At 34.7% G+C, this 131483-nt stretch overlaps 18 protein-coding genes, 2 long non-coding RNA genes, 1 other non-coding gene and 1 pseudogene across 23 annotated transcripts; 10 read left to right on the forward strand and 12 right to left on the reverse strand.

The window, feature by feature from the left end:
* Window positions 1-10885: 10885 nt before the first annotated feature.
* LOC106373844 lies at window positions 10886-15295 on the reverse strand (annotated as a pseudogene).
* Window positions 15296-15514: 219 nt separating this feature from the next.
* Window positions 15515-19224, reverse strand: LOC106376950 (subtilisin-like protease SBT3.13). Its single transcript, XM_013817093.3, has 9 exons — window positions 19055-19224; window positions 18869-18960; window positions 18556-18653; window positions 17682-18164; window positions 17109-17485; window positions 16761-17017; window positions 16546-16660; window positions 16269-16461; window positions 15515-16194 (listed from the first exon to the last, which is right to left on the reverse strand). The coding sequence occupies exons 1-9, from the start codon at window positions 19175-19177 to the stop codon at window positions 15632-15634; spliced, it is 2301 nt and encodes a 766-aa protein (XP_013672547.2). The 5' UTR covers window positions 19178-19224; the 3' UTR covers window positions 15515-15631.
* Window positions 19225-22919: 3695 nt separating this feature from the next.
* On the reverse strand, window positions 22920-24750 carry LOC125591898. The gene is made up of 5 exons (XR_007327895.1): window positions 24227-24750; window positions 23906-23975; window positions 23573-23711; window positions 23298-23373; window positions 22920-23192 (listed from the first exon to the last, which is right to left on the reverse strand). It is a non-coding gene; the product is annotated as an uncharacterized LOC125591898 (long non-coding RNA).
* Window positions 24751-27014: 2264 nt separating this feature from the next.
* Window positions 27015-32453, forward strand: LOC106376951 (RNA polymerase II C-terminal domain phosphatase-like 1). Its single transcript, XM_013817095.3, has 16 exons — window positions 27015-27718; window positions 27884-28360; window positions 28757-28967; window positions 29051-29208; window positions 29311-29378; window positions 29492-29597; window positions 29663-29746; window positions 29825-30467; window positions 30548-30678; window positions 30762-30815; window positions 30986-31082; window positions 31179-31396; window positions 31466-31552; window positions 31629-31694; window positions 31765-31832; window positions 31917-32453. The coding sequence occupies exons 1-16, from the start codon at window positions 27419-27421 to the stop codon at window positions 31990-31992; spliced, it is 2844 nt and encodes a 947-aa protein (XP_013672549.2). The 5' UTR covers window positions 27015-27418; the 3' UTR covers window positions 31993-32453.
* LOC106376952 (protein NRT1/ PTR FAMILY 7.2) lies at window positions 32445-34832 on the reverse strand. Its single transcript, XM_013817096.3, has 4 exons — window positions 34521-34832; window positions 34217-34434; window positions 33574-34127; window positions 32445-33493 (listed from the first exon to the last, which is right to left on the reverse strand). Exons 1-4 carry the CDS (start codon window positions 34636-34638, stop codon window positions 32632-32634), a joined length of 1752 nt encoding a protein of 583 aa, XP_013672550.1. The 5' UTR covers window positions 34639-34832; the 3' UTR covers window positions 32445-32631.
* A 9537-nt stretch (window positions 34833-44369) lies between these two features.
* On the reverse strand, window positions 44370-45047 carry LOC106423220. The gene has a single exon (XM_048777058.1). It carries the CDS (start codon window positions 45045-45047, stop codon window positions 44370-44372), a length of 678 nt encoding a protein of 225 aa, XP_048633015.1.
* A 1743-nt stretch (window positions 45048-46790) lies between these two features.
* LOC125591913 lies at window positions 46791-48109 on the forward strand. Its single transcript, XR_007327896.1, has 5 exons — window positions 46791-47196; window positions 47288-47331; window positions 47416-47609; window positions 47691-47708; window positions 47803-48109. It is a non-coding gene; the product is annotated as an uncharacterized LOC125591913 (long non-coding RNA).
* Window positions 48110-50943: 2834 nt separating this feature from the next.
* Window positions 50944-52800, reverse strand: LOC106397648 (pentatricopeptide repeat-containing protein At4g21705, mitochondrial-like). The gene is made up of 2 exons (XM_013838270.3): window positions 52454-52800; window positions 50944-52388 (listed from the first exon to the last, which is right to left on the reverse strand). The coding sequence occupies exons 1-2, from the start codon at window positions 52685-52687 to the stop codon at window positions 51156-51158; spliced, it is 1467 nt and encodes a 488-aa protein (XP_013693724.2). The 5' UTR covers window positions 52688-52800; the 3' UTR covers window positions 50944-51155.
* Window positions 52801-53235: 435 nt separating this feature from the next.
* On the reverse strand, window positions 53236-59758 carry LOC106401389 (DNA-directed RNA polymerase II subunit 2). The gene is made up of 25 exons (XM_013841898.3): window positions 59433-59758; window positions 58730-58951; window positions 58345-58635; window positions 58037-58234; window positions 57882-57952; window positions 57692-57778; window positions 57493-57613; window positions 57364-57408; window positions 57135-57272; window positions 56926-56998; window positions 56682-56758; window positions 56493-56600; window positions 56295-56411; window positions 56047-56202; window positions 55866-55970; window positions 55642-55767; window positions 55446-55523; window positions 55267-55362; window positions 55064-55179; window positions 54917-54986; window positions 54776-54829; window positions 54543-54686; window positions 54102-54401; window positions 53607-54029; window positions 53236-53492 (listed from the first exon to the last, which is right to left on the reverse strand). The coding sequence occupies exons 1-25, from the start codon at window positions 59682-59684 to the stop codon at window positions 53385-53387; spliced, it is 3576 nt and encodes a 1191-aa protein (XP_013697352.2). The 5' UTR covers window positions 59685-59758; the 3' UTR covers window positions 53236-53384.
* Window positions 59759-59887: 129 nt separating this feature from the next.
* Window positions 59888-61618, forward strand: LOC106399538. Its single transcript, XM_013840008.3, has 5 exons — window positions 59888-60045; window positions 60729-60782; window positions 60996-61099; window positions 61203-61241; window positions 61326-61618. Exons 1-5 carry the CDS (start codon window positions 59970-59972, stop codon window positions 61464-61466), a joined length of 414 nt encoding a protein of 137 aa, XP_013695462.1. The 5' UTR covers window positions 59888-59969; the 3' UTR covers window positions 61467-61618.
* Window positions 61619-61781: 163 nt separating this feature from the next.
* Window positions 61782-62570, forward strand: LOC106399781. Its single transcript, XM_013840234.3, has one exon. The coding sequence runs from the start codon at window positions 62003-62005 to the stop codon at window positions 62432-62434; it is 432 nt and encodes a 143-aa protein (XP_013695688.2). The 5' UTR covers window positions 61782-62002; the 3' UTR covers window positions 62435-62570.
* A 1423-nt stretch (window positions 62571-63993) lies between these two features.
* On the forward strand, window positions 63994-67730 carry LOC106399860 (CRIB domain-containing protein RIC11). Its single transcript, XM_013840305.3, has 5 exons — window positions 63994-64909; window positions 65371-65523; window positions 65854-65951; window positions 66168-66270; window positions 66373-67730. The coding sequence occupies exons 2-5, from the start codon at window positions 65466-65468 to the stop codon at window positions 66597-66599; spliced, it is 486 nt and encodes a 161-aa protein (XP_013695759.1). The 5' UTR covers window positions 63994-64909; window positions 65371-65465; the 3' UTR covers window positions 66600-67730.
* Window positions 67731-76731: 9001 nt separating this feature from the next.
* Window positions 76732-86749, forward strand: LOC106400681 (homeobox-leucine zipper protein MERISTEM L1). Of its 3 annotated transcripts, none has more exons than XM_048766837.1 (12): window positions 76732-77006; window positions 78353-78734; window positions 78826-78943; window positions 79308-79967; window positions 80046-80147; window positions 80230-80430; window positions 80513-80687; window positions 80808-81079; window positions 81154-81249; window positions 81625-82049; window positions 82188-82205; window positions 86731-86749. In XM_048766837.1, the coding sequence occupies exons 2-10, from the start codon at window positions 78499-78501 to the stop codon at window positions 82030-82032; spliced, it is 2268 nt and encodes a 755-aa protein (XP_048622794.1). In that variant the 5' UTR covers window positions 76732-77006; window positions 78353-78498; the 3' UTR covers window positions 82033-82049; window positions 82188-82205; window positions 86731-86749. The 3 variants fall into 3 exon arrangements, with proteins under 3 accessions (XP_048622794.1, XP_048622799.1, XP_048622796.1); XM_048766842.1 differs by lacking the exon at window positions 76732-77006 and adding an exon at window positions 77265-77731; XM_048766839.1 differs by lacking the exon at window positions 76732-77006 and adding an exon at window positions 77265-77717.
* LOC106400683 (beta-glucosidase 47) lies at window positions 82942-85949 on the forward strand. Its single transcript, XM_013841050.3, has 12 exons — window positions 82942-83307; window positions 83393-83459; window positions 83614-83672; window positions 83732-83807; window positions 83882-83956; window positions 84021-84108; window positions 84433-84685; window positions 84761-84876; window positions 84957-85212; window positions 85286-85388; window positions 85473-85566; window positions 85628-85949. Exons 1-12 carry the CDS (start codon window positions 83131-83133, stop codon window positions 85824-85826), a joined length of 1563 nt encoding a protein of 520 aa, XP_013696504.2. The 5' UTR covers window positions 82942-83130; the 3' UTR covers window positions 85827-85949.
* An 814-nt stretch (window positions 86750-87563) lies between the features above and the next one.
* On the forward strand, window positions 87564-91132 carry LOC106398933 (beta-glucosidase 47-like). Its single transcript, XM_048766845.1, has 12 exons — window positions 87564-87784; window positions 87866-87932; window positions 88056-88114; window positions 88202-88277; window positions 88345-88419; window positions 88535-88622; window positions 88707-88959; window positions 89789-89904; window positions 89985-90240; window positions 90316-90418; window positions 90643-90736; window positions 90803-91132. The coding sequence occupies exons 1-12, from the start codon at window positions 87605-87607 to the stop codon at window positions 90999-91001; spliced, it is 1566 nt and encodes a 521-aa protein (XP_048622802.1). The 5' UTR covers window positions 87564-87604; the 3' UTR covers window positions 91002-91132.
* Window positions 91133-92577: 1445 nt separating this feature from the next.
* On the forward strand, window positions 92578-95224 carry LOC106421007 (tobamovirus multiplication protein 1). Its single transcript, XM_013861854.3, has 11 exons — window positions 92578-93061; window positions 93262-93352; window positions 93434-93486; window positions 93586-93678; window positions 93773-93844; window positions 94002-94074; window positions 94207-94252; window positions 94349-94412; window positions 94525-94578; window positions 94659-94736; window positions 94827-95224. Exons 1-11 carry the CDS (start codon window positions 92915-92917, stop codon window positions 94917-94919), a joined length of 864 nt encoding a protein of 287 aa, XP_013717308.2. The 5' UTR covers window positions 92578-92914; the 3' UTR covers window positions 94920-95224.
* A 388-nt stretch (window positions 95225-95612) lies between these two features.
* Window positions 95613-95829, forward strand: LOC125607340. Its single transcript, XR_007338500.1, has one exon. It is a non-coding gene; the product is annotated as a small nucleolar RNA U3 (small nucleolar RNA).
* Window positions 95830-96863: 1034 nt separating this feature from the next.
* Window positions 96864-98394, reverse strand: LOC125591923 (peptide methionine sulfoxide reductase B5-like). The gene is made up of 3 exons (XM_048766853.1): window positions 98001-98394; window positions 97285-97441; window positions 96864-97198 (listed from the first exon to the last, which is right to left on the reverse strand). The coding sequence occupies exons 1-3, from the start codon at window positions 98306-98308 to the stop codon at window positions 97040-97042; spliced, it is 624 nt and encodes a 207-aa protein (XP_048622810.1). The 5' UTR covers window positions 98309-98394; the 3' UTR covers window positions 96864-97039.
* A 125-nt stretch (window positions 98395-98519) lies between these two features.
* On the reverse strand, window positions 98520-100179 carry LOC106420880. Its single transcript, XM_013861731.3, is given in 2 exon segments — window positions 98520-99708; window positions 99711-100179. Coding segments are annotated over 2 exon segments (813 nt in total). The 3' UTR covers window positions 98520-99364.
* A 2565-nt stretch (window positions 100180-102744) lies between these two features.
* LOC125591930 (protein DETOXIFICATION 39-like) lies at window positions 102745-109117 on the reverse strand. The gene is made up of 7 exons (XM_048766860.1): window positions 106132-109117; window positions 104054-104685; window positions 103872-103928; window positions 103527-103765; window positions 103308-103426; window positions 103143-103229; window positions 102745-103036 (listed from the first exon to the last, which is right to left on the reverse strand). The coding sequence occupies exons 1-7, from the start codon at window positions 106456-106458 to the stop codon at window positions 102974-102976; spliced, it is 1524 nt and encodes a 507-aa protein (XP_048622817.1). The 5' UTR covers window positions 106459-109117; the 3' UTR covers window positions 102745-102973.
* An 8177-nt stretch (window positions 109118-117294) lies between these two features.
* Window positions 117295-121527, reverse strand: LOC125575616 (protein DETOXIFICATION 39-like). The gene is made up of 8 exons (XM_048766864.1): window positions 121109-121527; window positions 118836-119467; window positions 118509-118565; window positions 118160-118398; window positions 117936-118054; window positions 117737-117823; window positions 117559-117620; window positions 117295-117468 (listed from the first exon to the last, which is right to left on the reverse strand). Coding segments are annotated over exons 1-8 (1527 nt in total). The 5' UTR covers window positions 121439-121527; the 3' UTR covers window positions 117295-117467.
* Window positions 121528-124897: 3370 nt separating this feature from the next.
* Window positions 124898-128752, reverse strand: LOC125591940 (protein DETOXIFICATION 38-like). Its single transcript, XM_048766869.1, has 7 exons — window positions 127960-128752; window positions 126028-126659; window positions 125892-125948; window positions 125568-125806; window positions 125395-125463; window positions 125198-125284; window positions 124898-125077 (listed from the first exon to the last, which is right to left on the reverse strand). Exons 1-6 carry the CDS (start codon window positions 128275-128277, stop codon window positions 125202-125204), a joined length of 1398 nt encoding a protein of 465 aa, XP_048622826.1. The 5' UTR covers window positions 128278-128752; the 3' UTR covers window positions 124898-125077; window positions 125198-125201.
* Window positions 128753-131483: the final 2731 nt, after the last annotated feature.

Genomic DNA, 131483 nt, shown 5'->3' on the forward strand with positions numbered 1-131483 from the left:
GTTTAGAGAATGGTCGGGGTTGGATATGAACTCAGAAAAATCAGAAATCTTTTTTGGAGGTTACTCTGTTATGGAAGCTACTGTCATTAGTGACATCTCTGGCTTCAAGCGTGGCTCCTTTCCCACCCGCTACTTGGGTCTTCCTCTCAGTCCGAAGAAGATTAGTTATGCAACGCTTCAGCCTTTCCTGGAGAGGATTACTGCAAAGTTAAACTCCTGGACAGTCAAGAGCCTTTCTTATGCGGGGAAGATCACTCTTGTCTCATCTGTCATCTACGGTATGGTGAACTTTTGGAGCTCGGTTTTCACCTTACCAAAAAGGTTTTATGCTAAGGTTGACTCCTTATGTTCTTCCTTCCTATGGAAAAACAACACCACTACGGCCTCGGGTGCTAGAGTTAGCTGGGAAAGCATATGTAAGCCAAAGAAGGAGGGGGGATTGGGAATTAGAAGGCTGGAAGAGTTTCAATTTGTTTTCCAACTCAAGCGGGTCTGGAATTTTTTTTCGGAATCTGGTTCGTTATGGGTTGCATGGCTTAAAGAAAATGTCTTCACAGGTCAGACCTTTTGGACTGCTTCAACTTCTACTACTTTCTCATCTACGGTCAACCAAATGTTAAAGCTCAAGCCAGAGCTACATAAGATGATGAGATGTAATGAAGGTGATGGGAGGTCTGTCAGTTTCTGGTTTGATTGGTGGACTGACCTTGGTCCATTAATCTCTGTGTTTGGCAATCGGGGTACGAGAGATCTGCGGATCCCTCTTGACGCCTCTGTCTGTGTAGCTGCGCCCAATGGCCTTTGGACCCTGCCTCCGGCTAGGTCTGATGAAGCGAAAACCTTGCAGGTGGTTCTCTCTACAATGCAACCACCGTCTCCTGTGCGCGGCCAGGATTCTTTCCTTTGGCGGAGTGGTGCTTGCTCTTTTCTTCCCAAGTTTTCTTCAAAGGCTACATGGAATATTATAAGACAGCCCTCCCCTCTGGTTTCTTGGAATAAAATGGTCTGGTTCAAAGAGGAGATTCCCCGGTACTCCTTTGTCTCTTGGATGGCTCTCCTGTCTAGACTCCCCACAAGAGATAGGCTCATCTCATGGGGTCTGCTGGTTCCTCCTGTGTGCCCCCTCTGTTCGTTGGATTCAGAAACTCATGATCATCTGTTTTTTACCTGCACCTTCTCAACTGCAATTTGGTCTCACTTTGCTGGTTGGATGTTCCCCACTCCTCCACTTGCTTTTGCTTCTGTGGCTGATATTATGAATCTCCCCCGCATCACTTCACGCTCGGGTGCTGGGACAGTTTTAAAGCTTTTGCTGCAGGCCATCGTTTACAGCATCTGGAGAGAAAGGAACCATCGTATCTTCCGGGATTCTTCCTCTACCGTAGCTGCAATCGCCAAGGTGGTTGATCGTTCAATGAGGGATCGCCTCCTTTCTCTACCTCCACCACCGCCTGATGGGACTGTCTCGCTGCTGCAGCTCTACTTTTCCATCCCCCGTCTCTTCCCGCCTTAGTTTCATTTAGCTTCTTCTGTTTGTTTTGTATTGCTCTGTTTCCTTTCTTTTCGTTTCTCTTCCTTGTAATAAGTCGTTCAACAACAACATTGTATCCTTCTTCAGAAAATGGTAAGCTTAACATTTTACCAAAAAAAAAAAGAGTGAAGCGACCGTTTGTGTTTCTAACTTTCTATTTCAAATTTTAACATTTCCAGAACTTTATTTATATCTCTAAAAATAATTATAGACTTAGGATAATATTTTCCTAGGTTGGATTTTGATTTCACAAATCTTTTATATATATAAATATATTATTTCTCCCAATTATATAAATTTATATCAGTGAGAAGGAAAAATATGAGAGCAGCTGAAAAAGAGGGAGACAAATTGCTCATGCATGCGTGGTGGTAGCCTGGTAGGGTAGTGTGAGTAAGCATTAGAACAACTCTAATGGTAAGTTCTACCCATTGGAGTTTTAAATATGAATATATGTTTATGTATATATTGTATATGTATATGTAGTTGTGGGGTCCACTAAATAGTGTAAAACTCCTATTCAAAGGTTCTAAATTTTTTGTTTTTGGAACCTTTGAGTAGGAGTTCTACACTATTTAGTGGACCCCACAACTACATAAAAATATACAATATATACTTACATACATATTCATATTTAGAATTATCCATTGGAGGTGCTCTTAGTTTTAGTTGGATGTAAAGTATCACCTTCCATGTGTCACCTTTGGTTGGTCTAACGAATAAGGGTGTTAAATTATTTCTCTTTTTATTGGAGGGTAATTAGAAAAAAGAAAAAGAAACATGCAAAATTTATTATTTTCTCCATCATAAATACACGAAAATATTCAGTATATATGCTACCTTTGCAGAAAATGAACTTGGAGGTCTCATGTCGAAATTTAAGACATATTAACAAGCCTATCGTTAACATATGGTTGTAACGAATAAACTAGGATATTGATTCGACACAGTTCGAATTGATAATTTTATTGATTCGACACAGTTCGAATTGAAAATTGCAAAAAACTAATTAAGAACAAAGACCATAGCATCATACCGCTCTTTTTAATACATTGAATCGATCGAAATCGCTTATGGTTCAGATCATTTTTGAGTTTCTTTGTTTAGCCTTGATCTTCATCACCGATCCATCATCAACTAAACATGAGCTCTTTATGTCTCTTCTCTGTTTTTTTTTTTGTTATTGATAATTCTACTAATTTCTTGTATTTATTTGGATATTAATGTTAATTTACTGACTTCAGTTTAATTATACTGGTAAAAACGTTAGGTTTCTCTGAGTTCTTGAGCTTACAAAAACAGAGTAAAAACATATAATATAAGTAGAGGAGGATCAAGCTAGACAACTGCTTGTATATGTTGTGATCTGTGGTTGTCGTTGAATTGCTGGTGTTGAGATCGTTGCTGATATGAATGAAGTTGAATTGGCTCGAAATCACGAAACCAGATTGATAAAGTATCAGAGGATGAATAAATTTTTTGATACTTAATTATAAGAATATTATCAAAGGCTATGACACTACCGAGCGGCAATGATCGACATGGTGATTTGGTTCACTGTGCAAGATTCATGGTCGGGCTGTTTACTCCAAGTCGAATAAGTTTCACGAGAATTTCATATGACGCAATAACCTGGCAGGTTAGGCTGAGGAATATCTACTGCTTCACTTCCCAGCATCAAAACAACTGCCGACATCAGTGGCCTATCATCTACACGTGATTGAACACACAAGAGGCCAATTTGTAAGCGCCTTAAGATTTCACGTGGCCTGAACGTTGGGGATGAAGAATATTTTATGATCGTGTCTACAATCGCTAGACCTTGACCTTTTTTTCAATTCCTCCCGCCTCCACACCTGTGCATAAAGGTTGAATTTATTCTTAGTGCCATCGTCATAGATTTTGAGTGTGCAACACAATCAAAATTTAGAGGTTTCAAGCTTACACATTGGAGAAGATTATGGTCACGGTCCAAGTTGTAGAAGCCTTTATTCCTCTTGCCACTTATAATTTCAAGAAGCAAGACCCTTTATTCCTCTTGTACACATCTGACTTCATCGAGAATATCCCTTCTAAAGCGTATTTTGGGGATATGTAGCCGCTGCATAGCAAATGTTAAATAGAAAATAACTATCAGGTTTTAAGCTGTATTTGGGTTAGCTCTTTGCTTCAAAAATGTGATGATGTTGTTAACTGCTTACTAAGTTCCGACCACCTTCCTCGTGTTAGCTTCTGTCTCATCTAGTCCAAAGATCCTAGCCATTCTGAAGTCCAAAATTTCGGAGTCATATATATCTTTATCAAGCAAGACGTTGCTTGCTTCCAAATCCCTATGGATGATTCAAATGGATGAGTCTTGGTCGTAAACGGGGTGTTACGACGAATGAACCGCGAAACACGTTTCGTCGTAAAACGCCCGTCGTAACCGACGTTTCGTCGTAAATGACTTGTTAAGTTTACGACGAAATATATTCCTCGTAAAGCGCAGGGCAGAGATTCGTCGTAAACGACACGTAAAATTTCGTGGTAAACTCCACGTAATGGATTCGATGTAAAGCACACGTAAACATTTTCGTTGTAACACCCTCGTAAATATTTCGATGTAAACTCCACGTAACATTTCGATGTAAAGACCACGTAAAATCTTCGATGTAAAAGACTCGTAATTATTTTCGACGGTAATCAGTTGTAAATGTTTACGTCGAGCCTACATCGACGTTTCGTTTTATAATATATTTTGAATATTATTTTTAACCTCAAATATATATATATATAAATTTGAATTTATTTAAAATTCTGAATTTTAAATAATTTTAATTTTAAAACGAAATATGAAAATAAAAAACATTTATAAAAAAGCATTTAAAAGTCATAATATTTAAATTCATAATACAAACCGAAAATATTAAAAAAACTACATATCATCGAAGTAGTCGGTGGGGTTGCTCGGCTGTTGACGGGTTGGATCGGACTCTTGGGGATCTCGTACTGGCAACCCAAGAGCGGCTCGTCTCTGACTCAACATTCTCTGCATAACCGGGTTTCCCACGGCCATCACGTCTAGCAAATCCTCAAGAGAGTCTAAACGAACCTGCTGGCTATCCATTCGAGCTTTCATCTGAGAAGTCTCTTCATCCCGTCTCGAAGTGTATGACGAAGTTGCCCTTGCAACTTGGTTAACGGAGCCTATACCGACTATTCGGCCCTTCTTTCTAGGAGCCAGCTATAAAATTAAAACATATATTAATATAGTTATTAAAAATAATGAAAAAAAAAATTTTAGTTGTACTACCTCTTCGAAGATTCGGTCGGCTTCTTCGGTGGACAATGTGACGGGTAATCCATCGGGAGACTCCTGAGTTAGTTGCGTCTCCCGTTCTTCAATCCGAGTAGCCACTGCTTGAGCGAGTTTCTCTGATGCAGGATCCACAAAAACTCCGTCGGATGTGGCGTGAGTCATCTTGAATAGGTCAGACAGAGATGGTAAGACTCCCGTCTTCTCCAACTACAAAAAAAAAATATTAAAAGTTATATTAATTGAATATTTTAAAATAAATATTTAAAAACAAAACTTACAACGTCTAGACGGATGCCTGCATGTGGTTTTTGGCCGGTTCTGTGAAGCATGGGCAAATTACCATCTTTATCCTTCGTTCTTCGAGAAGCCGAGCACGAATTGGCCTTTTTGATCGAAGACGGGTGCTTCCAATAGGCGATGAGGCCATCCCACACATCCGTCGTGAGCTCAGTGGGCTTTCCCTCATACCCGTCGAGCTCCCACTTGTCCTTCCAATCGGAGACTGTGTTGCAGAGGCGGATCTTTGCTTTTGCAACGAATTCCGCCTTCACCATCTCGGTGATTCCCAAAGACCAATGCCACTTTTGCTGAAACACAAAAAATTTGAAAAAATTACAATTAATAATAATATTTAAAAAATATATACATATTTAAAAGTTAAAATTTAATTAAATTTAAAAATCTTACCGCAAACATTTTAAACCACGTGATCTTAACGTGATTTGGAGTCTTGCTCCAGTTCGGATATGCCCCGTCGTAGTAACCCTTAATCGTTTTCGAAACGCTCCGGCCAACACGGTTATTAGCCCCAAACCTGAAAGGAAAACAATTTAACCGTTAGAAAATAAAAATATTTTAAATTTTTATGTAATAAAAATTAATAACTTACCAATAAGTTCCTCGGGGTCTATCGGGGTCTAGAACATCCAAACCCTCTCGTCCGGGCTGGGCAAGCAAATCCTCTACCGTATATCTCGCGAATGGGGCATATGAAGGCACACGCAAATCCGGATGAACTGCACCTTCTGGGACAGGCTCAGGTGCAGCCGCTGGAGGAGGAGGTGGAGGCATATGCGGTGGAGGCATTTGCGGTGGAGGCATCTGCGGTGGAGGAGGACTCCAAGCAACTCTCTGAGAAGGCTGAGAGTCTGGAACTGCGGTGGAGGATGATGGACCAGAAGACGATGGACCGGAAGAAGATGTACCGGAACCATCGTCGCCAAACAAATCTCTATAACTAGGTGCTCTGGATTTTCTTCTAGGAGCCATCTAAAAAAAATTAAAATAAATTTTATCAGTTACGACATAATAAAAATATTATTCCGTTACCTAACTAATCACCTAAACTAATTACCTAACTAATCACCTAAACTAATTCCGTTACCTAACTAATCACCTAAACTAATTTAAAAAAAAAAAAAAGAGAGAGAGAAGAGAGAGTTTACCTTAGAGAGAGCAAAGGAATTTGGGAGGAATGAGCGAGGCAGCCTCGCTCTCGGCGTCCCCTTATATAGATTAGGATTCGTCGTAAAATCGACGTAAATTTACGACGAAATTACCAGGCCCGCGTTTTTCCATTTACGACGAATTTACCAGGCCCGTGTTTTTTAATTTACGACGAAATTACCAGGCCCGTGTTTTTCGAGTTACGACGAAATTACCAGGCCCGCGTTTTTCCATTTACGACGAAATTACGACGCTTAACCCTAAACACCGAGAATGAAATCCCTAAACCCCAAAGTGACATATCATCTAACATCATATCTTATATCATACTACTTCTTACTCTTTCTTTTAGAAAATATTACAATAGAGAAATCCAACATTTGATACATATATTACATCACTCTAAATCGTTTTCGTTCTCATCACTATCATTACAATCATCATCGTCGCTTCTCTCGAACTCGTCTTCACGTGCTTCATCTGTCGCATCTTCGGGAATATCTTCATATTGAAAGTTTTGCGGGTCGATCAAAAGGATTTCATCAGTTGGTTGTTCTGGTACCTCAACTTCAGTGATAGCGTCTTCTTCTTGCAAGGGCGGTTCTTCTCCAACGACAATGCGTCCACGAGGTGTAACTTTGATAGCAGTTACCCAGTTTATCCCGGAAGTTCGAAGCCGAGGATAAGGAAGGAAGCTAACTTGCTCGGCTTGTGAAGCTAAAATGAAAGGCTCAAATTTGTTGTATCTTCTCCCAAAATTGACATCCACAACACCAAATTTGTTATACCGAATCCCTCGGTTCACAACAGGATCGAACCATTCACATTTGAAGAGGACGCATTTTAGCTTCAATAACCCCGGAAATTCCACTTCAATAATCTCCTGCAATATCCCGTAAAAGTCTGTTTCACCTTTCACACATATTCCGTAGTTACTCGTTGCCCGATGTCTCCCATACTCGTATGTGTGAAAGGTAAATCCTCGTGTGAAATACATAGGTGATGTGGTGACCTTTGCAACTGGACCTTGAACCAATTCATGAAACCATACGGGATAATAAGGATCGTCATAATCAACCTGCAAAAAACATATATATATTCTTAAACACTTACTTAATTAATATAATAGTATGAGATATATTACCTGTGATTTTAACCACTTGACAAAGTGCTTATCTTTACGTGTATCCACATCAGTTGCAGATATTCCTGGTATTGCTTCTTCAACTTGAGATACAAACATCCTGCAAATTGAACAAATAATCAAATCATACATAATTAACTTCAATTCATATAATTAACATTCACAAAAAATTTACCTTTCAAAGTAACGGGTCATTGCATCCTCGCAGTTGAGCAGAATATAAGTGTGGGCACTATGTTTATCTTCTTCACATGACCACCATACTTCTTTCGTTTTACCACCAAACCGTCCAATTTCGCAGAAAATGTCAGGAACACCATCAATTGGATATGATGTCGGTACTCCACCATCATCATATCTTCTAGGAACTCTTTTTCTCGTACGAACAGTTGGAGCAAAGTAGTATGATGTGAAGTTAGATGTTTCGGCTGTCAAACTCCCTGCAACTATTGAACCTTCTACCTTTGCAAGATTTCTTGCTTTCCCCTTCAAATGTTTCATCTGTCGCTCATACGGATACATCCATCCGTTGTGAACAGGTCCACGAAGCAATGCTTCATACGGTAGGTGGACAACTAGATGCTCCATGACGTCAAAAAATGAAGGAGGAAATATCTTCTCCAGGTTGCACAATATGATCGGAATGTTCTGATGAAGTTGTTCGATGACTTCTTCTTTGAACGTACGTGTGCTAAGATCTCTGAAAAATGCTCCGATGGCTGTATATTTTAAAAGGAATCAAATTAATAACATTTCGTAACATAGGTATATATATAAATTTATAATTACCTGCAAGTGCTTCGTGGACATTTGCTGGAAGGAGCTCGGCAAAAGCAAATGGAAGCAGTCGTTGCATAAACACATGACAATCATGACTTTTCATTCCGGAGAACTTTTGACCTCGTTCAATACATCTTGACATATTTGAAACATAACCATCAGGAAACTTAACTTCCGATGCAACCCAGTCAAACAAGGTTGTTTTCGCTGCTGATGACAACCGGAAGATGGGAACAGGAACGTTTCCATTGCTCTTGATATGTAACTCACTTCTTGAGCAAATATCAGGTAAGTCCATCCTTGACTTTTTGTTATCTTTTGTCTTCCCAGGGACGTTAAGTAATGTATTCATGATGTTCTCAAAAAAGTTCTTCTCGATATGCATGACATCCAGATTGTGGCGTAAGAGAAGATCCTTCCAATACGGTAGCTCCCAAAATATACTCTTCTTATGCCAATTGTGAGATACACCATACCCATCAGGCATATTTCCAGGAACATGCCAATTTCCTCCAACCTTAACTGTTTCCTGAGCTCCGTAATAATCAATGTCCGCTTCGATCTGCTGGCCGGTGAGATATGGAGGAGGACTGTCTCTGACAATTTTTTTGTGTCGAAACAATGTCTTGTTTCTTCTGTACGGATGGGCAAGTGGAAGAAACCGACGATGACAATCAAACCAACAACTCTTCCTACCATTCTTCAGTTGAAAAGCATCCGTGGATCCAAGACAATACGGACAAGATAATCTTCCATGTGTTGTCCAGCCAGACAACATCCCATAAGCAGGGAAATCACTTATCGTCCACATCAGAACTGCTCGCATCGTAAAATTGGTTTTCAAGGAACAATCGTACGTCCTCACCCCTTCTGACCACAATTGCTTTAGCTCTTCTATCAACGGTTGAAGAAAAACATCAAGAGACCGTTTTGGATGCTTCGGCCCTGGGATTAATATGGTCAAAAATAGAAATTCTTGTTCCATGCACATATCCGGCGGTAAATTATACGGCGTAAGAATGACTGGCCACAAAGAATATTGTCTACCAGACATTCCAAATGGACTAAATCCATCGGTGCATAACCCAAGATAGACATTCCGAATATTTGTAGCAAAATCTCCGTGTACCTTGTTGAAATGTTTCCACGCTCTTGCGTCTGATGGATGTGCAACCTCACCATCTCTCTGGACATGTTCGGCATGCCACCTCATCGACGCAGCAGTCCTCTCAGATTGATATAATCTTTTCAATCTGTCTGTAATTGGTAGGTACCACATCCTTTGGTACGGTACCCTATTCCTTCCACGGCCTTGCGGTTTGAATCGTGGTTTTTTGCAGAATCGACACTCTTCTAACTTGTCATCTTCCTTCCAGTAGATCATGCAGTTGTCGATGCAAACATCAATCATCTCCGAGGGTAACCCAAGACTATAAACCAATTTCTGAATCTCATAATAAGATTCAGCAGACACGTTGTCTTCTGGCAAATACTCTTTAAACAACTCCGCCCATGCATCCATGCAATTCTCAGGTAAATTATGATCCGTTTTAATATTCATCATCCTAGCTGCTAGAGACAATTTAGAGAGACCTTCTCTACAACCAGTGTAGATTGGTTGATTTGCAGCATCTAGCATTTCATAAAATCTTTTTGCATCCAAATTAGGTTCTTCTACATTTCCAGTTCCATCTGCTATTGTTGTAGTTGTTTCTAAAAATGCATCACTAATCATATCTTGAACCCTATCATGATCTACCATCTGCTCCTCTTGATGATAATTATATTCATTATGCACATGATTCGGTTCTTCATTATGATGAGCATCCTCAAAATTAGCATTACTACTACTAGCTTCATTTCCCCCATAACCCTCTCCATGTTGATACCAAATGTAATACTGTGGTGTAAATCCTCTGTTTACTAAATGATTCCATACAGTTTCACTACGTGCAAATTTCGAATTTTTGCATTTTGAACAGGGGCAGAACATCTTACCGCTTTCCTGCGTGATCGGTGTACAGCCCGCCTGGTGCATGAATGTCTCTAGCCCGTTCAGAAATGCATTCGTCACTCTCCCGTCGGAATCTTTGTGCAAATACATCCAACTTCGTAACTCGTAAATACTACCGCCACCGACCATTTTTTCTACTATTTTTTTTTAAATTTTTTTTTTTTTCCGTTTGTGTCTTGTGAGGAAGAGAGTTGTGTGTTGTGAGGAAGAGAGTTGTGGGAAATGACATATATATAGAGAAATTTTCGAGTTGGGTAGTTGAAATATAACAACGATTTTACAAGGGAAAGTTTACATGGATTTTACATAGTTTTTTTACAACGACTTTACAACGAAACTCGATAAGTTTTTCACCTAAATATAACGGTAACATGATTCGTTGTAATATCGATGTAAAATTTCATTTTCGACGTACTTACGTCGTAATATTACATGGCGTTTACGACGAAATTTGGTTTCGTCGTAATTGCGTTGTTACCCCACCAATTACTATTTCTAAAACAACGATAAGGAACCTGTGTCGTTCGTCTGTCTGCCAATTCAGTGGAACGACAAGGAGAAAGTGGACGGAAGTGCAGCTGGTTTGTACTTGAGAGGAACCTTTGACGATGGTCGGAGGTTTCACTCAAGTATAAACCAACTTCACTTCCCTCCATTTTCTCCTTATCGCTCTACTGAATTGGCAGACAGACGAATGACTCATGTTCGTTATCGTTATCTTCGAAATAGTAATTGGTGGTTCGAGAAGAAGAGAGTTGTGTGTTGTGAGGAAGAGAGTTGTGTGTTGTGAGGAAGAGAGTTGTGGGAAATGACATATATATAGAGAAATATGGTAAGTTTTACATGGATTTTACATGGAAAATTTACAACGCGTTTACAACGAACTTAGGTAAGTTAAAGCACTTTCAATACACGTTTTCACCTTTATGTAACGGTAACATGATTCGTTGTAATGTCGATGTAACGTTTACAACTATTTTGCATTCCACGTACTTTCGTCGTAAACTTACATTAACTTTACGACGAATACATTTCGTCGTAAATTACCATCGAGTTTACGACGAAGTCATGTCGCGTCGTAATTGCGTTGTAAAGCTTATGTAAATTTACGAGGAAATAATTTCCTCGTAAAATACCGTTGTTACTGCTACGTTTTCTTGTAGTGAGAAGCCCTCGCGCAATACCATTGATAATATCAAATCTCATTTGCCAATTTAGCATACATATTCTGGTTTCATCTGCATATCGTTCACAACAGAATCAATTCAATTATTAATGTATGGCTGTTATCAGGTTCATCAAGACAATGAGACATGGCCACATAACAGCCATACATTAATAACTGAATTGATTATGTTGTGAGATGAAACCAGAAGCTGTATGCTAATTGGCAAATGATGATCTTGATCTACGAGTACTTGGAGAATCGACTCTCATCTCTTTGGCTATGATAACAGCCATACATTAATACTTTTAGAAAATCCACGAAAAGCCATGAAATGAAAAATTGGCTATTTGTATGTAAACAGTGGCAAAAAAGTTTAAAAAATCATAAAATAAAATGTTTTCAAAATATCCAAAATTTGACCATGAATATTTCGTGAAAAAAAACTATAACAAAATAAGTGGCTAAAACCACAAAATAGGAGATAAATTGTTATAAATCTACCTTGTAAACAACACCAAAGTCAGCTTCTCCGATCTTGTTACAATCAGAAAAATGTTCGGTGGCTGTGAGAACAGCTTCAAACTCCATCAATGGAAGTTCTAAATCTTCTTCTTCGTTCTCTCCAGAGAATTTTTTCTGTCTTGGTAATACCATCCCCTAGGGTGAACCTAACCACGTTCATTAGAATTTGGTTTTTCACTTGACATTTGAACACGTAAAGGATAAGAAAATAAAATAAAAATTACTGAAAATTAAATAAAAGTGAAGATTATTACTGATTTACCTATAGGTGTTTTTTAATTTAAAAGAGCCTTATTTACCTATAGGTGTTGCAGTTGTCTTTGCTTGCTTCTGTCTTTTCTTCCAAAAGCAGAACACGATAACACACAGAATAAGCATAAGGCCGACTCCTATACTCTAACTTATTAATTTTATGTCTCTCTCCTCGTCCGAGGAAAGAACTGCAAAGAATCGTGTCAAAATTTGAAAGCTATTAAGTTGACCAACACGATTTTTCCGCATGAATGGCTATATCACTCATTAAAAGCAAAAGTTAGTCGACTTCGACAGGTTAAGAAATTAGTATGACTGTATGAGACCGCGACGTGAAGAAAGAAAACAAAAACTATATGTATTACAGTATGTCTTATAGGTCGTTGTCGTATAACATCTCTTGTGTTTGCAAAAAAAAAATTGTTTGCTTAAATTTTGGTGTTTGCAGAATTATCTCATGCATTTTACCTTCTTGAGAATTCATAATCATAATCATACATATTATTTATTCCGTTTCATTTTAAGTATGGTTATAAACTTTAAAAGATTTTTTATTATAACTGTTATTTTATATTTTTATATGAATAATAGTTTTTTTCTACTTTTATCCCTATTTCTTATTTTATTAATTAAAAATTCAAATAAAATTATTTATTAGTTAAGAATTTAATGATTTTAAATATGTGACAAGAACTTTAAATGACATATAAAATTAAAATGAAATAAAGGGAGTACTAGTTATTAGCCAGCTCGTTTCATGGATGATTCATATTTAAATATTTTTATTTAGTTGACCAACATAATAATATTTTTTCATGATTTTTATTTCTACTAGTATTATCCATGCATGTAAAGTGCGGGCTAACTACTGTATATCTTTTCTTTTTGAAGGAAGCATTTTGTATCTTATAAAATGATATATTTTGCATCTAATAACTTCTACATCCACTATTATTTTTTTTTGTCAACATCACTATAAAATTTTTAGCATAATATTTCCATACAAATTTGCTATCAATTTATTAGCTATCACTATGTTACTAACTTACTTACATTGTTCAATAAAACTTCTTTTTACTCTATAATATTTGGCCTTTTGTTATTTACTTCTTTGGATGAACAGGTCACATTTGTTATTTTGAATTTTAAAATAAAAGTATAAAATACTTAATTTTAAACTCTTATTCAAGCATTTTCAACTTAACATATATGGACGTAATATTTCCTCTAATTTTTAAAAAAAAAATATGTATAACGAACAAAAATAATTATATACTTAATTAATTAAATAAATTATTTATATATAATTTATTTATACTCTTATTCATTTATTTTAAATTTGGTGAAATATATTTAGGTCACAGTAGATATCTCAGTTTATAATGAGATTGTGATATCCAATTGTTACCTAGATCAACAACAGCCACTTTGACATAAAGATCTTGACCACCGATGGAGTAAGTCCGGATATCAGAGAGGTCTCCGGTCCAAATCACACAACCCAATCCTCCATTTTGAACATCCCCAGCCGCGAACGACGTACAGTCACAATCGCTAAGGCACCTCTCTTTACATTTTTTCGCATCAATCATCCGGTCCACAACAGCCATCTTAGTATCTGGCAGCTTCATATTCTTTAGTAGCGAAAACCCATTTCCACTGCAGCTCAGTGGTGTCCTCCTCACACACCCATCTGATCCTTCTCTCAAGTCCCACTGCTGCCGGTTCTTGGGATCAAACCCTGCAAAACAGTTACATAATTAGGTGACGTGCTTAGGTCGTAATAAGCAATAAGCATAAGGCCCACAGCTTTCATAAATATCGCAGTCGTCCGTTGGTAAAGTCCAGAAAATGTTCCATCCCCATGATGGCGGGATCCACGTGAATCGGTAAAGGTACCCTAACTCACTGATCTTCAATCTCGAGTAGATGCTTTGGTTGGCCATAAGGAACGTGTAAGCGACCTCCTCACTGTTCTCCGTATAATCGTAGACCATGTAGCTTAATCCTTGGACCTCCGGTATGCCACTAAACTCGCTTCCATTCCAGAGATACCAACGCGAGAGTGCCGAGGGTTTGAAGAAACCAAGCTCGAAGACTCCACCGGAAGATACAAGTGTTCTGTTGCTTGAGATTGTGAGAGATTCTGTAGACGACATCATGTTAACAACGATCGAAAGGGTAGGATGAAATAGAATCAAGACGAGAAAGAACGAGAAGGTGTAAGAATGGTGGTATATATTCTGTACACCTTTCATCTTTTTGACGCACGATTGATGAAAATACCTTGCATATATTAATATCGGGTTCCTATTCATATCTTACAATCTTTAGTTACTTTCGCAAGAAAATTTGAAATTAATTAATTATCATCACGAACCTAGCAGACAAGCAAAATGTTGTGTTTCATATTCCATGACTTTTTCACCCTTTCAATCAATTCATTTCCGCGAACCTTTTTATATCATTGGTCTACATTTTTAAATTTACGCTTTAGTTCTCACGCTGCGAAACATAGCATGTGTTCTTCTCAGTGAGAAAAAAAAGAGCATGTGTTCTTCTAAAGAACATAGCATATGGTGTTCGGCAGCTTGTATGGTGTTCTCAAGAGCATCATACGATCCATTCAAAGTTTATTGAAAACATTTCGTACAATTTCTTCAACGATTATGGAATATTAAATTTAGGATCCGAGTGGTTTCTCCTCTGTCACCTGCAAACGTGGTTCTTTGGCATTTTAAGCTAGCTTTGCGTTGTAAACAGTTGCAGGTAGATAAATAAATGTAAAATTATTTTCAAACAATATTTGAAAATTTAAAATTTAATTTTTAGATTGAAATATTATAAATAAAAATTTAAAATAAATTTTAGATTTTAATTTATATTCACTAACAATGTCAGAATTTATATTATAAAAACTTTAAACCAAGAATATTCTATAATATTTAAGCAAAAAAAAACTGCTCATGCATGCACGGTCGTAGCCTGGTAGGGCATTGATCAGTTCCATTAGTTGGCCGTAAAGTATAAACTGCCATGTGTTACGGTTTGGTTGCTCTGGGGGATGAGTGTGTCAAAACATGTAACATTTATTATTTTCTCCATCAAAAGACAAAAATACACAAAATATTCAATATATATGCAACATATGCAGGAAATGAACTTGGAGTTCTCAGGTCAAACTTAAGACATTAACAAGTCACAACATGACTAATGTTATAGTTAACATATGGTTGTAACGAATAAACTAGGAAACTTCACGGTTTTCTTTATATGTGCGTTTGTTGTATAAGGGATTCTAAATTTTTGGTGATTTCATCTTTCTAATTAATAAAGATATTGATTTGACACACTTTGAATTGAAATTTGCAACGAACTTCATAATTAGGAACAAAGCCATGAGCATCGACATGGCTCTTTTAATACATTGAGTCGATCGAAATCGCTTATTATTCAGATAATTTTGAGTTTCTTTGCTAAACCTTGATCATAATCTTTGTCTGAACAGAGACAGGGATCTTAACATCATGAACACCATCAGTCCATGTCAAGCTTCCAAAGAAGTAACCAGTGTTGACTTTATGGCTCGTTTTAGCCTTCACCTTGAAAGTGAGCACTCTCTTAGCTGCAGAGCTAAACACGAGTGTGTTCGGTGTGACGGTGAGAGTTATGCCGAGTGGAGACTTAATCACAGCTTTGTAGACTGACTTGATGGGTCCAACATTGGTCACAGTTCTTGTGAGTGTGACTTCTTTTTCAAGATTTGGAATTGTGATTGAAGGTAAGTTCATATCAAGAATTGATGGCTTAGGATTTGGACACTTGGTAATTTTACCAACCATTCCAGAAATTGAGGAATCGTTGTAACCAGCAGAACACATATAGTTGATGTAATCTTGAATCCCCATATCGTAGACAAGTCCTGGTTTTGAAGCTCTTTGAGGGTTTACAAGACCTCCTCCATAGTCAAATGGATCTGCAAGCTTCTTGTTTGATCCTTCAGCAAAAATGGGCTCTCCAGATGGACTTGTCCTCCAAGCTTCCAAAAAGAGACAGGTTAGTCAGTTTTGTTTGTGTAGTTAAAGAAGAAAAGGTGAAGAACTAAGCAAGAACCTGTTGTGACCAAAGCTGATCTAACTGCAGCAGGAGACCAGTTAGGGTGCAGAGACTTGAGGAGAGCTATGATTCCAGAAACAACAGGAGTCGACATCGATGTCCCTGTATCTAGTCCAAATCCATCATGTTCTCTAGAATCAAACGGACTTAATGCCGCGAGTATGCTCACACCAGGAGCTGCTATATCAGGCTACATAGTGTAAAATGTGATAAATGATCTAGTTTCAACTTTTGAAGTAAACAACATAGACCAGAGACATAACGGCTTTGTAACCTTGAGAATGGCTGGTGAAACTGAGTTTGGCCCTCTACATGAGAATGCAGCAACCTTTGTTGTTGCAGGCAAACCTGTTAATGTCGTAGCCGAGTTTATTCTCACCGTAGGAGATCTGTGATTAGACTTTGGATCAATAATATTTATAGATAAAAAAAAAAAGAGAGAGAGATGTGACATTATAAACAGAGTTTATTTGCTTCAAGATAGAGGACCTGGTGGTACGTATGTATTGTAAAATGTCGGTTCCAAGCTCGTAATCTGCAAAAATGCACGCAAAAGAATGGCACCGTTGAAGTAGATCGTCAGGCTTTTGGGAAAAGATGACTCCTGCTACACCTTTCAATGTAATTGGAGTGGTACTATCGAAAACAAGAACTGTTTTCCCCTTCATATCAACATTATCATGACTGCTTGAGTCCAGGAAGGCTAAACCGGTTGAAATCTCCGGTCCAGTGTACAGAGATTCAGCCTAGTTAGACACCAACAAGTTAAAATAGCTCCAGACTTTAAACTATAATTGTTGTTTAGGTTTTTGGGTAATAAAAGGTATTAAAACTTACAAAGAAGGTTTGATTATTCCCAAGAGTGATCTTGGTAGGAAAAGACCGGTCGAGAGTAGTAGCAGCAACGGTCAAAAACCAAGGAGCAACATTGACAATAGTCTGAGCACCAGGCCCAGCGTTACCTGCCGCAGCAACAACTGGAATCCCTTTAGCCACCGCGTGAAAAGCCCCGATATAGCTGCGCTTATCAACCTCTGAATCCTCTGGAATACCACCGCCAATAGAAACGGACAAAACATCAACCCCATCATGTATAGCATCATCAAAAGCCTTCCACATATCAGCAGTTGTACACCCTCCAGCAGGTTCTACTCCGTTCCAACACGCCTTGTATGCGGCTATCCGGGCCTTAGGAGCACCACCTCGGACCGTGCCTGACAAGGGAACAAGGTTATGTCTTATTAAACCTATACCTTGACTCCTAAATTAGCTTATATCAGGGACAGATCAATACATTTATTATCAATTAGTTTTATGTTGGAAGTCAATTTTAACTTAAAATATATATAGTGAATACTATCAAAAGTTTCTGTTGGCTTGGTTTAGTCTCAACTACTACTTATCATATACCTTGGGCTAGACCATAGTAGCTTGCATTGGAGACGAATGAGCCTCCGGCCATTGTGGCTGTATGCGTGCCGTGACCGATTATATCTCTGCTGGATTTGAAATCTTGGATTATGGTTCGGTTGAATTTTCCTCCCATCTCGGCTAGTAGGCCGCTTACGTAGTACTTAGCTCCTATTAGCTTTTTGTTGCAATGAATTGTGGCGTTAAACTTTTCTCCTGATACACATTTTCCTCTCCAACGCTTAGGTATTGGTCCAAGGCCTTGATCGTTGAATACCTTTGACTCTGGCCATATTCCACTATCTATGACGCCGATGATAGCTTCACTGCCCATGTTGGTGTCATGAAGAAGACCTTTTACAGATGTTGATGAAGAGGAAGAAAAAGGTGTTGAAATTTGAGAGAGGCCAAGGTGGTCCCAAGTTCTTGTGGTTTGCAGTTTCAGAATCCGGTTTGGTATAACATGGATTACTTCTGGATGCTCTGTGTTTATATTACAAGATTCCGGTTTGAAAACCAAAGTCGTTAGTGCTCAAAGATATGAAATTGGGCAATTCTATCAAACACTCATTTTGAAATTTTTGTTACAAAAATAGTCGATAAGGAAAATGACCAAAATATACTCTTTTTTATTTTGAAATTTTAATTTTAATTTGTTTATTTTTTAAAATTTGAAACCTTATACTCAAAACTATACCCATTAACTCTAAACTCTAAATCTAAATTAGTTAACCCTATGGTATAAATATATTTTCACCTTTTAATAAAAAAAATTTTGGTCATTTTTTTATTGAAAACTATTTTTGTAACAAAAACTTAAAAATGACTATTCTATGAAATTTTCACATATGTGTGTATGGGTTTTGATGAGTACCTGAGATTTTATTTGCTTGTGTAGATGTAAGAAGTGCTGCGAAACCGGAGAATCCATGTTGATAGATGTAGATCATTGAGTTATATGCGTCTTCTTTGCTATATATAACATGAGAAATTTAAGTGAGAGAAGAACTTATGATAGACAAAAGAAAAAAAGACAGGAGGGCCTAAGTTATGTGAAGACACATATAGCATGACGAATGAGGTTTCTTGGGTGGAAAGAAGAAACAAATATTTGAATGTTTGTTACCTAATGAAGATAAAAGAGATATAGTATAAACAGGTTCAGTAATATCAGTATTAGTAAGTACCTCTCAAGAAGTGATTCAAGCATTTCATGATGAGAAGCCGTAACGAGTTCGGGATCATCGTGTACTCTTTCGCCAAGGTAAACTATATAAACCTGAATTTTAAATTTAGCATTATAAAATTATAAAAACAGTGATAGTATTTAAGAGATGTTCGAAAATAGGGAAAGGTCAGTTTGCGTTACATGCCTTGCTATCATTGTCTAGGGTTTTTGCAGATGCAAGAAAACTCAGCTCCGTGTTAAGAAATAGAACCAAAGAACATGCGAACAGAAGCACAAGTTTGTAAGTGTGTAAAGTGTTCTTCTCCATTTTCTTAAGTGAGAAGTGTGTGTGTGTGTGGCACTGAAACCTCTGTAGGTGGTTATTATATATATAGAATTATATTTCACTCGTGTTTCAACTCACGGTTCATGACCCCACCTCAAGCACATTATTGGTGGTGGAGTTTTGGTTTAAGATTCAAAATCGATTTGGTTCAAGTTTGAGATGGATGTCTAATTCAAAACAAAGTCACTTTGATATGATTTTTGTGCTGGCTTATGTTTGGTTTTACGATCTATCATCACTTTCATATAAAATTGTATTAATTTTTGGGTCTGTTTGGGGACAAAAATATGATTCGAGTCAAACCTGGTATATGGCCGGGTTATGTCAAGTCAGACCGGTTTTGTCTCTTATGTATACCACCAACACGTGTTGCTTGCTCGCCTTTTGGTGTACCTAAAACTATATACATCTTGAATGTGTTTTCGAATCTTCGTAGATAAAATGGTGACCACAATTAGTTGAATATATCTTTTAATAATTGGATTCTCAAAAGATGTGGAAATATGAAACACGCGACATTTCTTTCATCATGTTTGAAAAGAAAGAAAAATGATTCTTAATTTTCTTTTAGTTTTAGAACATTGTAGAGATAGTTAATCATGATGTTGGTAGAATTCTTCCGAAGGAAACGGAGGTCTCGTGCTACTCGCAGTCGATTCAACCATCTGCGGTAACGGACCCTGTTAAATAGCAATCTATCTAAGCTCATCTAATCTATTAATTTAGAGTCCTATTTTTTATCTATTTAAAAAGTTATCATTTAAGTTTTGGATCTATTCATTTTTCATTAGAAACAAATATAACAATCCTTATAATTTGTTTATACAATATAATGCAATATATAACATGTTTGAGCATTATTCTTTTCTAATACACTAACCATAATTAACCAATATGTTATACTCATCAATTATCTAAACAATTTGCATGCCAAATACTCAATTTACAGCAATTACTCATCTTTACAAAATATGCAACCATATAGTTTTGTTATTGTTAAAAACTAATACCCGATCTTACTCATGTTCTAACCTTGGTGACTATGACAAGAAACTTTTCACTTCTTACAAAATATACGACCATATGACAACAAACTCTTCACGTCTAACCTTAAGTGACCTATGCACTTTCAAATATTCTCCTTCATTATTATTTTGTTCTTTAATCCTTTCCTCTTTAGTGGTCCAATAAATTCATTTTATAAAAAGTTAATAATGTAGCAAAAAAAATTTATATATGCTCTTTCATTTTACCAATGCTAAACAATATATACATTTCATTTGCCATGTTACTAAGACTGGGTGTTTGTTTTAGTCAAAAAAACAGACTGGGTGTTTGTATATATCTCGCATGGCTGCTTGTGTTCGGGTTAAAGTGACAATGTCAATGACAATTTATATTATCTTATATTATAATTAAAATAAATATAAAAATGGATATTTCCATGTTTGTTTGAACTTCCTAGATTACTGCAAAATATTTGAAAATTTTAACTGCATTGTTTGAGTACAAATCGCAACAACAAATGCCAAATATTTGAAAATATTTGTAAAGAAACCATTAAGATTTGTAAATAAAATGTTTAGATTTTTCCTATTTAAAGTATATTCCAATATCTTTTAATTATAGTCTATTGCTTTTTTTAATAAAAAATAATCAAACTAATATAATATTATAATATATGAAGAAGGCTTGAGGATTTAACTAATACAAATATGAATAAGAGTACGACAGAGAAGAGATGGCTCACATTGTGGTTATGCTATGTCGTGTTCGCCACCATCCCCCTCGCCACAGACCTCACATGAGCCAAATTATAACATACTTCATCCTTTCTCTTCTCTTAGGAGTCAGCCATTAATCTTTTTTCTTAACGTTGCAAAATATAGTCTGAAGGATATATGTTAATAATTTTGTGTGAAAAACAAGCAGATTCTGCATGCTTTAGAAGGAAACGTATCACTATCAGAAATTCACTAATGGATGAAACCGGGTCAAAGCAATGTATACAGCTCATATAAAGGGAGCATTGACTTAGACTCGAGCCAATACAATACAATGATGAAATTAAGAAGTTTAGGAAAATGGCACTTGCAACTCATGTACAACCTGTGAGTATGGACTGTACCCGTCGAGTTCTAGCAACGAGGTAAAACAGCCAGTTAAGGTTATAGTTAACCGTCTCTTTAAATCAAGGAGTTTGCAAGTTTTTTGGATTCTTATTTTTTAATTAACTGTAAAGATTTGAAAAAATTGTCTATGAAACCACTATGGTATAAGCATGATGCGTTAAAATATTTTTCTTTTGTTTCTTTCTATAGAAGTTGTGTGATATTATTTTGAATGTTATTTTATCATCTACTCTATTAAAAAAATATCGTGACCTATTGATAAATGTTATGTTCAACTATGTATTTTATTTATTTAAAGAATTATTTTATTATATTAAATTAATATTAAACACAAATATGATTTAAAAACAAATATAAAAATTAAAATTTTCAGAAAAAATTAAAACAAAAAAATTTATCCGCCCTTGTAAAGGGCGGGTAATAATCTAGTAGTCATTTAATTTTGTCTTAGGATTTTTTTTGTGGGTGTTAAAAAATAATTTTGAAACTAAGATAATGGTTTTTCACATAGTTATCTTGCAACAAGAGTTTAACGAAACCTTAAATGTCACAAACACACACATACACGCAGATTATATTCTTTTAGGGTTTGAGACATCCAATTTAATACTATCTGGAAATTAAATATATAAAGTAATTAAATACATAAAAACTATATTAGAAAATAAATATTTTATCATGGTAACAAATTCTAAATGAAAAACAGTGTCTGAACACTTTTTTTTGGTAAAAGATTGTTTCTGCATGAATTCAACACTTGACCTCCAACACTAAATGTTGACTATGATGCCAGCTTAGTTATCGATATTTTAGCAAGCAAATCACATGTAAAATAGGCAAACATAATGTATGTGCAATCTTTTGCTGAAAATACGAATTACGTTTACACATACATTACTCACCATTATCTTAAATTGTTGAAAAAGGACAAACATTCATTATTATAATAGTGCAATCCACTTAGGCTTTCACACATGATAGGGGTTAGAAATATGGTAAAGCTAAAATCTGTCCCATCACAACTTAAAATATTCTTAATTCTAGATTTTTTACCTGTACAAATATAGTTGTTTCTTTTAATAAAAAAAAAGATTCAATTATTTAGCTTTGTGTCAGCGATATCATTTAAATGTGTTGAATTTTAATTAAAAAATCTTGAGTTGATGAGATTACTTGCGTTTATCTGAGTTGGAACTGGTACAAATGAGGTTTGTCCATTGCAAGATGATGTATGAGAGTGAGAAAAAAAGAGAGAAATGTTGAAAGAAAGGGTGAAGTCATGATGATGTCTCATGCATGGTGGTAGGGCAATATGTACTATCAAATGGGTTGTCATATGTCGCCTTGTGTCGCCGTTTCATTTCTTCAAATAATTGGAACTTTACTCGTTTTTACATCAACAAAAAATAATGTACCACATGCAGGAATGGAAGTCAAGAGCGTCATCGAACAAAGTATGGCAAGAAGATCTATGGACGATCACAACAGCAACGATGGCTGTTGATTATTCAAAAACTTGTTATTTAAGTTTTTTTCAGGCTTTTACTTTGAATGTGTTCAAACATGTTTTGTGACTTAAGGTAACACAAGAGTATCAAGAATCCATAGGACCATAGCCTGTAGGTTTTTTTATTTTCTACCTCAATCTCACTCTCTCTCTTTCTCAGTGTGTTAAATAAAGCAAAACACATTCTCAGGACACGTCCAGAATCTAGAATTCATAGATAAATAAGAAGCTTTCCTCAAAACTTGAAATCTTATTAGCAAAAAAAAGAAGAAAAAAACTTGAAATCTTTCTTTTTCTTCCCTTCCTCATCACGCTTCCTTTTCTTCGAGTTTCTCTCCTCTTCTCTTGCCTCCTCATACTTTCCAAAAATCAAAAATGTAGACAGAGTTAACAACACTATTTTTTCAATGGCTTTTATCTTGTTATTATTGAACTCACATGTTGTAGTGGTTCTACTACTTACTTGGCAGGTAAAACATTCTCCATGGCCTCCAGTAAACTGATATCCATCTGTCTTTTGCCCCTCTCAGCAAATCAACCTGGTCATATTTACACGCTTGCATAAATTAGCCGCTTGTCATAAATCAAACCGAAAATCGAGGATGTAATACAAAAATAAACGGCTACTTGACCGAACAACTTCAAAAGATCAAATTACTTCTAAAGTTTTAGCCTCATTTCCAACCAACCATGAACTATCAATTGAGTATTTGACAACGACATATTTAAAGTGCCTACCAATTCCTTTAGTAAACAAATGTTTGGTAAGTCCGACATAGATTGCTTACCCTTTTCGCTCCCGGCTTGTCTTGAGTGCCAGTTTTAATAACGTATGTGTGTGGTTCCCAACACTGTTCCAGAAGCAATTCTTAAGTACCTTCAGGTTTTTTTTAAAAGGACAGTATTAAAGCATGTTTATTGCAATAACCCCTAAGTAGGTTCTTAGTCAATATTTTAGTATTAAAATTAAGTTAAGAGTTAATGTTAAAAAACACCTAATTTTGGACCTTCAATGCTAGTTTATTAAGTTAAGGGTTCTTAAAAAAAATTAAATTTTAAATAACTACTCACCTGGTTTGCTTTGCGTCCAAGACTCATCTGCTTCTGAAACAGAAACTTGATCTTCTCCCTCCCAATGCTTCTGAAACAGAAACAAAAAGAGAAACAGAATACATTCAAACAAGTTCAACAGAAACATAACAACAACTCCAAACTCGACATACTTCTGAAGAGAAACATTACATAATCAGAACAACGAACACACAACTTAAACAAACAGAAATACCCTAAGCAACCCACTTAAAGCACTGCAATAAACATGCTCTTAAAAACCAAACAATAAGAGCTAACAATAAAATACTGCTCGACATCAATTAAAATTGGGTTTCCTACTTGATATAGAGCCCTATCGGATTCCTTTCTCTTCAATTGCATTCGGTGTCTCTGTGCCAGTTGGAGTGCTGAAAAAGGGAAAAACTTTCAGTTTCATACTTGGATATTATATAATAAAAAATCCTACTATATAAAAGGGACTAAATCCCTACTTTCTAAGCCTTGCCACATAGGCAAAATATTGTGAACCAATCAAGATGCCATGTCATCCGGACTTGAGTTTGAGTTAAAAAAAAATAAGCTATTTTCGGAGCCCATTCGACCCATTTCGAAGCCTATTCCCGAGCCACTCTCTCATAAGCATAATCCCGTGTTCTAAACATCCTGTGTTAAATTTTTTAAAACACTCATATCTTAGAAATAGTTTAGAAAATATCTTTATATAAATGTTTTTTTCTTGAATAATATTTAACTATAATTTTTTGTATCTTCTTAACTTTTATAATAAAAATATTGTTTTCAGATAGCAACAAAATATATATAAAAATTATCTTATTTTTCAATTTTTGATAATTTTATTATATTATTTTAGAATCAATTATTTAATATTAATATAACATATAAATTTTATATGATTAAAATAAAATTCTTTTTTAATTATATATAAAATTCATTAAGGGTATTGTTTTAATTAACACATTAGCGAATCACTTAGAAATTAATAATAAATCAATAACCTATCTAAAAGTCTAAAACCTAATAAAATATGAAAAATAAGAAAAACTAACTAAATTTTAATATAAAATAGAAATTTAATATTACTAAAATAAAATTTATTTTTAATATATATATAATATTAATTAAGGGTATTTTTTTAATTAATAAATTAGTGACTTAGCTAAAAATAAATAATAAATCAATGACTTAGCTAAAACCTAATAAAAACATGACAAATAAGCAAATTTACTAAAATTATGGATAATATGAAATATGATTGATTCTTTAATACAAAATTAAAATAAGAGTTTTGTTAAATCAAAAATAAGTTTGTCGTATCGGTGTTACAAAAAAAAACAATAATTAATAGTGTCGTAGGAATTATGTATTTTCCATTAGCGAATAAAATTGAAGTAGATTGTTGGAGGATATCTCAACGTATAGACGAGATTATGGAGATTGATATGGGAGTTGAAGTAACGGACACAACTGTTCCTCCGCAAAGAAACGCTCTTGCTAGACATCCTGAATAAAATGAAAGAGATATATATGAACTTGGCTTTGTGTTAATGGATGGTGACTTTCCAATGTTGTTTTGAGCAAGGGCCAATATACACGCACCAAATCACCACTGCAAGCGGAAGCTGAAGGTTTGCTATGGGCAATGCAAGTGATACTGAAGTTTGGACACAAAGAGATGGTCTTTCAATCAACTGTGAACAACTGGTTATACTCATTCAAAAGGAGGAAGACTGGCCTGCTTTGGACTCGGAGCTAGACGAAATACATGCTGTATCTAAATAATTTTCTGAACTTTCTATTGCTTATATTCTTAGATCTTTAAAATTCTGTACGAATAGCCTAGCAAAAGGTGTCCGATCACGCGCATCTCGATCAGCTTTTGTAAACCCTTTTGCACCAAGTTGGCTAGCCCCACAAGTTAGCATGAGGGTGCCAAAAAAGAGAATAAAGTTGAAAGTGAAACTAAATATTCCAATGAACAAATTTATAAGAAGTTCATATTTATGTGGATGTCTATATGGGACAAACAATTTTTTTTAGACAATTATAGAATGTAGTCACGAAAAATCAATCTTAAAATATATAATTAAAAAAAACCATTTAAACAAATCATCAAAATTTTCAATATTATAGCAAATAAGAATATAAAGACCAACTATATTCTCTTCATGTATAATGTGTTGTGGTAAGATTCAAAAAAATTAACTTACTTTACAGTAAGGAAAAATTAGATTTTTAATTCCAAATTTACAGTAAAAACATAACATTTTATAAAACTAAACAATTGACATAATAGTATAAAAATATAAAAAAAAAATTAAAATACTATCCGCGCGTAGCGCGGACAAGGACCTAGTAATAATAATAATGAAAAAAATATATATTATATAATAAACAAGCAAATACATCTCAGAGTTGAAGGCAAAACAATACCTTGACAATGTATCAACCGATTCCATGCCGTCTTCTAGTTCCTCTTCATCCATCTCCTCCTCTTGTTCCTCTTCTTCCTCTAAATCACCCCAGAGCTTGCTCTTATCAGTAGGCTCATCCTAAAGATCATGATAAAATAACAACCCATCACATTTTATGTTGGGTTCCTTCCAGTTTCTTCCTTCCACGTAGAATACAGAATGTTAAACAGAGCAAAGCGAGGTGAAAACACTACCTCATAGTCATAGATAGGATGATCTTGCTGGCTGCACGCCAAACAGATCTCCATACACGTTAGAGATATCTCCTCTTACTGAGGATCGATGATGTGGCAAAGCAGTTAAAGTCGTTAGAGGTTGTTAGCAGCTGAAATGAGTTATATGTGGCTGTGTTGTTGATGAAGAAAAGTGTGTTTACTCGGTGAAGTCTCACAGTCGGCAAGGGGAAGACGGAGAGAAGCTGAGCGATATCGACGATATTCATTTATTTACGGATCGGTTTGGTACAATTCCATTAATTGGTAAGTCGATTCCGGTTATCTACGGTATGAGCCAAGAACCAGAATTTCGACGGGTTTCGAGTTTGACACGAAAACTATTTAAAGGCTTATTTATTAATTAATTATAAAAATAGAAATATATTAAAAATAAATGGTTGGAGAAAGAAGAAGGGACCTTCGTGTTCCCCTTTAAAAACTCAAAAGGACGAAAGGGGCCAAATGTGTATTCACAATCTCTGGATCTAGGGTTTCTCCTCTCGCAATTAGAACACAAAAAAAAACCTAATTTCGCCCAATCAACAACAGATTCATCGGAGAAGACGAAGAATTAGGGTTTGAGGAACTTACACATTTGAGGGACAAAAAAAAATTCTTAAAAAATCAAAATTTCCATCCTTTTTTCTCACTACCCATCAATCAAAACGTTTCCTTTCTCTTGTTTTCTGCTAAAGAACAAGTCAATCAGATCCAATTGAAAGCCAAGGGACAACCAAACACGAAAAGTAAACATTTTTAACGAAACCCAATTTGAGTTTTTGAGACAAGAGACATCCTTTTTGGTCTGTACATTTGGGGAAGCTATGTATAGAGTACAAGTGTATCACGAAGATGGGAGGTTTGGGGAAATGGAGATTCACCCTCCTCCTAGGGAACCAGACGATGATGTACTGAGGAAGAAGAAACAACGGGAAGTGATGGAGCAAGTCAAGATTGGAATCAGAGTTACCCGTTTCTCTCAGCCTAGCGAGAGGTGCCCTCCTCTTGCTGTGCTTACCACGGTTTCGTCTTGTGGCCTTTGTTTCAAGTTGGAAGCTCCAGCTTCTTCAACTGTTCAGGAGCCTCTCACTCTCCTCCACTCGTCTTGTCTGACGGACAACAAGGTATTATTACACCTTATGGAACATCATCTAAGCCAAGGTTTTGTGAACTTAAGTTAATGCCAGAGATGCTGCATCTTGTGTGGTTTAATGAAGACATAATTGACTGAACTAACTTGTTTTTAAGCTGAAGGAGATTGCTTATATTGTGGGTTTTGGTTCTTGCAGACTGCAGTAATGTCACTGGGTGAGGAAGAGCTTCATTTGGTTGCTATGTACTCTGAAAACATCAACAACGACCGTCCTTGTTTCTGGGCATTTACTGTCGCCTCTGGGATTTATGACTCATGCCTTGTCATGCTGAATCTTAGATGTCTGGGTATTGTCTTTGATCTCGATGAAACCCTTGTTGTGGCGAATACTACGCGGACGTTTGACGATAAGATTGAGGCGTTGCAGCGGAGGATAAGCAACGAGATGGACCCGCAGCGTATTGCAGTTATGGTGGCTGAGATGAAGCGTTATCAAGATGACAAAGTTCTGTTGAAGCAGTATGTTGAGAGTGATCAGGTTGTTGAGAACGGGGAGGTGATTAAGGTGCAATCTGAAATTGTTCCTGCCTTGTCTGACAATCATCAGCCTCTTGTTCGGCCCCTGATAAGGCTGCCTGAGAAAAATATTATCCTGACTCGCATTAATCCCATGGTATGTAAGTCTTGAAACTAGTACAACGGTTGTTAGTAGCTCTGAGCATTCAGTTCTCAGTTCAGTTTTTAGGTTCTAGAGTTTTAGGATCCGTTTGAGTAGTTAAAAAATTTAGGTTCGATCCAGTTCTCGGTTAGGTTCGGATAACAAAGTTAAGAATAGGCTAAAACTGAGGTAATTTCGAATCCTATTCGGTGTTCCAGTTTTTCGGTTAATTCGGGTTAAAAGTCTGAGAATTTTCGGATTAAATATCATATTATCTGGTTTTAAGATACAAAAGACTATTTTAAATTTTTTGGATAAAAAATATTCTGGTAATTCATTTGTTTCTTTCTTGAGCATCTAGATCACTCTCAACCCTTGTTGTTGAGACTCAATTTCTATCTTTAAACACAGGTACGTGATACAAGTGTTCTTGTGAGGATGAGGCCTTCATGGGAGGAACTTCGCAGCTATTTGACAGCAAAAGGGCGCAAGCGTTTTGAAGTATATGTTTGCACAATGGCTGAGAGAGATTACGCTTTGGAGATGTGGAGGCTCCTTGATCCAGAAGGGAATTTGATAAACGCAAATGACTTGCTGTCTCGCATTGTTTGTGTGAAAGCTGGTACATTCCTTGTGTTTTTAACTTTGCCTGCTTATTATCTATCATGGTATTGTTTCTTACAAACTTGTAATTAACCACCACAGGTTTTAAAAAATCATTGTTCAATGTGTTTCTCGACGCAACATGCCATCCGAAGATGGCTCTGGTAATTGATGATCGGCTGAAAGTTTGGGATGAGAAGGATCAGCCGAGAGTGTATGTGGTCCCTGCTTTTGCTCCCTACTATTCTCCTCAAGCCGAAGTAAGTATAATCTTTTACTTTGGTTCATTTTCGATATGAAAATTGCACAATCTGAAGAATATATATCCAAAGAATACATATATCGTATTTCCTTTTCTGTAGGCAGCTGCAACACCAGTACTGTGTGTTACCAGAAATGTTGCTTGCGGTGTCAGAGGTGGATTTTTCAGGTGAAATGTAATGTTTAGATAATAGACGTTTGTTTCCTTGACATCTAATGCTAAATCAAAGGTGCTTCCTTAGTACATTCTGACGGTGAAGTGATATTTGAACTTGGTAACAGGGATTTTGATGATAGTCTGCTACAAAGGATTGCTCAAATATCTTACGAGAATGATGTTGAGGATATTCCTTCTCCGCCTGATGTCAGCCATTACCTGGTGCCAGAGGTTAGTGGTGATTCTTACTTACACTGCAAACTGCTTGCCAGTAGCTCATTCTCTTTTCAATGTAGGACGACTCCTCTGGTGTAAATGGGAACAAAGATCCACTTGTTTTTGACGGGATGGCTGATGCTGAAGTGGAGAGAAGAATGAAGGTTATTACATTTTTTTTTTCGGGTTTAATGTTTTCTGTTCAATGATGAGAGTTAAATACATTTTTTCCTTCTAAGCAGGAGGCAATCTCTGGATCTTCAGTTGTCCTTCCAGCGGCAAATATAGATCCAAGGATAGCTGCTCCGGTTCAGTACCCCATGGCTTCTGCTCTTTCTGTTCCCGCTCCAGTTCCAGTACCACAACCACCACAACCATCAGCTATGGCTTTTCCAAGTACTCAGTTTCAACAACCGACATCAATAGCGAAACACTTGGTTCCTTCAGAACCAAGCTTGCAGAGTTCTCCTGCTAGAGAGGAAGGTGAGGTACCTGAATCAGAGTTAGATCCAGATACTAGGAGGAGGCTCCTCATATTGCAACATGGACAAGATACTAGAGATGCTGCTCCAAGTGAACCTCCGTTTCCTCAGAGACCTCCTGTTCAAGCTCCTCCGCCTCCACATGTGCAGCCACGAAATGGTTGGTTTCCTGTTGAGGAGGAGATTGACCCAGCTCCACTTCGTCGAACAGCCTCCAAAGAATATCCGTTGGATTCTGAAAGCTTGAACAGGCCACGTCATCAATCCTTTTTTCCTAAGATTGAGAACTCAACTCAATCTGACAGGTTGCCTCATGAGAATCGAAGGCTACCAAAGGAGCCGCTTCGGAGAGATGAACAATTACGGTCAAACAACAATACACCAGGGTCTCATCCTTTCTATGGTAAGCAATCAATGTTTTTTTTTCTTCTTGTATCATCTGGTTCTGAAGATAAATTGCTGATTTGGGATGGGACTCTCTAGGGGAAGAGTCATCTTGGAATCAGTCTTCTTCTAGAAACAGTGATCTTGACTTCATACCTGGACGAAGTGTCTCAGCAACAGAGAACCCAGCTGAAGTTCTACATCAGATTGCTGTTAAATGTGGATCCAAGGTGTGTGATCATCATCATGATATTCTGATTACCATTAATTCCATGCGCGAGTTGATTTATATATATATTCCATGACAATGTAGGTGGACTACAAACCTGGTTTGGTTGCTACTACAGATTTGCGGTTCTCTGTTGAGGTACATTTACCAAAGCTTTCACTTTTAGATATTGCATGTTCTGAGTAGTTTTGGTGGAACCTATGCTACTATCATATGCCACATCTTTTAAGATCCTCTCTTCCCTTAGATGAGAGTTACTTTTGTTGATTGTGTCAACTGTCCAATTAATCTATGTTTTTTATTTGAAGGCTTGGTTATCTGGTGAAAAAATAGGAGAAGGGATTGGCAAATCGAGACGAGAAGCCCTGCGCAAGGCTTCTGAAGTTTCTATCCAGAACTTAGCTGGTAAGCCGTTCTGACTCATGACTTGGTCTTTTTGCTGAAACCTTCACATTTAGTATGAGAATGGGTTTATATCAATGAGCATGAGACTTTCTGCAGATATATATTTGTCTCGTGCAAATGGCGACCCAGGTTCGAGCCACAGGGATGTTAGCCCCTTCGCTAATGGCAATATAATTATGGGAAACGCAAACGCGCTTGATAAACAGCCATTTGCTAGAGATGAGACAGCGATGCCAGTTCCTTCTAGACCTACAGATCCAAGATTAGAAGGCTCCATGAGGCACACTGGCTCCATTACTGCGCTCAGGGAACTCGTACGTATTTTCCTTAATCTGGATGCTGGTTCTTGCTCAGTTGTCTCATCTTTGATACATAATTTTCAGTGTGCATCGGAGGGCTGGGAGATGTCTTTTCAGTCTCAGCGGCCACTTCATTCTGACATGGTCCACAGAGATGAACTGCATGCTCAGGTTCGCACACCCATGAAGATTATAACATGTTCTTCACGGCCATCAGTGTCTTGATTCTGTTTGTACTGTGTTTCAGGTTGAGATAGATGGGCGTGTTTTAGGGGAAGGAGTTGGATCGACATGGGACGAAGCTAGAATGCAGGTAAATCAACTGAATCCTTGCCTTTTGATCTTGTTGTTCCCTTTTGTCTGATGTTCTTTAGTACCTTTAGGCTGCTGAGAGAGCACTGTATAGTATGAGATCAATGCCTCCTTTGCATAGAAGACAAGGATCTCCACGGTTTGTTCTTTATATCTTTGAATGTCTCAAGTAGATTCGTAATAATTGATTTGCATATCAATTGGTTTTGTGTTGATGTTTTAGATCGTTCGGTGGGATGTCAAACAAGCGTCTAAAGCCAAACTTTCAACGGATGCCATCTTCAGGAAGATATTCTTAACGAAGAACACGTCAAGTGACAAAACACATTCCTCATCAGTTCCATTATCTCTTGCGAAAGCACTACAAGCTACCACGAACAAATTCTTTGACACGATGAACCAGACACGGAGAGAGGGACTGAGAGATTCTGCTCTCATCGTCTCCTGTTGTAACATGTATGGCAAATCAAGATTTTTGTGTATAATCTGTATCAGAAACTCTGAATGGAAGCAACATCTAGGGGACACCCGAGTACTATGCAGACAAGACATAAGCATGCACTTTGGCTTCTTCTCAGACTGTAAGTTAAGTTACTCCATAGAAAACCAGTAAAGTTAGTTCGTTGTTTCTGCTGTTCCACAACACTTCCTGTTTTCACTTTGACACTAAGTTGTTGTTGTTATAATGTAATTTTTACTGTGCTATTAACTGGCTTGCAAACATTGTTTATGGTATTATATGAGAGAAAAGTTACAATAACTGTTGAGTGGAATCATCAACTGTCTTTATTTAGAAACATTAACAAAAAAATTACACAAGGGTAGCCTTAAAAAAGGAAACCACAAGACCAGTTTATAAGACAGAACAAGCTCAGCTTTGGACATTACTGTCCAGAGCTTCACAGCGTAAAACCCCAAAACTTTTTTTGTCTCTTGACTCAGACTTCCTCTTCAGCAATGGACTCAGAGAAACTTGCTTCAGACTTTATATACTTATACCACTTCGCACAAACCAGGTAAACCAAGAAGTCAGCTGCGGTTAGAGCAGCTAAAAGGAAGTAGAATCTGTCCAAGTGTCCTTTGTTGAGATTCCCAGGGATCCAACCAGGCAAATCATCTCTTGTAGAGATCTTCATAACAATGGAAACTAGAAGACTGCTTACATAGTTCCCAAGCGAAATCGAAGCCATACACAGCGCGCTTGCAAAGCTCTTCAGTCCCGTTGGAGCTTGGCTGTTAAAGAACTCAAGCTGGCCAACGTACATGAACACTTCCGATGCACCTATCATCATGTACTGAGGCACTTGCCAGAAAATGCTCAATGAGCTCGAGTTTGAAGCCGTTTCCTTGTGTTTCAGTCTGTATATCTCCACTATCCCTGCTGATATCATCGCTGTTATCGCGATCACGAGACCTATCCCCATCCTCTGAAGCTCAGTGAGGCCTTTGTTGGGCTCAGTTTTGTTGAGTCTTGCAAAGAGAGGGTCGAGAAACCGCCTGTAAGCGAAGATGAAGAAGGCGACGCTGAGGATGTCGAAAGTAGACATGCTTGAAGCTGGAATCCTGAAGTCTTTGATGTTTGTTTTCATCGCTGCGCCTTGCACAACAAACAGTGAAGCCATTTGGGTGAAGACCACTGAGTAGAGAATGGTGCAGAGCCAGATTGGTAAGAGTCTTAACACACACTTCACTTCTTCAACTTGAGTCACTGAGCAAAGCCTCCAAGGATCGTAAGCTGATCCGCTCTCCACCTTCTCAGCCTCATCATCAGGTGTGACAATCGCAGCTCTATCCAAGAATCTGCATTAGACAAGAACATAGAGTCAAAACCTGATAGTTTCAGAGATTATAACATAATCTCTAAAAGTATTTATCTATACCTGAAGCCTTTGGTATGAAGAATCTTCTTGTCTCCGGTTCGTTGAGTCTCTGAATCATAGAGATTCATATCATCATAGTTCACATCAATCTTGGCCTTTCTCGTTGAAGCAACCAAGACTTGGCAGAATCTAGACCAAGGGCTTTCTCTAGGTTTAAAGTGCCGGTACTTTGGCGTGCCAGCCAAGAAAAGTACTAAACCAGCAAAAGCAGACCCTGCAGACGCCCAAAACCCTAGCGGCCAAGCCCCTTGATCCTCAAAGTAACCCAAGACTGTATTCGAAAGGAGCGATCCGAGGTTCAGAGCCAAGTAGAAGTAACTGAAGAACGCGATTTTCGAGTGTCCTTCAACAGAGTCGTCTGCATCAAACTGATCAGATCCAAAGGTAGCTATGTTGGGTTGATAACCACCATACCCTAACGCAATCAGATACACCGATAGGTAGAAAATAACCGTCTTGACCGTGGAGTGTGGCTTACAGGGAGACTCTTCAACACCACAACCACTTGGTTCGAGTAGTAACGCACCAGTAGATAAAGATAACATGACTAATCCCTATAACAAACACATAAAAACAACGTTAGCGTATTACGCAAGAAACGAACCCTAAAAGAGAACAGAGGAGTTGTTGAAAAGGGACTTACTGCAACGAAACTTGCTTGAAAGATTGCACAAGTCTTGTAACGTCCCCAATAAGAGTCACTGAGGAAAGCACCAAGCAAAGAGAAGATATAAACAGTTCCTGTCCATTTACTGACATTATTGGCAGCTTCTGCATTGTCTTGTCCCATCACTCTTGTCAGAAACAGAACCAAGTTCACTCCTACACCAAAGAAGGCAAGCGTCGCTAGCCCTTGGTTCACTGTATTGATCAAAAACCATATCTCTTTAGGACCTAAAACACTTTTAACTACAAGAACATAAGTGTTTATGTATATATAGACTTACCAAGAATGAGAATAGCAGTGAGCCATTTGCCGGTTTTGGCTCGGATTGCTGGATTACCATGACGATCAACGCTTCCATCTTGAGTGCAAACTTCAGTATGTCTTACTTTCTGATCCATCTATGCTCAAAAAGATTCCTTATCTTGATCCTTGAAGATTGATTTGGAGAGAATGAAAGAGAGCAACCTTTGAATCAAAGAAGAGACAAAAGGAAGGAGGAGATACAAAGAATCAAGGAAAGTGAAGAAGAGAAAAGGAAGTGAAAAAGATAGACTTTGTTTGTTGAGATTTGAGTTGCGATAAAAGTGTGAAGAAGAGATGTATTATTTATAGAGCTAATGAAGTTGATTTAGAAGAGATTCACTCTTTGACGGCTCTTTCTTTCTTTGGTATTTTAATTTAATAATTCTTTTAAAAATATTAAAACGAGCTGCCAAAAAAATTTATGTTCGGTGGTTTTTCTCAACAGAATTTTAAATCAATTATAGTAATCTTACATTAAATTGATTAATTTTTTGAGCTAGTTCTATGAGAAGATAACTGCTGATATGAGGCTATACGAGCAATGCCATATAAACAAAATATTAATTTAATATGTGTAAAACTAATTTTATTTTGCTTGATACTTATTTTATTTACTTAAAAACATAAACACCACTAGTATGACCTGGTATAGGAAAATATGACTGAAAACATGCATGTATCCTAAAATATAAAAAGAAAGAAAGAAAGAAAAAACACCTGGTTAAAGGTAAGCCAAGCTTAATGTGTGCCCAGTTACACCTGGTGGGCTGCTGGAAGACACTAAAAAAAAAAAAAAAACTAAAAACGTGAGAAACAAAATAAGTATGAAAAATGTAAAACAAAAACTAATTTTTCTTTGTAGAAAATTGAATAACAAGTGGGCAACAAGTGAAAGTAAAAGTGTTCCCCATTAAAACAAGACTAGGTGTCTCTTTCAAGCGCGCAACGCTCGTGCGTAGCTGTCTTGATTGCGATTTTCCTCACTCCTAAACTTATATTTTAATCATCTTCTTAATTGGTCATTTAAATCCCTAATTTAAGTCCAATCTTTGAGACGTTTTGGTACTCTCTTCTAGTTGTGTTAGATCTTTTTGTGTGTCTAACTTTCAAACATATAATGATATTTTATTTCATATTTAGATAGACAAATACCAACATGTTTGGTATTGATAATCAAAATTTGATACAAATTAAGTGTTTGTTGATATTTATTTATAAAGACAACTATATTCTAATGATGTCCCAAATTTTGTTCTTCACCAGCGAAACGATACGTCTTACTAAATGAGTTACTGAAAAGGCTATCATACATCTTGGTTAAGAATATACATTGAATTTAGGGTTTTCAGGTCAGTCGTTGAAGTGTCCATATTCGTTGATTAAAAACTACTTTCCCCAAAAACTTACTAAACGATTAATAAGAAAGTTTTTTTATATATGCGTTGCAAATTTTTTTTTTTTTTGAATTATACAGATGTATCCTGGCCCCATAAAAGTGATCCAGATTAGTCACGTATTGTCACGTGTCGGTCCTCTGTCTCTGACGATGCTGAAATGTTAATTCCCAGTGGCCGGGATTCGAACCCAAATGGCGGTACTCACAGATGTAAAGGTGTAAGCTCTTTACCACTAAAAATTCAATACCTTCGTTTAATAGGACTCGGTAAGAGTTACTATAATTCCTAATTCCCAAAAGTATTTGGAGTTTTTCTCTTTTTGTCGGTCAATTTTATTTAATTTGCTTATTTTGTTTTTTTAGATGTCAGCTTATGTAATCTGATTGAACTTCTATTCTCGCTAGAATAAGTCTATTTAATCTCATGATTAGTTAGTTCATAAGAGTTAGATCTCTCTTTTATAATGATGTAAGGTTAATTTGGGTAATCGTGTATTTTCAGCTTAAAACAGACTAACCATATATATGTGAAGCGTCACGCAAAGTACGTGGTGCATGTGTATACGATATGTTGAAATCGTAAAAGGAACATTTACTTTTTCAACAACAAAAACAAATATTTAGTTGTCAGAATAATATTTATAATATACATACATATTTAAACTACGAATTAAAATGTTAGATATTGTGATACCAAACTGGTGTTTGATTTTGCTGTTTTCTACGGTTGGTCGTCAAATTAATATATATAAAGAATTGAGTTTTAATTTGCAGATGTAATTTGGGATGCTAGTAGTATGCAAGTTCTTAGATTTAGTGTAAGTTTGGACGATTAGTTTGGTTTTGATGTTTGGTTTGGTATGAGTCGCTTTCTTATCTCTTACATGATGTGAAAACACGGTTCTAAAAGGTCCAACGCTAGCTAGCTAAAACATTAGTTGAAGCTGCTAGTGGCGATAAATGGCTAATTCGTCGTTGTTGTGGCCAAGTCATCTGTGATATATTGCTGCTGTATATATTCTCTCACTGTCCCTTCTCTCACTCATGTAGCTGTCCGAATATTCACTAATAGAGACACGTTCAGGATGACTACAAGCCAACTTTCTCGACCAAAGGCTACAAGTAAACCACCAATAACCAAACATGGAGTCGTATTGTCTGGGTTTTTTCAAGGTCTCACACTTTGCTTTGATCACATGGCTAGCAATAAAAACTTCTCTCCATCAATGCGAGAACTTGTTTCTTCTTCGATGAACCAAATGAAACCAGAAATCATATTTGCTTTATCGTATTCGTGAGCGGTTTAGACTGAGCTTTATGGGCGTTTACGAACAGTAGACTAATCTTGTAACATACCCTTATTTCAAATACTACAACACTGAAAATCACATGCCGCAAAATAATTCTAGTTAATCTATATTATAAATTCATATAGAACATCTTTGATTATTTCGAATAATCGATTTAGTGCGATGATTGTTGGTAAAACAAATTACTACAAGTTATCAAGAATAAGTTGATCCTACGAAACCTTCTAAACCAAACATAACACGAGACTGGAACACGTAATAACAATTTGATTCAATTTCCGCCTGTTTTTGAGCAGGTAAATTAAAGAAAAACTCAAAAGAAACACGCTAGAGATGAATTAACGTGGACCATTAGGACAATAACTAACCACCAACTTATATATAACGACAAAATATAATATATTAATTCTTATAAAACTAACAAGTGAGGTTTATTAACTTAATAGTACATATTTTTAAGCATGCTAAATTGCTAATTAAGCAGCCAATTCGAGGAATCAAATGGAAACTTGAAGGATGTTTCGTTTGCAAGCTGTTCTCCAAATTCACTTTGAATATTTCTAAATTCATCCAACCAAAACAGCTTTATGTCTAGCAACGAAAATGACATTCAGAAAAATCAGAACTTTAGTAGACAACACTTTAAAAAAAAAAATTAATAGACTAAATGGTTGTGGCTAAAACGTAGAAGTTAGTAATAAATAATATATGCCTATGTTTTTAACTTCTGAAATACTTTTAGAATTCAATATCACAAACCAATGACTCGGTAGTTAATAGTACATATCTAACCAAGTTTTGGGATTTATATCTGACTCCAAAGGGGTGACTAAAACTTTTCATGGAAACATTATATCACTAGTACAACTTAGATTCAAATGTATATACTGTATAAATTATTTGGCGTCATATCGTATATTTACTACCAACTACGATTTTGGTCGATCTACTTTCTCTTAGAAAACAATTTGGCCATTAGTGATCGGTGGTTACTACGTGGAAACTGCAAAAATGATAGGAATAAATATACCAATAGACAACAGTGGCACCTTTTGACTTTGATTCCACAGCTCAAACTATGATTGCATCTTCAACTTGGCGTTTCCACTAACAGCTCTTTAAATAAGTAATAAGTCTGTGATTAGTTATTAAACCACGGGATTATGAGAAAGTGCTTTTGGTCAATATATTATAAGCGCTATCAATTATCTATTCTGCTTTGTACATTGCTTATCAACTTTATTATCATAACCAACCAAGGTGCTTCTACTTTATTTACTTTTAGTATTTAATAATAGAACAATGTTTCCACATTGTTTGAATATTTTATAGTTAAATATCACTCCCGAGTGACATCGCCGATTATAGGTGATATAGCTGATAAGTAATGGTTAGAATATCCTCTAGGTACCATATCTATAAAAATTGAGGTGATAAGAATTTATATAAGACCGCATGTTTTGAAGAACTTGTCCATTACTTATAGATTATATTTGTACAAAATGTTATCCATAACAATCTAAATGGTCATAACAAAATATATAAACAAAAATTGGAGCGTGAGCATCTAACGTTTTAACAAACAAGTAGCATAAGTTACGTTGATGACTTTGTGTGTGAGACTACAAAATCAAATGATATAAACGTGAAAACACTACAAGAAAACATCGGGATACTGAGGGAAAAAATCGTCGGTATGTCGTCGGAATAACGCTATTCCGAGGACATACCGACGAAAAAAGTCCTCGGAAATAACTCCTCGGAAATTCATAATTCCTCGGAATTCCGTCGGAATTTTCCGACGGAATTCCGAGGAAACAAAATTCCGAGGATACTCCGAGGACACGAAGTTCGTCGGAAGGTTCCTCGGAAAATACCGAGGGAATTCCGATGGCCCAATCCTCGGAAGTTTCGACGAAATATTCCTCGGAATGTTTATCGGAAAATACCGAGGAACATTCCGAGGAACTCCTCTCCCTCGGAAAATTCCGAGGGAGTGGAGTTTCTCGGAAAATTCCGAGGAACTCTTTCCCTCAGAAAATTCCGAGGAACTTAAAGTTCGTCGGAATTTGCCGAGGGGAGAAAGTTCCTCGGAATTTTCCGAGGAACTCCATTCCCTCGGAATTTTGAAAAAATTTATTTTTTTTAAAAATTTATTTTTTTTTTAAAATTAATTTTATTTTTAAAAATTAAAATTTTTAAAATTTAAAATTAAAATTGAATAAAACATAAAATAAAACATAGTAGATAATATTCAAATTTAAATAAAACATTCAGAGTTTTTGGAAAAAAAAAAAACTACGGGTCTTGAATGTTCGGGAACGTCTCGTTCGGGTACATCCTCTTCATCATCTCCATCATCTGCTCGTTCAGCCTCTTCTGGGTCTCATAGCCCGCCTGTTGAGCTGCCATCTGAGTCTCCAACGCAGATATCCGATCATCCTTGTCCTTCAGCTGAGCCGTAAGAACTTCTGGATCAACATACGCATGTGGTGCAGAAGAAGGAGCAGCCGACCGGGAGCGACGACCCAAACCGACCAAACGTCCCTTTTTCTTTGGAACCGACTGAAATATAAATAACCAAGTTTAGATAATTTAAATTGATGATAAAATAAAAATCAAGAAATAATTAAATTGAACTTTTAAAAAAAAAAAACTTACCGATTCAACGATTTCGTTGATTCGAACCCGAGACAAGTTGGTCGAGGCCGTCGAATCGTCATCATCGGTTTGAAGCTGAGACACTTCGTCATACACCTGAGTTTGGACCAGGTCGACCACGTCCCTCACAAGACCATCATCAATCTGGCCGGTCTTCTTGTTGGTATACGCCCTTTTCATAAGGGCGAGATCATCAACTGGGTGACCTTCATTTTCTTCCGCCTTGAAAAAAAATAAATTAGACAAACATTAGGTCGACGCTAGTCTGTTTCCGAGTCGTCATCACCAGATGAATCTGAATCTGGATCTTGGTGAAACTCTCCAATCACTGGTTCATCATCTACGTGAACGGCGGCTTCTTCTCCGAAGTCAGTTAAATCGACTACAAGGCCAACTCCACCTAAATCTTCTGCTGCACTTAAGTTGCCGGATGTGCTTGGTTGTAGTGGGTCTTCCAGCTCAGAACTTCCCTGAACTCGGCCTCTCGGGTTGAGTCTTGTAACAGTAACCCATGGATCATCTCTGTTCCTTACCCGGGGGTACTTGATATAACAAACCTGATCGGCCTGAGAAGCAAGAATGAAAGGATCATAATATTGCAGCTTCCGTCTTGAATTTACTGATGTAACACCAAATGCATCTGTTCTCACACCTCGATCTGGAGTGTTGTCGTGCCAGTCACAATAGAAAACAGTACAGCGCAATCCAACCATGCCCAAATACTTGATTTCTAAAATCTCATTTATGTGTCCGTAGTATACATCATCTCCTGATGCAGAACAAACACCAGCATCGTAAGTCGTACTCGAACGTCTCCTCTTCTGAGTTGTGAATGCATATCCTCGAGTACAAAATCTCGGATATGACTTCACAACAAAGTTTGGTCCAACGACCATCTCGCGTATCCAATCGTCAAATGTTTCGCCTCTGGCCAAACCATCACTCACATAAGTAAACATCCATCCACCAAATTCTCTCTGCTTCATTTCTTCTAGTTCGTCCTCTGTGGCGTATCTATATTCTAACCGCTTTTCTGCCATGAAAATCCTTTCATATTGAAGAACATCTTCGCAGTTGGTGAGTAAATATGTTTGCAAATGACTGCGCTCCTGATCAGTAAGTCGACGGTCCTTTGGTTTTCCGCTAAGTCGTCCAACGTCTGTGAAAATGTCTGGAACCTTCCAATGATATGTTGCCCGTTCGCCTCTATCATCATGCCGAGCAGGTCTTCTGTTTTTGGTCTGAACTTCTGCTGGAAAGTAGTACTCGGCAAAGTTTGAAGTTTCTTCATTGATCATCTGTGCGACTATAGACCCTTCCACCCTACTTAAATTTTTCACCATCTTCTTCAAATGGAACATATACCGCTCATACAAATACATCCATCTATACTGCACAGGACCACCAAGTTCCAATTCTCTTACCAGGTGAATAACAAGATGCTCCATAACATCAAAAAATGAGGGAGGAAATATCTTCTCAAGGTTGCACTGAATCACAGCTATGTTAGTCTTCAAATTTTCAATACCTTCAAGAGTCACTGATCTTGTGCATAAATCGCGGAAGAAACCACTTATCCCTGCAATTGCTTCATGAACATTTCGTGGTAATAGTTCCTTGAAGGCAAACAGAAGGAGACGCTGCATCATTACATGGTAATCATGGCTTTTCAAGCCAGTAAACTTTCCTTCCTTTCTGTCGATACAGTTACGCAAATTAGATGCGTAACCGTCTGGAAATTCCACATCGTTTGAAATCCAATCAAAGAACGCATCCTTTCCCGCTGCATCAAGTCGGTATATGGGAAAAGGAGCCCTACCACTCTCATCAACATGAAGTTCTGAACGAGCACATATATCGACTAAATCCAGTCTTGACTTCAAATTATCCTTTGTTTTACCTTGAACATTAAGGATCGTGTTCATGAGATTGTCAAAAAAGTTCTTCTCGATATGCATGACATCTAAATTATGCCTTAGTAGATGATCCTCCCAGTATGGCAGATCCCAAAAAATACTTTTTTGTGCCAGTTATGTAGGTTTCCAACACCATCTACCGGAAAATGCTCATGTCCACCGACGTCTGGCGTCCTTTCTGCACCAAAATCTCTAAGTTGTGTCTTCAAATCTTTCCCACGAATTTCCGGAGGTGGACTGTCAAACACCCTCTTGTTCTTCGTAAACAAATTCCTACTTCTACGATATGGATGATCTGGTGGTAGAAATCTCCTGTGACAGTCAAACCAACACGTTTTCCTTCCGTGTTTTAGTTGGAAAGCATCAGTGTTATCTTGACAATATGGACATGATAGCCTTCCATGCGTTGTCCATCCAGATAACATACCATATGCTGGAAAATCACTTATTGTCCACATTAGTACTGCCCGCATTTGAAAGTTTTCTTTATACGAAACATCGTATGTTTCAGCACCTTGAGTCCATAGTTGTTGCAACTCATATATTAGTGGCTGAAGAAACACATCAAGTGATCTCTTAGGATGCTCTGGTCCGGGAACGAGAATCGAGAGAAACAAAAACTCTCGTCGCAAGCACAAGTTTGGGGGTAGGTTGTATGGTGTAAGAATGACTGGCCATAGAGAATACTGTCTTCCACTCTTGCCAAACGGGCTGAAACCATCAGTACATAATCCAAGGTAGACATTTCTTCTCTCATACGCAAAGTCGGGATACTTTGATTGGAAATGCTTCCACGCTTTTGCATCTGAAGGATGTCTGATCTCACCATCTGTTGAGTGCTCCGCATGCCATCTCATTGGTTGCGCTGTGCGTTCAGACAGATACAGCCTCTGCAACCTTTCCGTCAAAGGCAAATACCACATCCTTTTATATGGTACTGGAACTCTTCCACTCGTATCTTTATAACGAGGCTTCCCACAAAATTTGCATGAAACCCGCTGTTCATCCGCCCTCCAATAAATCATGCAGTTGTCTCTGCATACATCTATTACCTGATACGATAAACCAAGACCAGCTACGAGTTTCTGAACCTCGTAGTATGAGCCAGGAGCTACATTATCTTCGGGTAGAATACCTTTTACATAATCAGCAATCGCATCCACACAGTCTTCAGCCAAATTATAATCCGTCTTAATGCCCATCAATCTTGTAGCAGATGATAAAGCTGAATGACCATCTCTGCAACCTTCGTACAATGGTTGCTTTCCAGCATCCAACATATCATAAAATCTCTTAGCTTCGGCATTGGGTAAATCTTCCCCTCTAAAATGATCATTTACCATCTGCTCAGTACCTACACCGTAATCTACATCCGTTCTAATTGGATCTTCTAATCTAACCGCTGGCTGAGGTTCGCTAGTACTACCAAGTTCATAATCAGTTTCTCCATGATGATACCAAATTTTGTAACTTCGTGTAAACCCACTCAAATATAAATGAGTCCAAACATCCCATTCTTTAATAACTTTTTTATTTTTACAATTAGAGCAAGGACATCTTAACATACCTGTTTTTACTTCCGGTTGTCGGTGAACTAACCCCATGAATTCGGTTATACCTTGTTGGTATTCTTCCGTAAGCAATCTCGTGTTCGGATCCAAATGAGGTCGATCGATCCAAGAACGAAAATAATTTGAAGAAGACATGTTTTTTATGAATCAAATTCGTGTGTAAAGAAAGTGAGAGGGAGGATGAAGATATGGTGTGAATGAAGAGGAAGAGGGGTGCTTGTATTTATAGTTGAAATCCTGCCGACGGTCCGAGGAAATTCCGACGGAATTCCGATGCAAACGGCTAGTTCGTCGGAATTTCCTCGGAATTTTTAAAATCCCCCCAACGGCTCTCCAACGGCTCTCTAACGTCTATAATATTTCCTCGGAATTCATCGGTTTTTTCCGAGGAATACTAGTTTCCTCGGTATTCCGTCGGAATATTCCGACGGAATTCCGAGGAAGCAAAATTTTGTGTTTCCTCGGAATTGCCTCGGAAATGCCTCGGTATATTCCGAGGAATTCATTTTCCGTCGGAACGTCCGTCAGAATACCGCTGTTTTCTTGTAGTGAAAGAAAGTCTTCACTCCTAGCCACTAGGAGATAAGATTGTATTACTATAAAATCAAATGATATACGAGAGAGCGTATATCACACGAGAACGAGGTCGTTGTGATTATCTTTCTTTTTTTTGAATAAATATTAAATTTCATTCAAAAAAACTGTTTTACATATGCTGTAATAATAAAGTTGAAGAGTAAAGAATGAAACTTCTATTTACAAATCATCTTGTACTAAACCACATTTGAAGTCCCTCCTCCATTTTGTGATCACCTTGTCGCCGTATGGTTGATAGCCGGTTCCTCACCGTCTTATCAATTGTTTTTAGCAATAGACTATAAGGGTACTGCTCCTCTCTATGTCTTCTCCTATTTCTCTCCCACCATATAGTATGGGTAGCAGCTTGAAAAGCATATCTCAGCAGAAACAACCTTACTCTCTCCTCTCTACTATCCAGCAAAAGGCCTGTACTACAGCTTCCCATTCTTCAGTATATCTCAAATGTAATAATCCCTTGACCAGTTTCTGCCAGATCTTGCTCGAGTATGAGCACGAGAAGAATAAGTGGTTGCGAGTCTCCACACATCGCTGACACAGAACACATGTAGGGTTTATGTTCTGGTTCCACTTAAGCATCCGATCACATGTGGAAAGTCTATCTCTCATTACTGTCCACACATGAAAAGCATATTTAGGAGTAGCATGCTTAAACCACACTTCTTTACTCCATTCTTGAGTGGCATAATTATTCCTGATCTCAAGCCAAGTGTTCTTTGAAGAGAAGCTCCTTCTATATATCCCTTCTTTACTTCTCCATAAAGGAATATCCTCCATCTGAGAATTTTCAGTTTTCACCTTTTCCATTACTTCTTCCACTTCATTAAGGATATTAGAACGATGATATCTTCGTCTATGATTTGCAATAGCCTCAGCAACTGTTGCGTTCGCAGAAATACCCAGGTCTATTCTGCCTCCTATGCCCAGCACTTCAATCAATCTCCCCATTTCACACCAGTGATCATTCCAGGAAGATGTATCTTCTCCATTCTTGATATCAACTCGATGAAAGCCTTTAGCAACAGCTCTTGTCTTGAGTATTTTCTTCCACATCCATGATCCAGCTGTTGTATTATCTCTAGTGGTCCAAAGAGATCCTTTGCGAATCAGATAGATTTGAATCCATTTCACCCACAATGATTTTTGTCCAGATAGAATCCTCCATATCAATTTTAAACAGGCGACTTCATTCACTTCCTTCAGGGGCCTTATCCCTAGTCCACCTTCTGATTTCTTTTTACTAACTTCTTTCAAGCAACTTTAGATTTTCTTGTACTCAATTCAGAACCAGACCAAAGAAAAGCTGAGCATAAACTTTCAATTTCTCCCACACATTTCTTTGGCAAAGTCGTTGTGATTATCAATACTAGCACTATATAGAATTTGAGCTTATTGTCAATCTCGTACATTCTAATCAACATAACTAAGAAAAAAACACTTGTTCGATGTTTAAACATACGTAAATATTGTTTTTCATGTAGTTTCTGAAGTAATATTTTTTTCTTGTACGTTTTAGAGATAAGTATAAGAAGCAATAAATGTGAAATTTGGCTGACGTCGACTTCAGTAATTGCTGTCTAGGTTCGGTGGATCCGTTAATGGATTAGGTCACGTACATATATAGAATCCGAAGAAACGTACGTCGAAACTCGAAACCATATCAATCTCAAGAACGTACAAGAACAACTGAGAATTTATGCCATTTAATATATAGCGATCAAGCAGAACTTAACTAATAATGAACTTAGCTAATAATAAATCCATCACCATTCGATATATATGTTATTAGACGAATATTTTGTTGGTGTATCAGATTATATGGTTTATTCACCCTAAATGTATACGAACATGAATGTGGTTAGCTTGAACAACTTAGAGACTAGAAGGATATATATTAAATCAAATGATTAAAGGTAGCGCTTATGTAAAACGAAGTAGACTCCCTTGGGGTCATCAACATGGGAGGTTATATGTTCAAAAAAAAACATGGGAGTTTATGTCCACCTCAAACACATTGATCAACGTAACTAAAAACGAACTCACTTGCACATTGTTTAAACACACACACGTATCAATTGTATTCTTGTTCAACTGTTTATTCATATTTTTTATTTTTACAATTTAAAAGGATAAGAAGAAGAATTGGTGACAAAAATGGCTGATGTCAGATTTCTGACTTCAATGTTACTTGTCTTCGGTGATGAATTTAATAGACTACATATCGAGGAAACCACGGCTTAAATCTAAAACGAACACGAAAAGATCTGGATATAGAAATATAAGTACAATGAATTATCCCGTCGAATCATTCATCTTATCAAACTTTGGGTTTTCTTTTTTCTTTATCTCGAGATATAAGCAAGTGGCCATTTAGTTTATAGATAATCCATTTGATTAGCAATTAATACTGATATCTTTATATATAAAAAAAGCATTGTATCTCTCCTGAGGCTGCCAGCTCGGATGCCACGTCGGAAATAGAAGCTCCCTCGCGCTGCCACGTCGGATCCGCACCGTTTCACTAAAGTTTCTGTCTGAACGGGCTTCACGCGCTAACCAGAGGATTCTTCTTCACGAGGCCCATCTGCACAGATCTTCTACGGAAACCCCTAATCAGGTGCTCCCTTCCTGATCTTCGTTCGTCTTCTATCGGCGCAGCGATCGTCCAGAATCTGTAACGGTTATGCTTTTAATCGTCTTTAATCGTCTTTAATTCCTACCCCACTCAAATCAACCTCTTGAGCCGTTCATCGGCTATATTAATCGTCTTTAATTCCGGTGAGCTTTTTGTGTTTTGTTACATTTGATTTTTTTTTTTATTAGAGAGAACCTCTTTTTGATCAGAACCTCTTACTGGTTGTGGAATTTGCGAGATTCCTGCGAAGTTCTACATGTTTGTTCGTGTTTAATTTTAGTTTCTCCAGAAGTTTAAAGTTCTTTGTTTATACAAGAATCCGGCTAACTTCTTTATGTTTTGTTATATTTTTGATTAGGTTTATATATTAGAAGCGAGTTTCACTGTCGGGAAGCGAGGTTCTCAGAGAGATTCAGGCATCATCTTCCACCTAGATGAAAAGAAACTTCTATTTCATTTGGGATCATGGATTTTGGTGGACTTCCAAATATTATCTGTAAGAGTTTCTGTAAATTCTTCGATCCACTTCAAGTTCCTGAGAACACCAATGATCCTGATGATGGATAGGTATGGCCATCCCCAATAGAAAACTTGATACTTGATTTAGTACTTCAGAATCAGAATGCGTTAAGTGTTAATAATTTTTTTTATTGCACAGGCTGAAGAACTCCAAGCCCAAATGGAGCACGACTATGACAACAGGTCTGACTTCTGATCTCATATTCAGTTCTCTTTGCTTTTTAGCTCAATTCTAGGATCTAAACATGTCAGCTGTTTAATCTGTAGATCAAACCATTAAAGAGAAAATCATCTTGCGTGTTGTGTCAAAGTTTACTGGCGAAGTTCTTGCATGCTGTGTCAAGGTTTACGATGATTATGAGATTACTGAAGATGATGATGAGGATGTGAAGGGAGGAAGTTAAGTAGGAGGATGAGGACGACAATGAAGATGATGAGCAGGGAAAGAAGATCATAAAAAGGTACTAAGTGGTTAAAATGGTTTTACATATAACTCAAACCTTGGAAACTGATATTGGTGGCTTCTCTTTGTTTTGTTGCAGTCATCAGCTGGACGGAAGGTTTTAACAATTACTCAATATCGACCTTTGGTTCTATTTCTTATAATTATTTAAGGGCTGATATAACCTGAGACTCTTTTCTTTGTGAACAAAGGTCTGGAAGCATACAACTTGCGGAAGGTCAACAAGGTGAGAGGCCATTGGAGAGTAAGCAACAGTGAGTAAAATTCTTCTGCAGTATAGAAAGTGGCTTATTTGTGAAGAGTTGGGTCTTTCTATTTCTGAAGTTGTAGAATCGTTGTCCGTTTGATACGAAATATCAAGTTTTGTCGAGTGGTTTGCTAAAAAAAAATTGGTTATTTGGTTTGGTCTGGTTTGCGTCTGATTTTTCATTTGTAACGTGTGTCTAATCATGAACTGGTTTGAACCCTTTCTAATAGTATTTGTGGTTTTGTTAACAATTCATATTGCCAATTTCTACTCTTTTTGGCCTCTGTCTGCGTAAGGTTAATACATTATTAAGAGTTCTTTCGGTTTGTAAAGAGAAAAAAATGTGTACGTCTGTATCCATCTAACAATTCAGGATCCAAAACAAGTAACATTACCTAAAACTTTTTAAAAATTCTTTATACTTAGGATAAATTACACAATTTCTCTAATTTCAGCTTTCTATTTTATATAATGGGGGTGATGTATATTTTTGCATTGTTGTATTTCGTCACAAACTAATGAATTTGAGAATTTTGGAAAGAGCATCGCAATGATGTAAAAGGGTGTTTGAATGAAAGAGAACATAAAAACGGTGTATTCACTTATTTAGTTTTCTTTGCTTTTTTTCAAAAATTATTTTTTAGAATAAAAATCAACTCTTTGAAAAAGAGAAATAAATAATAAAAAAACATCTCAAAACACTTAAAGTTATAAAATATGTAAAAGACAGTAACAAAAAAATAATCTCTAATATATAAAAAGATTCATTAGAATGTTTCCTAAGCTATAGTAATAAAAGATTTGCCACCACCAATAGAATATGTTAAACAAATATCACAACTTTTGTACTAATAAGTTATTAAATTTTATAAAAATTGTAGAAGTACGAAATTTTCAACCTTTGTAAATCTCAAACGACTATCGTCATCTAAAAAATCAACACAATACGTCTAAAAAATCACAAAATCTCAAACTATCGTCATCTATATAACTCCGGTTAGACATATATGTTATTTATTTTTTTAAAATATCATCTTACAACTTTATTCGGTATTCAAGTTCAATCAAAATTCAATCGAAAAGACTAATCGATACATCAAAAACGAGTATATGAAATTCAAAGAAACAAAAAACAAAACGCACAGGAGAGTCAACAATTTAAGACATCACACAAACCACTCCACAATTTCTCAATCAAAACAAGTCGAAATATTTTCATTTACTTTCAAGGAACTGAGGAAGCAAGATCAAATTTAGTTCTGGTGTTCCTCGCATTGTTCTTTCATGGTAACGTCAATTTCTCATTCTTTGCAAATCTGTGCTTTATATAAAGAAATGAAGAAGTGTTTTAGCAAAAAAAGAACAAAAATGAAGAAGTGTCACAACCTCACACTCTGTCCCTTTGTTCTTTTTATAATATTTTGAATTGTGATTGCTAGGGCATCTATTATATTAGTTTTTCTTGCTTTTAAGTTTTCATACCATAATATATTATTAATGCAATAATTTAGTCTCTTCTTTTTATATTTAAGATATAAATTATATTTAGTAATAGAAAACTCTCTCTAAAGAACTATTTCCGTCCAGGAATCAAATAGGTCATATCATTCACTAATCCATTTTTGCATGCTTGATTTTTGGTGTTGGTTATATATAAAAACGAATATAAAAAAAATAACTTGACAACATTTTTATTGGGTTAGATTTAAGAGGCTACCATTTAACATAAAATATATAAGAATATAAAAACTACGATTACATGTTACCGCAACAATATCGAAAATCAACGTCAAATGTATTTACAACAAACAAACTAAAAATTTGTGTTCATACTTTAAGCAAGAGAATTCGAGTTTTACTTTAAGAAATAGTTAGAACTTTTTTAAATTATAACCAATCGTGAAACAATAATAATATACATAAATTTAGTCTCCAGGTGAAACTTAAAGTCAACAATCGTGAATTTTAAAAGTTTCTTCTTTTCAAAAACCCAACAATGATAAAACTTAATACACACAACTGACACAATATTTCAAAAATCAACATAATTCTAATGATTACCGAGAATAAAAAAAATGGGAATTTACAATTGTAAAACACAGTTTAGTCACACTCAAGTACCATAATATCTTAGCCACCATAATATCTCATCCCCGACAATCATGTATGATAAAATATTTTTCAACATATTATTTTGTACTTATAAATTAACCAAATCTTTAAACCCACAAAACAACTATTTTGTATCATTTATTAATAAGTATCTCAAATTGATTTGTTTTTCTGATGCTATTTACGTAATATAATATGATCTTTTTTTTTGTAGTACATCATATACGTCTCTTGCAAATTCAAACCTAAAACACAAACTACAAAACCATACAAAAAATAATAACTTAGATGACAAGTAAATTATATCCCGCCCGTAGGGCGGGCCGACTCTAGTACCTTATAAAAATAACGATATACGTCCATGATAGATGAATACGCTTTGTATATTACGTCCACATACGTATATAAAGACAAAACGGATATGTACTATCACAAAGTTGTTTCGCCAGATAAAATTAAAATGTTATTAGCACAAAAAAATACTTGTGAGAATGTTATTTCTTATAAAAATAGAAACCTTTTAAACATATATGTTGCGTTTGAGAAATAAGATCCAAACATAAGTAATGTTTTGAAATAATTGTAATTAAGCAAACAAATAGTCAATTACAAATATTATTACAAAAATATTAATTGGCAAAAATATTGGACAATACTGTGAAACAAAGAAGCTTAAAAGCAGATTGCGGTTCACGTTAATGTTTTTTGGTCTTAAGTTCACCCTTAATGTTGCACTTGTCAAGTCTTAATATATTGATCCGAATTTTTTTAGTGTGATCTGAAATTTAGTAAACTAAACTAATATTACAAATAGTTAAAAAGAACAAATGAAAAGAGCTACAGCAATCTGTTTATTTTTGTTGACATGCAACTCAATCTTGTCTTTTCGTTTTTGGGTGTAAATAATAATAATCCCTTTTGTGTGGAACATAAATTGTTACAGAGTGAATATAAACTTCAATAATCCAAATAGTGTCCCAACACTCGGTTCTGTTATAGTTGTTCAATATAAGAGTAAGTGGCACTTGAACAAGAACATAGGATTCTTAACAACACAAAACATTATCGTCTAGCTAGTGTTCTTTACATCAAAAGATTCTGGTGCTTGTGGTATCAACTATTAGGTCGATGAAGCAAAACTCATCTTCAAAAGTCAAAACGCATAGTAAGAAGAATAAGAAAATCTCAGCAGGGACTTCTTGCTCTGAGAATAGCCATTGTTTCTTCATCGGTTTCAATCTTGTCCTCTTTCATACGTTGCAACAAGGTGTCAACGCTGCTTCCGCCTTCTCTTATATCAGCCTTGACAAGAGCATGATACATCTCCCTGTTCACCCCCATACAGTTCCTAAGAGACGCAACAAAGCTTTCTACTTCCCTCAAGCTCCCTTCATCCCCAACCCAACTCAAAACACTTGTCACCACCTTCACCCCAGGTCTCCACTTCCTCTTCCCCACTTCTACATCTAAAGCCGTTTTCAAACACTTGTAAGCATTATCCAAAACACCTTTTTCAACATAAGCAGCAGCCACAAGCCCCCAAGAATCAGGTGTAGTACCTTTCCCTCTCCTCCCCAAATCTTCAAGCATCGCTTCTGCTCTCTCCTCCATACCTCTCCCAGCGTAACCACGAATCACGACACTCGGAACTCGAAAATCGTAACAGTTCCCTGACGATGATTCCCATTCTTTAACCACTTCCTCAGCTTCTTCCAACGCATCAATCTTCACAAGCGACTGCAACACGGTAAGATAGTCCTGATTGATCCGTCTCTTACACGCGTCCTTCTCCAACTCCCATAGCCTCAACACCTCTCCCTTATCACCTAACTTAGAATAAAGCGTTATAAGATGATTATACCCTTCACCATCTTTACTCTCCAATCTATCCTCAGACATTCTCAAAAGCTCAACGGCCTTACCACAGTCCCCACCGTCGATATAAAACTTCGCAGCAACGGCGTAAGTGTTCCAGTCCACTGTCTCCATATCCCGTAAGATCTCACCAATCCCCTCAAGATCATTCATAACACCAAAAGCATTAATACAAATCCTAAAACTATAATTATCAGGAGCGACATTCTCCTCCTTCATCTCATCCAACACGCGAGGAACCTTCTCGTGCTGACCGATGTTAGTGTAGAGGCACATGATGTTGTTGTAAGTGAGAGAGGAAGAAGCGTAACCCAACTCCTTCATCTTCTCGAAATGCGTCAGAGACTTCTCCACGTCCTGCTGCCTGACGTAGCAGTTGAGAAGCGCGCCGTGAGTCTTGTCGTTCTTGTGATGCTCCTTGAGGCTTTCGAAGTAGGCTTCCGCGGAGACGAAGCCGTGGACTCTGCCTACGAGGTCGAGGTGGACGGCGTGTTCCGTCGGGGAGAAGATGCATACGCCTGTCTCGTTCATCCATTTCGAAACCTGTGGGAGAGGATTAAAAGGGTTAGAGAGAGAAAGGTACTTGCTTTTAGAGAGGGAGAGGGAACCTCGAGGGCGTGGAGGAAGCGTTTGCGTCTGCGGAGATCGTGGACGATGCGGATGAGCTCGGCGACGGAGACTTTGTTACCGGAGTGGACCCAGTTCTGGAGCTCTGGGTAGACGCTTGATTTTGGGTTTCCTAAAGGACTGATTTTGGAGTAAAGGGTCGTCTTTTTTACTCTGTTTGTGTAGTAGTATCTGCTTGTGAACAGATTCGCCGGGATTCGTCGGAGTATGTTCATGGTGATGAAATGCGGCGGAGACTCTGCTTTGAGTTCGTAAGTTCGATTCTGAACAGCAACTGAACTAACGTGTTTTAATGTTTTTTAAAAAGATTTCTGGTATTTGCAAATTAGACCTTAACCTCTGGGTAAAATTTAATTTAAGCTTTATTCTTTCTTTTGTCTAATTTTTGAACCTGTACGGCTGTACCGTCAAGAGTCAAAGAACCCTTTGTTCCTTCTTCGGGTTCCCTGATGTGGTACTCTATATGCAAGTATGCAACTAACTCAACGATGGAGTTTGTTGAGGTGGATGAAATTTCAAACCCAATATAGGAAGACAGGTTATGACAGAAACATGTTTAGTGGGGTCATGGGATTCATTGAGAAGTGATACATTTCTTCTCTACTGAATCATTCGAGACACTTTCTCATCATCTTTCTTGTTGGAAGTCATTATGTTTTAGGCCAAAACTAAGACCAAGCAGGAAAATACACTTTCTTTTCTCAAATTAGCTTCAGCTTTTTTTTTACTTTAGCTTGTTAAGTACTCCCGCAGAACAAATTAATGTCCAAAGACAAAAGTTGTATCGTTATTTTCTTAAACATGAGAGCATACCTCTCTAGCTTCTAGTTTCAGAAGTGCAAATAAACGACACAAGAATTCGTAGTTTGGTTTCGTTATAAAGATATACTAGCAAAAGAGAACAAAGTTTTCTCACTTCCTGCCTTTGGCTGATTTAAGGCCTTTGGTAAGCATCCTTGGTGCAATCGCCATTGACATAAGCTCTTGAAACAGCAGTTTGCAAGCATATGGAATGTGAACCTGTGAAAATATTTATACATATGAAATGGCATCAGACAAATGAGAGCATGAACGAGATATAAAAGTTATAAAAGATGAAACAAGAACGTCTATAAACACAATCTGGAAACTTACCTGAACAATGTCTGTTTTGTTCTTGCAACCTCTGCATTCAAAAGAATTCTTCTTCAGATTTGCAATGGCGATGAGCCCACAGGTTTCACACACATGCACCCTATACGCATCGCTCTGATCAAACAGCCTCTCTTTCAAGAAGTTTGCAGCTCCATGTGCAATCATGCAGTCACGCTCCATTTCTCCAAATCGCAGACCACCGTCACGTGATCGCCCTTCAGCTGGTTGTCTTGTTAAGATCTGCACAGGACCTCGTCCACGCGAGTGAATCTTGTCATCCACCATATGCTTCAACCTCTGGTAGTATGTTGGTCCAAGGAATATCATAGCTGTGAGTGGTCTACCCGTGTGCCCATTGTACATTCTCTCGAATCCACGCATTTGGTAGCCACACTTATGGAGCGCTTTGCTTATGTTATCCACCTGAAAACACCACAGTGGTCAAATTTATACAGTCACAACAAACCGAGCAGCTAAGGGAACATTGTAAGTTACCGTGACATCTGTAAAAGGAGTCGCATCTCCTTCTTTTCCCATGTGAGCTGCCACTTTTCCCATGATGCACTCGATAAGCTGACCAATTGTCATCCGAGACGGAATAGCATGCGGGTTCACGATGATATCAGGAGTGACGCCTTCAATTGTCCAAGGCATGTCCTCCTGTGTGTACGTCATGCCAACGGTTCCCTTCTGACCGTGTCTACTACTAAATTTGTCTCCAATCTGAGGAATACGAACTGATCTCACCCTCACTTTCACGAACCTCAAGCCATCTGCATTTGTGGTCAATAACACCTACAAGAGAAGTTCAGAAGGTACATGAATAGAGAACTATCAGAACCCCAGGTTTATGTTTAAACAAGATATGATCAGTTGCCAAAATAGTTCAGTCCTGAAACTAACTAAACTCTAACTGCAAGGAAATACCAAAGTTACCTGATCAACCATTCCGGTTTCACTATGTCGCAAGCTTATACTGTGATCACGTCTAGTGTATCGCGATGATTGACCTTGAGCCTCGTCTTGAGATATTGGAGTGGTTTTCCCAATGATTACATCTTCACCTGAAACTCTGGTACCCTATACCCGAAAAGAAAAAAAATTGTATGATATACATTCCTAATCAGATCAGATATAACTACTAAAGTAACAATAAGTTTTATACTTACAGGAGGTGCAAGACCATCATCGTCCAGCTTCTCATATGAACCATGTCGCATACCCTGCAGCAGAAACACTAAAGTGTTAAACGCGGCTAACAATAAGCACCACATACATATATGAGTCGCAAGTGTCAAATTATGTCTTACCATTGTACTTGCTCTATCTGGGCGCCCAAAGTCTTCTTTGACTAGCGTCCCCATTTTTTTCTCCTCATCTCTGCCCACAGAAAGATTGCAGTATAAAAAAATGGACAGACCAAAAGAAAAGGTCCACATGTGTGGCGGCATACTCACCTGTAAGACCGAAAGAACAAGGATCTAAAGAAACCACGATCTATTGAAGACTGATTCATGATGACAGAATCTTCCTGATTATATCCAGAATAGCAAGAAATGGCAACAATAGCATTCTACACAATAAGAGAAAATCAACATTTGAGAGAACTGATAGAAGAATAAAAGCTGGATGCTGAAAGATTTTAAGCAAATTAACTCACAATTCCTGCTGGAAGTTGCCTAAAGTGAAGATGCTCCATAGCTCTTGTGGTGACCAGAGGCTTTTGAGGGTAATAGAGAACATAGGCTAAGGTATCCTGGTTAATAGAACAATGATAACAGTATCATTAAAGCAAGTAGTGTTACAACAAGAGATGGGAGGGAAAGCCTAGAAACATACCATGCGAAATTGGTAATTGGTGACATATATTCCCATCGCTTGCTTTCCCATAGCAGATTGATACGTGTTACGGGGCGACTAAATTCCAAAAAAAACGCAGAAGTGGCAGAAAAAAGTACACGAGATAGTTAGCATAAATTTGAATTTACATAACTAAATTGTTTCTTATAGACAAGTAAATTAAAGAGAGAAAAACCTGATTATGGTCAGGAAATGGTATAATCGAAGCACAAACGCCCAATATCAAAGAAGGGTGAATCTCACAATGTGTGTAAGTTTCGGAATATGCCTCATCGGGACGGAGTCTAGCTTGAACCAGATCCTGAAACAAAACTAGGATTGAGTTTTCTGTGCAAATGAGTGGCCAAAAGATAATATATTCACATTTTCAATTCAACCTTCAGACATTCTATTACTCACATTAATAGTCATGGATATCATAGTAGTCTCCTCTTCCTCTGTGTCAATGTATTCTATAAACCCCTTTGCAACTAGATGATGCCAACCATCTTCTTCTGCACTTTCCTGCGTTATAAAAAGAATGTTGGTTCAATCAAGTTATAAGAAAAGGTATTTTGAGAGCAGAAGACCAAAAATTTACCCTTTGTTGCAAAGCATAGATATCTTTCTTCTTTATTAACAGCCTCTGGTTATCCACAATAAACAAGGGACGACTACAACGACCATAATCAGTGTAAATCCGGAGCTCTTTCAGACGAATATCTCTAACAACGCCAACTTCAGTGTTAACATCAACCTGCAAGAGTAAACGTAATATATCACTTCTACAAAACGTTGCAATTTAGTGGCGAAAATAATTTGCAAACGGGAAAGAAACTGCATGCTTACCCTTCTTCTCAAACGTCTCAAAGTTTTCACCAACATGTCAGGATCTCGATGAACTCCAACCCACATTCCATTGACAAAGATTTTTGTGGCTTGGGGTATTACTGATGGAGAGATTTCCTGCAATTAAGTTAAAACCTTGAGTACCCGAAACAAAGTAACAGAAATTGAGTAAGTAACCAACTGTGAAGTGCTACAAACCTCAAAATTCTCAGTCCCCCATTCTTCCAAGAATTCCAAGATGGGATAAGCAGCTGACCCAACTGTAATGTAGACCATGAGCGCCAAATTTTTCACTAGACCACAAGCCTGGAAAAGCAAAGCCACAATAAGCAATGGAAGTAACTGAAACCCAGAACAATCTTATTTCTATAAATTTAACAATTATACCTGTCCTTCAGGTGTTTCAGCAGGGCACATCATACCCCACTGTGAGTTGTGCAGTTGTCTTGGTTTCGCCAATTTTCCTGCCATATACGACTCGATTAGCATTCAAGTGGAAAATGAGAACTACAAGCCAATCTAACTTGCAAGGATGTGAATAATAAATTGAACTATGACTAAAATACACGAACTGCACTAACAGAAAAAGTGACACAGCATATAAGTGCAGGAAAAGAACGAGGCCCCTTACCTTCACGCCCAATAGGAGAATTGAGACGCCTCAAATGCGACAAAGTGGAAGCATATGTTAACCGATTTAAAACCTGGTGTAAGTGAAGACTTTTTAGAACCGTAAATCATGTGACAAACTATGATAAACCAAAACTGTAAAGCTAATGCCATATCTAAGGAAATGATCTGAGCTGAAAAAGGAAGAAACAAATAAATAAATATCCTAACCTGAGAAACTCCAGCTCTTGTGCCAGCAGCGTTTGCCTGGCCCCAGTTCCCAGTAGCAAGAGAATATTTCAGGCCAGAGGTAATTGTTTTTGCCTTAATGGCAAATTGAAGATTGACTTCTTTTCCATTGTCAACGCACTGTTAAAACGACATGAATCAGACTTCCAAACACGGAATAAAAACTACAACTAAACTTCTCGACTCAAGAAAGAGCAACTATGTAAGAGACCTTCTGAACATAAGATCTCACATCCCTCGTTAGCTTTCTGAAAAGCTGCATTAACGAAGATGTTAAGTCAACAAGGGATCCACTAAAATGATAACTTCAAATTCTTCAATGCATGATTATGATGCGAACCATTCTAAACAGCCCTCCAAGTAAAGGACCAGCAAGATCCAGCCTTTTGTTACCATAATGATCCCTATCATCTTCTGGCCTTCGGCCAAGTGCACAAAGCAGCAGCCGGTGTATGATATACCTGAGGGGGTTATTGCATAGTTTGAGCATCAGAAGAACATATGAAATCTCAACCAACACGAATGAGCTGAATATTTACCCAAAATAGTAAGCTTTCTTCGTCTCACAAAACTCCCCAACTCCTACATGAGGAAGCATTTCTTTCTGAAGGATATCTCTTGCATACCTGCAATGATAATATTGCAATTGCAAACCTCCAATATCAACACCACACTAGTTGATATCTTAGATCATAGCACCCAAGTCAATTGGTTCAAATGATCACATACTTTATCCTCTTTTCCTTGCTTACACCCACGCCCATGGGTTGACCACGTTTCCCAATATAGTCGAGTGCAACCTGAAGCAATATGAAGGTTGTCAACTAATTGCAGGATAAAGCCAGAATAAAAATTGATTAACCAAATGAAGAAACAGTGGATACCAGCTGATTTTGAATAACGAAAGCTTCTTCCAAGGAAGGCCTAAGCAACTCCATCATCTGATTGTCGGCAAAATCATAGCAAATATGTTCCAATATGTCCTTATCGGCAACAAATCCTAAGGCACGAAACACTATGATAATGGGAATTTCTGCTTTGATGTATGGTAGAGTACACCGAATATACTGTCCAGATGAACCCTGCATCCATTTGCCACATAGAACGCAACTTTTTTCATCGTATTCTAGAATTTACCAACAAATATTGAGAAAGGATATTGTAAAAGTTATGACTATTAGCTTAATCTTACCCCTTTCGCACTAGCACGAGCAAGCATACGCACAAACATTGTGCTGGGAGGCCTATTTTGGTTCTCAGCCATGGAACGGACTTCAGCAACATATGCATACTTATTTGGCTGTCGCTTCTTGAAAACATAAACATGGTTCGTACTCATCTTCTCCTGGGCAATCAGAACCTTTTCACTGCCATTAATAATAAAGTATCCGCCCTGATCATAAGGACATTCTCCAAGCTCTGTCAAATCTTTCTCAGAGTTCTGAAACAAGGTACAGTAACTAGACCGGAGCATGATGGGAACCTAGGAAAAAATCAATACACTGTCAGAACCATACAGATGATGCAGCTCATTACATCTTCCACACACACCAAAAAAAAAAAAGAAGTTCACGAACCTTCCCAATGAAAACTTTGGTAAAATCCTGCGTCTCTGTAACTTCCTCACCATCATGCCCTTTCTTTATAACTCTCTTACTAACATCGACATACAAAGGAGCAGAGTAGGTGAGGTTTCTCAACCTTGCAGCCTTGGGGAACAAGGTAGCCGTCTCTCCATCAGATTCCGTCATCATGGGTTTACTCAGATAAATCTGTCCAAAACTAATCTTGTAGATTGTCTGCAGGAAAATGAAGCTCTGTCAGAAAAGAACCAAACACGTTCCTAGTGCTAAAACGCTTCACCACAACATTCAAAACCACTGAAAAATCCACCTTGAGAAAACAAAGAGCTCAAGCACAGAATACAAAAGTGATCTCGAGAGCTCAGCTAGTCGAGAAGCGCAAACACTAATCGCAACGACACTGTACAAGAAGCTAAAACTAGACAGTCTGCAGAAAAAAATAAGATACCAAACACATTTACTTAGTGCTAAAACTGATTAGAGCTTCACGCAATACTCAAAACCACTGTAGATACACCTTCAAAATCGAATAACTCAATCATTCAAATCAAATCAGCTACTCAATAAGCCAAACCCTAATTGCAACAAGCCTCTCTACAAGCTAACTCCGAAACAATTCAAAAACCGCCACAAACGTTCGATCCCCCTAAGAAGCCCTAGAACTGAAAAAAACCGAGGAAGGAACCAGCGAAAGCACCTCGGCGAAATCAGATTGCTGGCCAGGATTGTGCTGAGACTCAGGACGGATCTCGATATCCGCAGACTCATCGACGATCTCTTGCATAGTGTTCTGAATAAACTCATCGAAGGAATCGAGCTGCTGGCGAACGAGACCTTTCTCCTCGAAATAGGCAGAGATAACCGCCCAGGCGTCTTCCTGGGTGATCTCCTCATCGTCGTCGTCTTCGATGTAAGTCGGTTCCTGCTCGTATTCGTTATTATACTCCATTGCTATCTGAGAGAGCGCACAACACCACACTGCTCAAGCGAACAGCAAAAGAGGATGAATGAGACGGCCTCGAGTGTTTTTATAAAGGGAGAGGTCGGCTAGCTATTTATGGAACTAACCGGCTCGATTAGATAACCGGTTTCGGGGAATGTGATAGAAACCGTCCGGTTTGATTATAAGGGCGCTTGGACTGGTGAATGACGATAATACCCTTATCTATATAAACAAACTCCCAGCTCTGATATTTTCGGGCGACGGAGAGTGAAGGCGGAGGGAGAGAGAGAGATGATACCGCAGCAATGGACGCCACCGTGTGGGAGTCAATGCACGCACAAGTATGCAGCTCTTACGCAGATTCCATGTAAGTATCTCCATTGTTGGCTCATTTGTTTGGATGGTTTAGCTATGTAATGATTACAATCGCTGTTTCGAGAGTTCTCGTTAAAATCTGGTAAATTATTTGAAATGGATTTTGATATGTGAATTAGGTTTCTAATTTCTGGATAATGGATGATTCAGAAGGAAGTCCATTGGTCTACATTTTTGTTTGGGGGAAATGTTATTGTCAGGGTACTTAGCTTATTAAGCCTAATCAATTGTTGTTAGCGATCATACTACTTTACTGAGACATTGTCACATTGGGAGAATGATTACTTCTTTGGTTAGATGAAGATTTGTCCAGAGAAAACTCATTGTAGTAGTTGCACGTGTTGAAAGAACACCGTCTTGCTTCTTGGTTAGTAATGTATATTTGTAGAATGTGGCATGTCTCCATCGAGCTCATGTATATGTGAAAATGTTTAATAGGAGGTAGAGGAAGATAAGTTGAACAAGTGTAGTAAAGATGCTTCCGCATCGATGTTGCTTCTCTGGACTATAGACAAATATGTATACTTAGTAAAAGGGCTTGGTATGGACGTTTCTGATGAGAGTTTTACATTCACCATCAGAGAAGCTAGCTGAAACCCTTTGTGTTGTTGTTGTATAGCACTCTCTTTCAGGATTATAGAAACCCCTTTTGATTATCCTGAATCCGTGTTGTAGGGAGAGTATTCTGCAAAAAGGGATGTGATGCCGATAGTGACTCATGGGAAGATTGTAAGCCATTTCTCTCTAATCTCTGAAAATCCGTGATGAAATTGTTAATGAACTGAGGAGTAGAGATACATCTATCCTTCACTACGCAACTTTATAAAACCAAACGTGTCTCTTACATTACATTATATATGTTCATGAAGGCATCTCCTCCTCTTTGTACAGGTTTTTATTTCCTACTTAATGAATTGGTGTAATAGTGTGTGCTCTTTATAGGTGTGTCAGATTGCAGTGAGATATGCTACAAAGATCCTGTGCTAAAAGACCGACAATGGAGTGCTTATATAGATCGTTCTCCTGGAGCTGCCAGCTACTCTGAGGTATTTGAAACAAAAACCTTTTTCTTAAACAGAGTAGTAGTAGACTGAAGAACTGTACTGTATCTAACTTTTTTTATATATCTCCCCTGTTTATACAACTTAGGAATGCTTTCATGCATGTGTCGCAGGCTGTGGTTACAAGGTTTGATATCCATGTTTCAACCCTCATTTTGATGCTTTTGCATTTTTTTCTTCTTCTTAACGCATTGTTTCTGTCATCGTACAGTTTGAAGTTGAATCTGAGGAAGTCAATAAGGTGAAACCAAAGAGACCACCACCACCGCCACCAAAGCCACAACCACCACCACGAGCTAAAAGACCAATGCAGCCTCCTTCTGATGAGGATGTTCCTACAAGTTCTGCTTGACATCAAAACGCTTTGTGAACTAACTTCTCAATACTCTTCAAACATTTGGTAATCTGACATGAGGGAGTATTAATGTTAGTGGGCCTCGTCCCATGGATGGACCTTGTGACCTTTTAGTCCATAAGGCATATTAATGAAACTAGATATTGATATTTGGGTTTTTGCTATCTAATTCATCTTTTACAAGTTCTTTTACTCACATGTCACAATAGATAAACGTTATATTGTGAAATTTGAACATGTAGTGCTTATATTAAACTAAAGAACTCAATATTGAATCCAGAAGTAAATTAGTCAAATGAGATGAGTGTTTTTATGTTGCAAATCTTGATTTCTTGTTAATGAAGGAAACAAAAAGAACATCATGACCTAATCTTGTCGATTAAGAGTTGGTGACTTGGTGGTGGTATCTTCTTCGTCACACCTAACCATTTATGAACCCACATAACAAACGGTGTCGTTTGAGCTCATCAACATCATCTACATAATTTAAAGAGAAAAATACACATGAAAAAAAAAAGAACTCTCTCCCTCACATGGCTCTTCCCTTAAACCGCGTTAGATCGTCGTCTATCTTCACGTTCACTGTTTCATTCGTCTTCATCTTCGCCGGAAAATCATTCTCCCAAGGCATACGACCTTCCGATCATGGCCTACAGTACCAGTTCAGCTCACCACCGACTGAATCTCACTCACCTCCCGGTATAGTGATGTCCTTCTTCGGAGATTCCCATTCTCCTCCTCCTCAGCTCCTCCCAAAAGCTTCGGAAGCAGACGGCGACGATGACTCGTGGTGGCGTGACGGAGCCGCGAACAGACGCGATCACGTGATGAGGCACGTGTTTCTTGCGGCCAGTATCATCTGTGGCGTCTCCGGTGTTGCGCTGCTTGTGGTTTTCACTTTGGTTTACTTCTTTAGGTATCGCAAAAAAAATCCATCGAACTTACCGTGTAACGATTTAAAGTAGAAAATTCGATTTTGATTTTTTTGAAATATGATTTTTACCTTACGTGTATATTACACGAATTTTTATTATTTTTATTTTTAAAAAAAAACATAAAGAGCACTTTGCTTTATTCTGAAGAGTTTTATGTTTTGTTGCACACCCACATATTCTCCATTTTTAAAAAATATATATATATTTTTCTAATTATTGTTGTAGAAAACAAATAAAATTATAATATTGTGTGGTTATTATTAGCCATGAGGATCTGTGAGGCTTCGAATATGATCTGATGCCCAAAATAAAATGATTAAAAAAAAAGAAAAAGGACTATTATTGTCTGTTCATTTAAATAACTTATGAAAATGGTAGGTTCGTGGCAATAATTGATGGAAACTTATTTACTGCTCTGAATTGTCTATTTTTATTGTTAACCAACTGTTGTCGCCGAATTAAACAATTACGTTAACTAACTTCCACATTTATTAATGTTTTTCAGTTAAAAGTTTAATGTTGAGTATTAAACAATCACTTATAAAACAATTAAAAACGATGCCTTCTGTAGTTCTACTTATAAATTTATAGCTAGGAGATATACATATTTTCCAGAAAAGCAAAACTCATAAATCCGACTTATCAGTGATAAAATAATTTATATGGAATCTTATAAATGTATAAAAACCAAGTCTATCGCATCGTTCCAGGCCATATATGCTCCTTTTTCTTGTTAGCCGTAGCCATGATAAACATAGCTGTACCTAACAGGACTATAACTAAGACCAGATTAAGACTAGGTCAAATTAGTCCATCACAATACTCTATTTACGAGTTACATATAATAAAATAGTTCAAATTTTGGAACGAAGGCCAAATAAGTCGATCACATAGAGCGTTTGAATTTCTTCAATGTTATAAACCATAGATCACTTCACCTTAGAGCATGACCAACCACAATATGCTAATAGGTCCTTAGCTAATAAAAAACTAAAATTAATAGTACAGTAAAAAATAAAAAACTATTGGTTTTAAGAAATGATTTTTTAGAAATTTACTGAAAAGTTTTAGAGACAAATGTCTTTTTTTAATTAATCAGACTCTATTAAAAATAAAATTTAAATAAAAAACTAAAATACATCAAAAAAAATATTTCTGTTTATTAAAATCTTCATTTAAGCATACTCGTTGGTGATGCTCTTACAATACATATATTATTTTCAGCAGTCTCTTGCATTTGTCTTTATCTTTAAATATTACGTGAAGGTTATTGGTTGTTGTATTTTAATAGATTTGAAAATCCGAACTAAATCTAGTATTATTGGTTCCATAATTTTCAAATATATATTAAAATCATGTGTTATTGGTTTAATGATTCATAATTCTATATCAAATCAAGTGTTATTCAATCGTACGGATTTACTAATAAACTTGATTTTATAATGGATTTGAATGGATTTGTTTGGATTTTTTTTGTTATAAATACAAAAACTCAAATCCGAGGAAAAACCTCCGGATTTGTAAATATTAATCCGAAAAAAATTTAAAATCTGAATATTTTACTTGGATTTATAAATACTACATGAATTTCTAAATCAATCAAAATATATAAACCAATTAATTGGATTTATAAATACTACTATTCTCGATTTTTTTTAAGAAAACTCCTAAACTACAGGCTTCAGCCTTTCATTGTATTTAAAATTGTATGGCACTGGTCATTGTATGTATATACAGCTAACGAACATTATAGTTGTCGAGGTATCAAAGAAAGGTAGAACACATAAAGCGTGTGTTGAACAAATCTGCGAAAGTTGCATTGTTTAATTCAATATGCATGCATTATACAGTTGTGACCATTGACTATCATACTGCTCTAAATCCTATATTTTCCTAAGTTTTCTTATGAAAATTACTAATTTGCTGCTAGTAGATTGATATAAACACACTATTGGTGGGAAATGATGATGTATACAAACTATATTAATTATGATTCTAGTCGCTCAATCAAGAAATCAAAATCTACCTAATTAAGATAAATGAAAACAAAATAACTGACAGAAAGTGCTTCTTTTGTCAATAAAATCGCTGAATGACAGGAATCTTCGAACACAAATCTGTAAAAATGATAAAATCGAAAATCACAAACCATTGTCATCCACGTATTACCGTGTTCTATTATATGTTATAGTATCACGACTAGGCAATGTTTATCTATTTTCTGAAACATTCTTACAATAATAGACTAAGAATCTTTTGTTAAATAAATTATTAACATATATGATTGTATACGACAAGTAGTATCATGGTTCCCCACTTTCTTATATTTTTCCCGATCAAGCCATACTTCTTCCTTCATTCATCTCCACCATCACAATTTGGCTATATCTTGATATTTATTGTGTGTTCTGTATGGGATACTATCTATTTGCTTAGAGAGACACATATGTTTTGTGTATGTTCATTCAGAGGCTTTCTCCATCAACCACTATCTGTAATCTTTAGGTACATACTATTGCGCTTAATGAATACTCTCTTTTATTTTGAGAAAAATAAAACTCTCTTTCATTTCTTCACAATAATATATATATATGTGTGTGTGTGTGTGTGTGTGTGTGTGTGTGTGTGTGTGTGTGTGTGTGTGTGTGTGTGATATGATAAATATTGTGGGATTCTTATGTCATTTTGAGAGTTGCAATTTCTGTCTCTTAGGTAAAAATTAAGCATTCCTAACTTTAATAGCATCATCGGTTACTATTTACTAATGTTCCTATATTATAATCAGATGGATCATAGATTGTTGAAGCTTTTGAGTGCTCATAAATTGAATGTGCTAAATCTTGTTCCGTATGGGATAAACCATCACATGTATACGTATATATTTCCCTTGCTTTCCTGTTGTTTATGTTTCCTATTCTTTTTAATTTTTCTAAGAAAATTTGTTTTTTGTATTACTTTTGTAACAGATAAGAGATAGTGGTTGTGTTAAGCTTATTACAATAGAAGAAGCTGATATATACATTTGGAGGTGGCTAGTGATCTTCTCAATAGACAATCAATAATGACAATGAAGATGAAGGGAATCTACAAAAGCTTCAGATCGATCTCTCATATATTTGGTATCATTTTTACCATATTTTCAGTTACTTCTGATCGTATTAAGCTAAGTTATATGATTTATCAAACTTTCTTGCAACTTTATACCATATAATTAGAATCTGTAAGTTCTGAACAAGAAGTAACTTATAAAAAAAAGTAACCTTAAGACATGAACGTCTACATTTCTGAAGTACAAGTACGCCTCACACGCAAAAAAACAAAAATGCCGGTTCATTTTTAGCCACAATCGTCCATTTTATTCATCCACATGGGAACACCCAATTATCTTAGTCTTAGAGATGTTTTAAGTGATAAAGTTATTTATTTATGAAAAATAATTTGGTCAACAGTTGAGAAAGAAAGAGATTTGGAGATTGGGTACCCAACCGAAGTAAAGCATGTGGCTCATGTTGGCTGGGAGGGCTCCTCTGGCAGTGCTCCTGCATGGGTAAAGCTCTCTCTCTACTTTTTGTTTGTTTTTTCTTTGTTTTTATTTTTACTTTTGTCTTAGAAAAATAATTAGGGTATTTTTCTCATACTGTATTTTACTTAGCAAACAAAAACCGACTTTAGGAGTATGCCATCAACTCTATGGTTTACTTGCCATAAACTCTAGTTTTCTGCTGATGTTGATCTAAAATTTTAATCGTTTTTGTGGATGAAGATGAGTGAATTTAAAGCAGCAGTGGAGCCTTTATCTCCAAGAGCATCATCCTTTAGTCATGCAACACATTCAAATTCTTTCTTGGTCACTTCTTCATCCACTGGTAATTTATGGTTGCATTTTAAGTAATGAAATGTATGAACAATTCTATATACATTTTCAATAATTTCTCAATTATCTAAATTTATATTTCTTTTAAATGTAGATTTTGAACAGAGCTCAAGCCAACCAACTATATCAGATAGGCTAAGGGATGTGCCTCCAATTCCAGTAGGTCTATCCAAGGTTCATACTAAGAGCAAGAATAGGAGAAAGAAACCATCTTCATCATCACCAAGATCCAAATTACAATCTCCAAAGTCTTCAAGATCCACAGGTTTATCTAAATATTCGTTCAAATCAATGACAACTCGATTGAACTCTAATGCATGAAGGTGAATTTAAACAAACAAAAATCATTACTTGTGTCACACATTATGCATAAGGAAAGTTTTTGATAGTTCTGGTGATTTTTTTTGTTCAAAGACATTTTGTTTTGTAGTTCTCGGATTTGAACAACTTCTATGTACATTGTCGAAAAAAATTACAAAAAAAAAGATAAATATTATTTGTGCGAGAGAAAATTATTTACTTTCTATTGTAATCTGGATTCGCAGATTGGAGAAATGGATTTCCTTATTACAAGGAATCAATAATTTTAGGCTGAATTTAATAGAAAATTAGAAATTTAATCTAATATCTCTCTCTCTTGATTTTTTTCCTTAAAAGAAACTAGTTTAATTTGTTGTCAATTTTAATTTTCTTTTAGCATAAAGGGTATGCAAGTATGATTAGCCGTTAGGAGCTGTACATGAGTTTTGAAATAAAAAAAATTGTTTCAAAAGAGATACTCCATGTTTTACATTTACTATTTTATATAATTAGTTAATATTAATAAATTGTAAATTTCAAAAAAATTGTATTTATTCAAAAACATTAATTTTAAATTATTGAAAATAATTAAAAATAAAAATTAATATATGCATAATCAATTTTTAATATGTGTGAAACAGAAAAAAAAAGATATATCATTTAAAAACAAAGGAGTAAAAATTAATAATTAATACAGCCACATCCAAAAATGTGAGGGAAAATGAACAACGATACTCTTCTTTGATAAAAGCCGAGAACCGAACGTAATATTCTTAGTTTACCAAGGCCCATATCGCTAGTTCGTGTTATCATATACTTCAGTATCAAACACATAGTAGACTGTGTCATGTTAGAACTTAGAAGTACATGATTGGACAAAGAGGCGTAGTTCAAATATGTAGTAGCCCGAAAGACGTCATCAATAACATGAGGCTGAGGTTGGCTAGAGCCTTGACGGCCCTATACTTAATTTGTTTAATTTGTGATGACGGAAATTGACAATGTTCATCCTGATTCGTTGGAGAAGATGATAGTGACTCTGTTCATTTCTTATGTGAAAAGTGCATGATAAACAGTTCAAAAATTTAGAGTTTTCAGTAAATTTTCTAGGTTTTGTACTAATTATTAAAAATTAAAAAAAAAACTTTTTCATAATAAGCTTTATAATACAATGTATTTATATTATTAAAACTGAAATACATTTTAGTATTGTTGGAAACATAGATAACAGTATAAATGATAATTTTTTGTAGACATAAATAGCAATATAAAAATAAAAGTATATTGTTATTTTAGTAATTTATTAATATAATTACATCAATTATCTTTCCACATTTCACTCAGTTTAACAATTTCGTTAATTTTATTGCATTAATAATATATCACATCATTAATTATATTACCACAATAATAATAGTGTGGATTTTTATTTATTAGTTAATCAACATTAACTTTGTGCCAATTATAAAATCAAAAATGTAAAATAACTGGATTTTGCATATGGTTAAACGTTCGGTTTAGTTTGTTTTACTAAAACTTTTTTATAATTTAGTTTCAATTGGTGGAAAATTACGTAGCTAAAACATAATGCAAAAACATGTTTTATGAATAAAATAATAATTTAAATCAAAATAATAAAAATATATTACATTTATTGTCACTTAATTTTTCACTCTGTATAATTATTTTACTAAATAAAAAATTCTTTCTATTTCACTTAATTTAGCCAAATACATAGAAATAATACTTTTTATTAGTTTAAATATCAGTTAGGCATAAGCATTGGCTATCTATTTATGTACGAATTGTTCTTTTTATGTATCATTTTTAAAAAAAATTAGGCTCCGCTTGAATATTATAAATTTATGTGTGAGTTTTGAGTTGGGTCCTTCTGGGTCTAGATGAATTCGGTTTTGATGTACAAGAACCTAAAATATCTAAATAACAAATGTATCTTTGTTGGGATATTTGTATCACAAATATCATATTATCCGATTCGGTCGAGGTCTTTTGAATATAATTAGTTATATTACGATTAGAATATATAACACTAATTATGAAAAGCAAATATCAATGTATAAAAATGTAAGAGGAAACGCTGACCAATCTCTAGTTATACACTTGAACTAACAAACAATTATTTCAGTGATATTGAGTAGAGGCACATAAAGACTACATTAAACTAGTTGTAAAGTAAGTATTCTTATTCAGGTTAATCATACAATCAATAATCTATTGCAAGTAATATTACAGGTAGCATTTATATCCAAATATTTGACTATTGGTTTCTTCTTAATAGTACTAATAACCAAAATAAAATTGCTTTAAACAAAAAAAAGTTATATAGCTTTCAGAAGTTATAAGAAAGTAGTAATTAGGATTCTAATGTTTAGTTTCTTATTTTGGTATAATGATCCTTTTATATCGTTTCTGAAGTGTAGTCAGTTTTTTTTTTAAATAACAATAACAAAATGATGCATACTTTCAAAAGTCAAAACGTCCTAAGATTCAAAAACTAAGAAATGATTCATTGTCTGAAACTTTGTTTCCATATTACTGGAAAATCATTCACTGGACCTAAAAGTTAAAGTTAAATGTAAATAAATAAATATAATGAAAATTCTGATTTGGACTTTTGAGTTTGGCGTTTAAAATGACACATTGAACAAAAAAAAAATTTGAAGGCAATAAATGAGTTAGTTGGTAGGCAGAAGTCACTCTTTCCCACTAGCTATTATTAGAAGATGACGTCCCCACAACTCCAAGGCGTTTCAGCTCCATTCATTTACTCAATTACCCTCCTCCAATTCAATGCACCTTTTACACACCTTGTCGTCTATTCTAAACACAGTGAACTACCTGTCGTTTTACCGGATCGTTAGGATTGCAATTCAGGAGTCCCTTCAAAAATACGGTCTATTTGTTATGACAAATTTATTTTTTGTCAACTTTGTTTGTTACAAATTTACTTAGGTGTGATTGTGTGAATGATGAATTAACTATGTAAACAGTAAGCGTCAAGAAACATAACTTAACCAGACATAAATATGAAGCTATAAATATTGTGATACAAGTATATAATCATTAATAATAAGACAATTAGTTGAAAAGAAAGACAATTAGTTATTGTTCCCTCTACGTCGTTAGCAATGAGTATTAGTGTACTGTTCTGGAATTTATAAATACTTTAAATACACAGAATTACACAGGCGTGGTGCATAATAAACTTAATAAATAAATTAAAAAAATCGTTTCATAAAGATGCATATTTTTAAAAATATCTTCTAAATAGATTGATGATTAATTGTGAATTTTTTTTTAAAATTAGTTACACCTATTGAATTCTTATTGGTTCAAAATTATTAAAAATAGAAAATTACAAAACTATATATTTTATTATACTAAGATTTAATATGTTTTATTAATATATATGAAAATTGAAAAATAGTATAAGTTTGAATCGGAAAGAGGATATTAAACAATCAACATAATTAACGCAATAAGTTAAAGACCTTTTCATTGATTCTAAAACTATCTCTAATTCATTTTTATATTCATTTTTATATTTTTTCTTAAAATAGAAAAACTTTGTCATAGAACTGGATTTCTTCTAATATATTTATTTCCATCTTCTATTTTAAGAAAATATAGAAAAATGTTATTTTCATTCGTAAATATAGAGATAATATATAATTTCTGCATATTTTCTATAGAAAAAGAAAAACTTTATTATAGAGTTGTATATTGGTGCAGAACTAGTTCTATAATAAAGTTCTACATTTTATTAAAAAAAATATAGAGTTGTACATGGAATATGTTCTTAAGTCATACTACATAAATCAAATTAGAAATGATAAAAGATGGCCAATTATATCTGAAAATTTACGAGGAAGACGACAACTGCAAGAAAAAACAGCTAATATGTACAGATCTTAACATAATCACCATTTTAAAATGAATGAGTTAATTTAGATCACACTAAAAGTGGATGTAAATTAGTGTGCATGTAATGCACCTCTCCACACATCATCCACTTGTTTTATTGATTACTAGATTTTTCGTCCGCACGTCAGTGCGGGTAGATTTTCATTTTATAAATATATAACAGATACCATCGCAAAACTTTCAAAGATATAACTAGATTTTGATCTGCGCTTAGAAAGCACGGGTTTATTTTTGAAATTAAATAAATTCTTATATAAGAGATAATGTATAGGTTTGAGTACATTTACCCGAGTGCACTGAACCGTAGCAAACTGGGAAAAAAAACTCAAAATTAAGCTAAATTTCATAAATAATCGAGCATATAAAAAATAGAAACCAAAGTAAGGACCAAATGAGTTCTTAAAATTTTAAAATACAAATTATATACCTATTAAACATAACTAAACCATTAAAAATTTATACTATTAATAGAATTATATGTGGTAATGATCACATTTGAATAATCTATCATATATTCATATGGATTTATTGTTAGAGCAATTATATAATAGATTATGAGAAAATAATAAATGAATTCAATTAAATTATGCAAAGTATTTAAATAGTTAGAGAAATATAAGTTAAGACCAAATAAATAGTTAAGTCTAATGAAATGGTCCAACAACCTTGTTTAAGTAGATTTTTTAGAAGTGATTCCCTTTTAATAGTATAGATTTACATTTTAGTGTTATATATTGTATAAATCTATAGTGTTATTGGTTATGTTTCTTATTCGATATTATTAATGTATAATGATTTGTTTTATACATTTTACTTTATTATTAACTGTTATTATATATTAATATATTTTTCGAGTTTGGTAAAATAAATTCATAGTATGAAATAAACAAATTTTAAATCTCCTTCATTTTTTCTAATTTTTACAGACTGAATGCAATACATTTTAAAATTTTATTTAGTTATACTATAGAACTGATATTTTCTTAGCATAATTTATATTTCTATGTTATTTATTTTAGTATATTGTGGGATTTTATAAGTAAATAGATTATAATAATATTATATTATTAATTATGAAATCAATCGCTGCATTAATTTAAAAATATTTTAAAATTTTATTAAGATTTTGTTAGATTTTTTTCAACATATTTTGTTATAAGTAAAAATAAAATTTGAATTTACAGTTAAAATTTATTTATTAATATCTATATAATTTTTATGATTTTTTAAAAATGTTATATATTAAATAGATAAACTTAAATAATCAAATAGATATAATTGATGAAATAGACCTAGTATGAATTGTTTATGGTATTTCTTTTAATAAAGAAGATATAGAATATAATTATAAAATTTGAAAAATAGCATACACTTTTATTTTATTTTGTTTTATAATAAAATTTTATTTAAATTAATGTATAATAGTATATATTATTAATTACAAAATTAATCAATGGTATTAATTTAAATAAATATTTTAAATTTTTAGAAAGATTTTGTTAGATTTTTTTTCAACATTTTGTTATAACTAAAACTAAAATTTAAATTTACAGTTAAAATTAATTTATTATTAATAGCTTTATATATTAAATATATTAATGTAAATAATTAAATAAATATAATTAATGAAATAGACCTAATAAAACTAGTATGACTTTTTTATGGTAGATAAAAACAGAACAATACTTAGGTTCACCCCTATGGTGAACCTTGAAATTCACCACTTTCCTTATATCCAATAAATTTCCATATATGTAAATAAATAATATATATTAAATTAAAAAGCTAAAATAACTTAAAAAATAACTAAACTCTAAACTCTAAATCATAAATCACTAAACCTTAAATCTAAACACAAACCCTAAACCCAAATCCAAATCCTATACCCTAAATTTTAAATCCAAATCCTAGATCATAAACTCAAATCCTATATCCAAATTCTACACCTTAAACCCTAAATTTAAACCCTAAATCCTAGACCTAAACCCTAAATCCTAGACCCTAAACCCTAAATCCTAAACCTAAACTCTAAACCCTAAATCCAAACCGTAAACCCTAAATCCAAACCGTAAACCCTAAACCCAAACTCTAGATCTTAAACTCTAGTTTTGGGTTTAGGGTTTAAGATCTAAAGTTTGGGTTTAGGGTTTACGATTTGGGTTTAGGGTTTATGGTTTGATTTAGGGTTTAGGGTTTGAGTTTAGGATTTAGGGTTTAGGATCTAGGATTTGGGTTTAGATTTAGGGTTTAAGGTGTAGAATTTGGATATAAGGTTTGAGTTTATGATCTATGATTTGGATTTAAAATTTAGGGTATAGGATTTGGATTTGGGTTTAGGTTTAATGGTTTATGATTTAGAGTTTAGGATTTAGTTATTTTTTTTGTTATTTTAGCTTTTTAATTTAATATATACTGTTTATTTATATATATGGAAATTTATTAGATATAAGGAAAGTGGTGAATTTAAAGGTTCACCCCAGGGGTGAACCTAAGTATTGTTCATAAAAACAGTACTTATATTTTAATAGAGAAGATACTAACGACATCCCATTTATTTTAAGATGATCTATTCACTTTCACATCGGTTTATGGCCAATCTAATCAAAAAGTTGGTGCAGTATAACCTTCATGTAAGGGTCAACTGCTAAATGTACAATTTTTTTGGTATAACTAAATGTACAATTAATGGCATACAACATTGTTTTGGATATTATTAGTCACATAGTTTTACAAATTTGATTGATATTTTTTTTTATCGATAGTTTTCTCGAACGTCAAACCACACACGTACTGTATAAATTAGGCACTTTCAAGTGTCAAAAACTCGAATTGACGAACGCACATTCACCATTTTCCAAAAAATGACTACCACCAAATGAGTTGCTGTCAATCTCGAACCTGTGAACAAAAATTCAACCATTTCTATATAAGACAAGTGTCAACCAACCTTCTTCCAACCAAGAGACCTTGGGTTGCTACAAACATTTAATAGTCATTATATATGTAAATATTAACATTTATACATGTATATAATAGCCATATAGGCAAGGTCGTGCGTGAAAGAAACATATGACCCCAAATTATTTAATACTGCTATTTGTAATAATTTTCTATGTGTTTTATGAGAAAACTTGTTCGATATGTTTTTGCATTACGAGTTTTTAAAGTCTTGTTCGTTTACATTAAGTAGCAGGGTTCCGTTTTCTGAATCCACGAAAATCCATATACTTCAACACGGTCTTATACTCTTATGTGTATATGAGCATTCCTAAAAATGAATTTGTCATCTAGCTTCATAATACAACACCATGCACATAACACGTCAGATAAATCAAGACACCATTGACAATATAATGAGTGTGATTGGTTAAGTAGTGGAGTAATTAGGGTGAAAAAAATGAAGTGGAAAGGGGAGAAATAAAAGGTAATAAAGTTGGAGTAAATCTTTTTCATCTCATAAAAGTTGAAGGAATAATTACTCTAGTTTTAGTACAATTTTTCACTTTTTTAGAGTAAAATGAGCTGAAATCATTTTCCACTTGATCGGATAAAATCAAAGTAAATATGCTGAATTTTTTTTCACCCATTTTATTTACTCTAATTATACCATACAATCACACCCAGGGCCGGCCCTGGGCTAAAGCCCATAAAGCAAAGGCTTTAGGCACCAAAAAGTATTAATCGTTTAGGGGCGCCAAACTTTGTTAAAAGGCCGTTTAGTGTAGTGGCTTTGAGATTTGGCAACTGTCTTTCACGTGGGTGGTTCAAAGCTCTTCATCCTCTTTTTATTTTCTTTTTCTTCTTGATAATGATGACTATGAAATAAAACACGATGGAACACCATCACTTGTAAAATAAATAATAGTTTCTTCTTTTTTCATTAGTTTCTTTTATTATATTAAATATGATGTATAAGATAAATATTAAACAAAAACCTAATTAATAATTCATTATACGCTTTATGTTTTATGTTTTAATTCTTTTCAATTGTATTTTATTCTAAAGCTACGTTCACATTTGGTGATGACTGAAGTGGTTGTGTTTCCCACCTCTATATATGCCTTCTTCTTTTATTTCTTCTTATTGGTTTTCATACTTTTTTTATAATCTATTTAAGAATTTCTTGAAATCTGAATAAATATAACATTATTAGAAGTTAGTTGTGTTTTCTGGAATTCAGTAAAAATTCAATATAATTTTATAAATGAAAATATTGCTAAATCTATTTTAGTCTTATGAAGAAAATTCATTTTATGGAATTTGATTACCTAAAAAGAATGTTGACAAGAACTTACAAAAACGATTGAAGTATTAGAATTTTTCAAAAATAACGAATGATTTTTATCCAAACAAAAAATTGCTTGTGTGGAATGTTTCTCCCAAAATTTTAACTCTTTAAAATTATATCTCTCGTGAATGATTAACAGATTTTATAAATAATATATTGATATTTATGAACTACATTTTTTCAAAAAAAAAAAAGTTTTAATGATAGTTTTCCTTGTTGTGATGATATTTTTTTAAAAAAAATTAGAGGTAAGGGGCAACAATTTTTGTGTCCGCTTTAGGCGCCAGATGAGTCCGGACCGGTACTGATCACACCAAATATGTATTATGTATATGCGTACATGCACTTAGTTTCACACATCATACACAATGTATGTTAGCATGAATGGTATATCTATGTGATGTAATTCTTAATGTGTGAGCTGTTTCTTGGACAATGGTCCACAAGGATATTGCTCCCCAACTACATGAGTCAATGGAGTACTGGCCAATTTATAATTAAAAGAATTAATCCAAACTACCATTAAATATAACTTTGACCTTTTTAATTCATTTTTAGATATTCTTGGAACTTCCGTAGTTTCCATCTCATCCCTTTCTTTTGCTCCTTCAAAGAGGGTCCAATCGCGAAAGTTATCTCATATATCATGTATTTTGGTATGATATATAATTATATAGGTTGACAAAAAAGACCATTATATGATAGTGTGCACAGTGTGTTTTTCGTTGCAGTAATTCATCAGGTAACCTGAGACAATCAGTTTGACATCAGCCAAAAAGATGGAATGGTTGTAAAATAATTGTCTTTAAAATTTTATATTTACTCTAAAACATAATAATTTATGTTTATTTGCGTTTATGAATAAGTTGCACTATTTTCTACGTTTCAATGAAAATAGCTAACTTAATTTTCCATTTATTCATATTATTTATTAATATTATTTCATGATTAATACAGTTTGTGTATTAAAATAATTTTTATGAAGATAGGGTGTCCATTGATTCTAAATATTTTTAATTTTTGACGTTGGGGAACTACTTGATATACTAACTGAACATGATTTTAGAGTGGTTAATTTGTGATTGGGATGTATGTAGAGGGTTAAACTTTTTATTTACAATCAATATGAAAATGTGGATTCATTAGTTGTTTTTATGACAACCCCGGTAATGACGTAGTGTCATGGATTCTGATGCTTTAAATTCTTCTCTTAAACTTGCACCAACCATTCGAATTGTATAGAAACTTACTTTCAGATAAAATGAGTAACTACTTTCATAATGACAGTATAACTAAGAGCCATGAATGTAGTCGTATAAGGTTCTTGCTATATAAATTAATATCGTCGCTAATCAACCATCAAAGAAGCTAATTAATAATAATGATTATACCCTGCAGGTTTCCAAATAAATTTTATTAAGCTCAAACATCATGCTAACAATTGTATTTACATTTTATTCAGGGAATCAGAATCATGATGCAATATTGACTGACATAAATTATACGAAGTGGTGTGTAAACCAGACAAAGCATTTATATGTCCATATTTAATTTCTTGGACATACATGTACTTAATGTGCAATATGCACAACACATGCAAATAATTAATCTGATATAGCATACTTAATTAGGTAATAAACTATAACCATGAACATATATATAGTAAGTTAATAACCATGTAATGGCAAGCATTTTAAAATTTTCGTTAATTATTCTTCTATTGTTTTTCTTACCTACGAGAACCCGTGAAGTCAAAGAGAAACTGTGATTTTTTTAAACTATTTTCAAAACTGATGAACTGAAACTCTATATCTAGAAAATGTATCTATAAGTAGTGGTATGAATTTTCTCTCACTAAAAGCATTAATGGACCTTTCGATAATCATAAATGCGATGCACCCTCTCTATGCATTTCGCAATAACTCCTTTTCCTTCTGCCACATCCTCTCCTCACCTATTTCGCTTCTTCCTCCTCTTTCCTTAGTTCCTCCTTCAGCCAATTCTCCATTTGTGTTTTTCTTTGCTATCTCCTTAAGAGAATCCTCCGAAAATCACCGGTTATGTCTTGACTAGGGTATTAACCCGTGCCCTTCTGATTTTCGCATATCTCTGCGTCCATCTCTTTTTCTCCACAAAAGGAGAGCTCAAAAATTATAGAAGAGTACTCAAGCTAGGGTTTCATTGTATGTCCAGAGGTAAGATCACTCGCTCTGTCTCTCTCTCTCTCTATATATATATATATTATATAAACCGATGCTTATATACATACATGTGCATATCTTTGTTTCGTTGACGAATGGGATCTATATTGCATGTCTGTTCACACTAACCGGATCCGTTCCTTTTTTTTTATAGTCTCTTTAAGATCTGCATTTTCTTTTATCTATTAAAAACTAGTGACTTGTTTTTTCTGTGACGATTTTAAAGAAAAGCGTAACAAAAGACTCCATAAACCTCTTTGGAGTTATAGAAGTGTAAAAAGGGGTTTGAGTTAGACGAATTTTACTTAGTAGATGTAAAAAGAACGTTGACTTAATGTCAACATTATTTTAACTTATACTATTAGTTAATTATTATTTTTCTCAATTCTTTTTAACCTTTTCAAATTAGGTTTTACTACAAACGAAGGTCAATTTGAATTTTCTGTAAAAAAAAAGACTTTTTGTACTAAAAAGACTTCATTTATTGGCTTCGGTAGCCTGTGGAGTTCTCTATCTCGCTACCTTTTATGTAGAATAGTAGATAGAAAAAAGAGAGAGAGAGAAAAAAAAAGATCCATTGATATCGATCCAAACCTACACTTAAAAAAAAAAAACACAGATCTGTTTGTAGAGTTTCGATATTTTTCCCCTTACAAGTCGACTTTGCTTCAGCCAAACATTATCGTTTTGGAATCACTCTAACAAGTAAGTAAAAACATGTAAGTTTTGTCTTTATGTAATCTTATTGAAAATTAGGTTTTCCTCAAAGACAGTCTCTTCATTCGTTCTTTGTTTTCTCTGCGTTTACTTGTAGATCCGATGATGTATGTGACTTTCAAGATTAGTTCTATAATATATATTGATTGTCTGTTTATGCATGTGTATGTAAATTCTAATTAATGGATATCTATGTGCTCTAATTTTCTATAACACTTTTTTACTTCAGTTTCTCTTTATTCTCTTTTATTATCCAACATTTCACTTAAATATTCATCCGAATCTTCGTGTCCCAATTTTTAACTAGAAATTCCCAAATTGTTTGTTTATATGCAACGAGCTTATGTCACGTAGTGGGTGCATTTATATTCAGAGCCTTTTTGATAAGATGAAATCATATGCTTATCTAAACGTATAGATATTAATAACCATAAAAATAGACAAAATACCAATATTTTGCTTTTCGTTTTGAAATGTGAAAAAGACTATATATATATATACAATAAACGTATGTATAGTTTCATATATCTAGAGGATTGCTTTCCATAATTCCAAGATCCATCTTCCGTTTCTACTTTGATCCTCGTATATATAAACACCATTTTATCTTTGATTTTGGACAGTGGGATATATACGTGGGAGTAGAAAGTCGATTTAAAGCAACGAAAATGATTTGGATGATCATCTAATAGATTTGAAGGGAATACAAAAGCTCAAAAAAAGAAAAACTCCAAAACCGATATAAGGATCAATAATCGTCAAAATCATCATGTATCAGCCAAACATGTTTGAGTCTCATCATCATATGTTCGATATGACCCCCAAAAACTCGGATAACGATTTGGGTCTTACGGGGAGCCGAGAAGACGACTTCGAGACCAAGTCTGGCGCAGAAGTCACCATGGAGAATCCTTTAGAAGAAGAGCTCCAAGATCCTAATCAGCGTCCCAACAAAAAGAAGCGTTACCACCGTCACACGCAACGCCAGATTCAAGAGCTTGAATCGTAAGTAAAAGTTCCCACTTTAAAAGATTTTTTTATGTTTTATGTTTTGGGATTTAGGGTTTATGTTTGTTTGTTTGGTTTCAACTTATAGGTTCTTCAAGGAGTGTCCTCATCCTGACGATAAGCAAAGAAAAGAGCTGAGCCGAGAGCTAAATTTAGAACCTCTGCAAGTCAAGTTTTGGTTCCAAAACAAGCGCACCCAAATGAAGGTACATACTAGAGCTAATTGTTACTCATTTTGTATATTCATTTAATTTGCATATGAATTTTCATTAGTGACTCATTATATTCATTTAATTTGCATGGAATGGGTCTTGAATCTTCATTAATGCTGTTTCTTTTTCATATTTAATCAAATGAAGTCGGGGATAAGGTAATCATTACTACCACGTTTGATTCAGTTTGCATAACTATATGTAACCATCTTTAAAACACATGTAGTTAGTTAATTGCATAGTTTAGGTCCAATATCAAGGAAACATATTGGTTATTACATATAATTATCCATTTGGTGTGCTTTAATACTCTTGATGACTTTAAAAACCTAAAGAAGATAACTTATGATCTTTATAGGCACAACATGAGAGGCACGAGAACTCGATTCTGAAGTCAGACAACGACAAGCTCAGAGCAGAGAACAATAGGTACAAGGATGCTCTAAACAACGCAACATGCCCAAACTGTGGTGGTCCTGCCGCCATAGGAGAAATGTCATTCGACGAGCAGCATTTGAGGATTGAAAACGCTCGTCTACGCGAGGAAATCGATAGAATCTCTGCCATAGCTGCCAAATACGTAGGGAAGCCATTGCTGACTCACTCCTCCTCGTCTTTCCCTCAGCTCACATCTTCACACCACATACCGTCTCGCTCGCTTGATCTTGAAGTTGGCAACTTTGGAAACACTAACAATAGCCAGACAGGTTTCCTAGGGGACATGTATGGAACAAGCGACATTATGAGATCGGTCTCGATTCATAATGATGCTGATAAGCCAATGATTGTTGAGTTAGCTGTTGCTGCCATGGAAGAGCTTGTGAGAATGGCTCAAACAGGTGATCCCTTGTGGGTTTCAAGCGATAGTGCGGTTGAGATTCTCAATGAGGAAGAGTATTTTCGGACGTTCCCTAGGGGAATAGGACCAAAACCTTTGGGTTTAAGATCAGAAGCTTCTAGAGAGTCCACGGTCGTCATCATGAATCATATCAATCTCGTTGAGATTCTAATGGATGTGGTAACAAATCTGTTTCCTTATCTTTCTCAAACCTAGCTAAACAAAGATTGACACTTATGGTCTTCTTTCTTTGTATAGAATCAATGGTCTAGTGTGTTCTGCGGGATTGTATCCAGAGCATTGACGCTAGAAGTTCTATCTACTGGCGTTGCAGGGAACTACAATGGGGCATTACAAGTGGTAAGAGGCTTAAAAAACTATTAATTTGATTACTTGTTTCACAAGCTATTATTCTGAATCATTTTGTATTTGTTTTCTGAAGATGACAGCTGAGTTCCAAGTCCCGTCACCACTTGTCCCGACACGTGAGAACTACTTTGTAAGGTATTGTAAGCAGCACAGCGACAATACTTGGGCGGTTGTTGATGTCTCTTTGGACAGCCTAAGACCAAGTCCTATCACTAGAAACAGGAGAAGACCCTCTGGTTGTCTGATTCAAGAATTGCAGAATGGCTATTCTAAGGTATAGTCTAACGGGTTGAAAAGTATGAGGTGGATAGTTTGAACGTAAGACTTATGTATTTTGTTATTGACATTTGTTGAAGGTGACATGGGTAGAGCATACGGAGGTGGATGACAGATCGGTTCACACCATGTATAAACCGTTGGTTAATACCGGTTTAGCTTTTGGTGCAAAACGTTGGGTGGCTACACTTGACCGCCAATGCGAGCGGCTCGCCAGTTCAATGGCTAGCAACATTCCAACCGGTGATCTTTCAGGTACGTTATTACTTAGAGGGCCTATTTGATAAATTGATAAACTATAAGACTAAATTGAAATAGTATTAACTACTTATTGAATTCTCCTTCACTTTGTTGTAAACTTGTAATTATGAATAGTGATAACAAGTCCTGAGGGGAGAAAGAGCATGTTGAAGCTAGCGGAGAGAATGGTGATGAGCTTCTGTAGCGGAGTAGGCGCGTCGAATGCACACGCATGGACGACACTGGCCACCACAGGCTCCGACGACGTTCGGGTCATGACCAGGAAGAGCATGGATGATCCAGGAAGGCCTCCAGGTATCGTCTTGAGCGCAGCCACTTCGTTCTGGATCCCAGTGGCACCTAAACGTGTGTTTGATTTTCTGAGAGATGAAAACTCTAGAAGCGAGGTAAAGAACAAAACCCTTTTGGTTTCTTTAGTTTCTTGACCGAACGTTCTTTAATTCAGTTCTTGATTTCTCAGTGGGATATACTTTCGAACGGAGGTTTGGTTCAAGAAATGGCTCATATCGCAAATGGTCGGGACCCTGGGAACTCTGTCTCCTTGTTCCGAGTTAATGTAAGATTATGTTCTGCAAACTCTTTTTTACTATTGGTAGTGCCGCCTCAAATCATTTCTAAATCCTGTTAAGAAAATATTAAGAGTATATTTAAAGAGTTCATGATATAGTTTTAAAAATTAATAACTTCATTAATATATGTTTTATCATAAATTTAGATTCATAACTAAAATTAAAGGTGAGTTTCAAAAAAAAAAGTTTCAGAAAAAAAACTAAAACTTAAAGGTTTAAATCATAATTTTTGAATTTATTTAAAAATTCTACTATTTTTTTTTGAAATAATTTAAAATTCTAACTATTTCTTTAAACCATGCTAAAAACGGTCATGTTTCATGATTTCAAGTTTTTAAACATTATTCTTGATATCGTAACAGAGCGCGAACTCAGGACAGAGCAACATGTTGATCTTACAAGAAAGCTGTACGGATGCATCAGGATCGTATGTGATATACGCACCTGTCGATATAATGGCTATGAACGTTGTCCTAAGCGGCGGGGATCCAGACTATGTCGCTTTGTTGCCATCCGGGTTCGCTATATTACCTGATGGCTCTTCAAGAGTGAATGCTAGTGCTGGAGCTGAAGGAGGGGATGGAAATAATCTAGAAGTGGTTACTTCCACCGCAAGTAACTGCGGCTCGCTACTCACCGTAGCGTTTCAGATTCTTGTTGACTCTGTTCCAACCGCTAAGCTCTCTCTAGGCTCAGTGGCTACAGTCAACAGTCTGATTAAATGCACCGTTGAGCGAATCAAAGCTGCCCTGGCATGCGATGGGGCATGATCGAAAATTTCTCTAAGGTAAACATTTTTCTTTATATTTATTTTACCAAAAAAAAAAAAAATCTTTATATTTTTATTCAAATAATCACATCTTCTTGATGTATTACACGATGTATTACACGAGATTAACATATGGTTTGGTTTATGTTTCTGTAGAAGTGAAAGAGGAGGAAGGTTTTTTTTTTTGGACAAAGAGGAGGAAGGTTTAGGAGTTTTTTTTCATGGTAATATTTGTTTCTTGTTTTTAAAAGATTTTCCAAAAGGGAGTCAAGAACGCACCTTTTTGCGTTTAATCTCACTGCGCGTTTGATTGCGAGCGGGCCAAAAAGAGGCTTGAGAAAGAAAGGGTAAAGAGGTTCGGGTATTGACTTCTGCTGGAAACCAAAAAAAAAAGTGAATCGGTTTGTTATCTTTCAAGCGTTTAATTTGCGTTTTCTCTGTTATTATTTTATCATTCAGTAATGAACATCTTAGCGTTTTGGGTATTGCCGCTACTTTCAGAGTGTATGTTGCTACTCCTTGTTATTACTAAGGCACTATTGTAGTACTGATATTATATTATTGTCGATGAAGCTCATTTATTTTATTTTTAGTTTATAAATATAACTAAGAAATTAATGGAATTCACAAAATATAATTAGTTTGGTTCTTCATTTTATTGAAGACAACAATAGCTAGAATGATGTGCCAAGTGTGAAATGTCCTTTCACTGACGACAACAATGGCTACAATGATGTACCAATCATTTGTGATATACGTGCATTGTTGCCACTAATAATTTAAAAAATATCGTTGTCTGTCCTGGAAATCTTGAGTCCATTTCTTTATAAGTGACCCATGCATAGTATGAAATTTAATAAGATTAATCATTCCCAAGAACAGAGCAAATCATTTGGTTGGTCCATCAAATCTTGCATACTATTGCCAGTTTTCATCCGTCAAGATTTTTCTATCTTCAGATCAGCTGTAGCTGAATTGGTCAAACATCATTATCAACCTATGAATGACGAAGCCACTCATTTTCCTCTTTATATAACCCTTACTCTTGAACAAGAAGAAAATATCTATAGTTTCTGATACATTGGAGACCAAATTATCAATGTACATTTCTGTGTGTCCACTGTGGATCCTCTGCTTCATCACCATAACCTTGGTCTCCTCCTCCTCATCAACAACATGGTATGAAGATCATGTCTCACTGAGAGAGATTAACACCCAAGAAAATTTCAGTTTCCCAAACGACTTCCTCTTCGGCACTGCTTCTTCTGCTTACCAGGTTTTTACATTTGTTCTTCCTCTTTTACTTAAATTCTCAGTAAAACCAATTTTCACTTTTACATGTGCTCCTATGGTATGATCAGTATGAAGGAGCTTACTTAACCGACGGAAAAACCCTAAGCAATTGGGACGTCTTCACAAGCATCCCTGGTAACATCTCAGGAAACCCTTTGTGAATAATGATCTAAGCTTAAAAAGGAAAAAAAAAATCAAACTTATAGGGTTTTGTTCTCATCCTTGTTGCTCAAGTCACAAGAAAAAACATATATAACTTCATTACCTGATTTAAATGTCATTTGCATAGGGAAAATCTCAGATGGAACCCATGGGAAAGTCGCTGTTGATCATTACCATCGATATCCGGTAACAAATATCTAAGCAACTGACTAGAAAGACAGAGTTGTGACTTTTTATTTCAACAGGAAGATTTGGATCTGATGCAAGACCTTGGAGTTAATAGCTATCGATTTTCTTTATCATGGGCTCGGATTCTTCCAAGTGAAGTTCTTGTTTTCTTGATTTCTGTATCTCTTTGAATTATTTTCTTTTCAGAACCCTTTTTGTGTTTGCAGAAGGAAGGTTAGGAGATGTGAACATGGAAGGTATTGATCATTACAACAGAATGATCAATGCTGTACTCAAAAGAGGTAATAACTGATAGATTCTAGAGCTACTGTCTCAAGACCAAACTTAGCTCAATACCATTCTCAGGGATGGAGCCATTTGTCACTTTGACACATTATGACATTCCTCAAGAACTCGAGCATAGATACAAAAGTTGGCTCAGTCCCCAAATCCGGTAAATATATTTATTAATAATGAGTTTAATTCACACCCAAATTTAACTCAAAGAGTCCCAAGATTGTCACATACTTATACTGTCCATACTACAAGTAGTCTATAATAAAAACTTCGAAATCTAACTCTCATATCATATCAGTAATGATATTAATTCAGACCTACGAGTATCTTAAAAATTGAGAATTGTCAAATATTATGTATTGTTACAAATCTCTAAAAAAATCCTGATGTGGGACATTCTAATATATATATACGCATGTCAGGCGTTGGCGTAGATACGCAAACTGTTACATTATTTAAGGACGACTAAATTATTTTGCAGGGAAGATTTTGAACACTATGCAGCGATTTGCTTCCGACACTTCGGGAACAGAGTTAAGTTCTGGTCTACGTTCAACGAACCAAACGTTCAAGTAATTTTAGGTTACCGGAAAGGGACTTACCCGCCTTCACGTTGTTCCAAGACTTTCGCAAACTGCACACGTGGCGGTTCAGACATAGAGCCACTTGTCGCTGCTCACAACATCATCCGGTCACATCTAGCCGCGGTCAATTTATACCGGACGAAATTTCAGGTGAATCAATATCATAACCGTACCGGAAGTTTCAAAAACGGTTTTGTTAACTCAGAGTTGTTTGGTTTAATATAGGAAGACCAAAGGGGAAAGATTGGTATTGTTATGAACACGATCTGGTTTGAACCGGTTAGTGATTCTTTAGCAGATAGATTAGCTGCTGAGAGAGCTCAAGCTTTCTACTTGACTTGGTAAGCCGGTTCGGTTTAAAAGATTGTACTTCTCACCCAAACATACAGACTTTTAGAATCGAAAGAGTGTAAAAATATAGGTTCTTGGACCCGGTTGTGTTTGGAAGATATCCAAGAGAAATGAAAGATATTCTTGGAGAAGATCTTCCTGAATTCACAAAGGATGATCTTAAAAGATCCAAGAATGGATTAGACTTCATTGGGATTAATCAGTACACAAGCAGATACGCTAAAGATTGTCTGCATACTGCATGTGAACCGGGCCAAGGAGGCTCCAGAGCTGAAGGTTTTGTCTATTCAAATGCTCTTAAAGACGGTTTACCTTTAGGAGAACCGGTATGTAGACCAACCCATTCAAAATAAAACCTATTTCAGAAACATTTTGAGGTTTTTAGTGGTAATAATGCAGACAGGAGTAAACTGGTTTAATGTTTATCCTCAAGGAATGGAAGAGATGTTGATGTATGCAACAGAGCGATACAGAAACATCCCATTGTACGTTACAGAAAATGGTAAGCATGTGACATAGATTGTATGTTTAAGTTTGTGCGGGATTTGAAAGAAGTTTGTAGTCTTATATCTCATCACGTATGCAGGTTTTGGTGAGAACAATACAGGAGTTTTGTTAAACGATTACCGGAGAGTGGAATTTATGAGTAACTACTTAGATGCACTCAAAACAGCAATGAGGTAATAATGCTTCAGCTCAAAAATATGTATTGGTTCCAACACACTAACGCTCATGAAACAGGAAAGGAGCAGATGTAAGAGGATACTTCACGTGGTCTTTACTTGACAACTTCGAGTGGATATCTGGTTATACCATAAGGTTTGGTATGTACCACGTTGATTTTGATACTCTGGAGAGAACCCCGAGATTATCAGCGTCTTGGTACAAGAACTTCATTTTCAAGAATGTAGGTCAACGGAGAAATGATGATGATGCATGAAACAAAAAGCAAGTCCCATGTTGTTGTATTTCTTGTTTAATTATTTAACAAAGCAAAATATAATAATAGTGTAAAACAGAGCTGTGAAAACAGTTCCAATAAACAAGACATTTTCAATGCTTATAAGTTCTAACAAAACTATTCATGATACATGAATGTGATGATGCCTGTAACAAAGGGAAGACACATATAGTTGTCTTTCTGTTTGAATCATCAGCAAATTAAGCTGGAAAGTTATCTAAAATAAAGTTGTTTTATGGAATGATCAAGTTCTAATAAAGAAGACATTCATTTGGGTCAAATATTCATTTGTGATAATGGCTTGAGAATCTAGTTTGGATCCAGAGGATAGATAAGATTAAAAGAATTCTTTAGTGTATGCTTTATTGCACATTATAAACTCCAAAGTAGCACTTAATGTTTTTTTTATGATTTTGGTGTGATCCCAAAAACTTTCTAAGTCTAAAGACTACCAAAAGGTCCATAGAAATCCGGGTTTTCTTGCCACTTAAGGCGTCTATGGGTGGCCAAGGGGAATCGAACCCAGAATAGAAGTAGCACTTAATGTAAAAATGTTTTTTTTTCATGAATACAATTTAATATTTATTCAGAAAAATATTTGTTTGTGTTCAGCTTGAGTTTGCCAATATTAAGGTTTATTGGAATCAGAGAAAGGTTTTTTAAAACTTCAGATCGAGTTTGGGTTGGATCCTCTCGGGTTTTGGTCAGATTTGGAATATTTTGGATTTTGGATTTTTTTTCCAGATTTTCAGGCCGGATCTAAAAAACCATTTGATGCAGCTTCTGGATGTTGATACGATGATCAATGAGATCATACCAACATCTTCTTGATCTATTAACATATGGTTGGTTTGTGTTTCTGTACAAGTGAAAGAGGAGGGAGATTTAGGAGGTTTTTTTCATGGTAATATTTGTTTCTTGTTTTCGTGAAATTTTCCAAAAGGGAGTCAAGAACGCACCCTTTTGCGTTTGATCTCATTGCGCGTTTGTTTGCGGGCTGGCCAAGAAAGAGGCTTGAGAAAGAAAAGGCTAAAGAGGGTTCGGGTATTGACTTCTGCTGGAAACCGAAAAAAAAGAAAGGAATCGCTTTGTTGTGTTTCAAGCGATTTAGCGTTTTGCGCATTGCCTCTACTTTCAGAGTGTATGTTGCTACTCGTTATTATTAAGCCACTCTTGTAGTACTGATATTACAGTATTGTCGATGAAACTTTGTTTATTCGTTTTGTTTATTTATTTTTAGTTTATTAATATTTTCACAAAAGATAAACAATTTGGTTCGTCTTTTTATTAAAGACAACAAAGGCTAAAATGATGTATCAAATGTCTTTTTATTGAAGTCGACAATGGCTAAAATGCTGTACCAACCAATCATTTGTGAGATGCGTGCTTTGTTACAACTAATAAATTTAAAAATATCGTTATCGGTCCTGGAAATCTTGAGTCATTTTCATGCATGGCATAAACTTTAATAGATTAAAATATTAAATCATTCCCAAGAAACAAAAAATCGTTAGGTTGGCCCATCAAATCTTGCATACTATTGCCCCTTTTCATCCGTCACAGTTTTTCTATCTCCAGATCAGCTATAGCTGCATTGGTGATGGTGAAACATCAATATCAACCTTTTTTTTTTTTTGTCACATACATCAATATCAACCTAAAAGTGCACAAAGCCATTCATTATCCTCTTTATATAATAATCCTTACTATTGAATAAACAAAAAATATCTTTAGTTTCTGAATAGACCAAAGTATCGATGTACGTTTCTCTGTGCCCACTGTTGTTCCTTTGCTTGATCATCATAACCTTGGTCTCATCATCAGCATCAACAAGATGGTGGTATGATGATCATCTCTCATTGAGAGAGATTAACGCCCAAGAAAATTTTAGTTTCCCAAAAGACTTCCTCTTTGGCACTGCCTCTTCTGCTTACCAGGTTTGTAAATCTTCTTTCTTTTACTTCAATTCGCAGTAAAACAATCTTCACTTTTAATATGTGCTCCTATGGTATGTTCAGTATGAAGGAGCTTACTTAGCCGACGGCAAAACCCTAAGCAATTGGGATGTCTTCACAAGCATCCCCGGTAAAATCTCAAGAACCCCTATGTGAATAGTGATCTAAGCTCAAAAGGACAAAAAGTTTAAAAATTTTAGGGTTTTGTTGTCATTCTTGTTACTCAAGTTACTTGATATGTCAATTTGCATAGGGAAAATCGCAGATGGATCCCATGGAAAAGTCGCTGTTGATCATTACCATCTATATCCGGTAAGTTAATTGTAAATCTACACATTTATACAATATATCTAAGTAACCGTCTACAAAAACAAAGCTGTGGCATTTTATTTTCAACAGGAAGACTTGGATCTGATGAAAGACCTTGGAGTCAATAGCTATCGATTTTCTTTATCATGGGCTCGGATTCTTCTACGTGAGATTCTTGTTTTCTTTATTTATGTCTCTCTTCATCGAACTCAGAATCATTTTTGTGTTTGCAGATGGAAGGTTTGGAGATGTGAACATGGAAGGTATTGATCATTACAACAGAATGATCAATGCTATTTTAAAAAAAGGTAGTAACTGATAAAAATGTCTCATGACCAAAGAAAAATATCAAACTTAAAAAAAAACAAAAACAATAATAATAAGAATAATAAAACACCAAACTTAGCTCAAAATCATTCTCAGGGATGGAGCCATTTATCACTTTGACTCATTATGACATTCCTCAAGAACTCGAGCTTATATATGGAAGTTGGCTTGACCCCCAAGTCCGGTTAGTTAGCACATACAAATGCATGTCACACGCTGGCGTAGATACGTAAGATGATACATTAAAACGTAATTAATGTTCTTTCAGGGAAGATTTCGTACATTACGCAGAGATTTGCTTCCGACACTTTGGGAACAGAGTTAAGTTCTGGACTACCTTCAACGAACCAAACGTTCAAGTGATTTTGGGTTACCAGAAAGGGACTTACCCGCCATCACGTTGTTCCATGACTTTCGCAAACTGTACACGTGGTGGTTCCGACATAGAGCCACTTGTCGCTGCTCACAACATTATCCGTTCACATCTAGCCGCAGTCAATTTATACCAGAAGAAATTTCAGGTGAATCAATATCATTACCGTATCGGAATTTTCAAGTATTAGGACAATGTCACCGATTGAAGTATAAAATAATATTTACCTATTTTTAAGTGAATTCTTACAGATTTTCGTTCTTTTTTAACGTATTCTAACCACTTCATTTATTATTTTCTAATTAATTTGACTATATTTATTACAGAAGTACAAAACATAACTTCCCTATTTTTAATTATTTTATTATATTTTTACATTTTTTTAACTTTTCCAAACTACTTCATTAATTTTATTTACCATAATAATTCAACATCATTTATTTTATATGTTAATCTTAATAATTTCACAGGTTTAAATGAAATTGTTATATTCATAACGAGAATTCAAACCGGTTAACAAAAAAAAAATTTGCTTACAAAATTAGTTAGATATGAGTATTCAGGTACACGTTCGAGTATATATCGGTTTTTAGGTATTAGTTTCTTTTGAATTTTAAAATTAAACTATGTTTGAATATAATAAATTTCTAGATGGGGTTCGAATTAGATTCTTCTATGTCTGGGTAAATTTGTAAGAACCTAAAATTAGACAAATAATCTATGTGTTTAAAAATTTCAATACGCCATTTATAGAAAAGTAAAAATCAAACCCTCGTGCCCAAAAACTAAAACTCAGGTCAAGCTCTAGTTAATATACAAATTAGATGACCAATACATTTATCACCAGTTGCATAATGAGAACCCGAGCCAAAAACAACTTCCAAGTTCCAACCTAAGATTCTATCCAACTTTTGATGTTATACTTTGTCTGTAATATCAAAAACGGTTTTTTACTCCAATTGGTTTCATTTATACAGGAAGACCAACGGGGAAAGATTGGTATTGTTATGAACACGATCTGGTTTGAACCGGTTAGTGATTCTTTAGCAGATAGATTAGCTGCTGAGAGAGCTCAAGCTTTCTACTTGACTTGGTAAGCCGGTTCAGTTTAAAGATTCTAATTCCCACCCAACCTAACCGGAATTTTAGAACCGAAATAGTGTGAAAATGTAGGTTCTTGGACCCGGTTGTGTTTGGAAGATATCCAAGAGAAATGAAAGATATTCTTGGAGAAGATCTTCCTAAATTCACAAAGGATGATCTTAAAAGCTCCAAGAATGGATTGGACTTCATTGGGATTAATCAGTACACAAGCAGATACGCTAAAGATTGTCTGCATACAACATGTGAACTGGGCCAAGGAGGCTCTAGAGCTGAAGGTTTTGTCTATTCAAATGCTCTTAAAGACGGTTTACCTTTAGGAGAACCGGTATGTAGGCCAAACAATTCAAAATAAAACCTATTTCTGGACACAATTTTGACATTTTTAGTGGCAATGATGCAGACCGGAGTAAACTGGTTTAATGTGTATCCTCAAGGAATGGAAGAGATGTTGATGTATGCAACAGAACGGTACAGAAACATTCCATTGTACGTAACAGAAAATGGTAAGCATTCTGATCATGTGTCCAGATGAAACATTCGTCTTAGTCTTCAATTTTTTTTTAAAATGAATATACATATATTGGTTGGCCTCGAATGATAAATTTTTGCTAATATTATAATAAAATATTTATAGCTTCCAAAATATTAGCGGCCATGTAAAGCATGTGCCCTAGTTTGTGCGGTCTTGGGTGGAATTTTGTAATCTTGTATCTCATCACTTTTGCAGGTTTTGGTGAGAACAATACAGGAGTATTGTTAAACGATTACCGGAGAGTGAAGTTTATGAGTAACTACTTAGATGCACTCAAAAGAGCCATGAGGTAATAATGCTTCACCTCACGTATGTCTTGATTCTAAAACCTGAAAAGCTAATGGTGTGATAACAGGAAGGGAGCAGATGTAAGAGGATACTTCACCTGGTCTTTACTTGACAACTTCGAGTGGATATCCGGTTATACCATAAGGTTCGGTATGTACCACGTTGATTTCGATACTCTAGAGAGAACCCCGAGACTATCAGCTTCTTGGTACAAGAACTTCATTTTCAATCACATAGCTCAATCCAAAGATAATGAAGATGCATGAAACAAAAAAGAAGGCCCATGTTGTTGTCTTTCTTGTTTGATTCTTCAATAAAGCAGACAAATATAATGTAAAACAAAGCTGTTTTATGAAAACAACTCCAATAAACAACAATTTCAATGCTTATAACAAAACTACTCTTGATGCATGAAACAAAGCAGGAAAGTAATCTAATATGAAGTTGTTTTGCGAAGACAAGTTTTAATAAAGAAGACATTTTAATTGTTAATAATAGGCATGAGCTTCAAATACCTCTTCGGGTTCGGTTTTGGATATTGGGGTTTGTTGAGATGAGGGTGTAAGTTCTATTCGGGTTTTCTATATTTCGGGCCTGAGTCTGTTCAGATTCTTTTGGATTCTAGTTGGACCCGGATCTAAAAAGCCATTTGACGCAGCTACCGGATGATCTCAACATATTCAGATAAGATGAGTGTTTTTGGAAGGAGAAAATTGTTAAATACAAGGGTTCAAATAACGTTGGAACTTGATAAACTTCACACATTTGTGTGCATAGCAGAGATTCCAGAGGTCAAGAAGAGAATGAAAGAAGTTTTTAGTGGCTCAAAAAATTCATCTATAGCGAGGTGCTAAAAATGATCTCTTACGCTGTCTATGGGGTTGCTAAAGATTTGTCTGGTTCTGATCAAATCCGAGGTGGAAATGACGCAGGCCACATGGATCGTTTAAATCTAAATGACCGTCAAAATTTAAATCATTGAATATTTGTTTGATTATCCTGTCCACATACACATGCATGTTTTCTGAATCCCCCACCAGTTCTTTGTTCCTTCATATATTGTTTCCTTTCCCGCAGTTTATTATGTAAGAACACACGTGTTTTTAATGTGTAACCTTAGCTAATTCTAGATTTGTCTGGTTCTAATGATATCATAATGTTTTCAATAACCTTTTTACTTTTGGTTCTAAAAATGTCTTTTGGTTCTAAAAATGTCTTGCATTAGCCTCTTTTGGTTCTAAAAATGTCTTTAATTTTTATTTTTGGGGTAATAAGAAGAGAAAAAGACTAGAATAGCACTAAACCAAGTTTTTGTTCCCAAAGTAGCACTCAAGGTTCAAAGTCACAAAAATAGGTTTCATTAAAGAGGTAAATATACACTTATACCCCTTGGGTTAATTAATCTAAACATTAGGGTTTAGAGTTAAGGGGTGGAGTTTTGGAATTAGGGTTTAAAATTTTATAAAAAATAAAAAATAAAAATTTTAAAAACAGTTTCAAAATGTATTTTTAAATTATAAAAAGAAAATTTGAAAAAAAATAAAAAAAAAAAAATTTGAAAAAAAATTTTGAAAAAAAATTTATAAAAATTTCGAATCTGAAAACATATAATCTGAAACTATAAAAAAAATTTTATTTATTTTTATTTTATTTATTTTTATTTATTTTTGTTTGTTTATTTAATTTTAAAGCAAATGTATTAGGGATATTTTGTCCTTTAGTGAATGTCATTTTTGTGACTTTCTCTTTCTAATGCTATCTTTGAGACATAAACTTCAAAAGGTGCTATTATTGACAATTGCTCTAATAAGAAATTTATTTTAGTTTTATTTTTTTCAGTCATGAAAATCATAAAAAATTCATCAAAGGACGTGTGAGAGAGAACAAGCCAGAAGCTACAGACAGCATACACCGTGTCGTAAAAATCGCATCACTTACAACCGTTGGATCTTCATTTCTATCTCCTTCTCCCTCTCTTTCTTCTTCCTCCTCTCTTCTGTCTCTGCCATCTGACCTGTGGGTTATTACAGATATTCAAACAACTCTCACCCCTATCTCCTTCGCCTCTCTCTCTCTCCCTCCCCGATTCTAAAGAGCTGATTAGGATTTCTCGATTTGATTCAAACCGTACCTCACCGGATAAGAGACGAAGATAACAGATAAAAGGAGGAGGAGGAGGATGACGGATTCGAGCGTGGAGATGGCACAAATCTTGGCGACGGAGATGACGAATTGGTGGGAGGAGGTTAACGAGTCAACTCAATGGCAAGACGGGATCTTCTTCGCTCTCTGTGGAGCTTATGCTCTTGTTTCCGCCATCGCTCTTGTACGTTCTCACCGCTCAAAGTCCTCGTCTTTCTGATAAAAATCAAACCTTTTTGCTCTCTAGGTTCTTGATTTGAGGTGTCTAGGGTCAAATGACATGTCTTTCCTCTTATGTTGTTATCGTGTGAGCGATTGAGAAAGTTATGTACTTTATTTGGATGTGTTGTTGACATTTGTGTGAATTGGATTGTGGATGGACAGGTTCAGTTGGTAAGGATTCAAATGAGAGTGCCTGAGTATGGGTGGACCACTCAGAAGGTCTTTCATCTTATGAACTTTGTCGTCAATGGAGGTTATCATCATCTCTTTGTTTCAACCTCCCCTTTGGATTATGGTTTCTGACAAACCTTTTTATCTATGTGTGTGTGTGTAGTTCGCGCTGTTCTGTTTGGATTTCACCATCAAGTATTTCTCGTCCATCCCAAGGTGAGAGAGTCTCCGTAAGCTTTTGGTGTTTTGTTTGTTTGATTTGTGAAGGCTGCATTTTTTAAAGTATCTAATGGTGTCTTGTTGGGGTAAATGCAGGCTCTTTGCTGGATATTATTGGATCTTCCGGGGCTCCTCTTTTTCTCGGCTTACACACTGCTCGTACTGTTCTGGGCAGAGATATATCACCAGGCAAGAATCTAAAAAGGAATTTTTCTTTTACTTTCTTTTTAACCTGCCACACAAACTCTTAATGTGTATATATGTTGCTGACTCTTATGAGCAGGCAAGAAGCTTACCAACGGATAAGCTGCGGATAACCTATATTTCAGTCAATGTTGGTGTTTATTTGGCTCAGGTTCATCTTTGATTCTTATTGTTTTCTATTTCTATTTTCTTTTTTTTTTGGTATGTTATGGTTACTGAGATTCTTTGAACCTTTCACACTTTTTTGTAGAAATTTTGGGTGAATCAAAAGACTTAAGTTTGATATTGTAATTGATGTCTCTTTTCAGGTTGTTATATGGGTATGCATTTGGGTAAATGATAACAGCACTGTGGAGTTAGTTGGAAAGATATTTATGTCAGGTAGGTTTTTTCTCTGGTCAAACAAGTTTGCTAAGCCTGTTACAGCTCAGTCTTCAATACTATTATCTCTCTTATATAAACTCTTTATTGATTTTTTGTTGTTGTTGTTGTTGTATATTTTTCTTCTTCTAGTTGTGTCTTTCATTGCTGCCTTAGGCTTCTTGCTGTACGGAGGAAGGTAGTGTTTTCGTTTCTCTCTTTGCTTGTTTTGTAATTAAAGTGTCTGAAAGTTGTTAAATGGCTTTTCTTATGTGTTCCCTTGTATGCTATATAGATTGTTCATTATGCTAAGAAGGTTCCCTATTGAGTCAAAAGGAAGAAGGAAGAAGCTCCATGAGGTAGTCACTGTGCTTGTGCTTCTTTGTCTTAGTTTCACACAACTTTAAACACAGTCATCACTACCTTCAAAATTCGATTAGCCTTTGTAACAGAAAAGTTATTCAATTGCAGGTTGGATCTGTGACAGCCATATGCTTCACCTGCTTCCTCATAAGATGCATTGTGGTAAGCTCTGAGATATAACCAAAAAAAGACGAAATATTTATCTTCAGTTACTGTGCTGATCATTTTTTCCTTTTTATCAGGTGGGTGTATCAGCTTTTGACAGGGATTTAACACTGGATGTTCTTGATCATCCGGTTCTGAACTTAATCTACTATATGGTAAGTAACTAACCCCTTTCTTTAATTCTCTCTCTATCTCTTATTAGTGTATGCACTAATGGAAGAAGAAAAAAAAACAAAATTACACAGGTAGTTGAAGTACTTCCATCGGCACTAGTCCTCTTCATTCTGCGTAAGCTACCTCCAAAGAGAGTATCAGCTCAATACCATCCGATCCAGTAGACTAATGTCTGAAGCCTATCACACGGTGAGAAGTCTGATGATGTTTCAAGAGAGAGTAAAGAATCAGTTGGGGGCAAAAAGACTAAAGAAGAAGAAATCGTTGTGGAATCTGCGTGAGTTTTTGGATTGCAAGATCATAAATGATTTTACAGCTTTAGTTCTTTCATGTTACTACTTTGAAAAATCTGGTCAGGACAAGAGGGTTAACATTTGTTTGGAGTGTTTATGTTATGTTGGGTTGAAAATAAACAAACTGTTTAATTTTTGGTTTATTGTTATAATCTTCTTCACTTTTGAAGTCACTATATTTGGTTTCCCCACCCAATATTTATCTGTGTAAGCTGCGTCTTAAAATCCTGTCATCCTAATGAGGTTTGAATAAAAACAAATCTTTTACATTATGCTAGTTATGTTCTTCTGTTGTTTTTGTAATTGCATTATCTAGTGACAAAGTTATGACGTTGATGCAACTGTCTTATTCCTTTTAATATTAAAAATCAGATTTTAAATGTAATTTGTAGCGTCTTTTTCGTAATCAACTTGTTGTGAACATTTTAATTTTTTGTACTATTTTCTAAATAAACGCTTACACGTTCCACGCTAGTAGCTAATAAGTTGAGAACTAAGAGTCCCACATCGGAGAGACATAGAACATATCGTTTGTTTATATACGTCTAGAAAGCATCAGTGGTCACGACCTTACTTGAACAGGATCTGTTCTATAGGCTTGTACCTCTGTATCCTTGATTTCTAAGGAGACAGGCCCCAAACCCTGGTTGATGAAACATGGCCGTGCGATCTGAGTGTGATTAATGGTGAAGATCGTCTTCGGACTATCCGAGCTGTAGAGGATCGCTATCTGGTCTGGTCTTGACCTAGCCGGAGTGGTCGCACGGTTGTCTGACAGGTTCTCTTTTTTTCTTTTTTCTGTTCTCTCCTTTCTTTTTACTATCTGCTGTTATGTCTCAGTCTCTACCATTTGGTGCCAGCATCTATATAGAGGACACAGTCAAGTTATGAAGCAGTATCATTTGAGGCCTAATGGTGGAATAATGACACCTCTCAACTTGTTTGCTAGTTAATTCGACGAGGTAATAATTGCCCTGAAACGATGACTTTCGTTACGTATGATGCTAAGGTCCCTCTTCAAAGCTAACGAGAAGTAGAAATGTTACAAGAACATAAAATCTCACGAGATTTGTTTGGAAGATTTCACAAGTTATTATTTATGCTTTTCATTGACTTAAATAAGAAACAACATAAACAAATGGAGTCATGGACTCCTTACAAATGGGAATAATGGAATGTGGAGTTTAACAACTCCTGAAGAAACGGGAACGCAGTAGAAATGCAGAACGAATTCTCCGGTTTCTTATTAAACAAGTAGAAAACAAAACAAGTCACCTCTTCTATTCCAAGTATCTTGATGACTTCCTTACTGCCACGTCAGTCTCAGCTCTAGTTCCATTGTTATTATCTTGCAGCATCCTATCATATGATGCTGGTTCTCTTGATTGTGAGGATATGATAAGCTGTTTCTATACATAAAGTATAATCAAAAACTATGTAGACAATCACAGTTCTCAGCCTCCTTCCTATCCTTACATATTTATTATGAGGATATGATAAGCTGTTTCTATACATAAAGTATAATCAAAAACCATATCTTTCATAGTTTATCAAGCTGTTTTTTTGTCCGTGTCCTTTGCCTTATTTCCCCCGTCGTGTAGTTAAACCATGGAACTGAATCTCTTCGTGAGACATTATCTATTTGATCTAATGACTGTTTTATAAACTAGAATTTTCGAAGATTTTGTACACAACTTGCGTTCATAATATATGCACAAAGGCAGAGACACGTGGTGTTGTTGCTACACAAAAGAAAAATACACATGCCAGACATCTGGTCGAGAAAAAGAGTGATTCGAGTCATTCCTAAGAACATTATTCACCAATCTTATATGATTTGATTATACGACAATACCAAGAGTCTCAAAACGTTAATTCAACCACCTTATTACTACTAGCAGTCAGATCGAAACACAGTGCGAGCCAGCGGGTGGGACACAATAATCAACACACACTATTTTTTTTTAACACACAATACAAGTAGATTATTATTACAAGGCTGCGTTCCCGGGTGCGAACTTGAGGGAGACACTGTTGACACAATGTCGCTCATCGGTAGGAGTAGGGAAACCTTCTCCTTTGAAAACATGCCCCAGATGTCCTCCACACGCTGCACACGTGATCTCTATTCTCCTCCCATCTGGATCCGCCTTGAGTAAACACAAGTTTAAGAAGATAAGCGGTTCAGTTACTACCCAAACCATGAATGATGTCTTGATTTTTTTGAGAATCTTACAGTTCGGTTTATAGCGCCAGGAATGCCGTCAAAGAAAGCAGGCCAGCCACAGCCAGAGTCGAACTTGGTGGCGGATTTGTACAGAGGAGTTTCACACCCTGCACAGCTATAGATCCCGTCTGTGAATACTTTGTTGTATTCTCCTGTCCCTGGATATCTACATTTACATGTGTAGAAACAATGATGTTATAGAACTTGAGACTCTACCTCACTCCCTAAGAGACTAAGATACTCATTGATCCTTCAACCACTGAGAACTTTCTACTACAGATTCATCTGCTTAGTACTGTTAATGTAAGAGAACCAAGCAGGACTAATGCATAACAAATCAAGACACAAGAGTGAGTAAGGTTCATTGCAAACTAAGACGATCAGATACAAGAGAAACAGAGTTATAACGTGAAAGAAAAAAAAAGGTGAAAACTTTGAAAATAGTAAGATGCATAGTCATCTGCTACCTGACCTGAGACATCTCCTAAGAGTATTAGAAACAGAGTTTTAGAAACAGAGCATTAGAAAAAGGTGAAAACTTTGAAAATTCTATTGAATGTTTTAATCTTTCAGAAAATGGGTCTCATGATTGTTAATCAAGAAACGTGTTTATTCCACAAAAGGATTACTAAACTCAATATTGATGAGAGATAATGAAACCAACCAACATGCCCAACGAATCAAATCACTGTGATGTCAATCTATCTATAAGAAATGACGCTTACTCAGTGCCTTTCTGCCTCAGGATTCTGAACTGCTCGGGAGAGAGAATCGCACGCCACTCTTCCTCTGGTTTGTTAACCGATCCGGGAGCAGAAGAAGCCATTGCTGCGATACGACCACTGCGAAAACCTCGACGGAGAGATGGTGGAGAGGAGGGGACGCGAAGGAGGTTGAGATTCGGGGGAGAAAGAGAGAATCGATGGGTTGCGAGGGAGAGGGAAGGTGTGACGAAGGATTTGATGGTGGAAGAGAAGGTCAAAGAAGTGGCTGAAGATACACGCACGGATGATTGTATCACGTTCAACGCCATCCTCGCCTTTTTTTTTTATCTCTTTCCTCCTTTTCGGACAGCTTTTTTATGTCGGATCTTCGGTTTATTTGGGCTTAACTTTTAAGGCCCCTTAAGCCCAATCTTCACTCATGCATAGTTTATATGCGATTTTGTGGATTGATAGTTAGAAATAAGGTTTTGATGAAAATATGATTATAACGTTTTGATGAAAAACTGAAAAGAGAATGCAAAAATACGGTTATGTAGACTTTATAACGAAGTTGTGGTTCATAACTGATCATTTAATAAGTTACAAAGCATTTTTTTTATAAAAAAAATGGTCATCTAAATTCAGTAGCTGAACCAATAAGTCAGATTGTGATATGTTGGAAGATTTTTATCAAGTCAATATGTAACATTATACTCATTCCATCCATTGTTCCAACTTCCAAGTACTAATCCAAGCCACTAATTCACAAAATAATCTACTTAGAGACAGAGCCGGCTTAACATAACTGGATTCCCCTCGGCAAAAAAAAATTTGAGACTCATAACTAGTCAGTTTTAAAAACATTGTGTTTCTTTAACTTTTTAACTCATGCATAGCATCAAGCAAGAATTTATATTTGATTTCTTAGTTACAAAATTTTGTAATATTTATGTTTTTATATTATGTCTTAAATAAGATATTTAAGAGCCGATTCTAAGGGTGTGACTAGTAACCATCAAAGAACATTAAAAATGATTAGGAAAATAATTAATAGGAATAAAATTTTGGGAACGATGAGGAACGAGGGTTCCTTATCAAAATTAACAATGAACAAATTTGCATTATAATTCTCTACAAAAAAGGGAATGAGAAGGAATGAAGAAGAAAAAATATTCCTCACGAATGGTAACATTTTTGAGGAACATTAAGGAATGCAGTGTTCCTCTTCATTCCCTTGGTTACCAATTTTTAGTTAAAAATTAAGAAACAGATTCTTATATTTCGCTAAAAATCCCACCTTAATATCCCTCCATTAATCATGCTTTTAATCATGCTCTTAAACAAAGAACTGAAACATAAATATATTGGCGAGTATTAACTCTTAACTACTGAATTGATGGAGATGCTTCTTCTTCCATGGCACAGTCCACCTTCTTGTGTTCTCCCTCAAACAACTTCGCTATCAGTCCAGTCTTGGACACAGAGCTTTTAGGATCTGTCTCCATTTCGGTGCCATTGTTGTTCTTGTTGTTGTTGTCTCCGCTCAATATACTCTTGTTCCCAAGCTGTAGCTGAAGCCCCTGCGGCACTTTCTCTCCTATACAAACCGATTCCTCCGCCATAAGATCGAACCCACAACCCACACCAGGTGATTTCTCTTGCTCTTTCTGTGCCAAGATAAGGTTCTCTTGACCAGTCACAATCGTCTTCGTCTCTGGAGCTGGAAAAACTCCACCAGACGAGTCGCAGCTTCGCCATTGCTCTCCTTGGACATTAAAGACAAAGCTCGAGCAGGTTCAGAAATCTCCAAGTCAGTGAAAACATCTTTCATTGTTTCATCACTAGGAGGTAGAGACTGATCATCATCACTTTGGTTCTTGGTTTCTTCTTTTGTGAACATTTTAACATTAGGAGCTACGTCGTTAGATGGAGTCACCGGCATAACTTTCCCCCGTGCGAACACGATACCTCTCAGTTTAGTGTCACTGTCGTCAACCTTGAAGTTGAGAATGTATCCTGCATCGAAAGATCCTGCGACCACACTAGAAACAGTCTTGCCAACCAGATCAACGTCAAGATTTGGAGTCACACAAGCATTTTCTTGTTCATCTTTGCGTGGACGACCTCTCTTTCGCTTCGCCAAGAGATCATTAGCAACAGGAGGTGGTGAGCTTGTGCTGGCTAGGTTCAACGGATTCATTCTAAGATAACATAAAAACAATAAAACGTGATTTTGTTTAGTTTTCATGCTAATATATATATATATATATATATATATATATATATATATATATATATATATATATATATATTAGTGGAATGCGATTTTTGTTATAATGTCAAAATATTCTGTAACAAATCGGTCTGTCATGATTCTAACAAAACAAATAATCACTAATCTACATAACATTCTAGGGTTTCACTCTGACACAGTATGATTGTTATATATATTTTCTTCGGAATTATGGATCTGATTTAAGAACAAATCAGAACATAGAAGAAATCTAAAGATCAAGAGATCCATCATTTTAGGATGAAAAAAAAAGGAATGAAGATTCTAATCATCACTAAACCAAGAAACTAAAAAACGTATCAAACCTCTGTATGATTGAACAAAAAAAGACCAGAAAGTTTTGTTAAATGTTTTTTTTTTTTTGAAGTTTTGTTACCTTTCAACCAAATTTGAAGATTCAATGTTTTCTGGAATACGATCGCAAATCAATCTTTTGAGTGTATTTGGAATTCTTCTTTGGCTACTTCTTCTCCTTCAAGTTTTGCTTTCTTGGAGTTTCTGTGGCCTTTGGTTTCATACCTTCACATTCCTATTTATATGCAACATATTGGGCTTTTCTTTACGTACTGAATTTTTTTGTTATATTTAACTATTCTCGAAATGAACATCTCCTTCTAATTCAATTTGGTTCCAAGTATCATAACTTTTGTTTGTGTAAAATGCCAAAACCCCATTTTGACAATTAACAGGTTGGCAAATTAATGAATTCTATAAGATAATGCCAAAGGTATAAGACATGACTAGAAATAATGATTCAAGTAACTTTTCATAATATTACTCCCAAATAAATCTTATTATTCTTTAATTTGAAAATATCACATGCCTATCATTTATTTGAATATTTACTATAACGTACTTAAATTAAGGTTAGTTCATTAATAAATCAATATTTTTAGTTTTTAATTCTTTTATTGTTATATGATTTTACCAAAAAATTGTATTTTCTATTTTGTGAAGATCACATGTTTATTGTTTACTCTTGAGAATTGATGACTTAGCACCATTATTTTTGTAACAGTAAAATCTAAATTTTTATTCTGGAAATGTCCATTAAGCACCATTTTTAGATATCCACTTAAATTCAGCTTGACTCATTACTTAAGCACCATTTTTAGTTTAAGCCTTACTAGCCTTAATTTATTAAAGAATAAAGGCTCTGACCTAAAATCCACAAACATATTGATTTTAAACAGCAAAATTTGTCATTTTCAAAAAGAAAATATTGTATAACGATTTGAAAGCACAGTTACGCAAAATACATTTTTTATACGGTAGTGGCTTGTATAGCTGTGAAAAAACTTCAAACAAAAGGTCGAAGACCCAAAATTAGCTTTTTGTGATATTTTATATTATGACAAAAGAATATAACTTCCGGCGTTAAATTATTAAATTATTAAACAACTTTTTCTACAAAAGAAATTATAAAAGTAGAACTATTAAATCGGAAACTGAAGTGTCTTCCAAAATTGAGACATTTTGTGTGGCAATTTCTTTCTGACACATTACCAGTTTCAAAGAATCTTACAACTCGAGGGATTGTTTGCAATACACGATGTAATATGTGTGAGGCAGAAGAGGAATCAACTAACCATGTACTCTTCGAGTGTTCCCCAGCTTTACAAACATGGGCATTTTCTAGGATTCCTTCCTCTCCAGCGATCTTTCCATTGTTGTCTATTTTCACTAATATGGATTATCTATTTTGGAGACTACCAAAGGAGGAGGATCTAAATTATTTTCCATGGATATTGTGGTATATTTGGAAGGTTAGGAATGATAAGATTTATTCAAATAAGGATAGCAATCCACAGGAGATATTGCGGTTGGCCGAGGTGGAAAGTAAGATATGGTTGGAGGCACAATTAACCGTGAATGGTCCTAGGGAGAATTTCTATAATGGGAGTTTACAACAATCTGCGGATTTAGACCTGGAAGTTTCTAGAGTTTGTTATATTGACGGAACTTGGAAAGAGGAAGTCATATTTACGGGACAAGGTTGGTTTTGCAGAAAGAGTGGATCGACTGATGTCATGATGGGGGCAATGAATCTTCGTAGAAGTTTGTCACCCTTGCATGCTGAGTTTGAAGCACTATTTGGGCAATGAAATGCATGAAGACCCTCCAATTTTCTGACGTAGTGTTTGCAACGGATTGTTCTCAGCTGGTGAAGATGGTGTCGACACCTGATCAATGGCCTGCTTTCTCTACACATATAGAAGAATTCAATCGCAGTAAAACTTTTTTCCCTCACTTCCGGATCAGACATATCCTTAGAGCACTAAATACTTTGGCGGATAAGCTTGCACGCAGTGTGAGGAGTTCTCCTTCAGCTTTGCTTTATGTCGATTCAATCCCACCGGTTTGGCTTCCTAGACCGGTTGGAGTTTCTAGTTAGTTTTTAGTTAATGTTGTCAAAGAAAAAAAAATTAAATCGGAAACGATAATGTAACGGTTCGAACTTTTTTTGTCCAAACGGTTTGAGCTTTTACTAGTCTTTAATCAACGGTCAAAACAAATTTGTGTTCTAACATCGAACGGTCGAGATTGAAACAGAGTGAATAATAACATACATTCAGTTGTTGTTGCATGTCACACCATACATTAGTTATTCCATAATTGTGGTTAAACATACATTATTCTAGTTGAAATTAACGAACCATATATTATTCATGATTCATGTACCTTCCAAACATTTTTCAATTTAGTTTAGTAGTGGCTCCTTCTTGTCATCCCACATATCCAAACGTTTTCTCGCCTTTTTCACCTAGATCATTACATGGCAATAATAAAATCTCAACAAACCAAATCACAATTTTATAAAATATGATTTCAAATCAATATGATGTGACTTGATATCACGTAACACGTACCTCCTTATCCCAATCTGTTCGATACGTAACGTAAAGCAAGATGAGGGTTTGCATGAGGGTACCTCCAATCATCCCGGTCCATATTCCCTATCACAAAAATTCACAAAAATTAATTTACTATATAGATAAAATGCATATATTATAGAGAAAATATTAAAAACGAACCTTGGCTTGTAAATTGAAAGTAAACCCGAGAACACAACCAATGGGAATACCAACAACATAGTAACAACCAACATTCACATATGCCACGAATGTCTGCCATCCACATCCCACTGCCACTCCTACAAACACATACCAATTCAAGATTTATTTGGCTCGGTTAAGTAAATGTATAAACCGGTTTTCTCCGGATTTAGCTAAAATTGAATTGCACGTATATACCGGACAAGACAGGTTGGATTCCGTTGAGAAGGATGGTAACGGCTAGAAAAGGACATAGCTCAGAGACGGCCTTAGCCACCTCAGCATCCGACGTGAAAATGTAGCCGATGTAGTCCCGCGACGCCATCAGGGCGAGCGCCTCCGCGAGGGAGATCACGAAGGAGACGAAAGTCGCCATCCATGAAGAGAACATCGCCGATTTTGGGTTACCTGCTCCAAGCTCATTACTTGTCCTTACACTGTCACAGTTTTTAATTAATTTTTTTAATCCATTATATTTCAGTAGTGTTGGTTAAAGAAAAACGGTGATTAATGATTTGGAACTAATTAAGAAGAATTCCTAACCTTACAGCGGCATTGAAACCGACGGATACCATGAAAGATAATCCTGAAATTGACATACTGTAACAACGATAAAATGTTGAATAAAACGGTAGAAAAACCGTGAAATATTTTTTGGAATACTTTTTGGAATACTTTTTGGGTAAAAATGTTAAAAATACATGTTAATATAATCAGAAACTTACCAAATGGAAAGAGAATCTAGGGAGAGAGCATGATCGTTGAGCAAACCAGCAAGAAGTACCAGAATCTGTGAATACCACATTTCCAAACAGATCATAACAGCCGAACCAGCAGAGAGTTTAAAAAAGCTCCAAAGACCATGGAACGATCTCCAACTAAGACCAGTCCACGTGTGTCTGAACGTTGGACTTGTTATAATATACAAAGTTTGGGACATAACTATGAACCACCAAGAGATGGTAAGAACATAAGCAATGCCCATAAGACCTAGGTCGATTACGTAAACAGTGGTCCACGTCAGCAAAATCTGGAGGAGAAGGGCGGCGCCTGAGATGTACGCGCTGGGGGTCACCACGCTTTGGGCTTGGAGAAACTTTTGGGCCGTGAAGTTGACGGCGAAAGCGAAAATTTGAGGGATGAGTCCGACGATGTATAGAGATGCCATGTACGAGACTGTTTTGGGCTCGCCTAGTAGGATTAGAATCGGGTACGAGAAGGTGTATAGTACTGTCATGGGCAAACCAACCAGAGCGAGGACGATCGTTGCTCGTTGGAGATAGATCCCAAGCATCTCGTATCGGTGGGCACCATATGCTTGTCCACATAGTGTCTCGACTGCACTTCCCATACCTAACTGTACAACAAACATTAAAAGCCAAAAATAACGTTTAATTGTATGCTTATATTTTTGGTTAGGCGTCATATATCAATTTTTTTTTTAAATGGTTAAGAATCCATCTACTAATATTTCTTTGACTTCTATTTCGAAGCATTCGAGATTTCTTACAAAAGGAATTTAAAATAAATGATTTTACAGAAAACTTTATCAAACAGATTTTAGTATACTAACCCAAATAACACTTAAAAACGTTATAGTTTTTTTCTAATCATCTAATCATTAGAAATTCAAATCAACAAAAATAATGAAGAGAATCATTAGACATCTTAATAAGAAAATTAATAGTTCAAAAAAAAGTGAATGGTTAACTTCTTTTTTAACTCGGAAATTTGGTTACAGTATATTTCCAGGAAAACAGTTCAAAAAAAAAAAAAAGAAAGATTTCCAGCAAACATATGTTTTTGGGAGTAGTTGCGTATGACCAGTTTCGGTCCTTGATGAAAACATATCAAAATTTATTTACATATATAAGACAAATAAATTATTTTACATTATTGTTTAAATGATATTTTATCTAAGAAACTTGTATGAAAGATTTCTCTTTATAAAATATTATTTATTTAATTATTAATTACATAAATGCAGTACTTTCTATAAAAAAAGAAAGAAAATTTGTTTTTTATTAAAAGCTCACAAAAATTGGTTTTTGGTTTGGTTAAAATTTTAAAAAACTAGTTTTCCTAAAATTTAGAAAATCCATTTGTCAAAAATTTTGATTGGCAAATCAAATGGTTTTTACAAAAAAATAAAACTAAAAGTTAAAACTTGATCGGATGAAAAATGGTTTCTACAAAAACAAAAACAAAAACAAAAAACTAAAGCAAAAACCACAAACAATCAACCTTTTAGTTGGTTTGTGCCATAAACTCAATACACATAACACATGTGGAAGGTTTGAACTTTTATAATAAAAAGTTTTTTTTTGGTAATCATGTCAAATTAATAATAAAAAGTTTGAACTTTATCTTTGCTGCTTCTAGTTTACAAAAAAAATCAAGGAAAATATGTATCAGAATTTTAGAGTAATCAGCGGTGATAACTTGAATAGTTATTATAGTGTAAATTTGTCTCTATACTGTAATCAGAGAACACTTTTCCTCTCAATGTATGTCTTTAAAAAATATTCATTTAATTCTTCTTTTAAATATAAAAATGTTATTTTTAACTCTAAGAAAAATAACATTCTATTAAGAATAAGAAATAGAAATCCAATTGAATATTTAACGCCTCTATAAATAATTATTCTTATAATATGCACACATATATATATATATATATATATATATATATATATATATATCAAATTGGAGAAGAAGAAAAAAATATAATATAACTAATATCAACGTGCCTCCAAATATATGTGCTTGTGCTAGCTGGTGTGCACGATGACGTAAAACTTACCATGAGGCCATAGACAAGATTAAAGCAGCTGTTGCCGATGGACACGGCTGCGAGTTCTTGACTGCCGATATGTCCGGCAAAGATACGGGTCGAGATACTCATTCCGCTGTTGAGCAAATAGACCAATATCGCCGGAAGTGCCAATCGAAAGAGAAGTTTCATTTCTATACGCGCCCCTAAGTACAAGCGCCTCCGTGACGGAAGGCTGCTCTCCGTCAAGATGCTCTCGAGTGATTTGACGTCCCTCAGTGGTTTTGGCTCAGAGTCCGTCGGATCCACCAAAGGTTGCCGGAGAGTTCTCTCCGCCGTCTCTATTGACCTATCCATAGGTTATTATTTACGTTTTTGTTTTTTATTGTATGTTTTAGTGTCTTTCTTATTTAGGTGATTGATTAGGTTATAAGCACATTTGGGTCTTAAATAGGGACGCTTGTACATAATGGCGACACTAAAGTTTGTTGGAGTCAAAATGAATTATACTAGTATATACTCTTTATGTTTCATATTAAGTATCGTTTAAAGTTTTTGCACACAAATTAAGAAAATTTAACAATTTTCTGTTTTACCCTTATTTAGTGTAATTTTTTTTTGGTTTTATTAATTAACAAATTAAAAATAACAGTAAAAATTAAAATATTTGTTTAAAATATGCATTAGAAATGTGAAACGACACTAATAATCAAATAAAATTGAAAATCTAAAACAACACTTAATAGGGAAGAATATTAAGTTTCGTCCGGTTGGTAGTCGAAAATATGATTGGTTCAGATTTTTTAGATATTTTTTTTTTAAAAATAATTATATTTAAATGAACAAATAAAATAAATTTAAGAGAACATATAAAATTATAGAACTCAATATTTTTTTAAAAGAACATATGAAAACTTAAATGTAAGAGAACACAAACCCACATTTTTAGAAAATGACAAGGTATTTTATCACCTAAAATTTGGAATAACATTTTAATTGGACAAAATTTATTTTGATTGAGAGCTCAAATGATTGATACATATATTATAGATAAAGTGGAGACTAAATGTTTTTATTTTTTAATAATAAAAAGAAGAATACATAAAATTTATTTTATATGTTTTTTTGTTGGAAAAAGAAAGAGTGCGAAATTAATGAGAGTCAAACACATAAAATTAATACTGGCTATATTCCTAAATCTGTACAAAAACTATGAAGATTTTATATTTTAACTGGACAATAGACCCATAATTTTGTAAGTGGGGTCCGCCTTTCCAACAACAGGTAATAAGGTATTGTTAACCATACCAGTTGCAGTTGAAAAAAAAAACATACCAGTTGCAATATAAACTATTTGGGTGATACAAAATGTTTTTAGTCAAGTGGTTAAATGTCAGCATGCTTTTAGTCGATCGGTTAAGTATCTACCTTTACGATATGTTCTATCAAAGTTCAATTTCAATAAATTATGTTTTCTGTATTGTAAAGCTGGCTTGTCGATCTAATTAATGACAAAAAGTTATTTGTGCTAAACAAAATGAATAAATATACCTAAAACATACCAATGATTAAGATAAATTCAGGCGGTTCTAAACCACATGAATGCTTTAATTTTGGCGAAATTCAGTTGACATCATCAAAACCAGCCAATATATATATATATATATAAATATTAAAATGCCAAAATGGAAAATATTAATATATTTGTGATCTTAGTCTAGTGGTTCATTGAGTAGTATATTTGTCATCTTAGTCTAGTGGTTCGTTGACCTGGTGGTGATGGCTTTTTGAGGATTTACCACCAAGGAAAATTGAATATAGTCACTTAAAGTATAATAAAAAAAAGGGTAAATTTGATGAATATTTATATTAGACCCTAATATTAAGTTTATAGCTATTTTACAGTGGAAAGTTTCTGATGGAACTAGTTACACCCAATAATGTCAGGAATAACCTTGCAAGCGCGTGTGCGTGGAGAGAGGAGTGAAGTTAAAAACACATGTGCTTAATGTGTGCCCACATGTTGGGTTATAAAAAAACGAAAAGGCAATACTATATTATAGTCTATGTAGTCTAGTTAAGTTCTGCCACACACAAAGTCACAACAATTGGTAAATATGTATTCATAAGGGGTTCGAAAGTCCGAAAATATACAATATACCCATGCACGGGAACGAGACTACCCTATATTCAATATACTATGCCCACATTTTGGTAATGTTCCAATACATGTGTAGAAAGTGACCCAAACAAATCTATACTATACGATATATGGTATAGTTTAGACAAAGAAGCCAGATCCTCAATACATGCGTTCAGACAAGTTGCAGTAGCCTAATGTTATGACTTGGATTGAGGCGATATAAACACACAGAAGAGAAGGCAAACACACGAATAATTGCCTCTAAACTCTAAACCGAAACGGTAGACCATTAAACCCTAAACCCAAACCGTTTACCCTAAACCTAAATTCTTAACCCAAACCGTAAACCATAACGGAGCTACCTAAACCCTAAACCAAAACTCTAAACCATAAACCCAAACCCTAAACACAAATTCTTAACCCAAACCATATACCCAAACGGAGCTACCTAAACCCTAAACCCCCTAAACCCAAATTCTAAACCCTAAACCCAAACCGTAAACCCTTAACCCAAACCCTAAGCCCAAATTGTAAAACCAAACCATCGTCCATAACAGAGCTATCTAAACCCTAAGTTTGAAGGTCTAAACCATAAACCCAAACCGTAGACCATAAACCCAAACCCTAACCCAAAACCCTCTTAAACCCAAACTCTAAGCCCTAAGCCCAAACTGTAAACCCTTAACCCAAACCCTAAATCCAAATTGTAAAACCAAACCATCGCCCATAACGGAACTACCTAACCCTAACTTTGAAGGTCTAAAATATACTATATTTCATTTAGAATAGTATGGGAATTGATGATAGTTATTATATTGATGAATGGGAAAGGAGGAAGATGGAGAGGGTGAGGAGCAGGAGGGGAGGAGGAGGAAGGAGGAAAGATAGAAGTATGTAGGAAAGGAAGGAGGAATGGAGAGAGAGACAGAGAGAGACCGGGGAAGGGAGGGGAGGAGAGAAAGAGTAGGAGGGAGTGTAAGAGTGAAAGCGATATAGGAGGAAACTATACTATTTTGATGAATAGATTTGTATACTATAATGTAATGTTTATTTAAATATTGTATGAAAGCTATATAAACTGTGAATACAAACATGTATGTGAATCTCCATTAACTTAGAGCATTCATTCAACACAATAGCAAAATAAAACATATTAACAAAGAGCATTGTTTTTCTTCTCCAATGCTACCCACCATCTAATTCTGAGATGGTTATTAGTGGCTGTGGTGCTGAAAAATAGGACAATGAAGCTGATGGAGAAGTGAAAGAGAAGAATTAGAAAGCGAAGGAAATACACTTTGCCGAAGAGAAAGAGAAGAATTAGCATACTATACTGTAATTATAAAATAGAATAGAATATGTTGCACAACATTACTGTTCATCTTCCCCAATTCAATTTATCCTCTGCTTCTTTATCACTATCTCCAATCCAACGAACCAAACATCTTGCATATATAATCACCCACAATACAACCGCCACAACCAATCACCACAAGAACCCTAAATAGCTTCTCGAACACCCTCACTCTCGCAAAGTAAAACCGTAGAAACTAGTGGGCCCACCCCTATCTTACGCGCAGCTTCTGGTTTTTTGGTCATTATACATAAATATGAGTTCTACATTGTAGCTTAACTTCCCCTGTGATTAGAATTTTAGTTTCTATTTTCCCTATAGTTATGCACTCTAATTCCCCATAAAAAACATAGGAGCAATTGAATCGGTATATTAAAAAGGATACAGAAAACAAAAAAGTTTAAGATTGATATGCTAATTCATCAAAAGGTTTGCCAAAAAAGTATTTCAACTAATAAGTTAATAGTCATAACAGATTTAGAGAAATTTTGTTTAATTTCACGTTTGGTGGATCAATTTTCAAAAAGAAATCACCAACATAAATACCTTTTCAGAACAACCAGTTTCGGTATATCATTTGATTATTGATTAAATTTAAGATTATAACTTCTTGAACATTACGGGACATTGGTAAACTGGTGGTATATGAAACAATATTATTTTGGAATTTTTACAAGATAAGTCTTGTTTTTGCAATGCTCCTATATGTGATATATTTTACTATTTCCAGTGTGAATTGCAAATAGTATTTTCTACGTGTGATATCGTATATAATACGTTTATATGATAAATAATTTTTATTACTTCCTAAAATGTAACTTAGTATTCTCTCTATTTCTTAAAAAGTGTTACTAGATCTTGACCCGCGCTTCCAAAGCGCGAGTTTTCTTACAATAAAAAGTTTAATAATGTTAATGATTTTTGTATGTTATTATGTTACAATATTGGATTATATCAAAACATAGAATTTTATAAAATTATATGATTTATGAATTAACTTATTTAAAATTTTGTATGTATATTGTTATGTAACTCTTTCTTAGGTCCAAACATTTTGTTTGGTTCGAACAAAAACCGATCCGAATCGGTTCATATCCAAGTCTACGGTAAAGTATCTATTGGATATATTTCAGACCCGCAATGTCGGTTTAGGTTTGGATTACAGAGATCTGAACCGGTATCCTGAGTATCTAAAATGTATTGTGTATATTAAATATATTTTTCTGTTTCAAATATGTCTTCGGTATCACGATTATTGTTTTGTGTTTCAGATTCGGTTTTCGGTTAATGTTTCAGATTTCAAATAAAATATTAGATTTTTAGAAACATATTTCGTGTATACGCATAAAATTTTGAATATAATTAAAAAACTTTAAAGTATTGTCATGTTTCTATACATTATGTTTTATATAAAAGTTTTACATTCTGGATAAAAAAAATTTGGTTCATATAATATGTTAATAAATGTTGTAAATCAGCCTTTATGTTTAGCGGATAAATGATCATCATAGCTGACAATATAAACTATATCTAAACATTATCTTTCTGGTATTTGAAAATAAATGTTATTGTAATTATTTTCTGTTAATAAGCATAAAATCTGATGGCAGAATCTTTTAGTTTGGCACAAATATTAAACATATTTTGTGGAGTTGATTAATTAAGGTGATATAAAATATAACATTCTAATGAAAGGGTCCAACAACCTTTTTATAAATATATTTTTAAAGACTGCTTCCCTTTTAATAGTATAGATTATAGCATTTTTTTTTCTTGTTTCAAAAAGTGTTTTAAATGTCCCATGCAATTTTTTATACATAATCTATTTCTTACCATTTTCGCTAATAAATAGAAGTTTATTTAAATTTTTTATTTAAATAAAGATATACTAATATATTTTATTATTTTTTAATCTACGTGAAATATGTAAAAACAAAATTATTTACGAAACAGAGGAAATACTAGTTACTAAAAATAATATTATTATTAGATTATAGCATCTCAATGCTGGGTATAATAATTGATATAAGGAAAGAGTTTTTTCTAATATTATAGATATTTGAGAGCAAGTGGCTTTGGAGAATTTTTAAAACTCTTAAGTAAATTATATTAAAAATATTAATAGTTTTGGTTTGAGAAACTTTCCATTAGTTTCTCGGTTATGTAATAGCTATAGAGAAAACATAAAATATAAAATGTGTTTGTATGTCAATTTCAGCAATGTTTTAAGAAAGTGAACACAAACAAAAATATCAAATTATAAAGAAAGACTACGGTTTGACAAAAAAAAAAAAGAAGACTACGTGGTTGATGTCTTTTCCATGACATTTGACAATGCAATAAAGTGAACACTGCCGACAAAAATCAAGTGAACAATGAGGACAGATAAAATTATAAAGAAAGACTATATATGTGAATGGTTTGTTTATAAAGGTATCAGATGCTTAGATGCGTTCAAAAGACAAACAGAAACACCAAATTGATAACGAGTACAGAGAGCGCAGCACTCTCATTCGTTCAGCTTTTAACAACAAGTAACCAATCGTAAATCCGACAAGTAATCTCTGAACCAAGCTAGATAGTCTGATATCATCAGATTCACCAACCAAAATGGACTGTATAAATATCCCCTTTCTCGCAGCTAGTGTTCGAATCCAAGATCTGACATGACCCCACTATATATAGCCTGTCACTGATTACTGATGATTTAACCGGTTAAGGTACCGTCTATGAATAACTTTAACAATTTCATGTGTCAACAGTCTACTATGATATATCTTGCAAAGTGTGGTTATGCGAGTGATGTTTTGCAAAGTGTGGTTAATAATCAGAGAATATGTTGCAAAAGGTGGCTAAAATGAAAAGCGCATTTTGAATCAGAACTTTTTTTTTCTGTTAAGAAGACAAAGTTGTGCTAATAACTAATGGCATGATGATCTCTTTACGTTATATTCAGAGCATCTCCAAAAAACACTCTATAACTTCAAATATGGAGTTTTTTACTCTCTAAAAAGAAACTTCAAAACTTCAAATTTGAAGTTTTAAGAAAAAAAACTCTATATTTGAAGTTTCACTACTCAAAAAGTTTCATATTTTGTTTACATTTTGGTCCCTACAATTACATATCATATTTATAATTCTTAAATATTTTCTCATTTATCATTTTAAACCTTTAAAAATTCATATCTCGTAATAATTTCATTTTTTTTATAAATTTAAGTTTTATATAAAATTAAGTAAAACATTAAAATAAGATTTGAAATATTTTAAAACTAGATTTAGACAACAACAATACAAAATAAACTTAACAACAAAAAAACTTTTTAAATTACATGAAAACACAACTATTACACAAATTTAAAGATTACAACAATACAAATAGTCAGATAAATTTTATTTGGAACCTCCAAAATCTCTAAAATATTGTTCAAAATTTTTTTGTGTAACCGAAGATGGTTGTTGTTGTTGTTATTGTTTTTGATGTCATTTTCGTACGATTATTTCTTGTTCAGGCCGAATGTATTCATGAATATTAATATCATCAATCGATAGAAGTTAAGTGTTTTAGCAATATTTTATTTTCCTCTTTTACTTTCTTGTTCAGATCTAATGTATTTACAAGTATTAAGATCACTTGATTTCGACAATTTTATCTTGTAATCTACAAATTAAAAATAAAGAGAGTCATTTATTTAAATACACTAGTTGATCATATATATATATTACGGAATAATATGATATTTTGCTTGAAATTTAATATTAATTATATTATTTATATTTAAAATTTCTATTTTAATATACATTTTATTAATTGATATTTTGTAATATTTTTATATATGTGCTAGTTATTTATAAAAGTTTTATGAGTTTAAATTAATTATGACAAATATAAAGACCATAATATAAAATACAAATAGTTTTGAAGTTAAGTTTGAAGTTTTACTTTTTAGAGAAGAATGTGACTGGTGACCATTTGAGGAACACTGGGAACAAATAAAAAAAGAATGAAAAAGAATAAAATTAAAGGAATTAGTGGTAGTGATTGTTCCTCTTCAAAAATAATGAGGAATAATATTGCGTTGTTATTCTCTACAAAAAAAAATGATAAATAATAGAAAGAAAAATTAATTTCTTATGAATGGTGTATTTTTATGGGAACCATAAGGAATTGAATGTTTTTTCTCATTTTCTTGGTCACCAATCACACCATGAACACTTTTAAACTACAAATATAAAATTTTAGAAACTTCAAAATATAGTGTCTTTTTGGAGATGCTCTGAGAGAGGATTAAAGAGAGAGCTGATGGCTTGGAAAAGCTACAAATGTACATTTAATAAGGAAGAGGAAAATGTATATTAAGCCAGAGAGGGTTAAAAGAGAGAGCTGATAATTCTATTTGAAGTCTAATCAGAAATGGTTCTTACATGAAAAGAAAAAAGAAGGAAAATGGAGGCTACTTAAGCTCTTTGGGAAAATATTGTAACTTGTAAATCCCTTTCTTATTATTTGAGGAGCATTAAAAATAAATAACCTTTAGTTCATGTGTTTATTACAAGTGTGTCATTTCTTATGTGGCAACTCCACAAGCTCTCTCACATATTCTATTTAAAACCCCTTTGTTAACTAGAGTAATTACACAACATGTCATTGATCAAAACATTATAATTACCTTAGTTTTGTCTACATTTGTCACATATATACGTTGATACGTATTACATCAAATCTTATCATTTATTTCTTGCGTTAGTTACCTTAACCGAAGTTCTACGTATTATATCAAAAATTTTAAAGTTATGTTAATTACCTTGACTGAAGTTTTTTCATTAATTTGTTTCAATACAAAAACATTACTGACATACGTAGTGGTCTAATTTTTTAATTCAAAAATGAATATAGATGCGAAAAATTAATGTTCGATTATCAACCAAAGTTTGTTTTTCTGTAAAATCCTAAAAAGTATTTGATGATCAATACGTGCTCAAGTGATTGATTTTCTTAAAAATGCGAAAAAATATTTGTTCTCTTAAAAATATATCAAGAAAAAAAACTTTTTTTCTTAAAATAGTGAAACAGAAGAACCATGCATACGACATATACTTGCCCCGTTTCATTAAATTGCTAGATGATCTCTGCTTTGCGATTGTAGAAACTAAGGTACAATACGATTTTCTGGCATACACATATAAAAACTTACCTTAGGTGATCTATCGTAATTAAGATTTTAACGCCAACTTGCATAATGCAAATAATGGCGGAGCAAATTGCCCATGATTCAAATGTTATTTGCAAGGAAGAAATTGATTGATGATTGGGAAAAATGAAATTCTAATAACTTTGACATATTTTTAAATTACAAATTTGGTAAACTGATGGTAATAATACGTGATTTGCAAGGACTTGATTTTTGTATATAAGGAACGTAGATTAAGGTTCAAATGATTGTAATCAATTAATAATCGTGAACTTTTTTGAATTTGTTCAATTGCGATTGATAAAAGGAAATTTGCATTAACTATTTACAATATTAAAGTAATTCTCAACTAAGATTGGAACGCAAGTTATGTGTAATATTCAATTTAGTTACGACCATTATTTTGAATCTATATGACCACACGGCGATTTCTTTTTAGTATAAATATACGGCTTCTATAATTCAGAAAACTCACCACACATTTTTTCTCGACTTTGCTCATATCAAAACATTCTCTCAAGCAATCAAATGGTTGGCTTTAACTTTGTTTCCGATTTGAAACCATTCAAGACATTGTTTCTTTTATATTTTATTAGTCTATTATTTATGTTTTGTTTTATTTTATATTTATAATTTATTTTATGCAAATAAATATACAATTTTTAAACAAAATTTTCGCAGCTTAATTTAGATTGACATATTAAATTTCGTCTAACCCTTACTTTATAACATATAGTATTTTTTGCTATGACTTTAATTTTTATTATGTCTACATATTAAAAGTGATAATATTTTGAAATCTATTTATTCCGTGCATGGCACGGGTTATCACCTAGTTTAAATCTTATAGTAGTAGTTGTGCACCCAGCGAAAAGAATTTGGTTTCGCCCCTGTTGATAACAGTACGAAATATCGCTAAAGTCTTACCCTTTTGTGATTGCTAATCAAATTAATTAAAATGAACAAAAAAGGAATTCAAACCAAAGTAAACTTTTGGTCGAAAAAGAAACTGCCATCCACCCCCATTGGTGTGCTATAGCTAGTTTAACTATGTGTGCATCACTCCTAATATTACACTAGAGTTTGACCCGCGCGGATGTATATTTTGAAAAATATGTTAATATTTGTTTTTCATGTAATTATTAGGGTTTGACAAAATGAATCCGAGGAACATAACCGATACCGATCAGAAAATATAGTACCAAACCTGAACATAAATTGATTAAATATTCGAATTATTCAAAATTTTGTTATTTAGAGAACCGAATCTGATCCGAACCGAAGTATTCGGGTATCTGAATTTATCTAAAAATAGATTTATATACTTATATATATTAATTATTTTTAGATTTAACGTATATAAAACATCAAGAATGATACTTTTAAATTGGTTTAAATACTTGAAAATATTTATAGATAGTCAAAAGTAAATATCTGAAATAGTTAAAGTATATTCAAATCACCAAAAAGACTTAAAATAATTATTGATTCCGTATCCAAAATTTTAAATCAAGCCAATTGATATGTTAAGCTTAGGTATTCTGACATATGTTATTCAAATTTATAGGTAATATATTATTTTATTAATAGATTTTGAGAAATTAAAAATAGATAATGATTTAAAACTTTAAAAATAATTTAAATGAGTTAACCAAACGCGAACCAAACCCGCAAAGATCCGAATCGAATTTAAACCAAAATTTAGAAACATCCTAATAGGACTGAAATCTTTGAACTCGAAAACCTGAAACGCAAACCGATCAGAACCAAACTCGTATGGGTACCCGAAAGCCCATCCTTAGTCATTATTATATATCATATATTGTCATCATATAATCAATCATATTTTATACGTACCATCATATAAGTAATCATATAATTATTAGGATTTTATATGTACCATCATATAAACAATTACATATATTATATATTTAAAACTTAATATGAGATATAAAAACCATAATTTGAGTTGGTATTTCAAATTGGGCTTTATATTGTATTTTTCTTATATATATTGACAACCTTTTTTTATAATGGTTATTGAAAAATAGTTTAGTAAAATCCATTTTTGAATATATGTATTATTTTTAATCAATTTTTGATATAAATCAACTTTAAATTATTATTTTGATTTGAAATATGTGTATAAAGTTTAAAATTTGTTTTATGGTTAGTTTAGAAAAAAAAAAGTTTTAGGTAATTAGATTGACCCATTTTTCGTATATTTTAAAACTGGCCGAGATAGATAGTTTATTATAATATGATGGACTTTCAATTTTTCTTAATAACATAAATCCGTTACTTTTTTTTTCTTCTTAATAGTACTATTCTTGTTTCCAAACAAAATTAACTTTTTTTTAAAAACCTACAATCCATCTTTTCAAACACTTCAAATTTTTTTAATAGTCATATTCAAGTTTCCAAACACTCTAATTTTGTACTTGAGTTTTAGTAATATAGATTTGAATTTAAAAATGGTCTTCGAGTAATATACAATAGATCAATTTAAAAACAAATTTAAATAAGATTTGATAAAACCATCCATTAGATCAGCCAACAAATATTATTACAAAGAAAAAGTTTCAAAAAGAAGATCTTCTTTTCAAATACCTCCACAGACCACCACACATGTCACATGTTATTCTTTTTTGGTCTTTCATTCCGGCAGACATAATAACCTGCATTTTTTTTATATATTAGTATTATATTATGTTTAAAATTTAAATGCTAGCTGTTTCTGATAATTAATTTTTTATTAAGTTCATTACTAATTTTGGAGAGAATTCTTCTTGTCGTCCCACATATCCAATCGTTTCCTAGCTTTTTCCACCTTTTTTGTATAACAATAAGAATCTCAATAATATGCAGAAACCCTTAAAACCATATTTAACTTAAAAATATGATTTTAAACCAATAGGATGCGAGTTCGTATCAAGTTATATTTACCTCTTTATCCCAATCTGTTTGGTACGTGACGTAAAGTAAAATGAGGGTTTGCATGAGGGTACCTCCAATCATCCCGGTCCATATTCCCTATCACCAATTAATTCACATATAAATTTGATTTTACGATATAGATGAAAGCATATATTATACAGAAAGTTTACACCAAAAAAAAAATTATGCAGAAAATATTGAAAACGACCTTGGCTTGCAAATTGAAAGTAAACCCAAGAACACAACCAATGGGAATACCAACAACATAGTAACAACCAACATTCACATACGCCACAAATGCCTGCCATCCACACCCCACTGCCACTCCTACAAACACATACCAATTCGAGATTATTTGGTCCAGTTTAGTAACCATATACACTGGTTTTCTCCGGTTTGAAGCTAATTTTAACTGCACGTGCATATACGTACCAGACAAGACGGGTTGGATTCCGTTGAGGATAACTGTGACGGCGAGAAAAGGGCAGAGGTCAGAGACGGCTTTAGCCACGTCAGCGTCCGACGTGAAAATGTAGCTAATGTAATCACGTGACGCCAACAGGATGACTGCCTCCGCGACGGAGATCACGAAGGAAACGAAAGTCGCCGTCCATGTAGAGAACAACGCCGATTTTGGATTTCCCGCTCCGAGCTCATTACTTGTTCTTATACTGTCACATATTTTTCAGTTCATCATTTTTTTTGTCAACTTCATCATTTAATTTTAATAATCGTGGCTAACAAGTAATGATTTAATATTTAAGACGGAATAAATACTAACCTTGCAGCCGCGTTGAAACCGACCGAGACCATGAATGATAATGCTGAAACTGCCATACTGTAACAAAAGGGAGTAAATGTTATACATATCGCACAAGTTATAATTATGTCAAATCATTAGATAGGTGAGGTCTGCCTCAATAATGTACACCAAAAAAACATAATTCACGAGTCTCTCTCAATTATTTTTCTCGTGGGGATAGAATAAGTGGTTATTGTATCTAAAAGTATAGACAAGTCCCCTCAACCAAAAATAGACCTAAACATAAAAATATTTGTTGGAAAAATTCAAGATATTAATCAAATAATGGACTCATAATAGACTTACCAAATCGAGAGAGAATCTAGAGAGAGAGCAGGGTCTTTAAGCAGACCAGCGAGAAGAACCAGAATCTGTGAATACCACATTTCCAGACAGATCATAACCGCGGAGCCAACAGAGAGTTTAAAAAAACCCCATAGACCTTGGAACGATCTCGAGCTAAGACCAGTCCACGTGTGTCTGAACCTTTGACTATTCTTAATATACAAAGCTTGAGCCACAACCATAACCCACCAAGAGATAGTAAGAACGCAAGCGATTCCCATAAGGCCCATGCCCATTACGTAAACGGTGATCCACGTCAACAAGATCTGGAGGAGAAGGGCGGCGCCTGAGATGTACGCGCTGGGGATCACCACGCTTTGGGCCTGGAGGAACTTCTGGGCCGTGAAGTTGACGGCGTAGGCAAAGATTTGAGGGATGAGTCCGGCGATGTACAAAGAACCTTTGTATGATACTGTTTTAGGTTCGCCTAACAGAAGTAGAATCGGGTATGAGAAGGTGTATAGCACTGTCATTGGCAAACCCACTAAAGCAAGGACTATTGTTGCTCTTTGGAGATAGATCCCAAGCATGTCATAGCGTTGGGCCCCATATGCTTGTCCACATAGTGTCTCGACTGCACTGCCCATGCCCAACTGAAAAGGAAATAAAAAAACTTAATTGAATCTATAAAATAAAGTTTTCTCGATCTGCAATAGCTTAATTGTATACTTTAACTCACAGCTGAAAAAGGTAAGACGTATTTTCAAACGTAGAAAAGGGAAGAAAACTTGCAAGATGATAATTTTCGGGTAAATTTAATAAATTTGGGGATTTTCTATAAGAATATCTTTATTTGTATTTAAAAGTTAGGGGGTAAAATTATGGGTAGTCTGGAAGTTTTTTTTTCGGTAAAAAACATTAGAGTCTAGCAAAAACAAAAATGCAAAGTAGAAGTTGGTAAATGTCACGACTTCGGGCATCAATAATCTACGTATATACTGCCATTTTCTTTTTGCTTTTTCAGAAGTGCGAATCAACCATTCATTATTTCATTTCATTTCAAGAGAAAGAGGATTGAGTCCACGAGAATAAAAATTCATTTATACACTAATTGTTAAAGTGAGTAAACTGAGAATTTTCAAAAGAAACACTTGAAAATAAACGATGCTACCCAAGATTTTATGTTACACATTCTATTAAGCCAAACCAGACTCGAAATCGTTAAAAGTTCTTATCGAAAAAATCGCTATAATAAGAAAATGAAAGATTATTTCATTTTGTACTAAATGAAGAACTATATGTTTACGGAAGTTGCTGCATACATAAGTTTGATATTTTTTTAAGAACATTGAATCGTTAAGTTACCTTCAGGTACACATTCTATTAAGCCAAACCAGACTCGAAATCGTTAAAAGTTCTTATCGAAAAAAATCGCTATAATAAGAAAATGAAAGATTATTTCATTTTGTACTAAATGAAGAACTATATGTTTACGGAAGTTGCTGCATACATAAGTTTGATATTTTTTTAAGAACATTGAATCGTTAAGTTACCTTCAGGCTTCAGTGCAACCAGAGGTGATATTTTTTTAACAATACTGTACTTGCTGCTGAGCCTAGAGACTAGAGTAATACGTATTTAACACTTAAATAAATGACTATCGTTGTATCCGCACATATACGTATATTTATAAGTTTGGTAAGATTAGATAAGCTTAGCATTTTATATCAATTTTTATTAGATTTGGTGGGAATCGAAGAAGAGAGTATCGACATTCAAGTCAGCAACAAAGTAAAATTTAATGTTCACGCGCCACACGAGGGAAATTTTTAATTCTTAAAACTTCAACTGGTCATCTTGGTGGCGGTTGACCGTAAACATTGAATACCAAATGCAGAAGAAAAAAACAATGATATTAATTCTTCATACACACTACTAGCGAAATAAAGTGTTTGTAATTTTGGCTCAAAAACTATCAAAGATAATATAAGATGACAAAAGAAAAAGAGTGTTTGCTTTTACAATCTTAAACTTTTCACCAAAAAACTCTCTACTAAACACTTCCTCTGTTCCTCGTCATCTCGACTATTTTTACTAAAAAAATCAACTCTATGACCAAATGGTCATTGCTATGTGGTGTAGCGTGAATTAAGAAGTTGATATCATGAGTCAACAGAAAAAGAGTTGATAATTTTAAATAAAGTTAATACCTTACTATCATGAGTCAACAAAATAAGAGTTGATAATTTTAAATAATTATATCATTCACCGTGTAGTGTAGAGTAAAAACGTACCATGAGGCCATAGACAAGAAAGAAGCAGCTATTTCCGAGGGACGCGGCGGCGAGTTCCTGACTGCCGAGATGTCCGGCGAAGATACGAGCGGAGATACTCATGCCGCTGTTAACTAAATAGACAAGTATAGCCGGAAGTGCCAACCGGAAAAGTAGTTTCATCTCTATGCACGCTCCTAGGTACACGCGCCTCCGATAAGGAAGGCTACTCTCCGTCAAAACGCTCTCGAGTCCGACATCATTGTGAGGTTTTCGCTCCGAGACCGTCGGATCCACCAAAGGTCGCTGGAGATCGGTTCTTCTCTCCACTCTCTCAATTGGCACAACCATTGGTTATTGTGTTTGGTTTTTATCTTGTTTTAACTTGTAAGTTTTATAACAAGTCTTACGAGAGCAGGGTTTATATAATAAAGACCGAGGAGGGAGTTGGGGCGGGGGCGGGGTTGGGGGGGGAGGAGATATGAGGATCTGTGCGGTTTTAAAATAGTAAAAAAGAAATGAAGATAATTAAGAAAAACCAAACCATTTGTGTTTTGTGCTAAAGACAAGGAATTGAGTGGCTGAGAGGTACAAGACTTGTCCGGTGGGTTTCAAGAGGCAGTGTAAAAACATTTTTGCGAATTATATAAAAAAAAGCATGATGCAATTATTCTAAATCCCTTTCTTATTAAAGGAGGAGCATTGCTAGAAATAAACCTTGGCCTCATGTGTTTATTACATGAGTGCCATTTCCTAGGTGTCATCACCACATGCACTCTCATTTACTTTTTAGAAAAACCCTTCATGAACTAGAAAAATTACATACAAATGCCATTGGTCATTACATTATACTATATGATTTCGGATTTCAAAAATCACTTTCGGATTACATTTCGATTTCCAAAAAAAAAATCGGGATCTAAATAAGGCAGCATATTAACTCCTTTCTAAGGTAGACTTTATGATATGTTCAAAAATTTGGAAGTGTTTCATTTAAATAAGGCAACACAATAAGTGTCTCATCGATCGTTATGTACGCTTTAGTACAATTTTTGATTCTTTAAACGTGGTACAACTAAGTTCTTTAACCTGTATCGGTACTTGGTACATCTAAAGTTCATATCAAAATTCATAAAACTAATCTTGCAACAAGCAAACTATGTTTATCATAAAACTAATCTACAATCGTTTATCATAATATTTATATCATAACCTATACGAATGTTCATATCAAATCGTTTTATGATATTTTTGATTCAATTCATCGAAAATAACCAATTAAACCCAAGACTTAATGCTTCAAAATATTAAGGAAACACAATTGAATTGTTAATGTAATCAAGGAAACTAAATTCAAAGAATTGAAAAACTTAACTTAATCGATAAGGGAATGATTCTGATATATTTTTGTCGTGACCATCACTGATACATCTAAAGTTCATATCAAATTCATAAAACTAATCTTGCAACAAGCAAACTACGTTTATAGGAGTAGGATTTCTTGAAGAATATATGATGAAACCTACGAACGGAAATAATGGTATCATCGACCACAAAATCTGTTTTTTTGTACTACACATCCCGTAAGTATTCAACATCTGTAAAAAGAAAGATATACATTTGTATAGTATCACATGGTTTGAACCCTTTTTTTTTTACAGTAACGTCGTCATTAAGTGTGTCGCTTATGGTGCACTTGCTCATGTTTTCAATGATTTATGGAATTCTATAGATGCAAACATAATATTATGTGTTTTATAGTGTTGACAAATTAATTGGGGACAAGGTAATCTATTGTATTTATTGTATATACAATAAATTAATAGGAGCTGATATTATATGTATATTTTACTAATATTTTTCATATTTCATAATAAGGCCGATTTAAGAGGGTTACTAACATTGATGGGTTTTTCAAAGTTGTCTTCGACCCCATTGGTGTTCCAGAAATTGATGCTTTACGATTGAGATGATACATGCATTCACATATTTTGTTAAATAATGTTTTTAAATTCTTTAGATGATCTATTTGTTATATTGCTCATAATAGGATTGCAAACAAAAACTTATGAAAGCATTATTGACAGCAGTTATTTTGTCTCTATTTTTAATTTTCTTTTGTTTTTTTATACATTGTTCCTTTTATATTTTATTAGACTGTTGTTTATGTTTCATTTAATATTATATTTATAATTTACCCGCATGCAAACAAATATACAATTTAATTTTAATGGCCATCGCATATAAATTTATATTGACATACTAAAATTCTTAGCTATAATCAGTAATTTTTTACATATATTTTTTTACTATAACTTTAACTTTTATTATATCTACATATTAAAAATTATAATATTTTAATAATCTTCTCGCCCCGTGCAGGGCACGGGTTATCACCTAGTAACCTGTTAAATGTATAGAAATCGGAAAACATATCTAATATTTAATACTATGTTAATTATTGAAATTATAATACAGAAAAATATTGATAATTAACTGGAGCAGACGTTTTAAAATTATACGGAAAACGAGTTTTGATTTAGTTTTTAAAATCGTGTACGAAAGAAGGAAACAAACTAAAGTGAACCTTTTAGAATTAAAAAGAAAAACAAAAACGAGAAAGAAATTATAATTTTAAAATGATTTATTTAATGTAACTGATCATTTTTTTTTGTCACGTGCTCTATTCGTCACCAGTTCTCTTACTGAAAATATATAAAATTAACTATATTATAATATCTCACATTATCTCTACATATGATAGTGTAATATTCAAGACCATCGTAACAAAATATTTTCTATACAGTTTAACAATTCCAAAATAGCTAGGTCTTGTTTTTTATTCTGTATGAAATCAATATTTCAAGATTAATCATATAATCTATAAATTATGAAATACTATTTTCGACAATGTTGTAATAACGTGAATACTGACGACGGCCAAAATTATCAATTGAAAAAGAATGACTATGTGGACAAAAAAATTCAAACTTGCCGGAAAACATAAAAATGAATTTCACGTTGTATAATCTACCAAGATTTTATGGTTGTAGTTAGCTGGACAACATTGTCCTTACTAAGCAGTGAGATTTCGGCACCTTTCGTCTTTTGTCTTTCCTCTTCTTTCATCTTTGCATCCTTTAAGTTACTGTTTGATCACATCAATTCCTACAAATTGAACCAATTTTTCCATTTGTAAACGACTAATATATGGTATCATTTTGAAATTTAAATCAGTCACAAATAATTAGTCTATCTACAAAGAAAAATAGAATATTGTGTTATATCATATTGATACGTAGTCCGTTTTTAAATAAGTGTTTTTTTTTTCAGAACATACGATATTCTCGCGTATCATATTGTGTTTAAATCACAAATTTTTCTGTCTGTTGTTTTAAAATTTTGTTCCAAAAATAATCACTAAATCGTAAATCCAAATATTACGATAATTTTGATTGAATATATTTCTGAAAAGTTGTATCCAATTTAGTGTATCTCAAGCAATTTCTCATTTAGTTTTGTTGTCTCTTGTCACAATTATTGGTTAATCTTTATTTAGTAATGGGTTAGATTAACTTATGGATGATTCGAAGATTATGTGATGATCATGATTTAGGTGGTTTCTGGTTAATTGTGCTTATTGATATATTTGACTTAATTATTCAAATTTAGCATTCCTTGCTCAAGAATGTCGACGGAAGTGTTTAGAACCAACCTTGTAAAGATTTTTTTCTTTCTAGCTAATGCTAAGCCTAAGATTATATTGATTAGTTTAGCATAGTCCTGGAATATTGTTGATGTAATACTAGCTAGGAGTGAATAGGTTGCTTATGATTTTTGAATAAAATTCTCAATAAAAATAACTCTGAAAATCTATTAATTTTAGCTACTTAGAAACATAAATTACATTTTCATGAAATCCATTACTCGTTAATTTTGAAGAGATTCCTTATCGTCCCACATATCCAATCGCTTTCTCGCTTTTTCCACCTGAATTATTGTATGAAGATAATCTTGATTATTTTGATTTTGACACACCCAAACCAAAACTAACTTATAAAGAATGATTTTAAACCAATAGGATGTGAGTTCATATCACGTAATACTTACTTCTTTATCCCAATCTGTTCGGTACGTGACGTACAGTAAAATGAGGGTTTGCATAAGGGTACCTCCAATCATCCCGGTCCATATCCCCTATCACCAAATTCAAATAAAATTAAGTTTACTATATAGATAATAAAGCATATGCAATCCATAATAAAGCATATTGAAAGTGAAGCCGAGTATACAGCCAACAGGAATACCAACAATATAGTAACAACCAACATTCACATATGCAACGAATGTTTGCCATCCACATCCTACTGCCACTCCTGCATACAATTACCAGACCGAGAATTATTTGATCTGGTTTGGTCACGTTAAACCCCTTTTCCTCCGGTTTTAGTGACATGTTTATTGTATGTATATAATATACCGGACAAGACTGGCTGGATTCCGTTGAGAATGATGGTGACGGCGAGAAAAGGGCAGAGGTCAGAGACGGCTTTAGCCACGTCCGCGTCCGACGTGAAAATATAGCTAATGTAATCACGTGAAGCTATCACGGCAAGGGCCTCTGCGAGAGAGATCACGAAGGAAACAAAAGTCGCCGTCCATGTAGAGAACAAAGCCGATCTTGGATTACCTGCTCCTAGCTCATTACTTGTCCGTATGCTGTCATTGTTTTTTATAATTAACGATTTTGGTTTCAGCAATGTTGATTAATGATTCGAAGCTGATATTAAATATAAATACTAACCTTGCAGCTGCGTTGAAGCCTACGGAGACCATGAAGGATAAAGCTGACACTGACATGCTGAAAAAAGAAGAAAAAATGTTAAAAGAAATGAACATTACTAAAACACAAGAAAATCAAGATTATAAAATGGACTTACCATATGGATAGAGAATCTAGAGAGAGAGCAGGTTCTTTAAGCAGACCAGCGAGAAGAACAAGAATCTGCGAATACCACATCTCAAGACAGATCATAACAGCAGAACCAACAGAGAGTTTGAAAAAACTCCAAAGACCATGAAACGATCTCCAACTAAGACCAGTCCACGTGTGTCTAAACCTTTGACTGCTCGTAATATACAAAATCTGGGCCATAACTATGACCCACCAAGAAATAGTCAGAACATAAGCGATGCCCATAAGACCTAAGCCCATCACGTTAACGGTCATCCACGTTAGCGAGATCTGGAGGAAGAGGGCTGCGGCAGAGATGTACGCACTGGGGGTGACCACGCTTTGGGCCTGGAGGAATTTTTGAGCCGTGAAGTTGACGGCGTAAGCGAAGATCTGAGGCATAAGCCCGACGATGTACAAGGAACCCATGTACGAGACCATTTTGGGCTCACCTAACACAAGTAGAATCGGGTACGAGAAGGTGTATAGTACTGTCATGGGCAAACCAACTAGAGCGAGGACAATAGTTGCTCTTTGGAAATAGATTCCAAGCATGTCGTAGCGGTGAGCTCCATATGCTTGTCCACATAGAGTCTCGACTGCACTTCCCATGCCTAACTGTATAAAACAAGTATAAATGGTAAATTATATAAACACTTTTTAAAATTGTATATAAAAGAAAATACATTATCCATTTCTACAAACAACATCGACATATGTATTTACATATTATAACGTATGTTTTGTAGTTATACAAAACGGAAGGAATATTTTCACACATTAAAGAATTTATTCTTTTGATTTGGGATAGTAATATGTTGTGAACGATAATCTGGCAGCAAAAGAAAAAAATGGCTAAGTAGATGTTCATAATTTTCACAATTCCTTTATCCTGTTCCAGAAATTCAAATCAAACTTTGGATAAAAGTCGAAATCATTGTTACAATCTCTTCATAGAGTGGTACTATATTAATTTATGACTTTTTGTAAAATTTAAGAAGGGAACTGATATCACAAGAAAGTAAAAAGGTCACTTCTATACTAAATTACAAAAAGAGAATTTAAATGTTTGACACTGCTATTTCTAACTACATGAGAAATCTTAGAACAAAAAAACATTTTTAAAAAAAACCTTGTTGTACTGCACATTTTTTTTAAAACAATTGTACTACACAAATTATCAAGCAAAGCCCCACTGCAAAATCGTTGCAGGTTATAGACTAACAAGTCACTACACGTTGTAGTATAAGAGTTGAAGATTCTTTTTATTTTTAGCAAAAAAAATGTTATTCTCTTTCGAACTCCAGATTATTTATTTGCTTAAAAAAATCAGGGTAAGTTTTCAAATTGGTGAGATATTAGGGTAAGTTTTCAAATTGAAGTTTATATCCCTAAAGAAAACTATCTTTTGAGTTATAAGTTAATGAGAGGTTACCAGCGTTAATAATTTAAATAGTGACTTTAGTATTCCTGAAAAATTCTTAGTATTAAAGATTTAAGGCCAAATAAAATTATTATTTCGTTAGATATGCTAACAGTTTTTATCAAAAAATAATTATTCAGCACGATGACAAACTCGGAACCATCAACCATAAGAGAAAAAAAAAACAATTTCGTTATATTTCAATATTTTATATTAACACACTAAATTCGCAACTTGGTTTTTCCTGGTCAAATGGAAACACTATAGTCTTTAACTTGCTATAAGTTCTCTCTTAAAAAATAATAATATAACAGGCCACGAGAATAACTTAACCGTAATTTCATACATGGGTCCCATATTCTTACGGTCTTACCTATTATCCTGCTAAAAATGCGACAAATTACCACGTTTAACATTATTCTGCAACGAGCAAACAAAAAAAAGTACTAATAAAATCATGTTTCCACCAGTCTACATGTACAAAAACAAACGTACCATGAGGCCATAGACGAGACTAAAGCAGCTATTTCCGATGGAAGCAGCGGCGAGTTCGTGGCTGCCGATATGCCCGGCGAAGATTCTAGCAGAGATACTCATTCCACTGTTGACTATATAGACAAGTATCGCCGGAAGTGCTAACCTGAGAAGTATTTTCAGTTCTATACATGCGCCTAAGTACACGCGCCTCCGGTACGGAAGGCTATTCTCCGTTAAAATGCTCTCGAGTCCGACGTCGGAGGGTGGTGGTTTTTGGTCCACCAAGGGTCGTTGGAGATCGGTTCTCTCCGTGGTCTGCTCATTTGACGCATCCATTAGGCTTCTAATTATTAACAAAAGTTAGGAAAGGTTTGGTTATATAAAAACTGAGAAGGAAATTGAGTGGAGATGTGTGGCTTGATAGGGTGTGGATTTCTGAAATGATGAAGATTCGAAAAAACAAAACCTTTTGTGTATAGTTAGGGATTGGACACATGTATATAAATTGCCACGTTCAACATCATTTCTGAAGTAAGTGTGTTTTGGAAAATTCTTGTATAAATAAATAAATAACAAAAATAAAGTGGGTATTGGAAAATAAGTGTGTGTGTTTCTTTTTCCTTGTTTTTTTTTGTTTTGAAAAATGAACTACGAGACTTTAAAGAGAGGACGGCATGAAACCCCGGGGTGGGTGGGATCCATGAATAAACGACAATACAAATAGTGTAGATTATTTAGATAAATGTATAATTTACTTACAAATTCGAACAAAGTAATATTGATCGATAAAAAGTACAGAGGATTAGTAAACAAAATTCAAAGAAAACGTGTATTAACTGAATTGATTCTATTAATAAGTTAACGAATAAAAAGACTAAGGGGGGCTTATTGTACTTGGGATTTGAGAAAATTCTAGGATTTTTAAATTTAGTGGAATTTGAAGATTTTGATAGGGATTTGAGGATTTTGTTGGTAATTTAGATAGTTATTTAGGTAGGATTTTTTAAAAAACCATAGGATTGTCTTTATACGTAACGACGTCGTTAAAGTTCGTTAGATTAAAAAATAAAACGAAATGGCTTTGCCCGGATGATTCAAGTGGAGGTGATCTTACAACCATCATAGCTGTTCTCCCAGTTACATCTCCAGTTCTGTCCCTTGTTGTTCATCAAAGACTTGTGATGGCTATAGAGCTTAAGAAAGTGATTGAACAGATCCGTGAAGCTCCACTTCAAGGTGGTATACACTAGTTTCTTCAGTTATTCACTCCAAGTTGCAGAGAATTTGAGAACAGATCTAAGCTCTAACGGTTAATTTCGAGGTTTGATTTATGTTTGGAAAGTCTTGTGAGTATCGCTACATACATATTCTTGGGATTGCATAGCAAAAGAGATGAACTTTTAAGCCAAGATTGTACGTGGAGAGACTGATAGTTAGTTGTTAGAATGGTATATTGTTAGAAAGAACATTGGTTTTGATAGGATGTTGCTACTAACCAGAAAGGCTGGGAGAAAGTATATATGAAGAGGTGAGGGAATTTTAAGTTAGAGTTACAGTCTTATTGGTTCAGATTAGATGGTTAGTTTATGATTTTCTTACCAGGTAGTCAAAATAAATATTGCAGGCTCGTATCAGTGTGACATGCAATATTCTGACATTGTGGCGTGTTTTATTTGAAGGGTAATGGCTGGGAGTATTTGAAGGATGATTATCTGAGTCATCGTGTATTGATATCCCCTAAAAATAATCTTTCATTATCTTAGTGAAAAAAGGGCCAAACTCATAGATATTATTGAAGAAGATGAAAATGATAAATATGCTAATAGACATGAACACTGGAATCTGATATCTGAAGCTGCAGCTCACTTGAATAGGTTTTCAAATGATGGAAGCTTCATGAAATAAATGCTTCTATACAGAAGAATGAATCAGTGGAGATTGTAGAGACTCAACATAGAACAAAAAACATTACCTTCAAAAACCAAAACCAGTATGGAATCTCTAAGCGTTAATTAACTGGCGGCTAAAGCCTTACAGCTTCGTCTGAAACAGAAACTTGAAAAAACCCAGAAACTTAACATAAGATTATCATTTCTTTGTTCTTTGTGCCTTTTGTTTTGAGTCCTTAATTTTCCTGATCGCTTTCATTTACTCAAGTATAATTCTGAAATGAGTTCTCTTGCTTTTCAATGGAAAAAACAAAGGCTGCGGGCAAAGTAAAAGTTTTCTAAATTCAGTGAAGAAAAGAAAACTGATAAATTTTTCAAATACCTACTCACGACATGGAATTTATGTTCATTAAATTTCAACTATAAATCATTTTCAAATAACTCCAAATTATTTCTGATGTATTTTACTAGATGAAATCCTTATTTTCCAATAAGGGAGGATTTGATAGAGTTTGTATAAATGATAAGTCCAATAACCAATGATTTGAGATCATTTTCATAAATGATAGATCCAATAAAGTGAGATTTGAGAAAAAAATGAAATCCTAGCAAATCATCAATACAATAAGCCCCCCTAAATTTCAATGTCGAGAATTTATTTAACCAATTAACCGAGTTTATCTCACTTAACTAATTAACCTTAGCGCAATTCTTGTTGTTTGAGTTTGTTAAAAACACACATGATTTTGTTACTCTGTTCTCTTTCGGTATATCTGAAGAAAGGATGACAATTTCAACGATTTACTAGTATCAAATGTATACAAGAGATTCGTTGCACAACAACATCTATATCTTTTTAATCATTTAGAGACAGCACAACAATAAGCGCTAAAACTTGAGCTTACTGAACTTGTGTGTGTAAAAGATAAAATCCTCAATCCAAAGAAGAAGAAACAGTCTGAGACTCTTAAACTTTTTTTTTTTCTTAAATTTTTTGTAGATGCTCCTTCGAGCTCTTCTCTTTGCTTTTGCTTCTTATCTTTCTCTTTCACTAATAGGGGTTAGGAGGCAAATAATTAGGTTTAGAGAGTATTTATAGTGTCTCCCTAAATTCTTACACTAATGGGTTTTCGACCACTTAAGTCTAAAAATAACAGATTTTCTTTTAAGCTTATTGGGCTTCGACCAATAAACCATTTACAAAATAGCATCTATCTGAGTATTATACATATGAATTGTAAGCATTAGATGATATCCACAAAATATCATCCACATATATATCCACAATAAATGTTATCCACGGGATGATATCCATAATCCATCCAGACCAATTGCACATAATCAACATTTAATTTTGAATTAGTTTAGAAATTAATCGTTAAATTTCAATCTTCATTTATCAAAAACTCTTCTATTGATAGCGCAAATGCCCATTTCCACAGTAAATGGTATCTCCGGGATGACATCCTTCCATACCAAATGCACATAATCAACATCTAACTTTGAATTAATTTAGAAATTAATCGTTAAATTTCAATCTTCATTTAGCAAAAAATTTTCTAAAAAACACTTCTATCGATTAGGCCTGAGACTTTTATCCGAGATCCAGATTCGATCCGAGATCCGATCCAAATCCGATACGAAAATCCGGAT

Source organism: Brassica napus, chromosome A3 (assembly GCF_020379485.1).
Source record: "Brassica napus cultivar Da-Ae chromosome A3, Da-Ae, whole genome shotgun sequence".
Taxonomy (NCBI): domain Eukaryota; kingdom Viridiplantae; phylum Streptophyta; class Magnoliopsida; order Brassicales; family Brassicaceae; genus Brassica; species Brassica napus.

Bases quoted from the DNA above. Each gene is read 5' to 3' on its own strand.
- LOC106398933 (XM_048766845.1), top strand. From the start codon at position 87,605: ATGTACGTTTCTCTGTGCCCACTGTTGTTCCTTTGCTTGATCATCATA. The intron at 87,785-87,865 runs GTTTGTAAATCT...TGGTATGTTCAG, and splicing joins CTGCCTCTTCTGCTTACCAG to TATGAAGGAGCTTACTTAGC. The intron at 88,420-88,534 runs GTAGTAACTGAT...AATCATTCTCAG, and splicing joins CAATGCTATTTTAAAAAAAG to GGATGGAGCCATTTATCACT.
- LOC106400681 (XM_048766837.1), top strand. From the start codon at position 78,499: ATGTATCAGCCAAACATGTTTGAGTCTCATCATCATATGTTCGATATG. The intron at 80,688-80,807 runs GTACGTTATTAC...AATTATGAATAG, and splicing joins TCCAACCGGTGATCTTTCAG to TGATAACAAGTCCTGAGGGG. The intron at 81,250-81,624 runs GTAAGATTATGT...ATATCGTAACAG, and splicing joins TCTCCTTGTTCCGAGTTAAT to AGCGCGAACTCAGGACAGAG.
- LOC125591930 (XM_048766860.1), bottom strand. From the start codon at position 106,458: ATGGATAGGTCAATAGAGACGGCGGAGAGAACTCTCCGGCAACCTTTG. The intron at 104,686-106,131 runs GTAAGTTTTACG...TTTGTTGTACAG, and splicing joins ATCTTGTCTATGGCCTCATG to TTAGGTATGGGAAGTGCAGT. The intron at 103,427-103,526 runs GTATATACGTGC...ATGTGTTTGTAG, and splicing joins AATCCAACCTGTCTTGTCCG to GAGTGGCAGTGGGATGTGGA.
- LOC106397648 (XM_013838270.3), bottom strand. From the start codon at position 52,687: ATGAACATACTCCGACGAATCCCGGCGAATCTGTTCACAAGCAGATAC. The intron at 52,389-52,453 runs GTTCCCTCTCCC...CCTCTCCCACAG, and splicing joins GCTTCCTCCACGCCCTCGAG to GTTTCGAAATGGATGAACGA.
- LOC106400683 (XM_013841050.3), top strand. From the start codon at position 83,131: ATGTACATTTCTGTGTGTCCACTGTGGATCCTCTGCTTCATCACCATA. The intron at 83,460-83,613 runs GTAACATCTCAG...TCATTTGCATAG, and splicing joins CGTCTTCACAAGCATCCCTG to GGAAAATCTCAGATGGAACC. The intron at 84,109-84,432 runs GTAAATATATTT...ATTATTTTGCAG, and splicing joins TGGCTCAGTCCCCAAATCCG to GGAAGATTTTGAACACTATG.
- LOC106376952 (XM_013817096.3), bottom strand. From the start codon at position 34,638: ATGGATCAGAAAGTAAGACATACTGAAGTTTGCACTCAAGATGGAAGC. The intron at 34,128-34,216 runs GTAAGTCCCTTT...TGTTTGTTATAG, and splicing joins TTCAAGCAAGTTTCGTTGCA to GGATTAGTCATGTTATCTTT. The intron at 33,494-33,573 runs GTATAGATAAAT...TGTCTAATGCAG, and splicing joins CTTCATACCAAAGGCTTCAG to ATTCTTGGATAGAGCTGCGA.
- LOC125591940 (XM_048766869.1), bottom strand. From the start codon at position 128,277: ATGGATGCGTCAAATGAGCAGACCACGGAGAGAACCGATCTCCAACGA. The intron at 125,949-126,027 runs GTAAGTCCATTT...TTCTTTTTTCAG, and splicing joins CTAGATTCTCTATCCATATG to CATGTCAGTGTCAGCTTTAT. The intron at 125,807-125,891 runs GTTAGTATTTAT...AAACAATGACAG, and splicing joins GGCTTCAACGCAGCTGCAAG to CATACGGACAAGTAATGAGC.
- LOC106399538 (XM_013840008.3), top strand. From the start codon at position 59,970: ATGATACCGCAGCAATGGACGCCACCGTGTGGGAGTCAATGCACGCAC. The intron at 60,783-60,995 runs GTAAGCCATTTC...TGCTCTTTATAG, and splicing joins TAGTGACTCATGGGAAGATT to GTGTGTCAGATTGCAGTGAG. The intron at 61,100-61,202 runs GTATTTGAAACA...TATACAACTTAG, and splicing joins GAGCTGCCAGCTACTCTGAG to GAATGCTTTCATGCATGTGT.
- LOC125575616 (XM_048766864.1), bottom strand. From the start codon at position 121,438: ATGGTTGTGCCAATTGAGAGAGTGGAGAGAAGAACCGATCTCCAGCGA. The intron at 117,824-117,935 runs GTCGTTTTCAAT...AATTGGTGATAG, and splicing joins CTTTCAATTTGCAAGCCAAG to GGAATATGGACCGGGATGAT. The intron at 117,621-117,736 runs GTAAATATAACT...TATACAAAAAAG, and splicing joins AAACAGATTGGGATAAAGAG to GTGGAAAAAGCTAGGAAACG.
- LOC106376950 (XM_013817093.3), bottom strand. From the start codon at position 19,177: ATGGAGAAGAACACTTTACACACTTACAAACTTGTGCTTCTGTTCGCA. The intron at 18,961-19,054 runs GCATGTAACGCA...TTTAAAATTCAG, and splicing joins CCCTAGACAATGATAGCAAG to GTTTATATAGTTTACCTTGG. The intron at 16,462-16,545 runs GTTACAAAGCCG...TACACTATGTAG, and splicing joins TTTCACCAGCCATTCTCAAG to CCTGATATAGCAGCTCCTGG.
- LOC106399781 (XM_013840234.3), top strand. From the start codon at position 62,003: ATGGCTCTTCCCTTAAACCGCGTTAGATCGTCGTCTATCTTCACGTTC.
- LOC106421007 (XM_013861854.3), top strand. From the start codon at position 92,915: ATGACGGATTCGAGCGTGGAGATGGCACAAATCTTGGCGACGGAGATG. The intron at 94,253-94,348 runs GTAGTGTTTTCG...TATGCTATATAG, and splicing joins TTCTTGCTGTACGGAGGAAG to ATTGTTCATTATGCTAAGAA. The intron at 94,413-94,524 runs GTAGTCACTGTG...ATTCAATTGCAG, and splicing joins GAAGGAAGAAGCTCCATGAG to GTTGGATCTGTGACAGCCAT.
- LOC106401389 (XM_013841898.3), bottom strand. From the start codon at position 59,684: ATGGAGTATAATAACGAATACGAGCAGGAACCGACTTACATCGAAGAC. The intron at 56,759-56,925 runs GTAAGGGGCCTC...CGTATATGGCAG, and splicing joins TTCTCCTATTGGGCGTGAAG to GAAAATTGGCGAAACCAAGA. The intron at 56,412-56,492 runs GTTTGTAGCACT...ACTTAATTGCAG, and splicing joins GGGGGACTGAGAATTTTGAG to GAAATCTCTCCATCAGTAAT.
- LOC106423220 (XM_048777058.1), bottom strand. From the start codon at position 45,047: ATGTGGAAGAAAATACTCAAGACAAGAGCTGTTGCTAAAGGCTTTCAT.
- LOC125591923 (XM_048766853.1), bottom strand. From the start codon at position 98,308: ATGGCGTTGAACGTGATACAATCATCCGTGCGTGTATCTTCAGCCACT. The intron at 97,442-98,000 runs GTAAGCGTCATT...ATGTAAATGTAG, and splicing joins CTGAGGCAGAAAGGCACTGA to ATATCCAGGGACAGGAGAAT. The intron at 97,199-97,284 runs GTAAGATTCTCA...TGTTTACTCAAG, and splicing joins CTGGCGCTATAAACCGAACT to GCGGATCCAGATGGGAGGAG.
- LOC106376951 (XM_013817095.3), top strand. From the start codon at position 27,419: ATGTATAGAGTACAAGTGTATCACGAAGATGGGAGGTTTGGGGAAATG. The intron at 28,968-29,050 runs GTACATTCCTTG...TAACCACCACAG, and splicing joins CATTGTTTGTGTGAAAGCTG to GTTTTAAAAAATCATTGTTC. The intron at 29,379-29,491 runs GTGAAATGTAAT...ACTTGGTAACAG, and splicing joins GTCAGAGGTGGATTTTTCAG to GGATTTTGATGATAGTCTGC.
- LOC106399860 (XM_013840305.3), top strand. From the start codon at position 65,466: ATGACAATGAAGATGAAGGGAATCTACAAAAGCTTCAGATCGATCTCT. The intron at 65,524-65,853 runs GTATCATTTTTA...TTTGGTCAACAG, and splicing joins ATCGATCTCTCATATATTTG to TTGAGAAAGAAAGAGATTTG. The intron at 66,271-66,372 runs GTAATTTATGGT...TTTTAAATGTAG, and splicing joins GGTCACTTCTTCATCCACTG to ATTTTGAACAGAGCTCAAGC.